Genomic DNA, 144,179 nt, shown 5'->3' with positions numbered 1-144,179 from the left:
TGTAATTAATTATATATTTTTATCATTGATGTAATTTATTTTATATATAAACATGTAATTATTTAACTTAAGAGTTTCATTCTACCTAGTCTATGTGCTTTAACACTTAATAAATATTTATACATTAAGTAAACACGTAATTAATTAAGAATAGAGTTTCATTCTACCTAGTCTATATGCTTTAACACTTAATAAATAATTTACTAAAATAATTTATTACGTAAAGTAATTTACTAAAATAAATTGTTATGTCCAAAAATAAAATAATTATTTATTTAATAACTCATTAAGATGAAATAATTTATCTCAATAGTTGATACATTATTTTATCCAAGAATCAAAGATATGCATTAAAAATATTTTATTTTATCATATTGAAGTATGAGAGAAAAAAATATGGTAAATAATAACACAAATAAAATAATTGATTATTTTTTTATGTTATTTCGGGTTAAGCTTGTTAGTGTTATGGGTAAGTATAAAATCCAAAATGGTTGAATATAAAATAGGAAGTAATATTTCTTTAAAAAAAAGGTATATAAAATTACAATAACCTAAATAATCGAAATGTTAAATAGGAATTAGGAAGTTATTTAAGGTTACAACTGCCCTACGCCCATTATGTGTTAATTCTTTTTATTTTAATTATTATTATTTTTAAATAATAAACAATTAAAATAATAAACAAATATAAAAGAAGAAGCTAAGTGAGGGTATTTGTGGAAGAAATAAAGGCCATACCAAAATCACCTATCCCCTTTATATATAGTTATAAATATAGGTATAGATAGAAGATGAATTTGAAGTTGATTGTTAATTGTATTTAAAATTCACAATATTTGACTGACCTTTTTTTTATATTTTGAATTTCATTATTAATTCATTTTAAAACTAATAAAAATTAATTTTTAAGGATATTATTGATATCAAAATAGGTCAGGCCAAAATACCACATTAAATAGTTATAGATGCTCAATAAATAATATATATGACAAACATTTTTGTAGCAATGATGTAATTAATTATATTTTTTTATCATTGATATAATTTATTTTATATATAAACATGTAATTATTTAACTTAAGAGTTTCATTCTACCTAGTCTATGTGCTTTAACACTTAATAAATATTTATACATTAAGTAAACACGTAATTAATTAAGAATAGAGTTTCATTCTACCTAGTCTATATGCTTTAACACTTAATAAATTATTTACTAAAATAATTTATTACGTAAAATAATTTATTACGTAAAGTAATTTACTAAAATAAATTGTTATGTCCAAAAATAAAATAATTATTTATTTAATAACTCATTAAGATGAAATAATTTATCTCAATAGTTGATACATTATTTTATCCAAGAATCAAAGATATGCATTAAAAATATTTTATTTTATCATATTGAAGTATCAGAGAAAAAAATATGGTAAATAATAACACAAAAATAAAATAATTGATTATTTTTTTATGTTATTTCGGGTTAAGCTTGTTAGTGTTATGGGTAAGTATAAAATCCAAAATGGTTGAATATAAAAAAGGAAGTAATATTTCTTTAAAAAAAAGTTATATAAAATTACAATAACCTAAATAATCGAAATGTTAAATAGGAATTAAGAAGTTATTTAAGGTTACAACTGCCCTACGCCCATTATGTGTTAATTCTTTTTATTTTAATTATTATTATTTTTAAATAATAAACAATTAAAATAATAAACAAATATAAAAGAAGAAGCTAAGTGAGGGTATTTGTGGAAGAAATAAAGGCCATACCAAAATCACCTATCCCCTTTATATATAGTTATAAATATAGGTATAGATAGAAGATGAATTTGAAGTTGATTGTTAATTGTATTTAAAATTCACAATATTTGACTGACCTTTTTTTTATATTTTGAATTTCATTATTAATTCATTTTAAAACTAATAAAAATTAATTTTTAAGGATATTATTGATATCAAAATAGGTCAGGCCAAAATACCACATTAAATAGTTATAGATGCTCAATAAATAATATATATGACAAACATTTTTGAGGCAATGATGTAATTAATTATATATTTTTATCATTGATGTAATTTATTTTATATATAAACATGTAATTATTTAACTTAAGAGTTTCATTCTACCTAGTCTATGTGCTTTAACACTTAATAAATATTTATACATTAAGTAAACACGTAATTAATTAAGAATAGAGTTTCATTCTACCTAGTCTATATGCTTTAACACTTAATAAATAATTTACTAAAATAATTTATTACGTAAAGTAATTTACTAAAATAAATTGTTATGTCCAAAAATAAAATAATTATTTATTTAATAACTCATTAAGATGAAATAATTTATCTCAATAGTTGATACATTATTTTATCCAAGAATCAAAGATATGCATTAAAAATATTTTATTTTATCATATTGAAGTATGAGAGAAAAAAATATGGTAAATAATAACACAAAAATAAAATAATTGATTATTTTTTTATGTTATTTCGGGTTAAGCTTGTTAGTGTTATGGGTAAGTATAAAATCCAAAATGGTTGAATATAAAATAGGAAGTAATATTTCTTTAAAAAAAAGGTATATAAAATTACAATAACCTAAATAATCGAAATGTTAAATAGGAATTAAGAAGTTATTTAAGGTTACAACTGACCTACGCCCATTATGTGTTAATTCTTTTTATTTTAATTATTATTATTTTTAAATAATAAACAATTAAATTAATAAACAAATATAAAAGAAGAAGCTAAGTGAGGGTATTTGTGGAAGAAATAAAGGCCATACCAAAATCACCTATCCCCTTTATATATAGTTATAAATATAGGTATAGATAGAAGATGAATTTGAAGTTGATTGTTAATTGTATTTAAAATTCACAATATTTGACTGACCTTTTTTTTATATTTTGAATTTCATTATTAATTCATTTTAAAACTAATAAAAATTAATTTTTAAGGATATTATTGATATCAAAATAGGTCAGGCCAAAATACCACATTAAATAGTTATAGATGCTCAATAAATAATATATATGACAAACATTTTTGTAGCAATGATGTAATTAATTATATTTTTTTATCATTGATATAATTTATTTTATATATAAACATGTAATTATTTAACTTAAGAGTTTCATTCTACCTAGTCTATGTGCTTTAACACTTAATAAATATTTATACATTAAGTAAACACGTAATTAATTAAGAATAGAGTTTCATTCTACCTAGTCTATATGCTTTAACACTTAATAAATCATTTACTAAAATAATTTATAACGTAAAATAATTTATTACGTAAAGTAATTTACTAAAATAAATTGTTATGTCCAAAAATAAAATAATTATTTATTTAATAACTCATTAAGATGAAATAATTTATCTCAATAGTTGATACATTATTTTATCCAAGAATCAAAGATATGCATTAAAAATATTTTATTTTATCATATTGAAGTATCAGAGAAAAAATATGGTAAATAATAACACAAAAATAAAATAATTGATTATTTTTTTATGTTATTTCGGGTTAAGCTTGTTAGTGTTATGGGTAAGTATAAAATCCAAAATGGTTGAATATAAAATAGGAAGTAATATTTCTTTAAAAAAAAGTTATATAAAATTACAATAACCTAAATAATCGAAATGTTAAATAGGAATTAAGAAGTTATTTAAGGTTACAACTGCCCTACGCCCATTATGTGTTAATTCTTTTTATTTTAATTATTATTATTTTTAAATAATAAACAATTAAAATAATAAACAAATATAAAAGAAGAAGCTAAGTGAGGGTATTTGTGGAAGAAATAAAGGCCATACCAAAATCACCTATCCCCTTTATATATAGTTATAAATATAGGTATAGATAGAAGATGAATTTGAAGTTGATTGTTAATTGTATTTAAAATTCACAATATTTGACTGACCTTTTTTTTATATTTTGAATTTCAGTATTAATTCATTTTAAAACTAATAAAAATTAATTTTTAAGGATATTATTGATATCAAAATAGGTCAGGCCAAAATACCACATTAAATAGTTATAGATGCTCAATAAATAATATATATGGCAAACATTTTTGTAGCAATGATGTAATTAATTATATTTTTTTATCATTGATGTAATTTATTTTATATATAAACACGTAATTATTTAACTTAAGAGTTTCATTCTACCTAGTCTATGTGCTTTAACACTTAATAAATATTTATACATTAAGTAAACACGTAATTAATTAAGAATAGAGTTTCATTCTACCTAGTCTATTTGCTTTAACACTTAATAAATAATTTACTAAAATAATTTATTACGTAAAATAATTTATTACGTAAAGTAATTTACTAAAATAAATTGTTATGTCCAAAAATAAAATAATTATTTATTTAATAACTCATTAAGATGAAATAATTTATCTCAATAGTTGATACATTATTTTATCCAAGAATCAAAGATATGCATTAAAAATATTTTATTTTATCATATTGAAGTATCAAAGAAAAAAATATGGTAAATAATAACACAAAAATAAAATAATTGATTATTTTTTTATGTTATTTCGGGTTAAGCTTGTTAGTGTTATGGGTAAGTATAAAATCCAAAATGGTTGAATATAAAAAAGGAAGTAATATTTCTTTAAAAAAAAGTTATATAAAATTACAATAACCTAAATAATCGAAATGTTAAATAGGAATTAAGAAGTTATTTAAGGTTACAACTGCCCTACGCCCATTATGTGTTAATTCTTTTTATTTTAATTATTATTATTTTTAAATAATAAACAATTAAAATAATAAACAAATATAAAAGAAGAAGCTAAGTGAGGGTATTTGTAGAAGAAATAAAGGCCATACCAAAATCACCTATCCCCTTTATATATAGTTATAAATATAGGTATAGATAGAAGATGAATTTGAAGTTGATTGTTAATTGTATTTAAAATTCACAATATTTGACTGACCTTTTTTTTATATTTTGAATTTCATTATTAATTCATTTTAAAACTAATAAAAATTAATTTTTAAGGATATTATTGATATCAAAATAGGTCAGGCCAAAATACCACATTAAATAGTTATAGATGCTCAATAAATAATATATATGACAAACATTTTTGTAGCAATGATGTAATTAATTATATTTTTTTATCATTGATATAATTTATTTTATATATAAACATGTAATTATTTAACTTAAGAGTTTCATTCTACCTAGTCTATGTGCTTTAACACTTAATAAATATTTATACATTAAGTAAACACGTAATTAATTAAGAATAGAGTTTCATTCTACCTAGTCTATATGCTTTAACACTTAATAAATAATTTACTAAAATAATTTATAACGTAAAATAATTTATTACGTAAAGTAATTTACTAAAATAAATTGTTATGTCCAAAAATAAAATAATTATTTATTTAATAACTCATTAAGATGAAATAATTTATCTCAATAGTTGATACATTATTTTATCCAAGAATCAAAGATATGCATTAAAAATATTTTATTTTATCATATTGAAGTATCAGAGAAAAAATATGGTAAATAATAACACAAAAATAAAATAATTGATTATTTTTTTATGTTATTTCGGGTTAAGCTTGTTAGTGTTATGGGTAAGTATAAAATCCAAAATGGTTGAATATAAAATAGAAAGTAATATTTCTTTAAAAAAAAGTTATATAAAATTACAATAACCTAAATAATCGAAATGTTAAATAGGAATTAAGAAGTTATTTAAGGTTACAACTGCCCTACGCCCATTATGTGTTAATTCTTTTTATTTTAATTATTATTATTTTTAAATAATAAACAATTAAAATAATAAACAAATATAAAAGAAGAAGCTAAGTGAGGGTATTTGTGGAAGAAATAAAGGCCATACCAAAATCACCTATCCCCTTTATATATAGTTATAAATATAGGTATAGATAGAAGATGAATTTGAAGTTGATTGTTAATTGTATTTAAAATTCACAATATTTGACTGACCTTTTTTTTATATTTTGAATTTCAGTATTAATTCATTTTAAAACTAATAAAATTTAATTTTTAAGGATATTATTGATATCAAAATAGGTCAGGCCAAAATACCACATTAAATAGTTATAGATGCTCAATAAATAATATATATGGCAAACATTTTTGTAGCAATGATGTAATTAATTATATTTTTTTATCATTGATGTAATTTATTTTATATATAAACACGTAATTATTTAACTTAAGAGTTTCATTCTACCTAGTCTATGTGCTTTAACACTTAATAAATATTTATACATTAAGTAAACACGTAATTAATTAAGAATAGAGTTTCATTCTACCTAGTCTATTTGCTTTAACACTTAATAAATAATTTACTAAAATAATTTATTACGTAAAATAATTTATTACGTAAAGTAATTTACTAAAATAAATTGTTATGTCCAAAAATAAAATAATTATTTATTTAATAACTCATTAAGATTAAATAATTTATCTCAATAGTTGATACATTATTTTATCCAAGAATCAAAGATATGCATTAAAAATATTTTATTTTATCATATTGAAGTATCAAAGAAAAAAATATGGTAAATAATAACACAAAAATAAAATAATTGATTATTTTTTTATGTTATTTCGGGTTAAGCTTGTTAGTGTTATGGGTAAGTATAAAATCCAAAATGGTTGAATATAAAATAGGAAGTAATATTTCTTTAAAAAAAAGTTATATAAAATTACAATAACCTAAATAATCGAAATGTTAAATAGGAATTAAGAAGTTATTTAAGGTTACAACTGCCCTACGCCCATTATGTGTTAATTCTTTTTATTTTAACTATTATTATTTTTAAATAATAAACAATTAAAATAATAAACAAATATAAAAGAAGAAGCTAAGTGAGGGTATTTGTGGAAGAAATAAAGGCCATACCAAAATCACCTATCCCCTTTATATATAGTTATAAATATAGGTATAGATAGAAGATGAATTTGAAGTTGGTTGTTAATTGTATTTGAAATTCACAATATTTGACTGACCTTTTTTTTTTAATTTTGAATTTCATTATTAATTCATTTTAAAACTAATAAAAATTAATTTTTAAGGATATTATTGATATCAAAATAGGTCAGGCCAAAATAACACATTAAATAGTTATAGATACTCAATAAATAATATATATGACAAACATTTTTGTAGCAATGATGTAATTAATTATATTTTTTTTTATCATTGATGTAATTTATTTTATATATAAACACGTAATTATTTAAGTTAAGAGTTTCATTCTACCTAGTCTATGTGCTTTAACACTTAATAAATATTTATACATTAAGTAAACACGTAATTATTTAAGTTAAGAGTTTCATTCTACCTAGTCTATATGCTTTAACACTTGAACAATAATTTACTAAAATAATTTATCACGTAAAATAATTTATTACGTAAAGTAATTTACTGAAATAAATTGTTATGTCCAAAAATAAAATAATTATTTATTTAATAACTCATTAAGATGAAATAATTTATCTCAATAGTTGATACATTATTTTATCAAAAAATCAAAGATATGCATTAAAAATATTTTATTTTATCATATTGAAGTATCAAAGAAAAAAATATGGTAAATAATAACACAAAAATAAAATAATTGTTTATTTTTTTATGTTATTTCGGGTGAAGCTTGTTAGTGTTATGGGTAAGTATAAAATCCAAAATGGTTGAATATAAAATAGGAAGTAATATTTCTTTAAAAAAAAGTTATATAAAATTACAATAACCTAAATAATCGAAATGTTAAATAGGAATTAAGAAGTTATTTAAGGTTACAACTGCCCTACGCCCATTATGTGTTAATTCTTTTTATTTTAATTATTATTATTTTTAAATAATAAACAATTAAAATAATAAACAAATATAAAAGAAGAAGCTAAGTGAGGGTATTTGTGGAAGAAATAAAGGCCATACCAAAATCACCTATCCCCTTTATATATAGTTATAAATATAGGTATAGATAGAAGATGAATTTGAAGTTGATTGTTAATTGTATTTAAAATTCACAATATTTGACTGACCTTTTTTTTATATTTTGAATTTCAGTATTAATTCATTTTAAAACTAATAAAAATTAATTTTTAAGGATATTATTGATATCAAAATAGGTCAGGCCAAAATACCACATTAAATAGTTATAGATGCTCAATAAATAATATATATGGCAAACATTTTTGTAGCAATGATGTAATTAATTATATTTTTTTATCATTGATGTAATTTATTTTATATATAAACACATAATTATTTAACTTAAGAGTTTCATTCTACCTAGTCTATGTGCTTTAACACTTAATAAATATTTATACATTAAGTAAACACGTAATTAATTAAGAATAGAGTTTCATTCTACCTAGTCTATTTGCTTTAACACTTAATAAATAATTTACTAAAATAATTTATTACGTAAAATAATTTATTACGTAAAGTAATTTACTAAAATAAATTGTTATGTCCAAAAATAAAATAATTATTTATTTAATAACTCATTAAGATGAAATAATTTATCTCAATAGTTGATACATTATTTTATCCAAGAATCAAAGATATGCATTAAAAATATTTTATTTTATCATATTGAAGTATCAAAGAAAAAAATATGGTAAATAATAACACAAAAATAAAATAATTGATTATTTTTTTATGTTATTTCGGGTTAAGCTTGTTAGTGTTATGGGTAAGTATAAAATCCAAAATGGTTGAATATAAAAAAGGAAGTAATATTTCTTTAAAAAAAAGTTATATAAAATTACAATAACCTAAATAATCGAAATGTTAAATAGGAATTAAGAAGTTATTTAAGGTTACAACTGCCCTACGCCCATTATGTGTTAATTCTTTTTATTTTAATTATTATTATTTTTAAATAATAAACAATTAAAATAATAAACAAATATAAAAGAAGAAGCTAAGTGAGGGTATTTGTGGAAGAAATAAAGGCCATACCAAAATCACCTATCCCCTTTATATATAGTTATAAATATAGGTATAGATAGAAGATGAATTTGAAGTTGATTGTTAATTGTATTTAAAATTCACAATATTTGACTGACCTTTTTTTTATATTTTGAATTTCATTATTAATTCATTTTAAAACTAATAAAAATTAATTTTTAAGGATATTATTGATATCAAAATAGGTCAGGCCAAAATACCACATTAAATAGTTATAGATGCTCAATAAATAATATATATGACAAACATTTTTGTAGCAATGATGTAATTAATTATATTTTTTTATCATTGATGTAATTTATTTTATATATAAACACGTAATTATTTAACTTAAGAGTTTCATTCTACCTAGTCTATGTGCTTTAACACTTAATAAATATTTATACATTAAGTAAACACGTAATTAATTAAGAATAGAGTTTCATTCTACCTAGTCTATTTGCTTTAACACTTAATAAATAATTTACTAAAATAATTTATTACGTAAAATAATTTATTACGTAAAGTAATTTACTAAAATAAATTGTTATGTCCAAAAATAAAATAATTATTTATTTAATAACTCATTAAGATGAAATAATTTATCTCAATAGTTGATACATTATTTTATCCAAGAATCAAAGATATGCATTAAAAATATTTTATTTTATCATATTGAAGTATCAAAGAAAAAAATATGGTAAATAATAACACAAAAATAAAATAATTGATTATTTTTTTATGTTATTTCGGGTTAAGCTTGTTAGTGTTATGGATAGGTATAAAATCCAAAATGGTTGAATATAAAATAGGAAGTAATATTTCTTTAAAAAAAAGTTATATAAAATTACAATAACCTAAATAATCGAAATGTTAAATAGGAATTAAGAAGTTATTTAAGGTTACAACTGCCCTACGCCCATTATGTGTTAATTCTTTTTATTTTAATTATTATTATTTTTAAATAATAAACAATTAAAATAATAAACAAATATAAAAGAAGAAGCTAAGTGAGGGTATTTGTGGAAGAAATAAAGGCCATACCAAAATCACCTATCCCCTTTATATATAGTTATAAATATAGGTATAGATAGAAGATGAATTTGAAGTTGATTGTTAATTGTATTTAAAATTCACAATATTTGACTGACCTTTTTTTTATATTTTGAATTTCATTATTAATTCATTTTAAAACTAATAAAAATTAATTTTTAAGGATATTATTGATATCAAAATAGGTCAGGCCAAAATACCACATTAAATAGTTATAGATGCTCAATAAATAATATATATGACAAACACTTTTGTAGCAATGATGTAATTAATTATATTTTTTTATCATTGATGTAATTTATTTTATATATAAACATGTAATTATTTAACTTAAGAGTTTCATTCTACCTAGTCTATCTGCTTTAACACTTAATAAATATTTATACATTAAGTAAACACGTAATTAATTAAGAATAGAGTTTCATTCTACCTAGTCTATATGCTTTAACACTTAATAAATAATTTACTAAAATAATTTATTACGTAAAATAATTTATTACGTAAAGTAATTTACTAAAATAAATTGTTATGTCCAAAAATAAAATAATTATTTATTTAATAACTCATTAAGATGAAATAATTTATCTCAATAGTTGATACATTATTTTATCCAAGAATCAAAGATATGCATTAAAAATATTTTATTTTATCATATTGAAGTATCAAAGAAAAAAATATGGTAAATAATAAAACAAAAATAAAGTATACAAAGTACTATTACACTTTGAAAATGATAAACAAAGATATTCAAAATTATATTAAAGCATACAAAGTACTATTAAGAGGAATGTCGAACCTGAAATCTTTATACGAAGTATTTTCTTTTTCCCTGCAATTGTTTTCCGTGGTAAAGAAAAAATGTAAGACTCTCAAATTATAATTTTTTTAGATAAAAAGATAGTAAAATTAGTAGTAATTAGTGTAATATAGTTTTATTTTACCTTATAAAGATTTATATTAATTCTTCATACATCCATTTATCAATGCACTCTTGAGATTTATAAAACTACAAATACATGACAAAATGTCATATCATCAAAGAAATACATTTGACTCATTTGATGTAATTTACTTTATATATAAACACGTAATTATTTAAGTTAAGAGTTTCATTCTACCTAGTCTATATGCTTTAACACTTAATAAATATTTATACATTAAGTAAACACGTAATTATTTAAGTTAAGAGTTTCATTCTTCCAAGTCTATATGCTTTAACACTTAATAAATAATTTACTAAAATAATTTAATACGTAAAATAATTTATTACGTAAAATAATTTACTAAAATAAATTGTTATGTCCAAAAGTAAAATAATTATTTATTTAATAACTCATTAAGATAAAATAATTTATCTCAATAGTTGATACATTATTTTATCAAAAAATCAAAGATATGCATTAAAAATATTTTATTTTATCATATTGAAATATCAAAGAAAAAATATGGTAAATAATAACATAAAAATAAAATAATTGATTATTTTTTTATGTTATTTCGGGTAAAGCTTGTTAGTGTTATAGATAAGTATAAAATCCAAAATGGTTGAATATAAAATAGGAAGTAATATTTCTTTAAAAAAAGTTATATAAAATTACAATAACCGAAAAAAATTGAAATGTTAAATAGGAATTAGGAAGTTATTTGAGGTTAAACTGCCCTACGACCATTATGTGTTAATTCTTTTTATTTTAATTATTATTATTTTTAAATAATAAACAAATATATAAAAAGAAGTTGCTTTTTAAAATAATAAACAAATATAAAAGAAGAAGTTAAGTGAGGATATTTGTGAAATAAATAAAGGCCATACCAAAATCACCTATCCCCTTTATCTATAACTATATATATAGGTATAGATAGAAGATGAATTTGAAGTTGATTGTTATTTATAATAACTGCTCCATTACTTGTATTTAATATTCACAATATTTGACTGACCTTTTTTTAATTTTGAATTTCTTTATTAATTCATTTTAAAACTAATAAAAATTATTTTTTAAGGATATTATTGATATCAAAATAGGTCAGGCAAAAACACCACATTAAATAGTTATAGATACTCAATAAATAATATATGTGACAAACATTTTTGTAGCATTGATGTAATTAATTATATTTTTTTTATCATTGATGTAATTTATTTTATATATAAACACGTAATTATTTAAGTTAAGAGTTTCATTCTACCTAGTCTATGTGCTTTAACACTTAATAAATATTTATACATTAAGTAAACACGTAATTATTTAAATTACAAAAATATGTCTATGTAAAGCTTTGTTTCTTTTATAGGTAGTGTGTGCATCCACCAATGCCTCATCAATCTCATAACTAGCGTTTGAGACCCTCAATGCACGGAGATTAATAAAGACATGGTTAACATTGGTTATAGACATAATATATGGTTCCCCGTGATCTTCATTTATCATTTTTGTCAAGAATTCATCAAGAGTTTGAAGCTTGTTTGCCTTGGAAGCCCTAACTCATTTGGGTATCTTGTGTGAGTTCCTCAGCAAATTTATTCAACATTTGATCAAATATATCAAGGGATACTTAATTATACATAATATTATTCATATGTGATCCTCCATGAGTCCAAAATATCAAGAGAACTTAAAGTTTGCAAGTTGGTTCGTGGTGGTTGACCAGAGAAAGTCAACTGGTCAAAACTGGGGTTCACTAGACCTTGTCTCCTACAATTTTGTCATATTGATCAGTGCATTTTAATGCACATTCTCCTATATTTGTTCTTAAGCTTTTCTTTGATTTCATTTGCTTACTTTTATGTTTTATAATGTTTTTATATTTTAGTTTATTTTTATTGTTATTTGATTTTCGTATTTAATTTTCAGGTTTAATAGTCTGCACTAAAACGACCATAATTAGAGCTCCGGGAATCCGATTGACGGGTTCTAATACTTGCCAAAAATCTAAGCGAAAGAGCTACAACTTTCATGTTGGAGTCAAAGTAAGGTTCAGAGCTCTTATATTTCAGAATTTCATTTGAAGTTGCAACATTAGTTTTATTTTAGTTTTGGGGCGTTAGTTTTGGGCTTGGGTTATGTATTTGACCTAGTTGGGTTGTAAACGGATTGCCTTGGTTTTCCCCTAATACCTAGCAGCCAAAAACACTATTCACGAATTATTTTTCTTACGCTTGAAAGAACCGTAATGGAGAACTAATCTATCCGGACGGATTTGCTGTATTCAGGTTCACTACTTTGAGATTGTTATAATTGCAATTAGAATTCTATTCCTTTCAATAATATTATATGGTTGTTGTTTTCTTAATCCGATTTCCATGTAATATTGATGGTTAAATTTGAATGATATATGTTCTTGACTTTTGATCGCCATTCAACTCTGCTTAACCGTTAAATTTGCGATATCTATAACCGTATGCTTAATCTGGCAATAAGAATATATACCTTACAGTGTCGATCACACTTGTTGAATGATATTATGTTCATATAGGATAGAAGTCGTAGTTGTAGCAATCGATGATAAGTTGAACCTGACACAGTGAATTCGTTTGTTTTATAATCACCTATTTCATAGCAGCTTATTTTAATAATCACTTATTTAATAATCATTTTTTTCCTTAATCGATCCTGAATCCAACCCCCCCCCCCCTAAATCGATTTACCTTTGGTTAGTAAAAATCAAGAATCCTTTAGAGACGATTCGAGTCATTGTCGCTACACTACATTTTCAAAATAACTCAGTTTTGACCTGTGCGCGACAGCAAATCAAATTGGCGTAGTTTCTTGGGATTCTTGTGATTATTAATCAATATTAGAATCATATGTTTAGTCTTCTTGCGTTTAGGCCATAGGTTCCTCGCGGTTTTGGCCAATTCGCGTTTATAGTTGAAAATTTTGGTTTTTGGAAAAATTGAGTTCGATCGAAACTCTGTCACGTCTATTAGGAGTAGAAAATTCACTCGATCTTTTGTCCCATACTACACAGTAGTGATGGTATTCCAGCCTCAAATGGCCAAAAAACCCTTTTTCTATATTTAATGAAATTTTTACTGTTTTTATAGAGTCGAAAAAATCCATAAAAAATCTCAAAATTCTAATTTTAAGTCATTAGATTAATTTTGGTGTTAATTTGTTTTTCTAAATTTATTTTAATCATTTTCCTTCATTGTGTTTGTTTTTGATATGGCTGACCAAATAACTTTAAGGCAGTTAGCTGCCCCTGATATGAATTATAATGGCCTGTGAATTGAATATCCTGAAGCTGACACTCCTTTTGAACTAAAATCTGGTTTGATACACTTGTTGCCAAAGTTTAATGGTCTTGCAGGTGACGATCCTCATAAACATCTTGAAATTCTGGTATCAGATATAAGATGTCGAAGGTAATGTTACGACACTAATATCTGTTAACACACAATGGACAAAGATACAGAATTGTAAAACAAATCACACAAGCAATTATTAACCCAGTTCGGTGCAACTCACCTACGTCTGGGGGCTACCAAGCCAGGAAGGATATTCACTAAAATAGAATTAGTTGAAAGACTCTCCGTACACTTCAACAAGTTACAGTCTTTCTCACCTAATCTCTACCCGTGAGATTTCTACCTAAGCACTCTTAGATATGAGAATCCACTCACTTCCCTACAATCACACACCAGTGATTTTAAACAACAATCCCTTGAGAAAAGAAAATACTTTTCAATTACACACTCTTGATTTTACTTCACAGTTTCAATCAAGAAGACACACTCTTGATCTTGCTTCACAGCTTTGATCAAGAAGACACACTCTTGATCTTGCTTCACAGCTTTGATCAAGAAGACACACACTCTTGCTTAACAGCTTTAGAGTGACAACTTACAACCACAAATCAGTCCAATTCAATCATCAATGGATGACTTGAATGACCTACAAGTCTCACGACTAAACAGACACAAACCCTAGCTCTCTCTATGTATTTCGCTCAGTCTTGGTTGTGTGTTCAAACAGGTTTTCTAAGTCCCCTTTTATAGAAGCATTCTGCTGGGCTTGGACATCTTGAAAACCCTAAATCTATTTTCCAATCAAATCTTTTTATAACAGCTGGTTAGATCTCCTTGGAAAATAAGTAAATCTGGTTGTAATCCATGATTGAATGCGCTAGCTAATCAGATCTTCAATCATTCAAAGATTGCCATTAATTGTGCAATCATAAAACACCAGACATTCATACTGAATGTTCTGTGTACAGGATGTCATGACATCGTGTCTGACATCCTGGAAAAATCCTGCATAATCCAATATTTCCTTTTATAACTTTCAACAGGTACAACCATATCAGATGTCATGACCTTGTGTATGTCATCTGAAACAATCTTGCATGAACATGTCTTTCTTTTAAGCTCCAGCAGGTACATCCAATATCAGAAGCCATGGCATTGTATGTGGCATTCTGAAACAATCCTGCATGAAAATGTTCTTGAACTCCAGCAAGTACATAGGATATCTCATGTTAAGACATCACACATGACATCTTGTGAACACTCTTTGTTTTACCAAAATTGCTGCCAACACTTAGAATCAACAAACTCCCCCTTTGGCAAATTTTGGCTAAAACATATATCTGTCCTTTTTGTTCACAAGGTAAACTATCAGCAGTTAAACAACTTAATAGTAGTTTAAACAGCAGCAGAAGCAAATACAATTACTAGATATAACTACTAGTAATACACACATGCACAAGGGTACTTCTCCTCCCCCTAAATCTGTGCAACATAAACAGAATTACTAGTTATGGATGCAACTAGTAAGACACACAAATGCACAATGCACAAGGGTACTCCTTCTCCCCCTAAATCTGTGCATTCATCAAATAACAGCTACTGTAACTCCAGCACTTGTACCAGCCAGAATGTCATTCTGACATCTGCTACAACATCAACACCTATACACCATATCAGACATCCTCTTTGACATCTGCAAACAGAACAATATTCTGTTTTAACACCTGTGCACTTCCTTCAATAATAGTTGTCCTTCAGCTATATTCGTCTCACAACTCCTCAACAGCTTCCACATCAACTCCTCAACAACTTCCACATGAACTTCCATATCAGCACTTCTCCCCCTTTTTAGTCAAAATTGACCAAAGGTGACCAATTAGACAAAATAAATGTCAATTAGTCTAGCAGAGAAAGTTAGATCAGATGTTATAACATTCAACATGTTAAAACATAATATTCAAGAGGTACAAAACATCATTATACACAGCTGTGCTAGCTGAGACAATGAACAAATCCAAGGAACTCAACAAGAGCCCTAAATATTACAAAACAGGCATCAATGAGGACTGCCACAAAATACATTTTCCAAAAAAAACTAAAACCAACAGTCTTCCAAATAGCAGACCAGCTTCCATCAATCTTTCCAGCAGACTTCACCTTACCAGTCTTCAACACAGGCAGGAACCCTTAATCAGAAGAAGAGGGATCACCTTCACCTTCACCTTCAGAGTCTTCAGAGCTTCCAGAGCTGCCACTGGATTGGGATTTTGATCTTGCATTTGAATCCTTACCAGCCTTCTCTATTTCTTCCTTTTCCAGGCTACAGATAAGAACTTCTAAAGCTTCTTCTCTAGCCTTGGCCACCCTTATACCATTGTCCAATTCCTTGCAGGTTTCTTTTAGTTGATCAATCAAGCTCCCTTGAGATGTAGGCTCCCTTCTAGCAGATGTCATGACATCATTGACATGACTTCCCTCAAACAACTTATAATGAATGGATAGAGGGGACTTTCTCCTGCTTGGAATGTCACTTGTACTCAGGATGCCTGGTTGTTGGCTCAGGATAATGCCACAAATAAGGGAGGGGAAGGCAATAGGTAATTTCACAGCATTTGTAGTGGCATGTCTGATGGTTTGATCAAATATAAACTTTCCAAAATCATGGTTAATCCTTGTTCCAATTGCATGAATGATTCTTCCAAGACTAATGGAGATGGTAGAGATGTGATTAGTAGGCACCCAATTAGCTGAACCAATCTTGTGTAAGATGGCATATTTGACAATGAGCCTCCTAGCTGATAAGTGATTCCTACTAGGCCATTCCCTAACTTGGCCAGCTATAATAAGCCTACAGACCTCATTGTCTGTAGTCTCTAGGTCTACCCCTCCATCAGTTCCTCTTCCAAGGAACTTGTTGATAATACTTGGTGAAAATTTCACACATTTTCCCCTTACAAATACCTTGCAGAACTCCCCGCTGTTCTTTTCATAAATATCCTCAGGGATATTAACAATAAATTCCTTTACCAACCCTTCATAACATTGGGGTAGATCTACTACAGTTTTCATTAGTCCAGCAGTTTTGATCAAATCCATTACTTCCTTTACCTCTACAGCCTCTTTTCCAAGCTCTCTTTCAATAGCTACTCTCCTCTGAATGACATATTTCCATTTTGCTGCACCATCTTCTAAGTGAAAGGAGATATTGTCTAGGTGCACAGCAACAGCTTTGCCAGGGGACTTCTGAACAGCCTGCCTTTTTGCAGGGGAGATGTCTGGGACATCGTCTTCGACATCCTCCTCAGAGTCAGAGCTGTCTCTTTCTTTCCTTTTCCCAACCTCAACTTTGCTCCAGGGTTTTGAGGGTCCTATACCAGCAGCCTTTTTCACTCTAGCAGTTCTCATTTTAGCCACACTTTTCCCTTTCCTAGTTCTCAGTTTCTCAGCTACACTAGGTTTTACCAGATGAGCCAAAGGATCATCCTCTCCTTCAGAGCTTTCTTCCTCTAGGTCAATAACCTTTTCTTGAGACACATTTGGTTTGTTGCTAGGTAGGGTTTTACCTAGAGAGCAAAGCCCTTCAGCAGCAACCTCCTTTTCTGATCTAGATGAGTCATCATCTTTATCAGTATGAGGTTCTCCCTCAGGAGAGGGGTCCCTTTGTAGCGGGGTATTCGTTACCATTAGAGATATTGACTAAATCCAAGGTAAACCATACAAGTCGATTCGCCACCGCACTTCTATTTATCCAAAGGAATGGTTAGAAAGCGAACAAAAACCTAAAAGTTTTATCGAATCAAAAACTAGTAAAAATGTCAGAGATCTGGGTAAGGGGGTTGGTTATGCAATGGGAAGGTTTTAAGCACCCAAAACATCCTAAGTACTCCTAGGGAGCCCTTTTCATACTTGTTGTAAGGTTGTTATTTTGTGAAAAATTTGTTTGTGCAAATATGATTGAAGAGATGAGAAGAGAATATACAAATTATTTACATTTTGTGTTTGGATGGATAAACGCATTGCCTACATACCATCTTAAAAAAGATTAGGATCAAAACCTCGTAGTTCGGGGTAAAAATCTCAAAGTGAGTTGGTGAATTGATTGGTACAAAAGCTTTAAGGTCTTTTGTTATCCAAGGGAGAAAACTCATCCTAAAAACCACAAATCCACCATGTGAGGATAGCTTCAACATGCTAGTGAGGGGTTAACCCTATAATAAGCATGGAAGACTCATTGTCCATCACTAAGGATATAGGTGAGTATTACATCTACCTCAAGGATAACTCAAACCTAATAGCTAAAGGTTATGACAAATTTTGATTAAGAAAGTGGCCATTGAAACCACAAAAGGATTTTTGGATGGGTTATATTTACCAATGAAAAGTATTTACAAAATATGGTCAAAGTGGATTAAAGATTCAATTCAAAATAAGTGTAATGAAAATAAAGTTTGAAAATCAAAAGCATAAGGCTTAGGTTTCTAATATTGAAAACAAATGTTAAATGTTTGCACAAAGGTTTTGGCTTGGGTTAGAGTGGAGGGAAGAAGAAGAATGGCTAAAGTCCTCATCATACAAGAGGTAAGGGATAAGAAACAAAACCACAAATGGAGTTCCTCTCTTGAGATCATATTGATGATCCAAGTAGCTCCCATCCTTTGGAATAAGCAATCACATAAGCATAAACTCAAGCAATCAACAATCAAATGAACTCTTGGAAAGTTCCTCAATGTATCCTGGATCTCTCTCTTAGAAGCTCATGGTAATGGTTCCTCAATTTGGCTAAAGTTGGAATCCCTAGCACAAGAACACACACATCAAAAAGTTCTATAAAAACAAACAAGGAATGGACAAGAGGAGTTTTAGAAGTGGGTCCTTTCAAAGTCATCTTCAACATTAAGCATTCTAAAGGCATGAGGCCTAGTTGCTCTTTGATATTTAAGCACTCTAAAGGCATGAGGCCTAGTTGCTCTTCAAACTCCATTAGCTTGGGTGAGGTCCTAATATCTAAGTCCATTTTATCCATTTCTTTGAATTTTGGTCAACAACAAACAAACAAAACACATGCACAAAAGTATATACACAATTATGTGCTCAAGTGAGCAAAAGGCAAATTGCATTAACATAAACATGTGCTCAAGTGAGCAAAGGGAAAAGCAAATGAATAATATGTGCAAGAATTGTAAATTGCATAAATGTAAAGTGCAAAAAGTAAATGTTAATGGTTAATGGTTAGTAGTTAGTGTGCCATAAGGCAAATTTAGCACTATGTTAAGCAATCGTAATTGGACTTATGTAGAAGTCACAACTATCTGAGGCCGGTCAATAATAATGTGGTCAACAAACACAAGTTAGAAGGCTTGATTAGTGAACCAAGTTCCAACAACTTTCCATGCCAAAAGAAAAGGGGAATTGATCTTGTATTGGTTTAAGCCTTTTGCATGATTTAGGAAGCAATCCATCCTCAATGCAAAGCCATTCACTTGATCAATTGATCAAGATGCATTAGATTTTAATCAAGGAAGATTAAACCTCTCAAATCAATGCTAACTTATCAACCTTCAACTCATTGATCAAAAAGAAAAAAGAATAAGAAGGAGAAGGAGATGAATAATGGATAATGAAAATGGAAAGAATAAAGTGCATTAGATGAAATGGAATGTACCAATCAACAAGTGTTGACCAATGACATTGAGGATCATGGTCAAACAATAAAAACAAACAGAAGTGAGATGAAGATTGGGAGTCAAGAAATGAACAAAATATTTTTGGCATTTTTAATATTAAAAATAAACTTGAAATAAAATATTAAAGAAAGGTCAAACTTCAAAATCACTTCAAATCAACTTTGAAAAGTCCAAGTGATTTATCCTAAGTTCAACAAGGTCAAACAAAGTTTGACAAAAAATTTCAGCATTTTTAAAAGTCAGAAACTATTTTTAATCAATTAAAAATGAATAAAAATGACCTAATTGAACTAAAATCTCAAATAAATCTCAAATCAATTAAAAAATTGATGAGAATATTTTTCATAGATCCATCATCATTCAAAGAGGTAGAGAAAATATTTTTGTATTTTTTGAATATCAAAAACTATTTAAAATGAATTAAAAATAACCATAAAAGAGAAAATTCACAAAAAATATCAAATGACAAAATAAAAATATTAAAAATCATTTTTAGAAACTAGAGTTTAAATGGAGAAGAATGCAATTGGTCCCATATTTTTTGGAATTAAAATGAAAGAGTTATGAATTTTTGAAGTTAAATGAAATAAAAGAAATAAAATGGAAATTAAGAAAATCAGAAAAAAGGAGAGGCGTCTGATCAAGCCTCCTTAATTGACGTGGCTGATCAAACACTCCACATGTGCGCGCTCACCATAAGCCTTAGTCAATGAGACACACGAGGCATTAAAATAAGTCATAACAAATGATGGCCACGATTAGATATGGAAAACGCATCTGATGGCTCAGATTTGATCTGGCAAAGAGACGGTGGTGTACACCACCGTCTTCTCCGGCGAGGTTGCATTTTCGGTGAGAGTTGCAGAGGTAAAAAACTTAATGAAAACGAGCGATCCTCATATCATTGGAAAGCTGGGGTGATGTACATCACCCCTGTACCATTAGTTTCTCTTCTAGATCCCTATAATAAGAGAAATCAGAAGGAGAAGAATATGGTGTTCATGCTGAACTTCATGGATTTCAACAATTAAGCACTCAATAATGATGCCTCTATAGAGAGGACTTTAAACAACAAAATAATAACAAGAAATAGGCAATGTATGATGAGATTCGAAGAGATCCAAGTTTGAAGTAAATCTCTTAAATGGAGAACTTAGGAGCACGAATTCTTGATGTTCAAGCTTGCAGTGTGATCTCTGGATGAAGTGGATGAAGGCTAAGGAACTTTCGATCTGAAATTTCAATTGAGGAGATCAAAATTTAGATCTGAAATTTGAGAGAAAATTGAGATTGTTCCTTTAGTGAGAGGTTGGGGAATCAATTCAGCACGGCTCCAGGCGCCTTCAGGTTGAGTTTTGAAGTGAGCAATGCCTTCTATTTATAGCCACAACTGATGTAAAGTCATGAAGAATTCATGTGCATGAGAATTGGGTCCTCCATGCATGGGCCTGTACAGGCGCATGTGAGGCTCAAAACCTGGTGCAAATGGATGCTGAGCTTGTTTTGAGAAGGTTTGGACCTGTGATTTGCAAGGCAATGGCTTGTGCATGAAGCTTCATCATGAATTGCATAATTGTGCCTAAAACTTCATCTCTTCGAAAATGCCAATTAGAAAATCCAAACATAAGCATGTGGGTAATGGTTGGAAAGGTCTTGACATAAGGAACAAATGTTATGTTTAGAAAAACTCATTTGAAGTGTGGAAATTTATGAAAACAGGCCATGAAGTTCATAGTACAAAACATGCCTTTGAGAATTTTGCCAAATTAGTCCAACTTCAAGCCCATCTGTTTTGATGATTCAAGCTTCAAATTGAAAAACATCCAACATAAAAGTTGTAGATATTCTCAAGACAATAAAAATGGACTTAAATTTTGCATCATTTGGAGTTTTACTGAAGGAGTTATGGGCACTTGAAGTTGGACTTTTTTGCCTTTCAATGCATTTGGTCCAAAGTGACCTATAATGCCTTGCATTATAACATGTATTTCCTTTGAGATTATGAAATTTTTTTCAACATAAAATTTGAAGTAGACATCTTAAACGTTCCAATTTATTTGATCCCACCTTAAAATCATAAAAAATGAATGAGTTATGTTCTTGGTAAGTTGACCCAAAATTAGGGTTTCAGTCAAAATGACCTATAATGTCTTGGAATGGAAGATGACCTTCTAAGATTCAAATCAATTTTTAATGAAAATGAAAGTTGTTCATATTGTACTTAAGAACATTTTTTCTCTTGGGGTCATCTCCATTTGACCAACACATACAAAGTTAGGTCTCGGTGCATTTCAAAATAGTCAGATGAATTGACTGATCAACTTCTCAAGTCCACAACTCATATCTTGATGAATTGATGATTGAGGACACTCAAATAAGTTCAAATATGCATGAAATGATGAATTAAATAACTTCCCTTGATTGTATTTGATCATGGGCTGAGGTTGCTTCATGAGCAAGGCATTGTTGATGATCTGATGAATTAGGGTTTATTTGGGAAACAAACCTCAAACCCTTTGACTTGCTTTGATAAAAATGATGAATTGAGATACTAGGGAGGCATATTTGATGAATGAGGGCTTTGGGAACCATTACCATGCTTGCTTTCATATTCTCTTGGCCATAGCTTTGCACAAAGGATCACCTAGAAGCTTTTGACCTTGTGATTGCTCAAGCTACAAACAAGAAATGTTAGTGACATATCTTTTGTGCTTTTGGTTAATAAATAAAATGAGAAAAGAAATGATATACAATTCAAGCATGCTTGGTGATCTCAAACCAAATCTCAAGGGATCCTACCCAAAGGTAAGGAACCAAGGTGCTCATGATCCTTGAGGCTTTGCAAATGTAATGTTATGATGCCATGAGGGATCTTAGGGTCAAAATTAGGGTCTTATAGATGCCCCTATTTAAGGTCATTCTAGACGGATAAGTGAAGGTTAAAATCTTCGTCTCGACGCGGTAAAATGGGCTTAAATAATAACAAAGAGACGCATTTTGGTCCCTAAGAGACCTCATGATGCAAATGTATGCATGCAAACGGTAACACTCTGTGGGGATACGTGTCCACGGAGGAAGAAAGAAACCAGGAATAAATGGAAATCCACTGGAGTAAAATACTTAATGGGACAAAGACTCTAGGGACTTTACTGGGGAGTAAAGGGATAAAAATGCGTGAGCAGGTCACAACTTGAAACTTGCTGAGAGATACGAAGGAATTCCATGAAATAAATCAATGGAAGGGCTCGAGCTGACTCAAAGATGCATGTATTAAGGGATATGTCAATACAGCAAAACTATCCGCAATGGATACTTCGGATAAAAATCCAGATCCAGACTAGGAGAATCCACTAAAGGACTTCGCTGGGGAAACACCCAAACTAGACTCCTCTGGGGAAACAAAGGGATGAGGTATTACCGGTTACAGGGTAATAAGCTCAAAGAGACAAGTGAACTGATCACCGGTATAAGGGTGAGAGAACCATCATGCTCGGGGAGAATGAATATCTAAGACCGATATACAGGTGAGAGATATCAAACATCCGAAATCGTCTGAGGAAGACCTAAAAAGGTATACTTCTGCTCAGGAAAACCTGACTCCACAGGGGGACACAAAGTCATAATAGGGAGCAGGGAGGAAGAACACCCAGGGATACCGGTTACTGGGCATATAATAGGTGACCAACCAAAGTGTGAATTGGGGAATATTACCAAGACACTCATCATCCAAAAGAGGGCTGAAAGCAAACTCGATTATAGGATGGACATTCGGTCCCATAAAGGGATACGAATCTTACTCGACTAGAGAAGAACAAAAGACTTCGACCGAAGAGTGCATGAGATATATTATCTATTACCGTCAGAACGTAGATAACATACTTGCATGGAAGATTATCCACAACCGGTTACTGGGTTAATAAAGGATAAATCGACCGAAAAGAAAGGGCATCGGGATATCGAATACTAGGTATATAATGATGACCAATCCAGGGGAGAAACGATCATTACCAAGGGTAAATGAGATATGACTCACTGGGGATATATTGCTTTATCGAAGCAATTATCCAAAAGATGAGGGAATATCAACACCGAATATTGGATAAAGATAACCGTCAAGGAGGGGATTACATCTACCAGATACTGGGTAGAAAACCACAGAGAAGTAATCATCATCGGTTAAGATGAGCAAAACAGTTACCTCTGTCAGGGGATAAAATAGGATTTACAACTACCAGTATGAGGGTAGAAAACCACAGACTTCGTCGGGGAAAAGATGGATAATTACTGGTTACTGAGCAACTATTCATCTAAACCACGGGGAAGTGCAGGGAAAAGACACAAAAGGCCAATCTAGGATCAAACTAAAGAGGCTCGATGAAACAAGACTTGTCCCTATGAGGATATAACTCAACGGGGAATTCCATCCCAGCATATGTGTTGGGAGGGTACAGAAACAACCATCGTCCACGAGGACATAACTCGGTGGGGACTATAGAGGAAAGGATAAACACTTTCTGCTTATGGGGCTGACTCTATATGGAGAGATCAATCGCCAACATTTGCTTGGGGAAACATATTACCCTCAAACAACAGATAACAAACAAAGATATATGGCAAATAATGCGTCATGAATATCTGAATGTTACTAATTACGCAATATGCATGGTTTATGTATGATGAATGCTGACAAATAGACATTTCTAACACAAACAGGTCCAACGAACAGGTACACAAACACCTGGTACTACATCTCAAGAGAGAAAGCCAGGGCCACAAAGATCTCTGCAAAGGAAAGAGCCTCAGCCACTCCGACTGGGGCAAAATAGTTGCACAAGTGAACTCTGACGTAGCATCAGCTCTACTGGGGAAGTTATCAAAGAGTAGGATGGATCTCTGCTCTACTGAAGGAGGGAGGGATGAATAATCCTACCAAACACTCTGCTCGGGAGAAAAAACCACAAAAGGCTCCGGAGGAAGAGGACACAAGTATGCCAGGAATATGAACAAATGCCTTACCCTGTCGAGAATCTTACCATCCTTGGGAGAGCACTGAAGGCATTCCCAGTATCCTTTCATCATTGTGAATGTTCACTTTGTTTAAAAACAAATTATGAAAGATTTGATTTTTAAAACAATGATATTTTTCAATTAAAACATGCAAAACATTTGTCGGATAGAAACAAATAAGAGTGCAAGTAATTGGATAAAGGCTCAAATTTATTTGAAGGAATGGTAGTCTGCAAATGGCAAGACTCCATAGATCTTTACAAATTTGAAATTGGTGATATATATTGGAAAAGGGCTACATTGAACGTAATGACCATTTCTCCACCAATTCTGAATCCAATGTATTTGAAGCTTTGGTTGATGATGACTGAGCGAGAACCTCTGACAGATGACAGTTGTAGAACAAAGTCTTGTTAGGATGCAGTTACTTGCCAAATCCCTATTTTTTTTTGCCTAGATTGCCCCAGGGTGAGGTCCTCAATCTAGCGGGATACATGTACTCATTCATTTCATTTTTATGTCTATAACTTTTGCCTGGATCGCCCTTTCGGGTTTTCAATCCACCGAGACGCTCATTTTTGCCTAAGCCGCCCTTTCGGGTTTTCAACTTAGCGAGCTATTATGTTTTTATTTAGGCGAAGTATTTCTTGACTGCATCTGAATTCACAGGACGAGTGAAATCCTCCCCATCCATAGTTGTAAGTATCAAAGCACCGCCTGAAAAGGCTCTCTTAACAACATATGGACCTTCATAGTTTGGAGTCCACTTGCCCCTGGAATCGGACGCAAAAGACAAGACTTTCTTGAGCACAAGGTCACCTTCTCGGAACACACGAGGCTTGACCTTCTTATCAAAGGCTTTCTTCATCCATTGCTGATATAATTGACCATGGCACATGGCAGTTAATCTCTTCTCTTCTATCAAATTCAGCTGGTCATAACGACTCTGAACCCATTCAACATCCGTCAACTTGGCTTACATCAAGACTCTCATTGATGAGATCTCCACCTCTACTGGGAGCACAACCTCCATGCCATAAACAAGAGAGAAAGGGGTTGCCCTTGTTGAAGTGCGGACAGAAGTACGATATCCATGTAAGGCGAATGGCAACATCTCATGCCAATCTTTGTATGTAACAACCATCTTCTAGATAATTTTCTTGATATTCTTATTAGCAGCTTCAACAGCCTCATTCATCTTGGGTCTATAAGGAGAAGAATTATGATGTGCAATCTTGAACTCACTACACAACTCTTTCATCATCTTGTTGTTCATGTTAGATCCATTATCAGTAATGATCTTGTCTGGAACACCATAGCGGCATATGAGTTGATTCTTGATAAACTTCACAACCACCTGTCTGGTCACGTTTGCATATGACGCTGCTTCAACCCACTTGGTGAAGTAATCAATTGCTACGAGAATAAATCTGTGACCATTAGACACTTTCAGCTCTATCATGCCAATCATGTCAATTCCCCACATGGAGAAAGGCCATGGTGATGAAATCACATTCAGAAGTGTCGGAGGAATATGAATCTTATCCGCGTAGATTTGACATTTATGGCGTTTCTTCACATATTTGCAGCAATCAGACTCCATTGTCAGCCAATAGTATCCTGCTCTCAATATCTTTCTAGCCATGGCATGCCTATTGGAATGTGTACCAAATGAACCCTCATGGACCTCAGTCATTAACAGGTCTACTTCGTGTCTATCCACACATCTGAGCAACACCATGTCAAAATTTCTCTTATAAAACACATCACCATTGAGGTAGAAATTGCCTGACAATCTCCTCAAAGTATTCCTATCTTTCACAGATGCCTTAGACGGGTAAGTCTGGCTCTGAAGGAAACACTTGATATCATAATACCACGACTTATCATCTGTCACTTCTTCAACTGCAAATACATGAGCTGGTCTATCCAAGCGCATCACAGTGATATTGGGAACTTCATTCTAAAGTCTGACTACAATCATCGAAGCAAGTGTAGCAAGAGCATCTGCCATCCGATTCTCCTCTCGAGGAATATGATGGAAGTCAACTTCAGTAAAGAACGTTGAAATCCTCCTCGCATAATCTCTATATGGGATGAGGCCGGACTGATTCGTTTCCCATCCACCCTTGATCTGATTAACCACGAGGGCCGAATCACCATAAACATCAAGATGCTTGTCCTAAGATCAATGCACTCTTCCAATCCCATAATACAAGCTTCATACTCAACCATATTATTCGTGCATTTGAAAGTTAGCCTTACTGTAAAAGGAAAATGTGTGCCCTGAGGGGTAATAATTAGTGCCCCAATACCATTTCCATATTGATTTACAGCGCCATCAAATACCATACTCCATCTGGAACCAGGCTCTGGTCCTTCATCGAGCGTAGGCTCATCACAATCTTTCACTTTCAAATACAGAATCTCCTCATCTGGGAAGTCATACTGAACTAATTGATAATCCTCAATTGGTTGATGTGCCAAGTGGTCAGCCAAGATACCACCTTTAATAGCCTTCTGAGCTCGATACTCAATATCATACTCAGACAACAACATCTGCCAACGGGAAATCCTCCCAGTTAAAGCAGGATTCTCAAAGATGTACTTGATTGGATCCATTTTAGATATCAACCAGGTCGTGTGATTCAGCATATACTGGCGTAAACGCTTGGCAGCCCAAGCCAAAGCACAACATGTCTTCTCAAGCATTGAGTATCGAGACTCACAATCAGTAAACTTCTTACTTAAGTAGTAGATAGCATACTCTTTCTTTCCTGATTCGTCTTGCTGACCAAGGACACAACCCATTGAATCTTCAAGAACAGTTAGATACATAATTAACGATCTCCCTTCCACAGGCGGAGACAGAATCGGAGGTTCAGACAAATACTCTCTAATGCGGTCAAAAGCTTTTTGGCAATCTTCGGTCCAATCATGAGACTGATCTTTCCGGAGGAGCTTGAATATCGGCGCACATGTGGCAGTCATGTGGGATATGAATCTGGAAATGTAATTCAAGCGGCCAAGAAAACCTCAGACTTGCTTCTCAGTTTTGGGCGCAGGCATCTCTTGTATTGCTTTGACCTTTGCAGGATCAACCTCAATACCTCTTTCACTAACAATGAAGCCCAATAACTTGTCGGAACGGACTCCAAATGTACACTTGTTGGGATTCAGACGAAGCTTGTACTTCCTCAAACGCTGAAAAAGCTTCAACAGGTGCTCTACATGTTCAACTTCCGTTCTAGTTGCAATCATATCATCAACATATACCTCGATCTCCTTATGCATCATATCATGAAACAAGGTAGTCATAGCTCGTTGATACGTGGCTCTGGCGTTCTTCAAATCGAAGGGCATCACTCGATAACAGACTGTTCCCCAAGGTGTAATGAATGTTGTCTTCTCCATATCCTCGGGTGCCATTTTAATTTGATTATATCCGGAAAATCCGTCCATAAATGAGAAGACTTTGAATTTAGCTGTATTATCTACCAACATATCAATATGTGGTAGAGGAAAATCATCTTTCAGACTAGCTTTATTCAAGTCTCTATAGTCCACACACATCTGGACTTTTCCGTCTTTCTTAGGCACGAGCACAATATTGGCCACCCATTGAGGATATGTAGAAGTCACCAGAAACCCTACATCAATTTGCTTCTGTACTTCCTCTTTGATCTTTACTGCCATATCGGGATGAGTTCTTCTTAGCTTCTGCTTCACGGGCACACATTCAGGCTTTAAAGGCAGGAAATGTTACACGATATCAGTATCCAGACCGGGCATCTCCTCATATGACCAGGCAAAGACGTCGATATATTCTCTTAGCAACTCAATCAACCCCTTCTTAACAGATTCTTCCAGAAGTGCCCCAATCTTCACCTCTCGCACACAATCTTCAGACCCCAAGTTGATTGTTTCCAGATTCTCGAGATGCGGCTGAATGATCTTCTCTTCGTGCTCAAGTAGACAGGTAATCTCGTCAGGTATCTCTTCAACATCATCTTCTTCTGCCTCAAATACAGGGAATTCAAAGTTGGGAGATGGTGTTAGATCATTATGTTCAATGGGTATAATTAACCTGCATAATGATTTTGGATATAAAAGAGATTTTAGAATTCAACCAGACAAATCATTATGTAGATGAAAATATTGATTTTATTCTTATTTAAAGGGTTTTATGTGATCACCAATTTCATGCAAAAAGCGAAAAGGGAAAATAATTGGAAAAAACAAACATTTAACATGAATTTATTGAATGAAAGTATCATTGTATTTATGTGCCAACAATGTCATCACTTCTCCTTTTGGCATGGGAGAAGGGTTTCAAAACACAATGAACATTACTTTGACTTATGGATAACTGTTGGAATATCCACGGCGACCCAATTATTGCAGACCCCTCCAGGGATGATGAAATTGCCAAAATCCTCTGCATCCTCTTCCAAAATGGCAACAGCCTCTTCATCTGGACCATTGTGGATGAAACCTCCACTCTTAAACAGACCTTGCTTATTGAAGACCCCAGAAGAATAGCCTATGCCAGCCCGGGACTTATTGTCTTCCAACTTGATCATTTGCCCCAAACCAGCAGTTGCACCATGCTCAATGGCCGACTTCGCATCTTTGTAGGAAGCAAACGAAGGAGTTCTCTTCTCAACAGGTTCAACAATAGATAAAGCTTGGAACGGAGTTCCAACTTTATCCTCAGCATCTATATATGAGAAAGAAGACAAATGGCTAACCAGGTAAGCCTTTTCTCCCCCTACCACCACCAGCTTCTTGTTCTTTACAAATTTCAGTTTCTGGTGTAGGGTGGATGTCACGGCGCCAGCCTCATGAATCCATGGTCTGCCTAGAAGACAGCTATATGATGGGTGAATGTCCATAACCTGGAAGGTAATATGGAAATCACTTGGTCTAATTTTGACTAGGAGATCAACCTCTCCAATCACAGTTTTACGAGACCCATCTAAAGCTTTCACAACTACTCCACTCTGCCTCATGGGAGGCCCTTGATATGATAATTTTGCAAGAGTGGTCTTCGGCAATACATTCAATGATGACCCAGTGTCTACCAGCACATTGGACATGACGTCATCTTTGCAACTCATAGATATATGTAATGCCAAGTTGTGGTCTCTTCCCTTCTCGGGGAGATTAGCGTCACAAAAGCTCAAATTGTTACAAGCGGTGATGTTTGCAACAATACTATCAAATTGTTCTATCGTGACGTCGTGATCTACATACGCCACATCCAACACCTTCTGCAAAGCTTCTCGGTGTGGTTCTGAATTCAAAAGTAGTGATAACACAAATATTTTGGATGGAGTTTGTAGAAGTTGGTCTACAACGTTGTACTCACTTCTTTGATGAGCCTCAGCATCTCATCACAGTCTTCTTTCGTATTGCCACTCGGGCCAGCAGAAGCATGAGTTTTCAATGTAGAGGAGGGCTTAGCAACAAGTTCCGGATTCGGAGTGCTCACAGTGTTCCCAATCGGGCGTTCGACAAAATCAGCATCAACACTTCCTCGAGCATCAGCTTGAGGCTTCAACGGAGCTGAAAATACATGACCGCTATGGGTCAACCCGCTGACATCAGCAATATTAACAACAGACGAAGAGGGCAAGGACACCTCTTTCCCATTTTCCACTGCTACAACATTGTAGCGATAGGGAACCGCTTTCTCGGAGGAGTACGGTACAGGGCCGGCTGGCTTGATAGTCAGAGCAGGAGAAACCTTCTGCTTGCTACCATCATACTTGATGACAACAGGCTCAGGTATCCGGAATACCGGAGAAATTACATTGACTACGAGAGCATCTTCGTCAACATTTCTACTCTGAAGGATCTCAATGACTCCCTCGTCCAACATTTCTTGAACATCCTTGCGCACCTGGCGACACCCTCTCTGATTAACAGAACATACTCGGCATCTATCGTGGTCATGCTCATAATGGCTATAGTCACACAGCAAGCGATGCATCTCAACCAGCGATTGTCGGATATGACTGACATATTTAACCTTGTACTTGCTAGGGCAGCCCTGGACTATATTGACAGACTTCCCATGCTCGAGCAATGGGTGCTTCTTTACGTTCGGACCTACGTCCTCGAAGAACAAAATCCCACTTCTCACAAGGTCTTGCACCTTGGTCTTCAGGGGATAACAATTCTCCACGTCATGTCCGGGAGCACCGGAATGATACACACAGTGAAGTTCAGGCTTGTACCACCACTGGGGGTTAGCAGGTACAGTGGGAGGGTCTCGTGGAGTGATTAATTTTCTATCGATCAGAGATGGATAAAGTTCAGCGTAAGTCATCAGAATTGGATCAAAGGTGACCCTCTTCCTCTCATAGCTGGTGCTGGCATTGCTGTTGTTGTTTCGAGGCTTGTAGGCCTGCTGTTGCGGACACGGTTGTTGTTGATATTGATGAGTTTGTAGTTGTTGATAATGTTGAGCTTCCCTGAAAACAGGTGCTATATGAGCCACCTGATGCTGATTGTTGACTGGGCGAACAATCTTCCTCTTCACAGAGGGTCTTCTCTTGATATGGGAAGACACGGCATGTGCCTCTCCCTTCTTCTTCTTAGCAAATCTTCCATATCTCTTTGCTGAAGAGCCTTCCTCTCTAGTTAAGCGTCCTTCATGGACCCCCTCTTCCAACCTCATCCCCATATTCACCATCTCGGTGAAGTCTGAGGGAGCACTGGCTATCATTTTCTCGTAGTAAAACGAGCTCAAGGTCTTCAAGAAGATCTTGGTCATCTCTTTCTCCTCTAGGGGAGGCACTATCTGAGCTGCCAATTCGCGCCACCTCTGGGCGTACTCTTTGAAGGTCTCCTTATACTTTTGCGACATTGCTCTCAATTGGTCCCTATCAGGAGCCATATCCACATTGTATTTATATTGCTTGACGAAGGCCTCGCCAAGATCGTTGAAAGATCGGATGTTCGAACTCTCCAAACCCATGTACCACCGAAGAGTGGCACCGGACAGACTGTCTTGGAAATAATGGATGAGCAGTTGGTCGTTATCAGTTTGCGTCGACATCTTGCAAGCATACATCACAAGATGGCTGAGTGGGCATGTGTTTCCCTTATGCTTCTCAAAGTCAGGTACTTTGAATTTAATGGGGATCTTCACGTTGGGAACAAGGCACAACTCAGCAGCACTCTTACCAAAGAGGTCCTTCCCCCTCAAAGTTTTCAGTTCCTTGCTGTAAGACCCCAATTTTGTCCCTAAGATCCCTCATGGCATCATAACATTGCATTTGCATTGACTCAAGGATCATTAGCATCTTGGCTCCGTTAGCCTTTGGGTGAGATCTGTTGAGAGTGGTTTGAGATCACCAAGCATGCTTGAATTGTATATTATTGCTTTTCTCATCTTTGTTTACTAACCAAAAGCACAAAAATATGTCACTAACATCTTTTGTTTGTAGCTTGAGCAATCACAAGGTTCAAAGCTTCTAGGAGATCAACTATGCAATGACATGGCCAAGAGAAGATGAAAGCAAGCATGGTAATGGTTCCCAAAGCTCTCATCCATCAAATATGCCTCCCTAGTATCTCAATTCATCATTTTTGATTAAATCAAGTCAAAGGATTTGAGGTTTGTTCCCCAGAGAAACCCTAATTCATATGTGCACCACAATGCCTTGCTCATGAAGCAACCTCAGCCCATGGTCAAATATAATCAAGGGAAGTTCTTTAATTCATCACTTCATGCATATTTGAACTTATTTGAGTGTCCTCAATCATCAATTCATCAAGATATGGGTTGTAGACTTGAAAAGTTGATCAGTCAATTCATCTGACTATTTTGAAATGCACTGAGACCAAACTTTTTATGTGTTGGTCAAATGGATATGGTTCCAAAATAAACAATTTTATTAAGAACAACATGAACAACTTTCATGTTCATCAAAAATTGATTTGAAGCTTGGAAGACCATCTGCCATTCCAATACATTATAGGTCATTTTGACTGAAACCCTAATTTTGGGTCAACTTCCCAAGAACATAACTCACTCATTTTTTATGATTTTGAGGTGGGATCAAATGAATTGGAAAGCTTAAGATGTATAATTCAAATGTTATGTTGAACAAAATTTCAAAATCTCAAAGAAAATACATGTGATAATGCAAGACATTATATGTCCTTTTTGACCAAATGCATTAAAAGGCAAAAAAGTCCAACTTCAAGTGCCCATAACTTCTTCATCAAAAAACCAAATGATGCAAAATATAAGTCCATTTTGATTATCTTGAAAAGGTATACAACTTTGATGTTGGAGGTTTTTCCATTTGAAGCTTTCATCATCAAAACAGAGGGGCTTGAAAATTGGCCAATTTTAGAAACCTTGCATTGACATGTTTTGCATATCACACTTTAAACTCAAATTTCATAAATTTCCACATTCCAAATGGATTTTTGCCCAACATAACAATTATTCCTTACATTAAGACCTTTCCAACCATTACTCACATGATCATGTTTGGATTCTTTAATTGGGGCTTTCGAAGAGATGAATGTTTAGGTACAAATGAGGAATTCACTTGAAATCTTGGTGCATAAGCAATTGCCTTGCAAGTCACACGTCCAATTCCATCTGGCTGGTGTTCAGAACTCATTTGGCTTTGTTTTTGGGCCTTGTGCATGATCATGCAAGCCCATGCAATGAAGCTTCACATGCAATGCACACAAATCATTTCACACTCTCCTTGCCACTTCTTTTATAAATAGAGACCTGATTCACTTCATTTCACACGCCAAACTCAACCTGAAATGCTGCAGAATTCTTTCCATAGCCATCACTAAAGAAGCAAGTTCACTTTTCTCATTTTTTTCAGATCTGAAATTCAACTTCATCTGGTTGAATTCTTAGATCTAATGCTTCTAAACCTTCATCATTTATCTCATTGAACTTCTGTTTTAGCAAAGCAAGCAAGGCATCATGTTCAAATCACCAGAATTCAAGCTTACATTCCAACTGGTATTTTCTTCGATTCTCCTAATCCATTGACCTATTGGCTTAGATTTTGTGTTGGCTGAAGTCCTCTCAATAGAGGCATCGTGTTTATGCTTTTAATTTTTTAAATTCATTGAGTTCATGATGAACACCAGATTTTTCCATCTCTGATTTCTCACACTATGGAGATCTAGAGGGAAAATGGATGGTACAGGAATGATGTACATCATCCCGACTTTCTAATGATGTATAGATCGCACGATTTGGTTAAGGTTTGAATTTCTGCAACTCTGGCCGGAATCCTGAGGCTCACCGAAGAAGATGGTGGCTCTGGTGGCTTCATCATTTCCAGTTTGAATCCTGGCCGTGTGATCTAATTTCCAGATTCAATCAGGACCCTTGCTTGTTATGACTTCTATTTCTTTCCCATGTGATTGCATTGACTTTGGTGTTCCATGAGCGCGCGCCTCTGGATCCTTGGATCTGCCAGCTCAATTAATGAGCTCAGATCCAAGGGCTCTCATTTTTTTTGCATTTTCTATTTTTTGTTTTAATTCCATTTTATTTTCTTAAATTCCATTTTATTTCAAAAATCAATATCTCTTTCATTTTTAATCCAAAAATTATGGGACCAATTGCATTATTTCCCAAATAAATTCTAGTTTCTATTTCTGATTTTTAATATTTTTTATTTTGTCATTTGATATTTTTTGTGAATTTTCTCTTTTCTGGTTATTTTTAATTCATTTTAAATAGTTTTTGATATTCAAAAAATGCAAAAATATTTTCTCAACCTCTTTGAATGATGATGGATCTATGAAAAATATTCTCATCAATTTTTGAATTAATTTGAGATTTATTTGAGATTTTAGTTCAATTTTTATTCATTTTTAATTGATTAAAAATAGTTTCTGACTTTTAAAAATGTTGAAATTTTTTTGTCAAACTTTTTTTGACCTTGTTGAACTTGGGATAAATCACCTGGACTTTTCAAAGTTGATTTGAAGTGATTTTGAAGTTTGACCTTTCTTTTATTTTTAATTCAAGTTTATTTTTAATATTAAAAAATGCCAAAAATATTTTATTCTTTTCTTGACTTCCAATCTTCATCTCACTTCTATTCTTGATTGTTTGACCTTGACTTTCAATGTCATTGGTCAACATATGAAGATTGACACATGTTATTCCATTGAATGTACTTTAATTTTGTCATTTCCATTTTTTTCTCTTATTCATCTCCTTCTTCTTCTTCTTCTTTTTCTTTTTGATCAATGAGTTGAAGGTTGATAAGTTAACATTGATTAGGGAGACTTAATCTTCCTTGATCCAAATCTAATTCATCTTGATCAATTGATCAAGTGAATGGCTTTGCATTAAGGATAGGTTGTTTCCTAAATCATGCAAAAGGCTTAAACCAATACAAGATCAATTCTCATTTTCTTTTTGGGATGACAAGTTGTTGGGACTTGGTTCACTACTCAAGACTCCTAACTTGTGTTTGTTGCCTACATTATTATTGACCGGCCTCAGATAGTTGTGACTTCTACATAAGTCCAATTACGATTACTTAACATAGCACTAAATTTTGCCTTATGGCATACTAACCATTAACTATTAACAACTAACTTTTACTTTATGCAATTTACTTTTTATGCAATTTACAATTCTTGCACATATTATTCATTTGCTTTTTCCTTTGTGTAACATCTCAAAATTTGTCCTCCTCTTTTGGGACTAGCTTAACATATTACATATCATTTTTAGGTCATTAGGCATTGCATATTGCATATCATGTGGTTACATTGTGCAAGTCATCCTCTTAAGTCTTGATCAGGAGATAAGAGGTTATGTGCAAGCTAGGGTTTCATTGGACTGGTCATTAATCATCTGAGGATGTGGAGGTCCAAATTAGGGTTTTGTGATTCTCAAGGAGATTGGTCTTCATCTTGATTGAAATGATTCATCATCATCATCATGGTTTGTCATCATCAAGTGTTGGAGCATAGTCCTTGAGATTAGGGTTTTGACCACTGGTCAACCCTAATCATTTGCATTGGGCCAATCAGGGCATGGCAAGGAGATGGGGTCTATGATGGATATGAGGATCATTCCATGATTTTATTGAGATTATTGAGGCTAGGGTTTCACCCTTGAGCCATTTCATCAGAAGATTGGGGCTCAGATTGATCAGTGCATTGCCAGATTCATCTATCAGTTGAAAAAGTCAACTATGGTCAACTGTGCTTGATTTTATGGATTTGGAGGTAGGAGAGAGTTGGATACACTTCATTCATGTTGAAACAAGTTTCATTTGACATGTCAAAGCTCAAGAGTGAAGAAAATAAAGTCAGGACAAAAATTGCCAAAAATAGAAAGTGACTTGTAATGGAAGTTTCCAAAAATGGAAAGTTTTTCACCACAAAATTACATGTCCAAAAAAGCTTCAAATGAAAATTTGCTCAACATGAAAGTTGTAGATCTTGCTCTCACCTTTCCAAAAAGTCCAAGAACTTGAAATTCTCATGTATGGTTGGCAAGTTATGGTCCATTCATTTTCCAAAAAGACCTATAATCAAAGTGGCATAACTTTCACATGGAATGTCCAAAATGGATGATCTTTTTATGAGCAAACTCCATTTCACATGTACTTTCATGGTGCATAATCAAAATTCATCAAAAATGGTCAATACAAAAGGTCAATTTTCAAGTGCATCAATTAAAATCCAAGGGCAAAATGGTCCAAGTTGAGAAATACATGGAATTTTGAAATGAGGATTTTTGCAACACATTCCAAATGATATTTAGAACTTGTTTGAGCTGTCATGAGCTGTCATATGACAATATTTGGCAAGGCCATTTTGGAACTTTCACATTAAATCACATTATGTTAATCATATGAGTTTTGCTAATTTGGATTAAGAGAGTGATTAAGGGATTGGTATTTAGTTCTAAATCATAACAGAATGTTGATGATAATCACAATTCTCAAGAGCTGTAACTAACTTTCCCTCCAAATCCACAAAAACTCTTCAATCTTCATCAAGTTTTTTTTGATCCAATCTTCACCAATTCTCAATCATTTTGGCTGATTCTTCTTGATTCGTGCTCAACATACATTGCTCTCCAACTGTTTTGACAAATCAAGGCCAAAAACTACAAGATTCGTGACTGTTCATCATGAGCTCAACAATGGCATTTTGAGAATTCTCACTCCTGGAGCAACTTTGGATCGAGCTAGCTGTTCTACTCAACTTCCTCAACCTTCATCTTCGTCTGTTTGAGGCTTTTACATCCAGAAACTCCAAATTCGAGCACTGCCATCTCCAAGGTGCATAAATTCAAATCTCGCTATTGCTTAAATTATCATATGCGTTTTGAAGATCTTTGAATGTAGATGATCATGATGTGTTTGGTTTTTGAAATGATTAACTATTGAGTGAGTTATCGTGTTTGGAAGATTTGTGTTCATAACTTTAATCGATCGATCCCGAGTGTATGTTAGGAATTAGGAAATTTGAGTCACATATATTTGATCTACATTGAAAGACGGTTCTAATGACTATACACTTGTTGATTTTGGTTGCAATTCGTTGTTCTTGATTTCTGGAATTTTCTGGATGTGTTCTTGCTGAAAATGCTTCACAAACGCGTGCTAGATCTTCATTTTGCCTTTCCTGGTTTTGAATTGTGTTTCCCGCTTCCCAGGTCCAATGAGCGCGTGCCATGTAATGTTTTCAAAGCGACGTCGTTTTGGCTGATGCATTAAAATTTACAGAAATGCCATTTCCGTGTTTAATTAATTATTATTTCAATTTGTTTTTTCATTTCATTTTCATTTTGTTATGTGATCTTCAAAAATTCGTATCTCACTCAAAACTCATCCAAATTTTGTGAAATTTTTTGCATTGTTCTCATGATGATGTGTAGAATTTAATGGTTATTTTTGTGGATTTTTTGCATGTGTAGAAAAATAATTGGCCTAGGGTTTGTTGAATGTGTCACATTTTTGTATGTTTTGCCAAAACCTTCATGAAATACTCATACCTTTAAAGAAATGGATGAAAATTTTTGTGCTTGTTCAGGACATCTTGATGGTGATTTTCATGTAGAGTTTGTGATTTTTGGATACTTGGTGAAGGAGATATGATTTTTTGAATTGAGGTGTGACAAATTGTGTCACACCAAGCTAGGTCAACTTTCTGATTTTACTTAAAATGCCTAGGAATGTTTGATTGAGCTGAAATTTTGCATGAATGATCATTGATATGTCAAGATAACATGTGAATTTTTCTGGAAATTTTGATGGAGTTTTCTAATTGATTGATAATTTTCTTTCCTGTGTGCTCATTTGGTAACTTTGTGTGCCACATGTTAGCATTTTGCTTGTGAAATGATCATATTGTATTGGATGAAGATGAAATTTGACATGAGCATTATAGACACATTATAGGACATCATGGTTTTGATCCCATTCATTTCTAATATGTTGTCACTGTTTTGTGATTTATTGAAGTGGATGCTTGTTCGGATGCCTTGTTTTGGCTTGTATAAATGTGTCTGGACTTCTTGATTTTCATTGCCCTACTTCCTTTTGTCCAATTGAGCTGAAAATTGACATGCTATACATTGAATGTGTCCTGTTTAGGTGTGAATTTTTGTGAAATTAATTGAGCTGTTTTGATATGCTTTTGAGTGAGATAGTTCTGTTTGGTTATTTGAAGTTGCAAATTGCATGATTGATGTTAAATTGTGCATGAAATGATAATGGTGAATGATATGAGCATGGGACCAATTGCATTTGCTTTTAATTTGTTTTAATGTGATTTTGGTTGAATTTCACTTGCTGTTTAGAATTTTTTATCCCTTTTGGACCCTAGGCTTGGCCTAGTGGTCTTGTTTCTCACATTTGGTGTGGATTTTCAGGTTGAAAGGCAAAAAGCTTAAGGAGATAAATGGAAATTGACAATTGAATTTGTTTGATGTTGTCTACTAACATGATTTTGTGTTGTAGGATTGGATGCTTGAGTTTGGGCTTATAGCTTGCACTTATGTGCATTAACTTGTGTTGCTTGTACAGATTAACTGATTAACCATTTGCTGTTTACTGTTGGTCTGTCTGAGTACTGATGATACTTGATTGATTTCAGGTACATTAAGTTGCTTACAGTTCCTTGAGAACTTGCTTGCTGTTGCTTGGTTTTTAAACCAATTGAGGTAGGACTTCTATTCTCCATGTAGTCTGGAAGACCTGGCCTGTTACTTGGCCAGGCAACTGTCTGAAGTCCTCCTTAAGAGGCGATGTTTGTGCTTGTTTACATTTGTGCCAAGCAGGGAAAGTCCTTGATTAAGGCAATTGACGGATAAAAGAGATAAGCAATCTATCTCCCGTTATTCTGTTGAGTCGTCCCTCTGCTCACATTACTGTGTTGATGCATTGGGGCACAAACCCAAGATCTTGTACTTTGTACAGTTGTGTCAGAGTCTTTGAGCGTAGAAGGGTTCCATCTTTCTGAACCCACGCTCCTTTGTCTGAAGCTCTCCCTGGCCAGGGATAAGAGCTGTGAAGTCTAATCTTCACTCACCTTTCATCTGCTTCACCTTAGCCCCTCAATGGCAAGGTTAAGAGCGAATACTACCCTTGTACAGATGACTTGCTTCGGCAGTCAAACCCATTTTTTGAGCCCACTTGACTGGATATAGTGTGTGCTATGTGAATATTTGTTTGAAATGCTTGTTTTGATTTGTTGATGCTTGCATGCTTGCTTTCTTCCTGGATAGGATTAGCTTGCTGTTGTGCAAGTAGGTAGAAACCATAACATAGGGCAATGATGCATGATAACACTAGGCTCGAGTACAGCTCCCTGGTAGTGTGTCTCCCCTTTGTTTCTGGCTAGAATTTCTTTCCCTTTCAGGGGAACTACATCGCCCTGATCCTTGTTCCAGACAAGGTATGTAGGCAGGAGGTCGTGCGAGACCTCTCCGGGCACCTTTTTTTTCTTTTTGTGTGTGTTTGTTTGGCAATTGCTAGGCTCGAGTTCCCGACTCCTTAGCAACTTGTTGTTTGTTTGTGCTTGTTGTGTGCTTGGAAGCTGATATAAGTCCATCAAGTGGCATTCGGGTTCTAGGGTGGGTTTGTTTGGTTCGGGCGCTGACGTAATTCCATCGAGTGGTTGTTGGGTCCCATGTTTGCATCTTTTGAGTGTGCGTGTGTTGTTTGGCGTGCGTGAGCCGAACTACAGTGGCTCTGATTCTCGTTCCAGACGAGATATGTAGGCATAGGATGCGATGTCCTATCGAGCTCCCTTCTCTTAACCCCACCTGCGTTCCCTGTGTGTGTGTGTGATGTTTTAGCAACCTTTTCTTTATTTTAGAACGTGGATCCCGTCGAGTGCGACGGACGTGAGGGGTGCTAATACCTTCCCCTCGCGTAACCGACTCCCTTACCCTTTCTCTTTGGTCGCGAGACCATGCTTTTTCCAGGTTTCTCTGAGCGTTTCCTTTCCCTATCTTGGGATAAATAACGCGCAGTGGCGGCTCTGTGTTGTTTTTGTTTTAGCCCGCCGGTTGTTTTTTCGCGGATGCGACAGCTGGCGACTCTGCTGGGGATCAGATGATGTTGACCTGTGCTGGTCCATTGTCCCTAAGCGAGTTCTTCCTAGCGTTTTAGGATAGTTTAGGTTGCTTGTGATGCTTGATTTATTGCATTTATTATTCTAACCAGTGTATATATTTGCATAAATATTTGCATGCATCATACTATCATGTTGCCGTCCTCTGTGCAGGTGGTTCCTCTGTTTGGGGTGGGTGTTCTGAGTGGGGCTAAAACCCAGGCCCGAGTATACACCTAGGATTAGCGTGGTCTCACGTCGCTCACATGCCGGTTGGGCACATTATTGCGACGTGACATACCACAAGCCGGACGAGGTTCATCTGAGAAGGGCACTTCCTCAATGGGGTTTTCCACTTTGGTTGGGTTATCTCTTTTGAGCTATTGACTTTGGTGACCGATCATTTCCCGGATCTTTGGTTTAGACGATCTTAAGGGAGCTACAATGGCACACCCGAAAGGGCAAACCCATTGAGTATCTCCGCCCGATTGTCGAGACTATTATCCGCCTTAGGATGACCTGTTTAGAATTTACCTGTGAGGGGAGGGTGATTCGTTCAGATGCATGTTCAGATGGTGACTTTGATGGTGACTAATGGTTCCGTTGATCAGAGTCCTATTTATAAGTCGGATTTATAGCCGTTTATTTCTGAGACGCCGGAGTGCTGTCTGTGGTATTTATCAGTGGGGATCCGTTTATTTCAGGATTCCCCGGGCCGAGTTATTTATTAGTGGGGATCCGTTTATTTCAGGATTCCCCGGGCCGATTCAGAGATGGTTATGGGTATTTGCTCAGAGACTGATGATGATGATGATGTATCTTCTGTTTATTTCGGAACCCGTGGGTCGGATTGGTGGTTACTGGTTCCCTCAGATGGTTATGATCAGTTCAGAGACCAGGTTTCAGTGCAGATGATCAGACGGCTTGGAGGATGGCAACGCATTGCATTCATTCATCAGCATCATTACATCTTGCATTTATTTGCATCTAACACATGTTTACCCATATGCAGGGACCCTTTTGATCGAGATCCTGGTTGAGAGACTTTCTGCCCAGATATGAAAAGACCCGGTTTGAAGGATGATGTTGCCTACAGTTTCTTCGACCCAGAGATCGGTGTGCTGAAGGGTATGATAGCTTTGATTGCACCCGACCATGTGGGGATGTTTCGTGAGGTGTATGGGGGTATTCTGAAGATGGTTTTCAGACTCACTGACAGAGACAGGAGCGCCATTCATACTCTTCTCCAGTTCTATGATCCTGAGCTGAGGTGTTTTATTTTCCCAGACTACTTACTCGGGCCTTTGATGGAGGACTATGCTGATATTTTGGGTATTCAGATCAGAGATCAGGTTCCTTTCTATGCTACCAAGGAGGAACCTGATATTGGAGGGATTGCCCGTGCTCTTTATTTGAGTCCGGAGATGGTGAAGGGTAATCTGAAAGAGAAGGGGAAGTTGCCTGGTTTTCATCTGAGTTTCCTAGAGGTTAAGGCTAAGGAGCATGCGGAGTTGGGTGATTGGAAAACTGTATGTGCTTTGATTGCTGCGGGCATTTATGGGATCATTCTGTTTCCTAACCAGAAGAACTTCGTGGATATTAATGCCATTCGCTTGTTTGTTCGAGGAAATCCTATTCCCACCTTGATTGGAGATGTATATTACTCGGTCCATAACCGGAACGAGAAGAGGCGTGGGGGATTGATTCGATGTTGCGCTCAGTTGTTATACAAGTGGTTTATGGGTTATTTGCCTTCCAAGGGTGCTTTTGTTCTTCTGGGCCAGAATGTTAATTGGGCGACCAAACTGATGGGTTTGAGGGCCAAGGACATAGATTCGACTCACAGTAGTGGGGTTGGACAGGATTTCATCTGCAGTTGCAGGGGTTTTCCCAATGTACCGCTTATAGGAGTTCAGGGTTGCATTAATTATAACCCGACACTTCTTAAGAGGCAGATGGGATTTGCTATGAAGCTTCCTCCGTACAAGAGTGAGGTTCAGGAATCTGTGTACTTCCCAGTTGAGGGCAATCAGGCCAGGGTGAAGCAAGTATCTGAGGCATGGCGCAGCATTCAAAGGAAAGGCAAGGTTTCTTGGGGTAGAGCTAATAACAGATCTTTTCCTCCATTCGATGACTGGCTCAGTAAGAGAGTGGAGCTTACTTGTCTACCGTTCCCTATGGTTGATCCTTGGTATCCGTTGGTTGAAGAGACTCCTTCTACTGTTAGTATGGACGAGTTCTTAGAGATAAAGCGGGAACGAGATCAGTTGCTCGCAGAGAAGACGGAATTGGAGATGAGTGTTGCTCGGGTTCAGAGGGTTAACCAGGAGATCAGAGTGAAGATGGAAGATCAAGACAAGCGGCATGCCCTGGAAGCAAAGCGTTTTGAGATGGATACTGCTTACTATGGGAAGGTCAGTCAGGCCTTGGCATCTTCAGCAAAGGAGCATGACATCACCAAAGAGAGATTGGCTAGAGCTTCAAAGGTCATTGAAGACGAGAAGAGGAGGCAGATCCTCGTGAGAGATCAGAGAGATGCTAGAGCCAGAGTCCTTGTTGCAGAATGGGAAGCAGAGAAAGCGAAGATCATCGCCGAGAGGGATCACTACGTTGCTGAGAGAGATCATTACTTCAGGCAAATGAAGATTCACCAGAAAGAGGTGGGGAGATTGCAGCAGGAGAACACCGAGCTCAGGTTCGCCGTAGAGTTCGCGAAGATGGAAGATGAGATAGGGCCATCTGTGGGACCCTCGTCCAGCTAGATCTTTCATTTGTTGTGGATTACCGTCAGGCTTGTTGACAGAATCTACTTGCTTGTATTTCTTTCCTGATTCTGGAGGATTGTATTTGATTTTTATCTGGTTTGATGTATGACTATGGCACTTATTGTGCACTTTTGGCTATGTGATGGTATTTTTCATTCAGTGATTGATCTTCAAGCTTTATTTGCTTTACTATATGCACTCACACAAGCACACACATGGTTGGGGGTATCAGGCTCAATCACATATCTCCGATCTGCACAATGGAATCAAATGCTGAATATCAAAATATTGATGCCGGATTATTATCTGTCTCGATGATGCCAGGATCGAGAGACAAAGTGTCCTTCATATGGATAGACACTGCATCCATGCATAATCATAATAACCTGTGTTTTATTTTGCAGGTATCTGTTGCTAACGTGCTTGATTGTTTCAGGAATCATTGCTCGTGCTCGCAGAGTCATACCTTTGCACTCAACACGCCCTCACAGATACTTTACCAGGCGCAATACTCCCAGACTGATGGATCTCCCCAATACAGACATCCTCGAGCTGAAAGACAAAATGAATGAGCTGATCAACATCATGCAAGGCTTTGCAGTTGGTCAGAAGGCTCTGGCTGACAAAGTTGAGAAGCTCGAGCGGGCTTCTGCAGCAAATAATGGTGTGAACCTGGATGGAGTCTCCAACCAGGGGCTGGGGTCTAGAGATGGCGGAAAGAGAACAACTGTTGGTGTTGTGAATAATGCTGCTGGTTTTGGTGCTGGTGGTCAACCTGGGCCCGGTCTGGGGCAGAATGTGAAAGACGGTCTGTTGCCTCCATTCTACGGGTTTGATGAGGACCGAGAGGAAGACAGGGAAGCAGACCAGTTTTCAATGCATAATGAGCCCTTGGGTCAATATGGGGTCCAGCCTCAAAGCAAGGAGATTCAGCTGTTGGCTGAGAAGATTAAAGTGCTGGAAAGTTATGCCACTCCTGGGGTGGTCAACATGTCGAATATGGGGCTTGTTGAGGGGATTGTGATCCCGCAGAAATTTAAAGCGCCCACGTTTGACCGTTACAATGGAAGTTCTTGTCCTGAGACGCATTTGCAGGCCTTTGTCCGCAAGATCTCGGCATATACCATGGATCAGAAGCTGTGGATGTACTTCTTCCAGGACAGCCTGTCCGGAGGCTCCTTGGAATGGTACACCAAGCTAAAGTCCTCGGATATTAAAAACTGGCAGGATCTTGGGGACGCGTTCTTCAAGCAATATCAGTTCAACGCTGACATGGCTCCAAGTCGTACCCAACTGCAGGGTATGTCTCAAAAGAATAATGAAGGGTTTAAGGAATATGCCCAACGGTGGAGAGAGTTGGCTGCCAGAGTGCAACCTCCTCTTGTTGACAGAGAGATGTCGGATCTTTTCATGGGGACCCTGCAGGGGGCATTTGCTGAAAGAATGGTTGGTTGTCCGGTGACCAACTTTTCTGATATTGTCGTGGCAGGGGAAAGAATAGAGAGCTGGTTGCAGCTTGGGAAGATTCAGGGTACTGCGTCTTCTTCGTCGTCTGGGTCGAAGAAGCCGTTTGGTAATAACGGTCAGAGGAAGAAGGAGGGTGACACAAGCGCTGTGTATGCTCAACGAGGACCCAGTAGGGATCGTTACTTTCAGCACACTGCTGCGGTAACCATTCCTGCTGAACAACAACAACAACCGCAACAGCAGCAGCAACAACAACAAAGGCAACCCTTCCAGCAGAGGCCTCAGAGGGCTGGTTACCAGGTGAGGGGTAGAGCAGTGGACAGACAATTTGATAGGCCTCCGATGATTTATTCCTTCCTGTTCAAAGAGTTGATGGACTTGGGGCTTGTGCAAACCAGGACTCTGGCACCTTTGAGACCCAATCAAAGGCCAGCCAGCTATGATGAAAATGCAAAATGTGAATTCCACTCAGGTGCGCCCGGACATAACATTGAGAACTGTAAAGCTTTTAAGCACACAGTTCAAGACCTGGTGGATTCTAAGGCTATCAACTTTGCACCATCTCCCAACGTCAATGCTAATCCCATGCCTACGCATGGTCAGAGGGGGGTGAATGCTATTTCTGAAGAGAATAGGGTTGGGTTGTCTGATGTTGATCAACTAAGGACTCCGTTGGCTGAGGTCAAGGGGTTGTTGTTGAAGAATGGGGTTCATCCGGGCTGTGAAGATGATTGTGCTAAGTGCACTAATTCTGTTAATGGGTGCGAATTTCTGAGGAAGACTGTCCAGGGTCTGATGGACAATGGGGATATTGTGATTGAAAAGAAGGCTGGTAAGGAAAAAGAGGAAGTCTCCACCATAACAATCTACTTTGATCCGGTGGACTTGTCTAATCTTGCTGAAGCGGCTCCAGTTACCATCACGGTACCTGGACCAATTCCGTATGACAAAGATGATGCCGTGCCGTGGCACTATGGTGGGGAGGTGTACTGTAATGGTGAAAAGATGGAGGAACAGACTGCTAGTGAAACCACCGTTTCAAAGGTGGATAATGCCGGTACCAGTGGTTTCACTCGTAGTGGCAGATTATTTGCTCCGGATGCCTTGAGGGGAGGAGAAGGAGAAAAAGAGAAAAAAGAAAAGGCCGAGGCTTTAGCCAGGGCAAAAGGAAAAGCTGTGATGAATGAGAGTACTCCCGTGGTGACGCCGGCGCCTGCGGGGTCGGATGAAAAACTTGATGATGATGCAGAGGAATTTTTGAGGATTATCAAGAAGTCAGAGTACAAGCTGGTTGATCATCTGCAGCAGACTCCTTCCAAAATATCAATTCTGTCATTGCTGTTAAGCTCTGAGGGGCATAGGGAGGCTTTACTGAAAATTCTGAAGAAAGCCTATGTTCCTCAAGAGATCACAATTAATCAACTGGAGACAGTCGTGTCTAATGTGCATGCCAGCCATGGGCTGGGCTTTACAGACATGGATCTGACGGTGGATGGGAGGAATCACAACCGGGCGCTACACATTGCTATGGAATGTAAAGGAGCTGTGCTTTCGCATGTGCTGGTTGATACCGGCTCCTCTTTGAATGTGTTGCCAAAGAAGGCTCTGGCGAAGCTGAACTGTGACGGGCTGATTTTGACTCCGACTGATTTGATAGTGCGGACCTTCGATGGGTCAAAGCGGGCCGTATTCGGAGAGGTTGAGCTGCCAGTAAAGATTGGACCAGAGGTGTTCAAGTCGACATTCTATGTCATGGATATTCAGCCGGCATACAATTGCTTGTTGGGTAGGCCATGGATTCATGCTGCTGGGGCAGTGACTTCGACTTTGCACCAGAAGCTGAAGTATATCTGGGAGGGCCAGGTCGTCACTGTGTGCGGAGAGGAAGACATCTTTGTCAGCCACCTGTCGTCATTTAAATATGTGGAGATGGACGGCGAGATCTGGGAGACGCCAAGTCAAGCATTTGAAACCGTTAAGGTGGAGAATGCTCTTTTTGCTAAGGAGGAAGAGAAACCGTCCATAGCTTCATACAAGCAGGCTGCTGAGGTGGTTAAAAGTGGAGAGGCTCCCGGTTGGGGTAGAATGATGGATGTCCCGGCGAAGAAAGATCGCTTTGGAGTGGGGTATCAGCCTGGCAGGGGCTCGTCTGGGCAAAGCAGAGGACGTCGTACGTCAGTAACATTCACGAGTGCCGGAATGCTGGATCCGGATCACATCTGCATGATGGGTGATGAGGCTGATAGCGACTGTGATATGGACCGGTGGATAAAGCCGTGCGCACCAGGGATGGGAATCCAGAACTGGAAGGCTGAAAAGATCATCCGGGTCACTCTGCTGGAAGAGTAATATTTTTCCTGTTTTTAGTTTTATATGCATGAAAGCCATACATGTTGCCCGACACGTAATGGTTCATTGTAAGGGCCACCTCATGTTTAAATTTGCAAATTCGCATAATTAATAAAAGGGTGTTTTTCAATCAAAAGCGGTATTCCCTGTTTTTCATTTATTTTTGCAGTTTAAAAATAAAAACAAAATAAAAATGGCAATGTTTTCATTTTTCGTTTTCAATTTGTCTCATACCGGTTCTAAAGCAATGCATGAATCAACATTCATGCAGATGCGATTCTTCTCCGGGTCTCATTGATAACAATCCTGTTACACCCTTATATGACTTCGACAATCCAATCTATCTTGCTGAAGAAGAAGACGAAGAAGATTGTGAACTGCCAGGGGAATTAGCCAGGTTGTTGAAACAAGAGGAGAAGGTGATTCAGCCGCATGAAGAGCAGATTGAGGTTGTGAATCTGGGTACCGACGAGGTCAAGAAAGAAGTGAAAATCGGGGCTGCCTTGGAGGAAAGTGTCAAGAGTAGGTTGGTAGTGTTGTTGAAAGAGTATGTCGACATCTTTGCCTGGTCTTATCAAGATATGCCAGGGTTGGATACCGATATCGTTGTGCACAAGCTACCGTTGAGAGCAGATTGTCCTCCAGTGAAGTAGAAGTTGCCCAGAACTCGACTTGACATGGCAATGAAAATTAATGAGGAAGTGCAAAAGCAGTGGGATGCTGGGTTCCTTGCTGTCACTAGTTATCCGCCATGGGTTGCGAATATTGTGCCAGTCCCGAAGAAAGATGGTAAGGTGAGAATGTGTGTGGACTATCGAGATCTGAATAGAGCTAGTCCGAAAGATGATTTTCCGCTACCTCACATTGACGTGTTGGTAGATAACACAACTCAATTCTCGGTGTTTTCCTTCATGGATGGCTTTTCTGGCTATAATCAAATCAAAATGTCGCCAGATGATATGGAGAAAACAACGTTCATCACACCGTGGGGTACTTTTTGTTATAAGGTGATGACATTCGGTCTCAAGAACGCCGGTGCTACTTATCAGAGGGCCATGGTGACTTTGTTTCATGATATGATTCATCATGAAATTGAATGCTATGTTGATGACATGATAGCGAAGTCCCAGACAGAAGAGGGCCATTTGGTAGATTTGGCCAAGTTGTTCGACCGGCTGAGACAGTTCAGACTGAGGTTGAATCCGAACAAGTGCACGTTCGGAGTGCGGTCCGGTAAATTGCTGGGGTTTATTGTAAGTGAAAAAGGAATCGAGGTTGATCCTGCAAAAGTAAAAGCAATAAGGGAAATGCCTGAACCAAGAACAGAGAAAGAGGTTCGTGGTTTCTTAGGTAGATTGAACTACATTTCACGGTTCATATCTCATCTAACAGCCACGTGCGAACCAATTTTTAAGTTGTTGAGAAAAGATCAAACGGTCAGGTGGAATGATGATTGCCAAGCGGCATTTGAAAAAATAAAAGAGTATTTGCAGGAGCCTCCGATTCTGATGCCTCCTGTGGAGGGAAGACCGTTAATTCTGTACCTGACAGTCCTCGAGGGGTCTATGGGGTGTGTATTGGGGCAGCATGACGAGTCTGGTCGAAAAGAGCATGCCATATACTACCTTAGCAAAAAGTTTACCGACTGTGAAACAAGATATTCACTGCTCGAGAAAACTTGTTGTGCTTTGGTCTGGGCTGCTCGCCGACTAAGGCAGTACATGCTGGTTCATACCACTTTATTGATTTCCAAGATGGATCCAATCAAGTACATTTTTGAGAAGCCAGCATTGACCGGACGGGTTGCGAGGTGGCAAATGATTTTGACAGAATTTGATATACAGTATACCTCTCAGAAGGCGATAAAGGGGAGTGTATTGTCTGATTACCTCGCTCATCAACCCATTGAGGATTATCAACTGATGAAGTTTGAATTCCCTGATGAGGACATCATGTTTCTCAAATCGAAAGATTGCGAGGAACCAATCCCGGAGGAGGGGCCTGACCCTGAATCCGAATGGATTCTGATGTTTGATGGGGCCGTTAACGTGAATGGAAGCGGTGTTGGTGCTGCTTTGGTTACGCCGAAAGGATCCCACATTCCTTTTGCTGCCCGGCTAACATTTGAGTGTACCAACAATGTGGCTGAATACGAAGCTTGTATATTGGGGATTGAAGAGGCGATTGATTTGAGAATCAAGAACCTTGTCATATATGGAGATTCAGCTCTGGTGATAAATCAGGTTAACGGGAAATGGTATACGCATCAGTCTCATTTAGTTCCATATCGGGATTATACGAGGAGATTGTTGACGTTTTTCACCAAGGTGAAGATGCATCATGTGCCTAGAGAAGAGAATCCTCTGGCAGATGCTTTGGCTACTCTGGCCGCCTTGATTAAGGTGCAGTGGTGGAATCAGTTCCCCAGTGTTGAAGTAGGTCGTCTGGATAGACCGGCTTATGTGTTTGCTGTTGATACAGCGCCTGATGATGAGAAGCTGTGGTATTATGATATCAAGCGCTATCTAGAGACTCAAGAGTATCCTGAGGGAGCATCGAAGAAGGACCGAAAGACTCTGCGGAGGTTGGCCATGGTGTTCTACCTGAATAAGGATGGGGTTCTGTACAAGAGGAATTTTGATTGGGTCTTGCTCAGATGTGTTGATGATAGAGAAGCAAGTCAATTGATGAAAGAGGTTCATGAAGGATCGTTCGGTACCCATGCCAGTGGGAACGCTATGGTAAAGAAGCTGCTGAGGGCAGGTTATTACTGGATGACAATGGAGGCCCAATGTTTCAATTTTGTGCGGAAGTGTCATAAATGCCAGATTTATGCAGATAAGGTGCACGTGCCTCCAAATCCGTTGAGTTTAATGTCGTCTCCATGGCCGTTCGCTATGTGGGGCATTGATATGATCGGAAAGATTGAGCCTACAGCTTCGAATGGGCACAGGTTCATATTAGTGGCTATTGATTACTTCACCAAGTGGGTGGAAGCAGCTTCTTATACGAATGTGACGAAGCAGGTCGTTGCCAGATTTCTCAAGAGAGACATCATTTGCAGATATGGGGTTCCCGAGAGAATCATTACTGATAATGGTTCTAATTTGAACAACAAGATGATGGCAGAGCTGTGCCGGGAATTCAAGATTGAGCATCACAATTCTTCTCCCTATCGTCCGAAGATGAATGGGGCGATTGAGGCAGCCAACAAAAACATTAAGAAGATTGTGTAGAAAATGGTGGTAACCTATAAAGACTGGCATGAGATGTTGCCGTTTGCGTTGCATGGGTATCGAACGTCGGTGCGTACATCTACTGGGGCAACTCCGTTCTCATTGGTATATGGGATGGAAGCGGTATTACCTGTTGAAGTTCAGATTCCCTCTTTGAGAGTCCTGATGGACGTGAAGTTGCAAGAGGCTGAATGGGTAAGGACCCGGTACGAAGAGTTAAGCCTGATTGAAGAAAAGAGGCTAGCGGCCATCTGTCATGGGCAGTTATACCAGCAGAGGATGAAGCGTGCTTTTGACAAAAAGGTGCGACCTCGGGTATATCACGTGGGTGATATGGTGCTGAAAAGGATCCTTCCTCCTCAAAACGATCGAAGGGGCAAATGGACACCGAATTATGAAGGTCCGTTCGTGGTCAAGAAGGTCTTCTCTGGCGGAGCCTTGTTGTTAACGACCATGGATGGCGAGGATTTTCCATCCCCTATGAATGCGGACGCAGTTAAAAAATACTTCGTATAAGAGACCCGCTGGACGAAAAGAATAAAATAGTCCAGGCAAAAATGGGCATCCCGGCGAACCAAAAAACAGAAAAAATGGTTCGGGCAAAAGTTAGGGATAAAAAGAAAACTGTACACCCGGCAAGTCGAAAACCTGGAAAGGCGACTTGGGCAAAAAGGGGTATCCCGGTGGACTGAAAACCCGAAAGGGCGGTCCAGGCAAAAGAGGGATTGAAACGAACAACTGCGTCTAGCATGATCGTTTGCGCTTTGGTTAAGGCATCATGGATAATACCCGGTAGGGATCGATCAGAAGCGTCTTGTTCAGAAGGCAGAGAGCACGGAGAGTCTGAGGACATATGGGGTGTAACCGAGCTGGAACTCGATGAGATCATGGGTTTCACATTGCCATTAGGATAGATTTTTCCTTTTGAGCGCAATTACCTCTTTTCAGGAATTGCTTCTTTTGTATTGCTCAATTTGAGCCACACACCTTTTCAATCAATAAAATGCATATTCAGTCAAATAATTTTGTTTTTTGTTTTCATTACTGCTTTGATTGCAAAAACATCTGATTATTTGGATAAAGAATTTTGCATTTTTAAGACATACAGGTCCCTTCCAATGCATGTTTATAAGATTGAAAGCTTGAAATCTTATTCGGAGGGTTGAGTGACCCAAGTGTTGAAATCTTGACACGCCTGGGGCACGGTTTTATCTAACCATCTGTTTTGCAGGTACTGTTAGGTATTTTCACTCACTTGCAAGTTGTGATGTGGAAGCTGTTGACAAAAACAAATCCCCATGGAGTCCAATCAGGAATGAATAAATATGAAGGAATGATGAAGAGACGTTGAGACGTACGACGATCCTTGATGGTAATCAAGAAGACTCTTCAAAGTCTGAAAATTGAAAAGTCTGTATAGTCCCCAGGAGTACGCTCCCCGTCAAGCGCGAAGCGTTTGGGAATACAAGATGATGGAGCAGAAAAGGTCCAGACGAGTCTGAGAATTCTCGAAAGTGGAAAGCTGATACGAGCTTGGGAGGTGGATACCATGGTTCGGCAGGTCGACGGGTGTTCTGTATCAACTTTTCTCATTTCCCCAGCGAGGTCCCCAAGCAGAGTTATGAGGACTAACTCCCCAGCAGATCCAAGGTCTATGGATCCCTTAGCCGAGTCGAGATGGTTATCCCCGGCAGGTTTAAAACGATGTTTCCTCGGCAGCCAGGCCCGAAGGTTGTTATCCCCGAGTGGAGCGGGTTTCAATGAAATATATCTCCAGCAATGTTCATCCTACCAGTGGATTGGATGAGTTTCCGTAGCAGACTGATATTTGCATCCCCAGCTGAGTTGATTCTACCTATGGATTGCATGGGTTGTTCCCAGCGGGGTGGCATTCGCCTCTCTAGCAGGGTCAGGATGGTTATCCCCAACAGGTGTCAGATCGGTGCTTCCCCAGTCGACAGGCCTGGAGGTTGTTGTTTCCCAGCGGAGCTCTCTGTGAGCATTTTCCCAGTGAAGTCGCCGGGTATCTGTGAGTTGTTCCCGAAGCAGAGTCAGGATTGATATCCCTAGCAAGTCAAAGACTGTTGTATCCCCACAGAGTGTTGGTGGTGCTTATCCCCAGCAGTTTCTCGAGCAGATTGGGTGCAAAGGAGGTTCTTCCCCAGCAAGGGTTACCTTTTCCCAGCAGCAGTGTTATTCCCCAGCAGGGTGGAGATCGGAGATTGACGAGTTCCTCAGCAGAGTGTCTCGTGCTCCTCAGAAGAGTCCCTCGAGGGGGACGCTTTTTATGCATTCATCATGAAAAAATAGCATAGCATGTTGCATAGTAAAATAATAAATCGCGTAGCATTTCCATGATCATGGAGCATTACGCAGAAAAATCAATCATGCATCATATTGCAAGCATAAAGCTAGTTTCAAACTGTGGTTACTGTTTGAGAGGTGGTTTTGCCCGCAGAGCAAGGTGTTACTCCGAGGAGTCTAGCATCGTGGTTTTAATCAGAGGTATTCCCCAGTAGTGCGATGCTGGAGGAATTTTTCCGTCAAGCATAGATGGGAAGTGTTATGTGATCAGCACAGTTCAAGCCGTGGTTACCGCTTGAAATATTGTTTCGCCGGATGGTGAAGATGTTACTCTGAGGAGTTTAGCATCGTGATGTCAGATCAGTAGTGTTCTCCAGTAGTGCGATACTGGATGAGATTTTTCCGTCGGACGGAGATGGAAGTGAAATCGAAGGATGTTACGCGATCAGCGCGATTTTCGGGGTTCAAATGGAGAAGAGGAAATGTTGAGGCATTTTCTGGGGTTCATATGGAGATTGGAGTTGAAGATTATATCCGGGATGAGGTCCTCAGGATTATCTTCTGTTCATGTGTCACCTTAGACTTTGGCGGATGCCAATGGAAGTCGTTATGGGTGTCTTCGGATGAAGAGATACACATGTTACCTTCCTTTTGTGAAGGTGTACCCTCTGATATGTCGCCCTCAGAGTGGTTTGGTGTTATTTCCGATGTTGCCAGCAGAATTATCACGAGAGATGGGAGAACGGGGTTCAAATGGAGAAAAGGAAATGTTGCGACATTTTCTGGAGATCGGGGTTCTAACGGAGGAAAGGAAATGTTGAGGCATTTTCTGGAGAGCGGGGTCCAAATGGAGAAAAGGAGACACGAGGTGTTTTCTGGAGATGGGGTTCACAATGGCGATCACAAGTAATCGTCAGGCGACTGGGGTTCAAACTGGAGAATGGGGTTCATTATTTTGGCAAACAGGAGAACGGGGTTCAGATGCAGTGATCGGGGATCATTTGCGGGAAAAGAAAATTCGGGGTTCAAGAAAATAAAAAAGGAGAATATCAGAAAAATTTCGGGGTTCAAGAAAAGCATAAAAAAGAAGAAAGAGATAATAATCCCCAGTGGATGCGGTGTTTAGGCCATGGTTATCCCTGCGTTACCATTTATTTTGGTATCCAGGTCGACTTTGTTGTTTCGGTGATTAGGCCGACTTTCTCCGTTCCAGACGGATTTTTCTTTCAAGATTGTGTTCTTCGCCGATTCTGACGGGCGTTGCTAATTATTTCCCATCAGAGTGCAAATTGTTCGTCTGTTCTTGGTATTCAATCACTCTTCATCCTGATCATCTGAAAGCCGAGGCTATTCATATCGACAGGTTCACAGTGGATTGAATAGGGGCAGCTGTAACATCTCAAAATTTGCCCTCCTCTTTTGGGACTAGCTTAACATATTACATATCATTTTTAGGTCATTAGGCATTGCATATTGCATATCATGTGGTTACATTGTGCAAGTCATCCTCTTAAGTCTTGATCAGGAGATAAGAGGTTATGTGCAAGCTAGGGTTTCATTGGACTGGTCATTAATCATCTGAGGATGTGGAGGTCCAAATTAGGGTTTTGTGATTCTCAAGGAGATTGGTCTTCATCTTGATTGAAATGATTCATCATCATCATCATGGTTTGTCATCATCAAGTGTTGGAGCATAGTCCTTGAGATTAGGGTTTTGACCACTGGTCAACCCTAATCATTTGCATTGGGCCAATCAGGGCATGGCAAGGAGATGGGGTCTATGATGGATATGAGGATCATTCCATGATTTTATTGAGATTATTGAGGCTAGGGTTTCACCCTTGAGCCATTTCATCAGAAGATTGGGGCTCAGATTGATCAGTGCATTGCCAGATTCATCTATCAGTTGAAAAAGTCAACTGTGGTCAACTGTGCTTGATTTTATGGATTTGGAGGTAGGAGAGAGTTGGATACACTTCATTCATGTTGAAACAAGTTTCATTTGACATGTCAAAGCTCAAGAGTGAAGAAAATAAAGTCAGGACAAAAATTGCCAAAAATAGAAAGTGACTTGTAATGGAAGTTTCCAAAAATGGAAAGTTTTTCACCACAAAATTACATGTCCAAAAAAGATTCAAATGAAAATTTTCTCAACATGAAAGTTGTAGATCTTGCTCTCACCTTTCCAAAAAGTCCAAGAACTTGAAATTCTCATGTATGGTTGGCAAGTTATGATCCATTCATTTTCCAAAAAGACCTATAATCAAAGTGGCATAACTTTCACATGGAATGTCCAAAATGGATGATCTTTTTATGAGCAAACTCCATTTCACATGTACTTTCATGGTGCATAATCAAAATTCATCAAAAATGGTCAATACAAAAGGTCAATTTTCAAGTGCATCAATTAAAATCCAAGGGCAAAATGGTCCAAGTTGAGAAATACATGGAATTTTGAAATGAGGATTTTTGCAACACACTCCAAATGATATTTAGAACTTGTTTGAGCTGTCATGAGCTGTCATATGACAATATTTGGCAAGGCCATTTTGGAACTTTCACATTAAATCACATTATGCTAATCACATGAGTTTTGCTAATTTGGATTAAGAGAGTGATTAAGGGATTGGTATTTAGTTCTAAATCATAACAGAATGTTGATGATAATCACAATTCTCAAGAGCTGTAACTAACTTTCCCTCCAAATCCACAAAAACTCTTCAATCTTCATCAAGTTTTTTTTGATCCAATCTTCACCAATTCTCAATCATTTTGGCTGATTCTTCTTGATTCGTGCTCAACATACATTGCTCTCCAACTGTTTTGACAAATCAAGGCCAAAAACTACAAGATTCGTGACTGTTCATCATGAGCTCAACAATGGCATTTTGAGAATTCTCACTCCTGGAGCAACTTTGGATCGAGCTAGCTGTTCTACTCAACTTCCTCAACCTTCATCTTCGTCTGTTTCAGGCTTTTACATCCAGAAACTCCAAATTCGAGCACTGCCATCTCCAAGGTGCATAAATTCAAATCTCGCTATTGCTTAAATTATCATATGCGTTTTGAAGATCTTTGAATGTAGATGATCATGATGTGTTTGGTTTTTGAAATGATTAACTATTGAGTGAGTTATCGTGTTTGGAAGATTTGTGTTCATAACTTTAATCGATCGATCCCGAGTGTATGTTAGGAATTAGGAAATTTGAGTCACATATATTTGATCTACATTGAAAGACGGTTCTAATGACTATACACTTGTTGATTTTGGTTGCAATTCGTTGTTCTTGATTTCTGGAATTTTCTGGATGTGTTCTTGCTGAAAATGCTTCACAAACGCGTGCTAGATCTTCATTTTGCCTTTCCTGGTTTTGAATTGTGTTTCCCGCTTCCCAGGTCCAATGAGCGCGTGCCATGTAATGTTTTCTAAGCGACGTCGTTTTGGCTGATGCATTAAAATTTACAGAAATGCCATTTCTGTGTTTAATTAATTATTATTTCAATTTGTTTTTTCATTTCATTTTCATTTTGTTATGTGATCTTCAAAAATTCGTATCTCACTCAAAACTCATTCAAATTTTGTGAAATTTTTTGCATTGTTCTCATGATAATGTGTAGAATTTAATGGTTATTTTTGTGGATTTTTTGCATGTGTAGAAAAATAATTGGCCTAGGGTTTGTTGAATGTGTCACATTTTTGTATGTTTTGCCAAAACCTTCATGAAATACTCATACCTTTAAAGAAATGGATGAAAATTTTTGTGCTTGTTCTGGACATCTTGATGGTGATTTTCATGTAGAGTTTGTGATTTTTGGATACTTGGTGAAGGAGATAAGATTTTTTGAATTGAGGTGTGACAATTTGTGTCACACCAAGCTAGGTCAACTTTCTGATTTTATTTAAAATGCCTAGGAATGTTTGATTGAGCTGAAATTTTGCATGAATGATCATTGATATGTCAAGATAACATGTGAAGTTTTCTGGAAATTTTGATGGAGTTTTCTAATTGATTGATAATTTTCTTCCCTGTGTGCTCATTTGGTAACTTTGTGTGCCACATGTTAGCATTTTGCTTGTGAAATGCTCATATTGTATTGGATGAAGATGAAATTTGACATGAGCATTCTAGACACATTATAGGACATCATGGTTTTGATCCCATTCATTTTTAATATGTTGTCACTGTTTTGTGATTTATTGAAGTGGATGCTTGTTTGGATGCCTTGTTTTGGCTTGTATAAATGTGTCTGGACTTCTTGATTTTCATTGCCCTACTTCCTTTTGTCCAATTGAGCTGAAAATTGACATGCTATACATTGAATGTGTCCTGTTTAGGTGTGAATTTTTGTGAAATTAATTGAGCTGTTTTGATATGCTTTTGAGTGAGATAGTTCTGTTTGGTTATTTGAAGTTGCAAATTGCATGATTGATGTTAAATTGTGCATGAAATGATAATGGTGAATGATATGAGCATGGGACCAATTGCCATTGCTTTTAATTTGTTTTAATGTGATTTTGGTTGAATTTCACTTGCTGTTTAGAATTTTTTATTCCTTTTGGACCCTAGGCTTGGCCTAGTGGTCTTGTTTCTCACATTTGGTGTGGATTTTCAGGTTGAAAGGCAAAAAGCTTAAGGAGATAAATGGAAATTGACAATTGAATTTGTTTGATGTTGTCTACTAACATGATTTTGTGTTGTAGGATTGTATGCTTGAGTTTGGGCTTATAGCTTGCACTTATGTGCATTAACTTGTGTTGCTTGTACAGATTAACTGATTAACCATTTGCTGTTTACTGTTGGTCTGTCTGAGTACTGATGATACTTGATTGATTTCAGGTACATTAAGTTGCTTACAGTTCCTTGAGAACTTGCTTGCTGTTGCTTGGTTTTTAAACCAATTGAGGTAGGACTTCTATTCTCCATGTAGTCTGGAAGACCTGGCCTGTTACTTGGCCAGGCAACTGTCTGAAGTCCTCCTTAAGAGGCGATGTTTGTGCTTGTTTACATTTGTGCCAAGCAGGGAAAGTCCTTGATTAAGGCAATTGACGGATAAAAGAGATAAGCAATCTATCTCCCGTTATTCTGTTGAGTCGTCCCTCTGCTCACACTACTGTGTTGATGCATTGGGGCACAAACCCAAGATCTTGTACTTTGTACAGTTGTGTCAGAGTCTTTGAGCGTAGAAGGGTTCCATCTTTCTGAACCCACGCTCCTTTGTCTGAAGCTCTCCCTGGCCAGGGATAAGAGCTGTGAAGTCTAATCTTCACTCACCTTTCATCTGCTTCACCTTAGCCCCTCAATGGCAAGGTTAAGAGCGAATACTACCCTTGTACAGATGACTTGCTTCGGCAGTCAAACCCATTGTTTGAGCCCACTTGACTGGATATAGTGTGTGCTATGTGAATATTTGTTTGAAATTCTTGTTTTGATTTGTTGATGCTTGCATGCTTGCTTTCTTCCTGGATAGGATTAGCTTGCTGTTGTGCAAGTAGGTAGAAACCATAACATAGGGCAATGATGCATGATAACACTAGGCTCGAGTACAGCTCCCTGGTAGTGTGTCTCCCCTTTGTTTCTGGCTAGAATTTCTTTCCCTTTCAGGGGAACTACATCGCCCTGATCCTTGTTCCAGACAAGGTATGTAGGCAGGAGGTCGTGCGAGACCTCTCCGGGCACCTTTTTTTTCTTTTTGTGTGTGTTTGTTTGGCAATTGCTAGGCTCGAGTTCCCGACTCCTTAGCAACTTGTTGTTTGTTTGTGTTTGTTGTGTGCTTGGAAGCTGATATAAGTCCATCAAGTGGCATCCGGGTTCCAGGGTGGGTTTGTTTGGTTCGGGCGCTGACGTAATTCCATCGAGTGGTTGTCGGGTCCCATGTTTGCCATCTTTTGAGTGTGCGTGTGTTGTTTGGCGTGCGTGAGCCGAACTACAGTGGCTCTGATTCTCGTTCCAGACGAGATATGTAGGCATAGGATGCGATGTCCTATCGAGCTCCCTTCTCTTAACCCCACCTGCGTTCCCTGTGTGTGTGTGTGATGTTTTAGCAACCTTTTCTTTATTTTAGAACGTGGATCCCGTCGAGTACGACGGACGTGAGGGGTGCTAATACCTTCCCCTCGCGTAACCGACTCCCTTACCCTTTCTCTTTGGTCGCGAGACCATGCTTTTTCCAGGTTTCTCTGAGCGTTTCCTTTCCCTATCTTGGGATAAATAACGCGCAATGGCGGCTCTGTGTTGTTTTTGTTTTAGCCCGCCGGTTGTTTTTTCGCGGATGCGACACTTTGCTCATTGGAGCACATGTTTATGTTAATGCCATTTGCCTTTTGCCCACTTGGGTATATAATTGTGTATATATCTTTTGTGCTTATGTTTGTTTGTTTGTTGTGGATCAAATGACAAGAATTGGACAAAATGGACTTAGAATTTAGGACCCTACCCAAGCAAATGGAATTTGAAGAGCAACTAGGCCTCATGCCTTTAGAATGCTTAAATGTCAAAGAGCAACTAGGCCTCCTGCCTTTAGAATGCTTAAAGCTTAAGGATGAACTCTGAAAGGGCCATATTCTAAACTCCCTCTTGTCCATTTTTTGATTGTTTATTAGAACTTTTTGATGTGTGTTTTCTTGTGCTAGGGGATTCCAACCTTGAGTCACTTTGAGGAACCATTTCCCTGAGCATCTAAAGTGAGAGATACAAAAGCCATTGGAGGATTCCCAGAAGCATGACCTGTGTGTTTGATTGCTTGAAATATTTGCTTGTGATTGCTTTGTTCCAAAGGATGGGAGCTACTTGGATCATCAATATGATCTCAAGAGAGGAACTCCTAGTGTGGTTCATTTCTTTCCCTTTACCTTTTCTTGTTTTGTTTAGGACCTTAGCCATTCTTCTTCTTCCCTCCATTCTAACCCAAGCCAAAACTTTTTGTGCAAACATTTAACCTTTGTTTTCAAACATTAGAAACCTAAGCCCTATGCTTTTGATTTTCAAACTTTCTTTTCATAACACTTCTTTTGAATTGAATCTTTAAGTCAACTTTGACCATTTTTTTATATACTTCTAATTGGTAAATATAACTCATTCAAATGTGCTTTTGTGGTTCCAATGGCCACCTTCTTAATCAAATTTTCCATAACCTTTAGCTATTAGGTTTGAGTTATCTTTGTGGTAGATGTAATACTCACCTATATCCTTAGTGATGGACAATGAGTCTTCCATGCTTATTATAGGGTTAACCCCTCACTAGCATGTTGAAGCTATCCTCACATGGTGGATTTGTGGTTTGGTTGAGTTTTCTCCCTTTGATAACAAAAGACCTTAAGGCTTTTGGACCAATCAATTCACCAAATCATTTTGAGATTTTTACCCCGAACTACGAGGTTTTGATCCTAATCTTTTTTTAGGTGGTACGTAGGCAATGGGTTCATCCATCCAAACAACAAAATGTAAATAAATTTGTACATTCTTCTCTCATCCCTTCAATCATGTTTGCACAAATAAATTTTCACAAAATACCAACCTTACAACAAAATATGAAAAGGGCTCCTTAGGAGTACCTAGGATGTTTTGGGTTCCTAACACCTTCCCATTGCATAACCAACCCCCTTACCCAGATCTCTGACTCCCTTTTACTAGTTTTTGGTTTGATAAAACTTTTAGGTTTTTGTTCGCTTTCTAACCATTCCTTTGGATAAATAGAAGTGCGGTGGCGACTCGACTTGTATGGTTTACCTTGGATTTAGTCAATATCTCTAATGGTAACGAATACCCCGCTACAGAAAAGTGGCGACTCTGCTGGGGATTATTTGCCTAATGGGTTTTGCCTATTTTTCATATTTGTTGTATTGTATTGTATATCTGTTTTGTGACATATTTTTGTGCAATTTGGGATTACTGTATTGTGTGTAATGATTGAATTGCTTGAATATTAATTCCTTGTATGCTTGGTGATCTTTGTGAGATGAGTTCTATACCCGAACTCGAGTGCACTTAGGATAGGAGAATGGCACAGTCTTGTTGACTTGTGTGGAGTTATTCCTTAGCAAGTTGACTTGCAAGTCCATTCACTTGGTGGAGGTCATGTTGGGATCAATAATGTCACACAAGTAAGTTATGGTTAGAGATTACTCTTTCCAATATAGACCTTAGAAGCCAAGGACCTTAGTTTACCAAGCCCATCTTGGCCTATTCTTAGGATGTAGTGCGAAAGTCGTTCAAGTGTAAGATTTGATACAATTGTTACGCGATACTACACTCATAAGAGTCTCTCTTGAGAATATTTTTGGAATACGAGTAGTCGTTTCTCCGATAATATCCGAAAGATGGGATGATGACTATGGGAACCTCTTGTAGAACATGTTTGGCAGGTTTAAATCCTAGTACACTCCCTTTGGGTGGTTCTTAACCTAAACCCCATGCTCGTGACTTGCAACAAACCCTTGATTCATGGTTGATCCGTTCATATATCCTTAATATCAATGGAACTTGGGTGTTGACAAGGTGTAAACCATAATCCACCAAAATGGATGATTGATATTAAGGATGATATGATCCATACCATAACCTTTGTTTGGTGTGATTTGCTTGATCCTTGAGTGTGATTGTTGCATTCATGCATTCATGCACTCATTTGCATCCATATCATCAATAATGAAGAAAATTTTCAAGGAACTTAAGGGGTTTATTTGCAAAATTTTCAGACATGGAAAGACAAAGAAGGAATACAAAGAAGTACAACTTTAGGCAACCAGATTTGAAAGAGTTAAGGAATCTGACATCCTATGTATTAGATCCCTTGGGTTTCAAAGCTCGTTTTGGGAAGCTTCTTCCTCTTCTGACTACTCAGGTGGATGAAGGATTGATGAGCGTATTGGTGCAGTTTTATGATCCTTTGTACCGTTGCTTCACGTTCCCGGATTTTCAGCTTTTTCCCACGCTTGAGGAGTATGCCTACCTTGTGGGTATACCTATTCTAGACAAGTTGTCGTTCAGTGGCTTAGAGAGTGTTCCTACTTCTCAAGAGATATCTGATATGTTGCATATAGATGAATCTCTAGTTGGTGCTCATATGACTACCAAAGGTGGAATTCAAGGTCTCCCTTCTGAGTTCCTCATTGCTCAAGCTACTGTGTATGGGAAAGCCATGAGTGAGGACGCCTTTGAAGCCATATTTGTACTTCTCATCTATGGGCTAGTGTTGTTCCCCAACATCGACAAGTTTGTGGATGTGAACGCTATTAGGATCTTTTCTACTCTTAATCCTGTTCCTACTCTGTTGGGTGATACCTATTTCTCTTTGCATATGAGGAATGCAAAGGGTGGTGGCGCCATTGTGTGATGTTTTGCTCTGTTGTATAAGTGGTTTATTTCTCACTTACCTCAGACGGTCACTTTCCAGGAGAACAAGGGATGTCTACGGTGGTCCACGAGACTTATGTCTCTCACTAATGATGATATCTCTTGGTACGATCGTGTGTATGATGGTGTGCAGATTATTGACTCTTGTGGTGAATTCTCCAATGTGCCTCTTCTTGGTACATGTGGTGGGATTAACTACAACCCTATTTTGGCACGTCGTCAGCTTGGGTTCCCCCTAAAGGATAAACCCAATAACATTCTGTTAGAGGGTGTATTCTTTCAGGAGGGTAAAGATCCCCAAGGCTTGAAAGCCAGGATGGTCCGCGCTTGGCACAAGATTCATAGGAAAGGAAGGAAGGAGTTGGGTCCTAAGAATTGCATCGCTTTGGAGATTTACACTGCTTGGGTAAGGAAGAGAGCGTCTGAGTATCTCATGCCTTACGAGTATCCGAGACCTATACCTTTGGTTATGACTGGGCCTTCAACCCTCCCTGACCAAGGAGTAGAGGAGTTGAGAGACGAAGACCTATCACGTGCCTGGATCCGTGAAAGGGAAGAGTTGCTTCAGCAGATTAAGGAGAAGGATGCTTTGATAGAGTTCATCGAACATCAGGTTATTGATGATCCTAATGACACATGGACTTCTCTACTTCCTCAGTCTTCCCGGTTTTGGAAGAGGAAGTACGACCGACTCGTCAAAGAGAAGGCAAATATGGAGGTAGCCTACGAGAGGAAGGTGAAGAGGCTCCGCGCATCTTATCTTCCTGTATCCCGAGCTTTAGATCATTGTTTCTAAGGATCCACAGGATGATTATTTTCCTTTTCTCTTGTACATGATTGACAATGTTGTACTTCTTTTCCCTGATGTTATTTTATGAGATATTTCCATATGTGATAAAATGTTTAATATCTCCAAAACTTGCAAATAAAACCCTAGAGTTCCTTTGAAATATAAAAACAAATCATATGCACAAGCATTGCATGCATCATGTGCATAAGCAGGTTTTGTTTCCGGTCTCTTGTCCTGTGGTCTAACTCTGTGTTCTTCATTTATTTTGAAGACAAGCTGACTCACCGGTACTACACTAGAGCCAACACTGCAAGACTGATGGATCACTTAGAGCAAGAGAACCGAGAACTCAAGGAGGAAGTAGCCAGATTGACTGCCCTGATGGAGTCATTCATGGCTGCCCAGAGCCAGTCCTCTCCAACGCCTTCAATTCCTCCCCAGAGGACAGTTATCTCCGAGATTGTCTCCTCCACTGTGCCTGCAGCCAGTGCATATTTTGCTCCGACAGCCATGCCAACCGGGTTTCTGTGGGGGATGCCTCCTAATTTCATGCCTGAGGGTCCTGCTCCTACCTTCGCTTTTATGCCGGCATCTAGCCCGGTCCTTGCTGTTCCTCCTCCTGTCGTGCATACTCTTCCCAGGGTAGACGACACCATCTATCATTCTGAGCCGTCTGAGGGCCCAGATGTCTATGAGAAGCTGGACGCTATGAATGATCAATTTCTTCAGCTCCGTAAGGAATTGAAGACTCTTAGAGGAAAGGATCTTTTTGGCAAGTCTACTGTTGATCTCTGCTTAGTTCCCAACGTGAAGATTCCTGTGAAATTCAAGGTCCCTGACTTTGAAAAGTAAAAGGGAAATACTTGTCCTCTCAGCCACCTGGTCATGTATGCCAGGAAGATGTCAACTCAGACTGATAATGACCAGTTGCTCATCCACTACTTTCAGGATAGTTTGTCCGGTGCTGCCCTGTAACACCCCAAAATTTGCCCTCCTCATTCATGCATTCATTTTTAGGTCATTTAACATTTCATATTGCATTTCATCATGTCAATCAGAATTAGATCCAAGAAGCTTGAATATCATCCAAGACACTTTGTGGGTCCTATCTGGTTGATCAGTCAACACAAGGGAATGGCTTGAGATACTTCCAACATGTTCAAATGGGGTCTATTCATCAGTCAAAACGTTAATCTTGAAGGAGCAAAAGTTTGTTCATGAGCTGTCATGCTCGCTAGGCGAGCAGAATGGGTCGCCTAGCGAGTCCCAAGGAAAGCCACAAGAATCACCTACGCTCAGAGGAATTTCTTGAACTGTCATGCTCACTAGGCGAAGCCCACGCGTTTCGAAAAAAAAAAGAATAAATAAATAAATAAATAAATAAAATATAACAGAAAAATCTTGGACTTGGACCTCTCTCATTTGAGCCCACAAAGCCACGAAATTAGGCTATATATTCTAGACTTCTATCTCCCAAAAAAACCCTGACCTAACCTGGGAAAAAGATAGTGAGAGAAGAGCTAACAGAGTTCAGGGAAACCTCCAGAGACTGAAGGGAACTCATCTTTAAAGAGCCAATTCCATCTCATATAAACCCTCAGATTGCTTTGCAAACCCAACCGGGCAATTCAATTTCATTCGATCTCTCCAATCAGGTTTGCCCTATTTCCACTACTTTATACTTTCAACCTGAAATTTTTGATACCCTTTTAATGCATTTGTTTGACAAGAGGTTTAGGCCTCCTACCCTTGGTTGCTTTTTGTGAGCTTTTTGTGAACTTTAATGGCATGATTCATGTGACTCTATTATTTGGTGCAACTCTTGATTGCACCCCATCTTGTTTCTCTAACCCGTGTGTTGAGTTTTTGTGAGGGCTCACATGACTCTTGCAGAGATGGCTTGCTTGGCATTCCATTTTATTTGTGGGATACCACTGGGCGATTTATTCCGATTTCCTGTGCTGACTTGCTTTCTTTGATGGTGCCAGCTTGAGAGATCTCCGGGTTTCTTGTCTCTTTAGTTGCTGTTACTTCATATCTTTATCCGTGTGGTACTTTTACATCTTTCCCGCATTTTACCGCTTTCTTAGCTGGAAGACCTCGATAGGAGGCAATGTTTTCTTTTGTTTATTTACTTTTGTGCCCAAAGACCTCCCTGAAGAGGCAATTGACGGATAAAAGGGATTAGTAGTTAATCCCCCATTATTCAGTGCGTCGTTCTTTAAGATCACACTACGTGTCGATGCTACAGAACAAAAGCTCAAGATCTTTTGGTCCGGTCAGTCAGTGGAGAGGGTTCCACCTTTCTGAACCCCCACGCCTTGTCAGGAGCTCACCCTGTCCAAGGTTAAGAGCTATGAGGTCCTATCCTCATTACCCTTTTGATCTGCTCACCCTGACGTTCAATGTCAGGAACTCATTGATTTTTCTTCTCCTAAGAACATGTTTACTCCTTCTACTACAGGCGAGTAAGTCTCCAAAGGTCGAGCATCTGGTAGACTGCGTAGTAACGTCGTTCATCCAAAACCAACCCCGTAGTTAGCCGAACTACATTTTGCTCTGATTCTCATTCCATATGAGATACGTAGGCATAAGACGCGATATCTTACCGAGCACACTTCCCCTTAACCCATAGGTAGCTGAGCTACGAAGACTCTGATTCTCATATTCAGATGAGATACATATGTAATGGATGCGACATCCGTGCGAGTCATTTCCTTTTGACCCCTCTTTTAGTAAATAACACATTAGATAAACCCACACCCTTTAGACAAGAACAACAAAAGTGGATCCCGTAAAGTACTACGGATGCGTAGGGGTGCTAATACCTTCCCTTCGCATAACCGACTCCCGAACCCTAGATTTGGTTGCGAGACCTTGTCTTTTCCTTTCCTTTTTCCAGGTTTACTTCGAGCGTTTCCTTTCCCCCCTTTGGGATAAATAACGCATGGTGGCGACTCTCCTATATTTTCCTTCTTCGCCAGTTGTTTTTTTCGCAGGTTGCGACAACTGGCGACTCTGCTGGGGACCCTGTTTCCCTAAGCGAGTCCTTCCTAGCTTTTGTAGGTTGTTTGTTTATTGGGTGTTTATTCTTTTGTACAGTTATTTATTTACCTGCTTTATCTTATTGCATTGTGTACATATGATTGCCGTATCTGCTGGTTCTGTTTGTTGGGATGGGATGTTCTATGAGAGATAAGCCCATTACCCAGGCTTGAGTGTACACACAGGTTTATAGTGGATAGTCATGAGGCTTGCGTGGCATGTTGCTACGTTAAGTCATTCATGAAGACCCACACCCAGACGAGGTTTCTTTTGGATATATTCTGTCCTACGGGTGTTCCGTAACGGCAAGATATTCCTTTAGAAATCGTCGACTCTGGTGACCATTTCCCGAGAACTCAGTCGAGGCCTCTCCTCCGAGACGTGATTATATTAGCTCTGGTGGGCGCATTCTTGCTGCTCAACCCGAGGACCCCGAGACTGGGAACTTGCTATTAGGATGTCCTGTTGAGGGGAGTCAGTTGAGGTCTTTTATCCCGTAATAATTCCAAACCTTCAGTGGTAAACGTATTATTCTCGACTGAAGGGCTGAAGCGGATGAACTTCTGTCCTTAGAACCTACCAGTGAGGGGAGGGCTAAATTCAGGAAACCTTAACCTCCAACCAACCCGGTTTTCTGGAGCAGAGTTCTGATTTCGTATTATATTCCTCAGTGGGTTTCTCTTCAGACAGTGTAACCTGACGGTTGCTCAAGCGGATACAGCAATCCTAATTGACATGCCTTTGCATTGCATAACATCATCTGCATATTTGCATCCAACATCTCATGCTTATTTATTTGCAGGGTATTCCCTTTCAAAAGGGGGGTGCCTTAAAAATGAATAAGCAGCGCATCGCATACCATGCATACTAACCCTTGTTTGTTTTGCAGGTGTCACCGCAGTGTCTAAGGTTTGTTCCCTGTTTCAGGCATTATTGGTCCCAAGTGAGTCCACAGGTACCTGACCAAGGAAAATCGTCCGCAACTAGCGATGGACTAGGTACATAAAGAGCTGGCTGATATGCGTGAAAGGATGGATCAGTTCATGACATTGATGACTGGTATGGTAGAAGGCCAAGAAAAGCTGAGGGAATTGGTTGAGCAACCGAGGCCCGATCCAGAGGTGGAGATACCAAATGCTGAGGGAAACCCTGGTAACCCTGGGAACGCTGATAACCCTGTGAACACTGGTAACGCGGGTAACGCGAATGCTGATGGAAACCCGGGTAATGTTGGCAACACGGGGAGTGTTGGAAATGGTATTGGCGGAAGGTACAATGTGAATCAAGGAATTCGGATTAACGGGCGCCCCGTTACCGAGGATTATCAGTATGATCAATTCTCTTTGCATGATGAAGCTCATGAGACCACTCGCCATATGGATGAGCTTGCTGAGAAGCTCAAATCTTTGGAGTCTCAAAATTCCTTAGGTTTTGATGCCACAAATCTTGGTCTGGTTCAGGGAGTGAGGATTCCTCACAAGTTTAAACCCCCTACTTTTGAGAAATACAACGGGGCTTCTTGCCCACGCACTTATCTCCAATCTTATCTGGGAAGGTTGGGAGCTCACACGGAAGATGAAAAGTTATGGATGTACTATTTTGAAGACAGTCTGACTGGAGCTTCTCGTGAATGGTATTCTCATTTGTCTCGTACTACCATCAAGAGCTGGAAAGACTTGGCGGAGGCTTTTGTCAAACAATATCAATACAACTTGGACATGGCTCCAAATCGGACCTTGTTGCAAGGAATGTCTCAGACTGCCAAGGAGACCTTTAGAGAATATGCTCAGCGTTGGAGACAAATTGTCGCGTCCGTCCAACCCCCTATGTCCGAAAGGGAGATGGCGGATATGTTCATGAACACTCTTCAAGGCAACTATATTGAGAGATTGGTTGCTTGCCCGTCAATCAGCTTTACAGAGATAGTAATTGCTGGAGAAAGAATCGAGAGTCTGTTGAAGATGGGCCGAATTCAAGACAATAGTGCTTCCAGCTCATCAGGTCCCAAGAGACCGTTTGCTGGTAACGGTCAGCGAAGAAGAGAAGGCGAGACAAGCGTTGTGTATGTCGGCAGAGGCAGGGGCAGAGGACACCCTAATTATTATCAAGATCAAGTGGCCGCAGTCACTATCCCAACACCTGCTCCTCAACAGCAACAACAACCGCAGTATCATCCGTAACAGCAACCCAGGTACAACAATCAACAACAAAGAGGTAATCCGGGTCAGCAGAGACACTATCAACAATGTCCAAGGCAGACGGACCGGGTCATTGAGCCAATCCCAATGCCTTATTCTGTGTTACTTCCCAGGCTGATTGACCTAAATCTGGTTACGTTAAGAACTCTGGCCCCGCCAATCGATCCCAATAATTTGCCTAGGGGTTATGATGTCAACGCCAGATGTGCTTTTCACTCCAACGCACTTGGCCATACTACAGACAATTGCAAAGCTCTCCAGCTAAAGGTACAAGACTTGAGAGATGCCCAGGCTATCAATTTTTCTCCGGTGCCTAATGTTATCTAAAACCCGATGCCAGCCCACGGCGGGCAGAGGATTAATGCTGTTGATAGCGGGGAAACTTTGAATTTGGTATCTGATGTGACTAAAGTGAAGACTTTGCTATCGGTGGTTAAAGACCGACTCTTGAAAGGACAGATATTCCCGGGCTGTGGGGAAGAGTGCAGAAATTGTCAAGCTGCCGAGAACGGATGTGATAGTTTGAGAAGGGGTATTCAACAACTGATAGATGAAGGTTATCTTCAGTTCGATTAGACCCGTCCAGTGAAGAATGACGTATCAACAGTGACGATTTATTTCACTCCTGAAGAAATATATGTTCCCGAGAGACCCGCTCCGACAACAATATATTTTCCAGAAGGTACAAAACCAGCAACGGTGAACCCAGAAAATCCAGCACCAATTACACTTTACTCTGACAACCCTCAACCGGCTTTGGTTAGTCCGGTCACCATCACGATACCAGGACCTGTTCCGTATGAGAAAGATAGTTCTATCCCGTGGCACTATGGGGCTGATATCTACTGCCAAGGGCAGAAAGTTAACATGGAAGACATTGACATTGGTAGCTCCGTTGTAGACAATGTTGGAGGGGTTGGTGGCTTCACTCGCAGTGGGCACCTATTTGCACCATCAACATTGCGCATGAATACTGAAGCTGAGGCAGCTGCCAAGGCTAAAGGAAAACAGGTAGCCGCCGAAGAGGTTACTACTGAGGAAGCTCCTCCTAAGACTGCATTCGAGAAGGAAGTGGATGAGTTTATGAGGATTATCAAGAAAAGTGACTACAAGGTAGTCGACCAGCTAAATCAAACACCCTCAAAGATCTCCATTCTCTCCCTATTGATGTGCTCTGAGGCGCACAGAGCAGCCTTGTTGAAAGTACTGAATATGACCTATGTTCCACTAGAGATAACCGTTAACCAGCTGGAGTCGGTAGTTTCAAATGTAAACGCTAGCCATGGGCTAGGTTTCACCGACTATGACCTGACATCCGAGGGCACGAATCACAACAAAGCTTTGCATATCACAATGGAATGCGAAGGGGTGGTGCTTTCCCATGTTTTGGTTGATACAGGCTCTTCTCTGAATGTCCTTCCAAAGAAAGCCTTAATGAAGTTGGATTGCGATGACATCATCCTGAGGCCAAGTAATTTAGTTGTGAGAGCTTTTGATGGCTCTAAGAGATCTGTCTTTGGCGAAGTTGAGTTGCCAGTTAAGATTGGACCGCAGGTGTTCAGGAGCCCCTTTTGTGTGATGGATATCCAGCCTACCTATAGCTGTCTGCTATGACGACTCTGGATTCATGCTGTCGGCGCTGTTACTTCTACTCTCCACCAGAAGCTCAAATATGAACTGGAAGGTCAGGTCGTCAATGTCTGTGGTGAAGAGGATATTTTTGTTAGCCACCTGTCTACATTTAAGTATGTGGAGATGGATGGCGAGATGCATGAGATGTTGTGTCAGGGCTTCGAAGCCATAAACATCAGTGAGGTCGCGCCCGAAGCTGTCTTTTCACCTAAGTCCGAGAAGGTCGGGACTTCTATCTCTTCATACAAGCAAGCTGTTGAAGTGGTTAAAGCTGATAATGCCCAAGGCTGGGGCAAATTTATGGAGCCAGTCATTAAAGAAGACAAGTTTGGATTGGGGTTTACTCCGGGGTCTCGGAAGAATGAAGCCGGTACTTTCTCCAGTGGGGGATTGGTTTCTCCCCACATCATCAATGCCACAGATGAAGACAAGGCTGACAGCGACTGTGACTTAGATAGCTGGATTCGCCCGTGTGTCCCGGGAGAAAAGCTCAACAATTGGTCGTCTGAAAAAGTCGTCCGGGTTACTCTACTGAAAGAGTAATTTTTATTGTTTTCCTTTCATTACATACATAATAAAGTCTTACACTTTGCCCAAGGTGTAATGACTCATCTGTAGGGCCATCCATTTAGTTACATTTCGCAATTATTTTCATCATCAATAAAGGACAGCTTTTGCAAACAATTTTGTGTTCTCTTTCTTTCAATTATTTTACTTTTACAAAAAATGGCGATGTTTCTTTTTCGTTTTTCTTTCCAAAAAAAATCTCTCGTTCTAAGGTAAAGCATGATCCTCCATCATAATCACCCGGATCTCACTGCTAACGACACTGCTATGGCCAAGTATGACTTCGACAATCCTATCTATCAAGCCGAAGAAGGGGTTGAGGAAGATCGTGAATTGCCTGAAGAGTTAGCCAGGTTGTTGAAATAGGAGGAATGAGCTATTACACCTCATCAGGAGGTGATTGTAACCGTCAACGTTGGTACCGAAGGCGACAAGAAAGAGATCAAGATCGGGTCCAGTCTACAGGCCGAGGTGAAAGAATAGTTGATCAGTTTGCTTCGTGAGTACGTCGACATCTTTGTTTGGTCCTATCAAGGTATTCCAGGTTTGGATACGGACATCGTTGTGCACAGGTTACCGTTGAATGAAGATATGCCGCCGGTGAAGCAGAAGTTACACCGAACTCATCCTGACATGTACTTGACGGTGTTAGAAAGGTCAATGGGTTGTGTGCTCGGTCAGCATGACGAGTCAGGTCGAAAAGAGCGTGCAATATACTACCTTAGCAAAAAGTTTACCGACTGTGAACAATGATACCCACTGCTCGAGTAAACTTGCTGCGCTTTGGCATGGGCTGCTCGCCGACTAAGACAGTATATGTTGACTCACACGACTCTATTGATATCAAAGATGGATCCAGTCAAGTATATTTTTGAAAGAAAAAAAAACCAGCGCTTACCGGAAGGGTTGTTAGGTGGCAAATGATACTGACAGAGTATGACATCCAATACGCTTCACAAAAAGCCATCAAAGGAAGTGTCTTGTCAGACTATCTTGCAGAGCAACCGATTGATGATTACCAACCTATGAGGTTCGGCTTTCCTGATGAGGACATCATGTTTCTCAAATCGAAAGATTGCGAGGAACCACTCCCGAAGGAGGGGCCTGACCCTGATTCCAAATGGATTATGATGTTTGATGGGGCGGTCAACGTCAATGGTCGCGGAGTTGGTGCAGCGTGGATCACGCCGGAGGGGGTTCATGCCATTTTGTGCCAGAATAACTTTTCCCTGCACCAACACTGAAGTCGAATACGAAGCTTGTATCCTAGGAATTGAGGAAGCCATCAACCTACGGATTAAAACCCTGGATGTATACGGTGCAAAAGATGGTGGTAACATACAAGGACTGGCATGAGATGTTACCATTCGCATTACATGGGTATCGAACTTTAATTAGAACATCCACTGGGGCAACACCTTATCAGCTTGTATATGACATGAAAGCAGTTTCTTCCGGTTGAAGTCGAAATCCCTTCTTTATGGGTCCTGATGGATGTCAAGCTTGACGAAGCAGAATGGGTCTGTTCTCGATACAATCAGCTGAGCCTAGTTGAGGAAAAGAGACTAGAAGCCATATGCCATGGCCAACTATATCAGAGACGAATGAAGAGAGCATTTGATCAGAAAGTGCGCCCTCGGGAGCATCAAGTCGGTGAATTGGTACTCAAAAGAATTCTTCCTCCCAACATAGATTACAGGGGAAAATGGACACCGAACTATGAGGGTCCATACGTGGTTAAAAGAGTTTTCTCTGGCAGAGCTTTGATGTTAACAACCATGGATGGCGAAGACTTCCCATCCCCTGTCAACTCAGACGCAGTTAAAAAATAATTTGCATAATTGACCCGCTGGACAAAAAAAGAGAGTCCAGGCAAAAAAAGGGAATCCCGACGAACAAAAAAAAAATAATAAAGAGGTTCGGGCAAAAATTAGGGATATAAAAAAAAAAAATGTACACCCGGTGAGTCGAAAACCCGAAAGGGCGGCTCAGGCAAAAAAGGGTATCCCGGTGGATTGAAAACCTAAAAGGGCGGTCCACGCAAAAGAGGGAATAAGCGAATGACTGCAATCTGAGTTCATCCGTGTTATATCACCGTTTCATTCAATCCGGCAATCTTCGAAGGTTAAAGACCGACTAATCATCCACTTAAGAAAGCAAGATGAGCAGAGCGTCTTGAGGACATACGAGCCATAGCAGAGTCGAAACTCAGTGGGACCCCGTTTCCACATTGCCATTAGGATAGTTTTCTTTTGTTCAATTTATAGCGATCGCCTCTTTTCAGGGATCAGCTTCCCGATGTACTCGCCTATTAGTGGCACAAACTTTTCCATCAATAAAAGTCAAATCATTCAGTTAAAAAGCCTCTTTATTTTTCATTTATCAGTTTGTTTGCAAAAAAAAATGTCCGAATTTTTGATGAAACATATTGCATCTAAACATAATGGTGGTTTTTACAGATGATTTGCACAGGAAAACATTTAAAATTGCTTTGAATGTGCTTAATCTCGGACGGTGAATTCAAATCAAGTAATTCCCCCGGGGCATACGTGTGTGATTGCAGGTCACAGGAACCGGATGCCAAGTCATGAATCCTCATCCCCAAGCGATTGACAAAGTCTCTCCTCAGCAGAGCATGTCCCCCAGTAGAGTTATGCCTTGTATCCCCAGCAACAGCGGAGTAGTTGCATACCCAACAGGCAATAGGGTGATGTCCCCGGTAGTCATCTCATTCCCCAGCAGAATCTTTTTAACAGATTTGTTCTGATCCTCAGCCTGAGGACGATTAGCAAGTTCACTCCCCCAGCAAGGTCAACTTTCCAAAAAGGGAAAGCTGATTTATTTTCGGTGGCCCCCCGGTCCCGGCAGATGGATCATTCCCCACAAAGCATTCAAGGATTGATACATCGATCCGCTCCCTGCCAGAATTTGCTTCCCCAAGCAGATTTCTTTTTTGCACCATGCATAACATTTGCATTTGCATTTGCATATCATATCAAGCATACACATAAGCATACAGGTTCTTCAAAGCAGACTGAAGAATTACTTTACAACCGAAGTCACGAGATTCAGCCAGAGGATCAAGTGTGTGTGATCCAGCATGAGGGTCATTTTGAAGATTCAACCTGAGAATCGTTTTCCAATGAGCCAACCTAAGGTTCAATTTGAAGATTCAGCCAGAGAGTCGCATGCAAGCGTTATCTCCCCAGCAAGCCAGCTAGAGGGGTAGATTGATAGCTCAACAGAAAATCAACCTACAAGAGGATCCAGCCCGCAGATCGCAATTAAATAACAAAATCTAATTGAAGAGTCGTTACAACATGTTCTACCCTGAAGAATATGTACGAAGCCCAAAAAGTGGAATATTCTCGAAGCTGCATATCTAACATGAAGATTGGGTGTAGATTTCGAAAGAGGGTCAACCAGCGCATGCCTCAGATGCGAGATCCTGATGATGGGAATTTACCATCAAATCAATCCAGATCTAGCCAGAAGATCGAAGTCAGGTCTAGCCCGAAGACCGAAAATAGATTCAGCCAGAGAATCAAAGAGAACAAATTCAGCCAGAGAATCGAAACGAAGTAGATCTAGCCAGAAGATCGAAGTAGATCTAGCCAGAAGATCGAAGTCAGGTCTAGCCCGAAGACCAAGAATAGATTCAGCCAGAGAATCGAAACAAAGTGGATCTATCAAGAAGATCGAAGTCATGTCTAGCCCGAAGACCAAAAATAGATTCAGCCAGAGAATCAAAATCGTATCCAGCCCGAGGATCAAAATTAATATCCAACCAGAGGACTAAATTGAGTATAAATTCAACCAGAGGATCGAAACTCCAGATTAAGTCAGAAGACTGATTCAGGTTCAGCCAGAGGATCGGAAGAAAAATAAACAGCGCGGTGTATTTCAGCATTTTTGTGGTGTTCTCAGAGCGCAAATTTTCGGTCTGTCTTTGGTATTCAACCACAGCTCACCCTGTTTGTCTGATAAGTTGTTCGCTTTCATCCTGCTTGGGTTAGCTGATGATTGAATAGGGGCAACTGTAACACCCCAAAATTTGCCCTCCTCATTCATGCATTCATTTTTAGGTCATTTAACATTTCATATTGCATTTCATCATGTCAATCAGAATTAGATCCAAGAAGCTTGAATATCATCCAAGACACTTTGTGGGTCCTATCTGGGTGATCTGTCAACACAAGGGAATGGCTTGAGATACTTCAAACATGTTCAAATGGGGTCTTGTCGCATCCGCGAAAAACAACCGGCGGGCTAAAACAAAACAACACAGAGCCGCCACCGTGCGTTATTTATCCCAAAGAGGGAAAGGAAACGCTCGAAGTAAACTTGGAAAAGACATGGTCTCGCGACCAAAGATAACAGGGTACGGGAGTCGGTTATGCGAAGGGAAGGTATTAGCATCCCTACGCATCCGTAGTACTCTACGGGATCCACGCTCAAAAGATAGGATAAGGTTGCTAAAGAAATTGCTCACAAACAAATGCACACACACACACACTGAAAACAACACAGGTGGGGGAAAAGAGGAACGGGCTCGCTAGGATATCACATCCTATGCCTACGTATCTCATCTGGAATGAGAATCAGAGCTACCGTAGTTCGGCTCACACACGCCGAAACAAAACACACGCACAGACGCTGAGACGTCAAAACAAACACACAAACAGGCAAACATGGAAACCGAATGCCAATCGCTGGACTTACATCAGACTCCGAACCAACAAACCCACACTGGAAACCAAATGCCAATTACTGGACTTATATCGGACTCCAAGCACACAACAAAAGGATACGGAATGCCAATAGCTGGGCTTACATCCATCTCTTAACACACAAGAAAGAAGCAGACAACAAGTTAATAGGGAGTCGGGAACTCGAGCCTAATAACTGTCAAGCAAACACACACAAAAAGAAAAAGGGTGCCCGGAGAGATCTCGCACGACCTCCTGCCTACGTACCTCATCTAGTATGAGGATCAGGGCAACATAGTTCCCCTTAACAGGGGAGAAACTTTCTCCTAACCAGAGACTGGGAAATGACCAACTAGAAGGGAGACTGACTCGAGCCTAATAGTTATCATGTATTCCACAATGGTCCTAGGTTGAGTTTTCTATCTACTCGCACAGCAGCAAGCTATCCTAACCAGGCAAAGCAAAGCATGCAAGCATAATCAAAACAAAGCAAACATTCACAATTAGCACACACTATATACAGACAAAGTGGGCTCAAACAAGGGTTAGACTGCAAAAGCAAGCCAACTGTATCAGGGTGATGTTAGCTCTTAACCCTAACATTGAGAGTTAGGGTGAAGCAGATGAAATAGGAAGTGAGGGGTATGCCTCACAGCTCTTATCCCTGGCCAGGGAGAGCTTCAGACAAAGGAAGTGTGGGTTCAGAAAGTGGGAACCCTTCTACACTTATGACACTGACTCAACTGTACAACTGTACAAAGATCTTGGGTTACTATCCTCAATGCATCAACACCAGTTGTGTGAGCAAAGGGATGACTCAACTGAATAGCAGGAGATGGATTGCACATCTCTTTTATCTGCCAATTGCCTTAACAAAGGTCTTTTCCTGCTTGGCACAAATGATAAACAGTCACAAGCATTGCCTCTTAAGGAGGACTTCAGACAGGTGCCTGACCAAGTAACAGGCCAGGTCTTCCAGACTACATGGAGTTAGAGAGTTCTACCTCTATTGGTTAAGCAACCAAGCAATAGCCAATACAAGTTCAAAAGAACTCAAGCAACTAATGTACCTGAAAACAATCTAACACAATTAGTATTCAACTCAGAAAGTCAAACAGACAGTTACAAGTCAACAGTTAACTGTACACAAGCAATGCATTAAGCAAAGCATAAGCCAATGCTCAACACAAATGACTTAGAAGACACCTACAAAACAAATTCAATGTTAATCAACATCAATCACACAAGCAACTCAAGCCAAGTGAATTAATTCCTCCATGCCACATGCCTTTTGTCCTGAAAACATAGCTCAATCATGAGAAGCAAACCCCTAGGACAAAGCCTAGGGTCAAAGAGGGAGAAAAAAAATTCAAAACAGAACATGAAAATTGTCAAAAATCAAGTTCAATCAATTAAGAATCATGTCCAATTGGTCCCATGCTCATATGATTCATCAATTTCATTTCATGAAGCATTTAAGGCCAAACATGCAATCTAGAAGCTCATTGGACCAAACACAATGCATCAATCCAAACCAACTCAAGAATATTTCAATAAATCTCAAGAAAAATCAAGGCTAAACAGCACTCATCAAAGGATCATCACACCAAATTTCAAGCCATTTGGACAAAGGGAAGCATGTCGATTAAATTCAACAAGTCAAAACATGTTCAAACAAGCTCATACAAAGCACAATATCATGCATCAACTTCAAGCAAGCATAAAACAAAGTAGGAACATGATAAATGCACCAAACCAAATCCATGGCAAACTTCAATGTTTCTATAATCACTCCACAAAATTTCAAGTCCATCCAATACATATCAAGAATTTCACAAATCATTTAAGATCATGACTCACAAAAAGTCCACAATTGGCCAAACAGAGGAGAAATTCTCAAACAAATTGGAAATGCATCCAAAAATTCCACAAACATTCACAAGTGATCTTAACATCCAGAAGTATCATCATGCAAAAATTCAGATTAATTAGCATAGAATTGGCATGGTAATGAAAATCCACAAGTTGGACAAGAAATGGTGTGACACACATTGTCACACCTAGATTGATCAGCTCATATCTCACAAACCAGGAATGATAAAATCACAAACTCAAAGCCAAAAACTCCCTAAAGGTGTCTAGTTTACACATGTAAAATTTCAAGAATTTTGGATCAAGCATCACCATTTCACAATCAAAATACCAAGCAATGTGCAAGAAATGACATGTGTGAGCAAACCCTAGCCACAACAAAAATCCACACGTGCACAATTTTAATAAAAATCACCATAAAATAGTAGAGTTCTTAAGGAACATGGCACAAAAAATCTCACATCAATTGGATTAATGGTTTGTGAGTTATGAAATTTTTTATGTGGAAGAAAATTAAAAAATGGATGAATAAGGCATGGTGAAACATGGTAACATATGTGATAAAATTGCAAAAGCCAAAATGAGAAATGCTTGGGAGCGGGATCGAACACGCTCCAAATTCAAAGGAGCGCGCCACTTAATGAAACGCATCGTTTCATTAAGTGAGGTGGCGCAATGCTACTGGTCACATGGGAAACAAACACAAAAACCATGCAAATGAGCGATATTATGGATCAAAACCATTCTGGAAATGCGTTCATCACACATTCATCCATGTTCATCCCAAACCCTAGCTCAAGAACAAACCATTTCAGAAATGAACAAAACCTATATCACTAGAATCCTCTTTCCAAGCACATCATGAATCACAAATCAATTTGACTTAATTCTACCTAGATCAAGAGATTCGAAGAGAAACATTTCCACATATGAAACTTAGAATCAACACAACTTCCTCAATTCTTCATGAAAATCAATGAAACAAATTGCAGTGTGACCTACTCTCAAAGATCTACCAGAAGCATTCATCAATTTTAAGAATTAAGCAAATCGAAAACTGACCTTAATTGAAGCACAATGATGGATTTGTTGTTTTCTGGCTTTGTAACATGGAAGCAGATGCTCTCCAAGGTCTATGTGAGTGAATGAATGGAGAATCGAAGCTCAATTGTGTTGGATCATGTGGAAATCTTCAACTGCCATGTGAGAGTTCTCTTGCTACAGTTCCAAAATCAGCTCAACAGTTCATGGATCTAGCTTCTAACCACTTCAATAATGCTCATGGATCAAGGATTGATGAAGATCTTGGCACGGTTTGTGAAGAAAAATGAAGAAAAGTTGAGAGAAAAAATGAAGAGTTCTTGAGATCTAGATCTAGATTTCTGAATTATGAAGTGTTAATCCCAAAAACAGTTAGAATTAAGTTTATATATGTGATGTTAATGATGTTGCTAATCCCAATTAGCCAAAATGCACATGATTAGTGAAAATGCAAATTTTGGTGCACATTAGCAAATGGCCTTGCACATGCATGAATCCAATGTAACAGTGTAAGTTCTGCTTCAATTCACATCAGAAATGTTGTTTCCAAGCCAAGGCAAGTGGAATTAAGTGAATGCCATGCTTACTTTGCAAAATGACTTTTTCCCTCCAATTTTCAAAATAGGTTCACTTGAAAAATGCACTTTTTGTGTGAGCACAATTCATGAAATGTAATGCTTGTTTTGGATAGAGGAGATCAAAAGAAATTTGCTCCAAAAAGTCCCACTCCATTTGGCCTTGTGAATCAAAAGTTATGCACTTTTAAAATTCAACTTTTCTTGACAATGATCAATCCATAACTTACCAACCACAAATGAGAAATTCATGCTCGTGGACTTTTTGGAAAGGTGAGAGCAAGATCTACAACTTTCATGTTGGACAAAATTTCATTTGAAGCATTTTTGGACATGTAATTTTAAGGAGAAAACCTTTCCATTTTTGGCAGTTTTGAATTACAAGTCACTTTCTATTTTTGGAAAGTTTTCATCTGACTTTATTTTCTTCATTGTTGATGTTTGAAATGTCAAATGAAACTTGTTTGGACATGAATGAAGTGTCTCTAACCCTCTCCCACCTCCAAATCCATCAGTTGACCTGTGGTTGACTTTTTCTTACTGATAGATGAATTGGCTGTGCACTGATGAACTTGAGCCTCAAACTCCTGATGAAATGGCTCAAACATGAAACCCTAACTTCCATAAGCTCAATGAAACCATGAAATGATCCCCCAATCTCAATGAAGACCTCATCTCCTTGACAAGCCCTGATTGGCACAATGCAGATGATTAGGGTTGACCAGAGGTCAAAACCCTAATCTCAAGGCATCTGATCAATTATAATGAAACCCTTGGATGATGATAAAATCATGATGATGATGATGTACCATTTCAACCAAGATGATGATCAATCTCCTTGAGGCACCAGGAAACCCTAATTTGAGGCACACACCCTCAGATGATTAGTGATCCATTCAATGAAACCCTCAGCTTGCATATCTTAACCTCCTTATCTTCTGATCAAGACCTAAGAGGATGACTTGCTCAAAGTAGCCACATGATATGCAAATATGCAATGCCTAATGACCTAAGAAATGAAATGCAATATGCAAAGCTAGTCCCAAGAGAGGAGGGCAAATTTTGAGGTGTTACAGGTCTATTCATCAGTCAATACGTTAATCTTGAAGGAGTAAAAGTTTGTTCATGAGATGTCATGCTCGCTAGGCGAGAAGAATGGGTCGCCTAGCGAGTCCCAAGGAAAGCCACAAGAATCACCTGCGCTCAGAGGAATTTCTTGAATTGTCATGCTCGCTAGGCGAAGCCCACGCGTTTCGGAAAAAAAAAAGAATAAATAAATAAATAAATAAATAAAATATAACAGAAAAATCTTGGACTTGGACCTCTCTCATTTGAGCTCACAAAGCCACGAAATTAGGCTATATATTCTAGACTTCTATCTCCCAAAAAAACCCTGACCTAACCTGGGAAAAAGATAGTGAGAGAAGAGCTAACAGAGTTCAGAGCAACCTCCAGAGACTGAAGGGAACTCATCTGCAAAGAGCCAATTCCATCTCATATAAACCCTCAGATTGCTTTGCAAACCCAACCGGGCAATTCAATTTAATTCGATCTCTCCAATCAGGTTTGCCCTATTTCCACTACTTTATACTTTCAACCTGAAATTTTTGATACCCTTTTAATGCATTTGTTTGACAAGAGGTTTAGGCCTCCTACCCTTGGTTGCTTTTTGTGAGCTTTTTGTGAACTTTAATGGCATGATTCATATGACTCTATTATTTGGTGCAACTCTTGATTGCACCCCATCTTGTTTCTCTAACCCGTGTGTTGAGTTTTTGTGAGGGCTCACATGACTCTTGCAGAGATGGCTTGCTTGGCATTCCATTTTATTTGTGGGATACCACTGGGCGATTTATTCCGATTTCCTGTGCTGACTTGCTTTCTTTGATGGTGCCAGCTTGAGAGATCTCCGGGTTTCTTGTCTCTTTAGTTGCTGTTACTTCATATCTTTATCCGTGTGGTACTTTTACATCTTTCCCGCATTTTACCGCTTTCTTAGCTGGAAGACCTCGATAGGAGACAATGTTTTCTTTTTTTTATTTACTTTTGTGCCCAAAGACCTCCCTGAAGAGGCAATTGACGGATAAAAGGGATTAGTAGTCAATCCCCCGTTATTCAGTGCGTCGTTCTTTAAGATCACACTACGTGTCAATGCTACAGAACAAAAGCTCAAGATCTTTTGGTCCGGTCAGTCAGTGGAGAGGGTTCCACCTTTCTGAACCCCCACGCCTTGTCAGGAGCTTACCCTGTTCAGGGTTAAGAGCTATGAGGTCCTATCCTCATTACCCTTTTGATCTGCTCACCCTGACGTTCAATGTCATTAACTCATTGATTTTTCTTCTCCTAAGAACACATTTACTCCTTCTACTACAGGCGAGTAAGTCTCCAAAGGTCGAGCATCCGGTAGACTGCGTAGTAACGTCGTTCATCCAAAACCAACCCCGTAGTTAGCCGAACTACGTTTTGCTCTGATTCTTATTCCAGATGAGATACGTAGGCATTAGACGCGATGTCTTACTGTCGCATTACGCGAAAAACCGGCGGGAAACAAGAACAACAGAGCCGCCACCGTGCGTTATTTATCCCAAAAGAGGGAAAGGAAACGCTCAGAGTAAACCTGGAAAAGACATGGTCTCGCGACCAAAAAGAATGGGTTCGGGAGTCGGTTATGCGAAGGGAAGGTATTAGCACCCCTACGCATCCGTCGTACTCGACGGGATCCACACACAATAGGAAGGAAAAATGGTTGCTAAAACACTGCTCACACACACACAAACACCGGCTGAAAGAGACACAAGAAAACAAACAAGACGGACTCGGCAGGATATCGCATCCTGGGCCTACTTAGTCTATCAAATATAGACATCAGAGTCTAAGTAGTTCGGACTGGGGAAACGACACATGCTCGCTAGGACATCGCATCCTATGCATACGTATCTCCTTTGGACAAAGGAGAATCAGAGCATTCGTAGCTCGGCTAACACGCACACAAACAAACACAGGCAAAGGCAAACGTGGAGCCGAATGCCAATCACTGGACTTACATCAGCATCCGAACCAAAACACACACAAGAAGGCAAACGTGGAGCCTGAATGCCAATCAATGGGCTTACATCAGCATCCGAACCAAAACACACACAAGAAGGCAAACGTGGAGCCTGAATGCCAATCATTGGGCTTACATCAGCATCCGAACCAAACAAACCCACACTGGAACCCGAACGCCACTCGATGGACTTACATCAGCTTCCAAGCACACAACAACACAAAACAAAGACACAGGCGCCCGGAGAGATCTGCTCATCTCCTGCCTACGTACCTCATCTGGTATGAGGATCAGGGCGACGTAGTTCCCCTACGGAGGGAAAAAGGACTAGCCTAACCAGATAACAGAGGGAGACACAACTAGGGAGACTACGACTCGAGCCTAGATGTTATCATGCAAAATCATCCCTAAGTTAAGGTTTCTAGCTAACTTGCACAGGAAGCAAGTCAAACAAACACACAAACACAAGTAGCACACACTATACACAAGCAAAGGGCTCACACAAAGGTTAGGCATTGAAGCCAACTGGAATAGGGTTAATGGTGCTCTTAACCTTGACATTGAGAGCCAAGGTGAAGCAGATGAGAGGAGATGAGGGGTGTGCCTCATTGCTCTTATCCCTGGTCAGGGAGAGCATTTGAATATCAGAAGGGATGGGAGTTCAGAAAGTAGGAACTCTCTCCACAAGTTAGACTCTATAGATCTTGGGTTTTTACTCACTATGCATCAACACAGGTAGTGTGAGCAAGGTGAGTGACACACAGAATAGCAGGGGATAGATTGCATATCCCTTGGGTTCTGCCAATTGCCTCTTCACTTAGGAGGTCTTTGAATATGTACAAGGACAAATTGTAAACAATCACAAACATTGCCTCTTAAGGAGGACTTCAGACAGTTGTCTGGCCAAGTAACAGGCCAGGTCTTCCAGACTACATGAAGATAAGAAAATATACCTCAATGCAAATTGCCCTTAAGCAAAGCAAAGCAAAGTTCTTAAAGAACTATAAGCAACTAAAGGTACTTGATTTGAAGTGCAGTGGTGATGCAGTGGTTGTTTTGTCGTGCAAGGCAAAAACAGGTGTTCAATAATGCTCCAGAAGGTGAATGGAGGAAGGAATTTAGCTCAGCAATGTTGGATTTTGCTCAAATCGAAAGTTGCCATGGATATGCTCTTGATGCAACAGAGGTAGAAATGATGCTACAGTTGTGATACAGGGCTGGCAAATGCTTCCAGGAGGCTTGTAGGTGATGGCACCAACAAACAATGCACGAGTCCTTTGAAGTTTTAGCAGAAAAATCAAACGAAGGCAAATGGTGGTTTTGAGAGCACAAGAGTTTTTTTTCTATTTTGTGGAGAGTGTGGCTAGGGTTTTATGAGCAGAAAAATGTCCATATATAGTCTGTTTAGCATGCTAAGTTTGATTAAGTTATGTGGTAATTGGATTAGCTCAAAATGGAGTGTTATGGTTAATTTGTAAAATTCCACTCAAGTGGTGCATGTGCATGGCTACAGCTGCGAATTGGGCCTCAAACACATCCTAAATGCAATTTCTGATCATTCTCAATTGGTAAAATGTGTTGGAATTGGCTATTTTGCAAAGTCACTTTTTCACCTCACTTAAATTAATTCAAGTCACTTCAAAAATGCCATTTTGATTGGTGAGTTTTTTGGTGAACTGTGATGGAAGATTTGGAAAGAGGGCATCAAATATGACTTGTAGCAAAAAACCCCACCAAATTTGGCCAAATGGTTTGGAAGATATGCCACTTTGAAGTTCAAAAATTTCTGAAAATGATTTGATCATAACTTGCCAACCATAAATGGGAATTGAGTGTTCTTGGACTTTTTGGAAAGGCAAGAACAAGATATTCAACTTTCATGTTGGGCAAAAATTCATTTGAAGCTTGTATCATGATCTAATTTGGAGGATCAAGACTTTCCATTTTTGGCAAATTCCAATTACAGGTCAACTTTCTATTTTTGGAAATCTCTTGTTTGACTTCAAATTCTTCAATGTGGATGCTTGACATGTTATATGAGGCTTATATGGACATGAATGAGACCTCTCAAACCAATTCTCACCATCAAATCCCTGATTAAATGCACAGTTGACCAACAGTTGACTTTCTAGGGTTTCTGGTGGATTGCACATTGACTGATGACTTCTGAGCAAGCAAACCTTGACCAAATCACTTCAAAAGGACCCCTAGGTCATGTGAACATGTTGGACCAACCCTAGGGCCTTGTCTCAATGGAGATTGCACTGGCTTGCTTGACTGACTGATCTCCTGACCAGTTTGACCTAATTCTTCTGAATGGCTTGCACTTGGGCAAAAGGGACAATGCAATGTTATGCAGTGGACCATGTTAATGATATGACCTAATATGAGAGTGTATGTACAAAAGGTAGGTGCAAATTTGAGGTGCTACACTTACCGAGCACACTTCCCCTTAACCCATAGGTAGCCGAGCTACGAAGACTCTGATTCTCATATTCAGATGAGATACGTATGCAGTGGATGCGATATCCGTGCGAGTCATTTCCTTTTGACCCCTCTTTTAGTAAATAACACATTAGATAAACCCACACCCTTTAGAAAAGAACAACAAAAGTGGATCCCGTAGAGTACTACAGATGCGTAGGGGTGTTAATACCTTCCCTTCACATAACCGACTCCCGAACCCAAGATTTGGCTACGAGACCTTGTCTTTTCCTTTCCTTTTTCCAGGTTTACTTCGAGCGTTTCCTTTCCCCCCTTTGGGATAAATAACGCACGGTGGCGAATCTCCTGTCTTTTCCTTCTTCTCCGGTTGTTTTTTTCGCAGGTTGCGACATGCCCTGAGATGGTACATGGGGTTAGACAGTGCGAACATCCGATCCTTCAACGACCTTGGCGAGGCCTTCGTCAAGCAATACAAGTACAACGTGGATATGGCTCCCGATAGAGATCAATTGAGGGCCATGTCCCAGAAGGACAAAGAAACATTTAAAAAGTATGCCCAGAGGTGGCGAGAGGTGGCAGCACAGATCGTTCCTCCGCTAGAAGAGAAAGAGATGACCAAGATCTTTCTGAAGACCTTGAGTTCATTCTATTATGAGCGGATGATTGCTAGCGCTCCTTATGACTTCACCGAGATGGTGAATATGGGGATGCGTCTAGAAGAAGGGGTCAGAGAAGGGCGTCTGACCAGAGATGAAGGCTCTTCTGTCAAACGTTATGGGGCGTTTGCAAAGAAGAAAGATGGAGAGGCACATGTTGTGACCTCTCATGTGAAACCTAGAAGACCCTCTATGAGGAGGAAGACCGTGCGTCCCGCCGGTAACCAGAACCAGGTGGCTCATATAGCACATGTCTTCAGAGACAATCAACAGCACCAGCATCACAATAATCAGCAACCACCTCAGCAATATCAACAACAACAGCACCGTCCGCAACAGCAAGCCTACCAGCCTCAAAACAGTAATCAAACCAGGACGAGTTACGAGAGGAAAAGGGTCACTTTCGATCCTATTCCTATAACGTACGCAAAGTTATATCCCACTTTGATAGAGAGGAAGCTGATTACTCCGAGAGACCCACCGACTATACCTGATAATCCCCAGTGGTGGTATAAGCCTGAATTGCATTGTGTCTATCATTCTGGTGCTCCCGGCCACGACGTGGAGAATTGTTACCCTTTGAAGACCAAGGTTCAAGACTTTGTAAGGTGTGGCATTTTGTGTTTCGAGGACGTAGGTCCTAATGTAAAGAAGAACCCACTGCCCGAGCATGGGAAATCTGTCAATATGGTCCAGGGTTGCCCTGGCAAATACAAGGTCAAATATGTCAGCCATATTCGACAGTCTTTAGTCGAAATGCATCATTTGTTGTGTGACTACAGTCACTATGAGCATGACCATGATAGATGCCAAGTCTGCTCTGTTAACCGATTGGGTTGTCGCCAGGTGCGTAAAGATGTTCAGGAAATGCTGGATGAAGGAGTTATTGAGATTCTTCAGAATAGGAATGTTAACGAAGATGAACCCGAGGTCAACGTGATTTCCCCAGTATTCCGGATACCCGAACCTGTTATTATCAAGTACGATGGTAACAAGCAGAAGGCTTCTCCTGCTCTGATCATTAAACCTGTCGGTCCTGTGTCGTACTCTTCCGAAAAAGCAATTCCCTTTCGTTACAACGATGTTGCTGTAGAAGATTGGAAAGAGGTGTCTTTACCTTCCTCCTTTGTTGTTAATATCGCAGATGTAAGTGGTTTGACCCGTAGCGGTCGTGTATTTTCAGCACCACCAAAGCCTCAAGCTAATACTGATTTTGCTGAACGCCCGATTAGGGATGCTGTGATCACTCCGAATCCGGCACTTGCCGTTAAACCCTCCTATGTACTGAAAACTCCTACTTCTGTTGGCCCAAGCGGAAATGAGAAAGAAGACTGTGATGAGATGCTGAGGCTCATCAAAAGGAGCGAGTACAATGTTGTAGACCAGCTTCTACAAACGCCATCCAAAATATCCGTGTTATCATTGCTTTTGAATTCAGAACCACATAGAGAGGCTCTGCAGAAAGTTTTGGATGTGGCATATGTAGATCATGACGTCACTATGGAGCAATTTGATAGCATTGTTGCAAACATTACTGCTTGTAACAATTTGAGTTTCTGTGACTCTGATCTTCCTGAGGAGGGAAGAGAGCACAACTCGGCATTACACATATCTATGAACTGCAAAGACGACGCCATGTCCAATGTGCTGGTGGACACTGGGTCATCCCTGAATGTATTGCCAAAGTCCACTCTATCGAAACTATCATATCAAGGGCCTCCCATGAGGCAGAGTGGAGTAGTTGTGAAAGCTTTCGATAGGTCTCGAAAGACTGTGATTGGGGAAGTTGATCTCCCAATCAAGATTGGACCAAGTGATTTCCAGATTACCTTCCAGGTTATGGACATTCACCCATCGTACAGCTGTCTCTTAGGCAGACCATGGATTCACGAGGCAAGCGCTGTGACATCCACCCTACACTAGAAACTAAAATTTGTAAAGAACAAGAAACTGGTGGTGGTAGGGGGAGAAAAGGCTCTCCTGGTTAGCCACTTGTCTTCTTTCTCATATATAGATGATGAGGATGAAGTTGGAACTCCTTTCCAAGCTTTATCTATAGCTGAGCCTGTTGAGAAGAGAACTCCTTCATTTGCTTCCTACAAAAATGCAAAGTTGGCCATCGAGTGTGGTGCAACTGCTGGTTTAGGGAAAATGATTGAGTTGGAAGACAATAAATCCCGGGCTGGCATAGGCTTTTCTTCTGGGGTCTTCAACGAGAAAAGGCTATTCAAGAGTGGAGGCTTCATCCACACCGGTCAGGATGAAGAAGTTGCTGCCGTCTTGGAAGAGGATGCAGAGGATTCTAGCAATTTCATCATCCCTGGAGGGATCTGCAACAATTGGGTCGCTGTGGATATTCCTACAGTTATCCACAAGTCAACGTAATGATCACTTTGTTTAAAAACCCTTCTCCCATTCTAAAAGGAGGAGTGATGACATTGTTGGCACATAAATACAATGATATTTTCATTCAATAAATTCATGTTAAATGTTTGTTTTTCCAATTATTTCCCCTTTTTGCTTTTTGCATGAAATTGGTGATCACATACAACCCTAAAAAATAGAATAAAACCAATCTTTTCATTTGCATAATGATTTGCCTTGTTTGATTTCTAAAAGCTTTTATATTCAAAATCATTATGCAGGTTGATTTCTAGACCCATTAAACATAATGACCCAACTGAAGGAGAATTGCGGTCCAAAACGCAGCGGAAATTAAAATTTTCTCCTTTAGAGATCCTTACGAATGATCATGATCAGTGATAGAATATTTACCTCTTGTGACGGTTGAAAACCTTTGGTGCAGATCTCTTGTGACAATCAACCTTTGATGCAGATCCACGAAGCGATCACGAACGTTGAACGATGACAACGTCTCTACTCAGTCCACACGAACGGATTCCTTCAATCTCAGTGCTAGCTGGTATGAATGAAGGCTTTGAGTGAGAGAGAGAGAGAGAGAGAGAGAGAGAGAGAGAGAGAGAGAGAGAGAGAAAACGAAATTAATGCAACCGCTATTAATGCTTCTGCACAAGGGTTCTATTTATAGAACCACTTGTGTGGGCTTCAAGCTAAAAGCCCACTTAAGTGTATTTTGGCCCATATCTTATAATATGCCCAAAATCACTTAAGCCCATGGTACCTTACCATATTTCGTATTCTATTAAAGTACACCGTACCTTACGATGTTCTATAATTCACTTAAGGGCACCGTACCTTACGGTATTCCTTAGTTACCCTATCTCTCATCAATCCGTCCTTTGTGTGTGACCCTGTAGGTTTTCGCGACGTTGGCAATTATATTAAATCACGCATTTAACATAATAAACAGTGAGCGGTATCTAGCAACACATCACTGCTACCCAAGACACGAAAATGTCATGTGATCTGACAAATCCTTCTGTGATAATACTTATGTGTATAATTACCCTTTTGCCCTTATGTCTATATTGAACACAAGGCATAGACCGTGTCATCCTTGTCCAGTTCAATATTGGGCCCATAGACATTTATCCTGTTATGCAGGATGGGCAAATTCCATCTAGGTCACTCATGTCCCTCAGCATGCTTCGTGGAGTACCCATCAACTGTCTTTATGGTTATCCAGTTACGGACAACGTTGGATCAGCAATAAAGCACTCGACTCTACATCTAGGATCCATAGTGGTTTCAGGTCGAAGAGTGGAATACACTATTATCACCATGAGAATAACTTATGACACTTTGCATAACTTTCTATATAGTATTCTCATAGCGGGTCAATCCGGTATAAATATTACTCCTAATATTAATACCTATGTTTAAGACTTGATAACTCTTTATCCATGATCCATGAGATGTGATCATCAGTCTACAAACATAATAGTCTTAATGCTTTAATGTTATCCCACTTCACACTAAAGCTCGACTACGGATACTTTAAGAATAGTGTCCTTATGTTTAATGTGTTCTCATGATTAAGTCATAATACATTAAACGGACTATCTATTCCAGGGACTTTATTAATAACCATAATAAAGAAAAAGCCTTTTATTAATTCGATACAAGTACCAAAAAAGTATTGGCCTCTAGGGCTTACACCAACAATCTCCCACTAGCACTAGAGCCAATCAGGCATACCCCGTATGCCCATTGATCTAGTATGGCCATCACGCTTCTGCTGCGCAAGAGGCTTTGTCAGTGGGTCAACTATATTGTCAAGTGTAGGTACTTTACATATTTTCGCACAACGCCTAAGTATGTGTTTGGATCGTTGGTGAGATCTAGGCTCCTTAGCTTGTGCGATAACACCATTGTTATCATATTAGAGACCAATGGGATCCACAATGCTAGGGACTATGCCAAGTTTATTGATCCAAACAACTTCCTTTGCTGCACTTTAGGCAGCAATATACTCGGCCTCAGTTGTAGAATCAGCAACTGCATCTTGCATTGAACTTTTCAAGCTCACAGTGCCACCATTTAAGCAAAACACATAACCAAATTGGAATCATTCATATTAAAGCGTCTCAGCACTTTGTCTATGTATGTACTCTAACTTAGGCCAAGCAGTTTTGTGATCTATCTCTATAGATTCTGATTCCTAATATATAGGTTGCTTCACCTAGGTCCTTCATAGAAAAGCATTTCCCCAACCAAGACTTTACTTGTTGCAGGGTAGGGATATCAATTCCAATGAGTAATATGTCATCTACATATAATACCAGGAATACGATCATGCTCCCACTAACCTTCTTGTAGACACAAGTCTCATCTTCGTTCTTGATGAATCCATACAGTTTTACTGTTTCATCAAAACGAAGATTCCATGAGTAGGTCACGGGCTCATCTTGATCCATGAGTAATACATCACCTTGATCAGATATCCATATATCTCAGGTAGGTGATGTATCATGCCTGACCTACGCTGGTCTTGTTCTACTTGAGCAGGTTGCTCTTACACAACTACTTGTGTTTCCTGCTCCAATTCCTCCATAGGTGTGTCAATGCTTTGTGATTCTTGAACTTCTTCAAGCTCTACTTTCCTCCCACTGGTTCCTTTGGAAATAAAATCCTTTTCTAGGAAAACTCCAGTTCGAGCGACAAACACTTTGCCCTCAGAAGGATTGTAGAAGTAATACCCTCTTGTTTCTTTAGGATACCCCACAAATAAGCATTTGTCATATTTGGGCTCAAGCTTAGTTGAAACTTGTCATTTCACATAAACTTTGCAACCTCAAATATTCATGTAAGACATATGTGGTTTCTTACCACTCCATATCTCATATGGTGTCTTCTCAACCCTTTTGGATGGAACACGGTTAAGTGTGTAAGCTGTTGTCAATAGCGCATGTCCCCAAAAGGAGTTTGGAAGATCGGCGTGACTCATCATGGATCGGACCATGTCCAACAGGGTTCGATTTCTTCTCTCAGACACACCATTCCATTGGGGTGTTCCAAGAGGAGTGAGTTGGGATAGAATCCCACACTCTTTCAGATGGTCATCAAACTCTAGGCTTAAATATTCACCACCTCGATCTGATCGAAGAGTTTTAATATTCTTACCTAGATGGTTTTGTACTTCATTCTTGAATTCCTTGAACTTTTCAAAGGACTCCGATTTGAGTTTCATTAGATACACATAACCGTATTTACTGAAATCATCGGTAAATGAAGTACTGAAAACCTCCTCTGGATGGTATGTTCAGTGGTCCACATACATCAGTATGTATGAGGGCTAAAAGATCATCAGCTCTTTCACCTTTTCCTGTGAATGGAGATTTTGTCATCTTCCAAGTACTTTGGGCAGTTTCTCTTCCAGTGTCCGGTCTTACCGCAATGGAAGCAGGTGCCTGCCTTTGCTATGCCTCCACTAGGCTTCAAAGCAGTAAGAGTGGGTCTGGGTCTGGCAACTTCCTTGCCTTTCCCTTTATCACCCTGCTTGGTGGGCCTTTTGTTCTGTCTCTTTCCATTTCCGATCATCAGAAAGGACTTCCTTTTTTACTTCAGATTCTGCTCAGCTGTTCTCAACATGCCTAGCAGTTCAGGAAGAGATTTATCCATATCATTCATATTGAAATTTAGGACAAATTGACTGAATCTATCTGGCAACGATTGCAAGATCAAGTCGGTCGCAAGTTCCTTTCCGAGGGAAAAGCCCAACCTTTCAAGGTTTTCCACATACCCAATCATCTTGAGCACATGGGGACTTACAAGGGCTCCCTTGTAACACCCTACTAAAATACCCCAAATATTTAATTAAAATAACAATATATCAATCAGAGTAAATATGCAATTAAGGGTGTCACACAATCATTTCACACCATTCACCATAATAACTGTCATGCTCTTTTATTAAAACAAAGTAAACACTTGCATAATACGCAGCGGATAGAGACCAATTCAGTCATGCAAAACATGTAACACATTACATGTAAAATGGTTCACAACCAACAATAAAACATTTAAAACATCCCATCCCGATGTTACATCTACCAGAGCATGACCCACTAAGGAACTACACTAGACTCCAAGCACTAGCTCCTACTCAATCACTGCTCGTTACCTGAAAAATAGTTGTAAGGGTGAGTTCCTCAATCGATATAATAAGCATTATAAAATATCAGGTAATGCTAAGTAAATAACACATTAATCACCCTAATCATGTCACACATTCGGTAACGGCATATCAACTCATCATCACAATCATACTCAACATAAACATCAAAACACACGTATAATATTGGAACACATCCATTCATATTATACACAACACATACATTATGCAATGAGACTCCATGCATGCGGTACCGACTATTCGTGAACATATAGTTCAACCTCACCGACCAAATCCAGGTACGGCTACCAAGCCCACTAGTCCCACTCATTTGAGACATAGTGACTCACTCACTAATTCCTCACCATGGGAATTAGCTACCACCCCAAGGGCTATGTTATGCACGCTAATTCACCTAGCATGCAAACATCAACAACAGTCCATAATGACTAACTCACTAATTCCTCACCATGGGAATTAGCTACCACCATAAAGGCCACAATATGCATGCTAAATCACCTAGCAATGCAAAATCATCAACAATCCACAATGGACATATGCTCACACTCTATGCCATAAAACAGTCCATTCCACATAATACATACATTCACAGCATTATGCATACAATCATACATCATCAGCATATTATCACAAAATCGTATCATGTCATGCCAATTAATAATCACAGTATTAGCACACTCTACTAATACCTACACTGCTCAAAACAACGGGAAATGATCCCTACTATATCATACATCAGCTAAATTACATTACTCAGCTGAACAACCAAAAACTGCACAACAACAGCTCAGAAAAATCACAAATCTGCCCATACGCGTATTGCCTAGTCCCATACGCGTATGTCCCATTTCTCAGTCAATCCCATACGCGTAACACCATCTCATACGCGTATGCTACGCGTACCACATCTCCCATACGCGTACCAACAGAGACAAAACTACGTTAAAATCATCATCTTCCTCATCCATACGCGTATTGCCTAGTGCCATACGCGTACCAGACCATCTCATACGCGTATTGCCTAGTGCCATACGCGTATGACCAGAAACCAGATTTCCAGATCTGCTATGGTTTTCTCTGCTACGAGATTCCTCAGATCCAACCTTCAACAGTCCAATTTTTACACAACATTCATTCATATTGTCTAACACAGATCATACCCTATTCAATTTCACAAATTCTAACATTATTCCATTTAATCCTTACGAATTTTCCTTCAATTATGATCCAAATTTCGTTCATCCAATATTTCACAATTTCAGCATACATCATTCTAATCAGAGTCAAATCAATGGTTTATCACTACCCATTACATGTTATCCCATAATACCCATTAAACGACGATAAACCCCCCTTACCTGAGTCAATCCGGCAAATCTCTGAGCTCCAAGCTTTTCCTTCCTTCAACCCTTGTTCCCTTGCTTTTTTTTCCACTTTCTGTCTCTTTTTTCCTTTTCACGTGAAAATAACCCATTTTACCAAATGGGACCTTTTCTAATTCCAACTTTTATTCCAATAATAATAATAATAATCCAATAATAATAATAATCCCAATAATAATATTCCAATTATTTAATTAAATTAATAAATATATTATTAACTTAATTTAAATAATTATATTATTTTTATCGGGGTGTTACAACTCTCCCCCACTAAAAGAGTTTTCGTCCTCGAAAACATACCTCAAGCGAATAACTCTGGATAGGACTCCTTCATCTGACTCTCAAGTTCCCAAGTCACATTGCCACCTGCTGGTCCTCCCCAAGCTACCTTTTCCAAGGCAATCTCTTTACCCCGCAACTGCTTCAACTCTCGATCCTCGATCCTCATAGGTAATGTTTCAATAGTCAGGTTATCTCTCACCTGTACATCATCTACTTGGACTACATGCGACGGATCAGGAATGTACCTCCTCAACTGAGACACATGAAAAACCTCATGCAAATTCGCAAGTGACGGCGGTAAAGCGATACGATAGGCTACCTCCCCTATCCTCTCCAAAATCTGATAAGGACCAATAAATCGAGGTGTCAACTTCTTCGACTTCAAAGCTCGACCAACCCCAGTTATCGGAGTAACACGAAGAAACACATGATGTCCCTCTTGAAACTCAAGTGACTTCCTCCTCTTGTCGTGATAACTCTTCTGACGACTCTGAGTAATTCTCATCTTCTCCTGAATCATCTTAATCTTTTCCGTAGTTTGTTGAACAATCTCTGGTCCAACCACAACACTCTCACCGGACTCATACCAACATAAAGGTGTCCGACATCTCCTACCATACAAAGCTTCAAACGGTGCCATACCAATGCTCGAATGAAAACTATTGTTGTAGGTAAACTCAATCAAAGGTAAATAACAATCCCAAGCACCTCCCTTTTCCAAAACACAAGCCCTCAAAAGATCCTCTAGTGACTGAATCGTCCTCTCAGTCTGACCATCAGTCTGCGGATGATATGCAGAACTCAATCTCAGCTTAGTTCCCAAAGCCCTCTGCAAACCTTCCCAGAACTTCGATGTAAATCTAGGATCTCTGTCCGAAACAATACTCGACGGAATACCATGCAAACTTACAATTTTCTCAATATACAACTCAGCTAATCTCTCTAACGGATAATCCATTCTGATCGGAATGAAATGAGCCGATTTTGTCAATCTATCAACGATCACCCAAATAGCTTCAAAATTCTTACTTGTCCTCGGTAAACCAGAAACAAAATCCATACTGATACTATCCCACTTCCACTCTGGAATAGCCAACGGTTGCATTAGCCCATACGGCTTCTGATGCTCAATCTTTGATTTCTGACAAGTCAAACAAGAATAAACAAAATTCGCAATTTCTCTTTTCATTCCCGGCCACCAAAATAACTTTTTCAAATCATGATACATCTTCGTAGCTCCAGGATGAATACTCAAGCCACTACGATGTCCTTCCTCAAGAATACTCTTCTTAAGTTCGGTAACATCCGGAATACACACCCGATTACCAAATTTCAAAACACCATTCTCATCCACTCTGAATTCACCACCTTGACCTTGATTCACTAGAGTCAACTTATCAACCAAAAGCACATCGGATTTCTGACCCTCTCTAATCTCATCCAGAATACTACTCGTTAATTTCAACATTCCCAATTTAACACTATTGTGAGTACTCTCACACACCAAACTCAAGTCTCTAAACTGCTCAATTAAATCCAATTCCTTAACCATTAACATAGACATATGCAATGATTTCCGACTCAATGCATCAGCCACTACGTTTGCTTTACCCGGATGGTAATTCAAACCAAAGTCATAATCCTTCAGAAATTCTAACCATCTCCTCTGTCTCATATTCAGCTCTTTCTGATCAAACAAATACTTTAAACTTTTATGGTCACTGAAAACCTCAAATCTTGACCCGTACAAGTAATGCCTCCATAACTTCAGAACAAACACCACAGCTGTCAACTCTAAATCGTGTGTCGGATAGTTCCTCTCATGAACCTTCAGTTGTCTCGAAGCATAAGCTACAACCTTCTTATTCTGCATCAAAACACCACCCAAACCCAACAATGAAGCATCACAGTAACCTCAAATGGTTCCGACGGACTTGGTAATATCAGAATAGGAGCAGTAGTTAACCTTCTCTTTAACTCTTGGAAACCTTCTTCACATTTTGAGTCCCAAACAAACGCTTGCCCCTTTCTAGTCAACATCGTTAACGGTAACGCCAACTTAGAAAATCCCTCAATGAACTTCTTATAATAACCTGCAAGCCCAAGAAAACTCCTTATCTCGGAAACTGACTTCGGAGCTTCCCACTCAGATACTGCTTCTATCTTAGAAGGATCAACAGCAACACCACCTCTTGAAATCACATGACCAAGAAAACTAACCTCTTCTAACCAAAATTCACACTTGGACAGTTTAGCAAATAACTTCTTTTCTCGTAGAACTCCCAAAACCATTCTCAAATGTTCAGCATGATCTTCTACAGATTTCGAATACACCAAAATATCGTCAATAAACACCACAACAAACTTGTCTAGGTACGGATGGAAAATCCTATTCATATACTCCATAAATACCCCAGGCGCATTAGTCACACCAAAAGGCATTACAGAATACTCATAATGTCCATACCTTGTTCTGAAAGCAGTCTTCTGAATATCCTCAGTTTTCACACGTATCTGATGATACCCAGATCTCAAATCTATTTTGCTGAACACACTCGCACCAACCAACTGATCCATCAAATCATCAATCCTCGGCAAAGGATACCGATTCTTGATCGTCACTTTATTCAGTTGCCTGTAGTCCACACACAACCTCATAGTACCTTCTTTCTTCTTAACCAATAACACCGGTGCACCCCACGGCGACACACTCGGACGAATAAATTTCTTATCCAACAGATCTTCCAGCTGACTCTTCAATTCAGTTAACTCAACAGCAGACATACGGTACGGAGCCATCGATATCGGCCTAGTACCAGGTACCAAATCAATCGAGAACTCAACTTCACGCTCTGGCGGTAATTCATTCACTTCTTCAGGAAACACATCAGGAAAATCACACACCACGGCTAGATCGCAAATCACCAGTTTATCTTTAGCCTCCAAGGTCGCTAACAGCATAAACAACTCTGCCCCATCTATTACTGCCTCATTCACTTGCCTCGCGGATAGAAACAAACCCTCTCCTTCCTCCATCTCAGGAAAGATCACAGTCTTATCAAAACAGTTGATATAAACTCGGTTAAACACCAACCAGTTCATATCCAGGATAACATCAATCTGCACTAGTGGAAGACACACGAGGTTCATCCCAAAGTCTCTACCAAAAATATTCAAAGGGCAATTTAAACAAACTGAAGTAGTAGTCACTGAACCCTTCGCAGGAGTATCAATCACCATACTTCCATGCATCTCAGATATCTCTAACTTAAGTTTCACAGCACAATCCAAAGATATGAAAGAATGAGTCGTACCTGTGTCAATAATAGCTACAAGAGGAAAGCCATTAATATAACACGTACCTCGGATCAAACGATCATCTGCAAAAGTCTCAGAACCCGATAAAGCAAAGACCTTGCCTCCCGACTGATTCTCTTTCTTCGGCTTAGGACACTGTGGACTGATATGACCCGCCTCTCCACAGTTGAAACAAGTCACAGTCTTCAACCGGCACTCTGCAGCCAAATGACCACCTTTTCCACACTTGAAACACTTCCTCTCAGCACTGGTACACTCATGGACACGATGTCCAGCCTGACCACATCTGTAACACTTAGCAGGGGCACTGGAGTCTCCCCCACTAGGCCTCTTCATCCCACTCTGTCTCTGGAAACCTTTGCCAGCTGCATACGGTTTCCCACGATCATTCTGATTCTTGCCTTTCCTATCAACCCTCTGCTGATAGCTCTCTGCTCTAGCCTTGGTATCCTGTTCAAAAATCCTGCAACAGTCAACCAAATCAGAAAACACTCTAATCCGTTGATACCCAATAGCCTGCTTGATCTCGGGACGTAACCCGTTCTCAAACTTCACACATTTCGAAAATTCCCCAGTAGCCTCATCATAGGGAGTGTAATACTTCGACAGCTCTGTGAACTTAGCAGCATACTCAGTAACAGACCGATTGCCCTGCTTCAATTCTAAGAACTCTATCTCTTTCTTTCCTCTGACATCCTCTGGAAAGTACTTCCTCAGAAATCTCTCTCTGAACACCGCCCAAGTGATCTCAGCACTTCCAGCAGCTTCCAACTCAGTGCGGGTAGCAACCCACCAATCATCTGCTTCCTCTGACAGCATATGCGTACCGAACCTGACCTTCTGGTTATCGGCACACTCAGTCACTCGGAAGATCCTCTCGATCTCCTTCAACCACTTCTGAGCACCATCTGGATCGTATGCTCCCTTGAACATTGGAGGATTGTTCTTTTGGAACTCGCTCAGTTGACGAGCAGCTCCCAAACCCACCACATTCGGATTCCCTCCAAGTACTCCAGTTAGCATACCCAGAGCCTCAGCAATCGCAGCATCGTCTCTACCTCTTCCAGCCATCTCTATTCTGAAAGTCCAACAAGCTAAAACAATAAGTACTGATAGGGTTACACAACACCTATCCCGTACAGGGGAAACAGAATAATTACGACTCGACTCGACCGACTATGCTCTGATACCACTAATGTAACACCCTACTAAAATACCCCAAATATTTAATTAAAATAACAATATATCAATCAGAGTAAATATGCAATTAAGGGTGTCACACAATCATTTCACACCATTCACCATAATAACTGTCATGCTCTTTTATTAAAACAAAGTAAACACTTGCATAATACGCAGCGGATAGAGACCAATTCAGTCATGCAAAACATGTAACACATTACATGTAAAATGGTTCACAACCAACAATAAAACATTTAAAACATCCCATCCCGATGTTACATCTACCAGAGCATGACCCACTAAGGAACTACACTAGACTCCAAGCACTAGCTCCTACTCAATCACTGCTCATTACCTGAAAAATAGTTGTAAGGGTGAGTTCCTCAATCGATATAATAAGCATTATAAAATATCAGGTAATGCTAAGTAAATAACACATTAATCACCCTAATCATGTCACACATTCGGTAACGGCATATCAACTCATCATCACAATCATACTCAACATAAACATCAAAACACACGTATAATATTGGAACACATCCATTCATATTATACACAACACATACATTATGCAATGAGACTCCATGCATGCGGTACCGACTATTCGTGAACATATAGTTCAACCTCACCGACCAAATCCAGGTACGGCTACCAAGCCCACTAGTCCCACTCATTTGAGACATAGTGACTCACTCACTAATTCCTCACCATGGGAATTAGCTACCACCCCAAGGGCTATGTTATGCACGCTAATTCACCTAGCATGCAAACATCAACAACAGTCCATAATGACTAACTCACTAATTCCTCACCATGGGAATTAGCTACCACCATAAAGGCCACAATATGCATGCTAAATCACCTAGCAATGCAAAATCATCAACAATCCACAATGGACATATGCTCACACTCTATGCCATAAAACAGTCCATTCCACATAATACATACATTCACAGCATTATGCATACAATCATACATCATCAGCATATTATCACAAAATCGTATCATGTCATGCCAATTAATAATCACAGTATTAGCACACTCTACTAATACCTACACTGCTCAAAACAACGGGAAATGATCCCTACTATATCATACATCAGCTAAATTACATTACTCAGCTGAACAACCAAAAACTGCACAACAACAGCTCAGAAAAATCACAAATCTGCCCATACGCGTATTGCCTAGTCCCATACGCGTATGTCCCATTTCTCAGTCAATCCCATACGCGTACCACCTCTCCCATACGCGTACCAACAGAGACAAAACTACGTTAAAATCATCATCTTCCTCATCCATACGCGTATTGCCTAGTGCCATACGCGTACCAGACCATCTCATACGCGTATTGCCTAGTGCCATACGCGTATGACCAGAAACCAGATTTCCAGATCTGCTATGGTTTTCTCTGCTACGAGATTCCTCAGATCCAACCTTCAACAGTCCAATTTTTACACAACATTCATTCATATTGTCTAACACAGATCATACCCTATTCAATTTCACAAATTCTAACATTATTCCATTTAATCCTTACGAATTTTCCTTCAATTATGATCCAAATTTCGTTCATCCAATATTTCACAATTTCAGCATACATCATTCTAATCAGAGTCAAATCAATGGTTTATCACTACCCATTACATGTTATCCCATAATACCCATTAAACCACGATAAACCCCCCTTACCTGAGTCAATCCGGCAAATCTCTGAGCTCCAAGCTTTTCCTTCCTTCAACCCTTGTTCCCTTGCTTTTTTTTCCACTTTCTGTCTCTTTTTCCTTTTCACGTGAAAATAACCCTTTTTACCAAATGGGACCTTTTCTAATTCCAACTTTTATTCCAATAATAATAATAATAATAATCCAATAATAATAATAATCCCAATAATAATATTCCAATTATTTAATTAAATTAATAAATATATTATTAACTTAATTTAAATAATTATCTTATTTTTATCGGGGTGTTACATCCCTCAGCTAACTTGCCTTGAAAAATGGATTTTGAAACTTCAAACCTCTCATGCCTTGCTTGCTCTTGATAGAGCAACTTCAGGTGTTCGATCATATCGAACGCTGACATGTTCTCATGTTGCTTTTGCAATTCTGAGTTCATGGTAGCTAGCATGAGACAAGCAGTTTCATTGGCATCATCGACATGCTTCTTATAAGCATCTCTTTCTGCCTTAGGTGCAGAACTAGGAGGTTCCTCTTCAGGAACAGGTGTCTCCAAGACATACAGCTTTTTATCATGTTTGAGGACAATCCTCAGGTTTCGGTGCCAATCTAGAAAATTTGTCATCAGACAATTTTTCCTTATCAAGGATTGTAGTTAGAGGTGTTTGTTGTCATGGTTATCTACATAAGGATTAAGAAAATATAAGTATCATTGACATATTTAATTAGGCCTTTAATCAAATATGCTCCCACTATTTTACTCAAAACAAATGACCCTCATCATTTGATTCGGAAAATCCCGTTGGAAGATTTTCTAGTGTGTCGAGATCCATATTTCACTTCGTTCTAAGTCCGCGTAGGCGGATTACACAAAACTAGGTTATTTAGGTAGGAACTCCTTCCAATTGTATCTCATACAACTCTCGAAAATTTCAGTTGGGTGAATAACTCCTTATTCCAATCCATCATATGGATCATTCCCAACTCTTGCTTCTAAACATATATAAGAAAATTATAATTAAGTTTGACTCATCGTTTTAGCAGTTGGATATTACAATTATCCCATCGCACCTTAACTAGTACAAAACATGCACCTCGCGTAGGCGAAACCTACATTATTCGATACCAGTCTTGATGAGTGCTAAAACTTGGAAAGCAAACATATAATATTCTTATAATTTGTTTAGTTAAGTTTGACCCATTGTTTTAACAGTTGGATATTACAATTATCCCATCGCACCTTACTAATACATAGATCATGCACCTCGCGTAGGCGAAACCTACATTATCCATTACTAGTATTGATGAGTGTTAAAACTTGGAAAGCTTAAACTTAATATTTAGTTTGAGGGAATTGCAATTGTCCTGATCTCACCGGCTTATTTATCATATAAATCGTCTCTCACATGCATCAACATACATACACATGCATCAACATACATACACAATGAAACAGTTATGGCCCTAGCGCAATTGTTCTCCTAAGCCAATGAGAGAACCTAAGCTAACCTAATAACGATCTAAGCTTCTCCAAGCAAGATCTTCAAGGTTGTCCTCCTTTAATATTGAATTCTTCTCTAAGCTTCTCCAAGCAAGATCTTCAAGGTTGTCCTCCTTTGATCTTGAAATCTTCTCTTTCTTCATAACATTGTCTTCTTCTCTTTCTTCATGACATTACATTCCAGAAGAAACTCGTTTTACATACGAGGGTTTGAGATGAGAAAAGAAGTTACATTAAGAGATCAAAAGGAGAGGCACGATACGCAGGTCGTATTTAAAAACCCAAAACAAAATAAAAGAAGACTAAGGCCATAACTGATCACAACAAGGCAATAATAACAAACACATTATTATTATTAGTTTTAATTCCTTTAATTAATTAAAACAAAATTAAATTTCGGCGACCGATCACACTACGCAGATTCCCGTGGGGAATGCCCTGTCCAAAATTTTAATGAACAATTCATTTGAAATGGACTTTGTTTTGCATCAACACAACCCTTGCGTAGTCACAAAACAAAAACCCCCAAAATTTTGACTCTGTGAGTGTGACGACAGTCACAAGCATGTTACGACCGTCACATGCATGTTACGACCGTCACAGGCATGTTACGACCGTCACGTGGCCAGAAACAGAAATGCCTAGAATTTTGGATCTGTGAGTGTGACGACCGTCACAAGGCATGTGACGACCGTCACGTCCTTGTTACGACCGTCATGGGCTTGTTACGACCGTCACGCATCTAGCTTGTTGCGCTTGTTACGCTCGTCACACGAGCTTCACGCGGCCAAAATAACGGAACTTTGAAACAGTCTACAGACCTCTTCCAAAAAGCCCTAAATTCACAACTCCTTGACGGCACAACCCTTGCGCCGTCACCAACCCTAATGCGCCAATTTCAGACCCTCAAACACACCTCGATTGTTGATTCAGTATGATTGATCAACATGTCATTGCTTCACCATACTAATGTCGGATTCCGAAGAAAATGACCATTGATCGCTCAAAGGAAAACAATCATTTAGTGTTCGAATGAATGAAACAGAAACGGTATATCACATATACCGTACTTTGCATTAGGATTACTTATATCATATATAAGTTGATCGGTCTCAATTGTGTAACCTATGGACGATCGATGTATCGCTGCATCACCATACTAATGTCGGATTCCGAAGCATAGTCAACATCAATCATCCAACTCGTACACTCATGATGCCAAATTTAATTACCCGTTTAATTAATTGATTCGTTCTGTCTTTTAATCATATTAATACAGAAAATAAACAGCTATCCGATTCATGGTTTCGTAACCAGGCTCTGATACCACTGAAGGAGAATTGCGGTCCAAAACGCAGCGGAAATTAAAATTTTCTCCTTTAGAGATCCTTACGAATGGTCATGATCAGTGATAGAATATTTACCTCTTGTGACGGTTGAAAACCTTTGGTGCAGATCTCTTGTGACAATCAACCTTTGATGCAGATCCACGAAGCGATCACGAACGTTGAACGATGACAACGTCTCTACTCAGTCCACACGAACGGATTCCTTCAATCTCAGTGCTAGCTGGTATGAATGAAGGCTTTGAGTGAGAGAGAGAGAGAGAGAGAGAGAAAACGAAATTAATGCAACCGCTATTAATGCTTCTGCACAAGGGTTCTATTTATAGAACCACTTGTGTGGGCTTCAAGCTAAAAGCCCACTTAAGTGTATTTTGGCCTATATCTTATAATATGCCCAAAATCACTTAAGCCCATGGTACCTTACCATATTTCGTATTCTATTCAAGTACACCGTACCTTACGATGTTCTATAATTCACTTAAGGGCACCGTACCTTACGGTATTCCTTAGTTACCCTATCTCTCATCAATCCGTCCTTTGTGTGTGACCCTGTAGGTTTTCGCAACGTTGGCAATTATATTAAATCACGCATTTAACATAATAAACAGTGAGCGATATCTAGCAACACATCACTACTACCCAAGACACGAAAATGTCATGTGATCTGACAAAACCTTCTGTGATAATACTTATGTGCATAATTACCCTTTTGCCCTTATGTCTATATTGAACACAAGGCATAGACCGTGTCATCCTTGTCCAGTTCAATATTGGGCCCATAGACATTTATCCTGTTATGCAGGATGGGCGAATTCCATCTAGGTCACTCATGTCCCTCAGCATGCTTCGTGGAGTACCCATCAACTGTCTTTATGGTTATCCAGTTACGGACAACATTGGATCAGCAATAAAGCACTCGACTCTACATCTAGGATCCATAGTGGTTTCAGGTCGAAGAGTGGAATACACTATTATCACCATGAGAATAACTTATGACACTTTGCATAACTTTCTATATAGTATTCTCATAGCGGGTCAATCCGGTATAAATATTACTCCTAATATTCATACCTATGTTTAAGACTTGATAACTCTTTATCCATGATCCATGAGATGTGATCATCAGTCTACCAACATAATAGTCTTAATGCTTTAATGTTATCCCACTTCACACTAAAGCTCGACTACGGATACTTTAAGAATAGTGTCCTTATGTTTAATGTGTTCTTACGACTAAGTCACACTTAATACATTAAACAACCTATCTATTCCAGGGACTTTATTAATCAACCATAATAAAGAAAAAGCCTTTTATTAACTCGATACAAGTACCAAAAAAGTATTGGCCACTAGGGCTTACACCAACACCAACACCATCTCCCAATTTTGAATTCCCTGTATTTGAGGCGTAAGAAGATGATGTTAAAGAGATTCCTGATGAGATCATCCGTCTACTCGAGCATGAAGAGAAGATCATTCATCCGCATCTTGAGAATCTGGAAACAATCAACTTGGGGTCTGAGGATTGTGTGCGAGAAGTAAAGATTGGGGTACTCCTGGAGGAATCTGTTAAGAAGGGGTTGATTGAATTGCTGCAAGAATATGTTGATGTCTTCGCCTGGTCATATGAGGACATGCCTGGTCTAGATACTGATATCGTGCAACATTTCCTGCCTTTCAAGCCTGAGTGAGTGCCTGTAAAGCAAAAGCTCAAAAGAACTCATTATGATATGGCAGTGAAGATCAAAGAAGAAGTTCATAAGCAAATTGATGCGGGGTTTCTGGTGACTTCTACATATCCTCAATGGGTGGCCAATATCGTGCCCGTGCCTAAGAAAGATGGAAAAGTCTGGATGTGTGTGGACTATAGAGACTTGAATAAAGCTAGATTCAAAGTCTTCTCATTTATGGACGGATTTTCCGGATATAATCAGATCAAAATGGCACCCGAGGATATGGAGAAGAGAACATTCATCACACCTTAGGGAACATTCTGTTATCGAGTGATGCCCTTCGGTTTGAAGAACGTCGGAGCCACGTATCAACGAGCTATGACTACCTTGTTTCATGATATGATGCACAAGGAGATTGAGGTATATGTTGATGATATGATTTCTAAGTCTAGAACGGAAGTTGAACATGTAGAACACTTGTTGAAGCTTTTTCAGCGTTTGAGGAAGTATAAGCTTCGTCTGAATCCCAACAAGTGTACATTTGGAGTCCGTTCTGGCAAGTTATTGGCCTTTATCGTCAATGAAAGAGGTATTGAGGTTGATCCTGCAAAGGTCAAAGCAATACGAGAGATCCCTGCGCCCAAAACTGAGAAGCAAGTCCGAGGTTTTCTTGGCCGCTTGAATTATATTTCCAGATTCATATCCCACATGACTGCCACATGTGCGCCAATATTCAAGCTCCTCCGGAAAGATCAGTCTCATGATTGGACCGAGGATTGCCAAAAAGCCTTTGACATTATTAAGGAGTATTTGTCTGAGCCTCCGATTCTGTCCCCACCTGTGGAAGGGAGACCATTGATTATGTATCTGACTGTTCTTGAAGATTCAATGGGTTGTGTCCTTGGTCAGCAAGACGAATCAGGAAAGAAAGAGTATGCCATCTACTACTTAAGTAAGAAGTTTACTGATTGTGAGTCTCGATATTCAATGCTTGAGAAAACGTGTTGAGCTTTGGCTTGGGCTGCTAAGCGCTTACGCCATTATATGTTAAATCATACGACTTGGTTGATATCCAGAATGGATCCAATCAAGTACATATTTGAGAAGCCTGCTTTAATTGGGAGGATTGCCCGTTGGCATATGTTGTTATCTGAGTATGATATTGAGTATCGAGCTCAGAAAGCTATCAAAGGTAGTATCTTGGCTGACCACTTGGCACACCAGCCGATCGAGGATTATCAGTCAGTTCAGTATGACTTCCCAGATGAGGAGATTCTGTATTTGAAAATGAAAGATTATGATGAGCCTACACTCGATGAAGGGCCAGACCTGGTTCCAGATGGAGTATGGTATTTGATGGTGCTGTAAATCAGTATGGAAATGGTATTGAGGCAGTAATCATTACTCCTCAGGGCACACATATTCCTTTTACAGCAAGGCTAACTTTCAAATGCACGAATAATATGGTTGAGTATGAGGCATGTATTATGGGATTGGAGGAGTGCATTGATCTAAGGATCAAGCATCTTGATGTTTATGGTCATTCGGTCCTTGTTGTTAATCAGATTAAGGGTGAATGGGAAACGAATCATCCTGGTCTCATTCAATATAGGGATTATGCAAGGAGGATTTCAACATTCTTTACTGAGGTTGACTTCCATCATATTCCTCGAGATGAGAATCGGATGGCAGATGCTCTTGCTACACTTGCTTCAATGATTGTGGTTAAACTTTGGAATGAAGTCCCCAATATCACGGTGATGCGCTTGGACAGACCAGCTCATATGTTTGCAGTTGAAGAAGTGAAAGATGATAAGCCATGGTATTATGATATCAAGTGTTTCCTTCATAGCCAGATTTACCTGCTTGGGGCATCTGTGAAGGATAGGAAAACTTTGAGAATATTGTCAGGCAGTTTCTACCTCAATGGTGATGTGCTTTAGAAGAGAAATTTTGACACGGTTCTTCTCAGATGCATGGATAGACACAAAGCGGACCTGTTGATGGCTGAGATCCATGAAGGGTCATTTGGTACTCATTCCAATGGACATACCATGGCTAGAAAGATGTTGAGAGCGGGCTACTATTGGCTGACAATGGAGTCTGACTGCTGCAAGTACGTGAAGAAATTCCATAAGTGTCAGATTTACGCGGATAAGATTCATATTCCCCCGACACTTCTGAATGTGATTTCATCACCCTGGCCTCTCTCCATGTGGGGAATTGATATGATTGGCATGATTGAGCCGAAAGCGTCCAATGGACATAGATTTATTCTCGTAGCAATTGATTACTTCACCAAGTGGGTTGAAGCGGCGTCATATGCAAATGTGACCAGGCAGGTGGTCGTGAAGTTTATCAAGAATCAACTCATATGTCGGTATGGTGTGCCAGATAAGATCATTACTGATAATGGATCTAACTTGAATAATAAGATGATGAAAGAGCTGTGTAGTGAGTTCAAGATTGCACATCATAATTCTTCTCCTTACAGACCCAAGATGAATGGGGTTGTTGAAGCTGCTAACAAGAATATCAAGAAGATTATCCAGAAGATGGTTGTTACGTTTAAGGATTGGCATGAGATGCTGCTGTTTGCTTTGCATGGATATCGTACGTCTGTCCGCACTTCAACAGGGGCAACCCTTTTCTCTCTTGTTTATGGCATGGAAGCCGTACTCCCAGTAGAGGTGGAGATCCCATCAATGAGAGTCTTGATGGAAGCCAAGTTGACTGATGCTGAATGGGTTCAGAATCGTTATGACCAATTGAATCTGATTGAAGAAAAGAGGTTGACTGCCATGTGCCATGGTCAGTTGTATCAGCAGAGAATGAAGAAAGCTTTTGATAAGAAAGTCAAGCCTCGTGTGTTCCGAGAATGTGACCTTGTGCTCAAGAAAGTCTTGTCTTTCGCGCCCATTCCAGGGGCAAGTGGACTCCAAACTATGAAGGTCCATATGTTGTTAAGAAAGCCTTTTCAGGTGGTGCTTTGATATTTACAACTATGGATGGGGAGGATTTCACTCGTCCTGTGAATTCAGATGCAGTCAAGAAATACTTCGCCTAAAGATAAAAACAGAATAGCTCGCTAAGTTGAAAACCCGAAAGGGCAGCTTAGGAAAAAATGAGCGTCTCGGTGGATTGAAAACCCGAAAGGGCGATCCAGGCAAAAGTTAGAGACAAAAAAAAATGAATATGTATCCCGCTAGATTGAGTACCTCATTCTGGGGCAATCTAGGCAAAAATTAGGGATTTGGCAAGTAACTGCATCCTGACTAGACTTTTGTTCTACGACTGTCATCCGTCAGAAATTCTTGCTCATTATCAACCAAAACTTCAAATACATCGGATTCAGAATTGGTGGAGAAATGGTCATTATGTTCAATGTAGCCCTTTTCCAATATATATCACCAATTTCAAAATTTGTAAAGATCTATGGAGTCTTGCCATTTGCAGACTACCATTCCATCAAATAAATTTGAGCCTTTATCCAATTATTTGCACTCTTATTTGTTTCTATTCAACAAATGCTTCACATGCTTTAATTGAGAAAATATCATTGTTTTAAACAATCAAATTTTTATAAATTGTTTTTAAAACAAAGTGAACATTCACAATGACGAAAGGATACTTAAGAGATCCTCAGTGCTCTCCCAAGGATGGTATGATCTCCAACAGGGTAAGACATTTGTTCATATTCCTGGCATGATTGTATCCTCTTCCTCCAGAATATTGTTGTGGTCTATCCCACCAAGTGGAGTGCTTGTTGAGGTTATTCACCTCTCTTCCCTGCAGCAGAGCAGTAATCTTTCCTCCTTAGCAGATGTGTTCTCTCTGGAAGATTCGATTTTTGGTGGTTGGTCCCCAAAACTTCTTTATATCCTCAGATAGTTTTCCCTGGTAAAGTTGTTTTTTGTGGTGATTTCATTTGTGATGATCCCTGTCCCTAGCTGGAATGACTGATGTTCATCCCCCGATGACCTTCGCTCCCCAGCACCGGTTGCCCTTAGTGGACTTGGCTTTCTCTCTTGAGACGTAGTACCGGGTGGTTGATTCCTGGACCTGTTTGTGTTAGATATGTATGTTTGTCAGCATTCATCATACATAAACCACGCATATACATGCATAATCTTAACATTCAGATATTCATGTTGCATTCTTTGCCATATATCGTTGTTTTTGTCCCCTGCTATTTAGTGATATATATATATATATATATATATATATATATATATATATATATATATATATATATTATATATATATATATATATATATATCCCCAAGCAGGTACGTGTGTTTGATCTCTCCATATAGAGTCAGCCCCATAGGCAAAAAGCGTTTATCCTTTCTTCCATATTCCCCACCGAGTTATATCCTCGTGGATGACGGTTGTTTTTGCTCCCTCCCAACACATATATTGGGATGGGTTCCCCTATTGAGTTATATCCTCACTAGGACAAGTCTTGATTCAGTGTGCCTCTTTGGTTTGATCCTAAATTGGCTCTTTGCAACTGTTTCCTTTTGCTTCCCTGTGGTATAAATGAATAAATTACTCGGTAATTAGTAATCATTCATATTATCCCCGGCGGAATCTGTGGTTTTCTACCCTCATATCGGTAGTCATAAACCTACTCTCTTTCCCCTGCTGAGTTAACCTTTGGTTCATTATAATCGATGACGGTTACTTTTTGGTGGTTTCCTACTCAGTATCCGGTAGGTGTAATCCCCTCCTTGGTGGTTATCTTCATCCAATATTCGGTGTTGATGTCCCCTCATTTGCCTGGATAGTTGCTCTGATCACGCAATTTACCCCCCAACAAGTCATCTCTCGTTTACCCTGTTGTTGGTAACGATTGTGTCTCTCCTGAATTGGTCGTCATTATATACCTAGTTTCGATATCCCGATGCCTTTTCTTTTCGGTCGATTTATCCTTTATTAACCCAGTAACCGGTTGCGGATAATCGTCCATGCGAGTATATTATCTACGTTCTGACGATAATAGATAATATATTTCATGCGCTCTTCGGTCGAATCCTTTGGTTCTTCCCCAGTAGAGTAAGATTCGTATCCCCTTTGCGGAATCGAATGTCCATCCTATAGTCGAGTTTGCTTTTAGCCCTCTTTTGGATGATGAGTGTCTTGGAAATATTCCCCAATTCACGCCTTGGTTGGTCACCTATTATATGCCCAGTAACCGGTATCCCTGGTGTGCCCTCCTTCTGCTCCCTATTATGACTTTTAGTCCCCTGTGGAGTCAGACTTCCTGAGTTAAAATATACCTTTTAGGTCTTACTCAGATATTTTGGAGTTTCGATATCTCTCACCCTTATACCGGTCTTAGATATTCATTTCTTACCGAGCATGTTGTATCTCTGACCCTTATGTCGGTGTTCAGATCTCGTGTCTCGTCGAGCTTATTACCCAGTAACCGATAATACCTCATCCCACTACTCCCCCCAGGAGAGTCTTTTTTAAGACATCCCCAACGAAGTCCCTTAGTGGATTGTTTTCGTCCGGATTTTTTATCCGAAGTACCCATTGTGGATCTTTTTTGCTGTATTGGCATATTCCCCAATACGGGCGTCTTCGAGTCAGCTCGAGTCTTTCCATTGGTTTATTCCCTTTGGAATTCTTCTCCCCAAACTTTAAGTCGTGCCCTGCTCACGCATTTCTTTCTTATCCCCATAAGAGTCCCCAGGATTTTGTCCCATGGAATGTATCACTCATATGGATTGTCAGTGTCTCCTGATTTTCTTTACTCCTCTGTGGACACATATCCCCACAGAGTGTTACCTTTTTTTGCATACACACATTTGCATCATGAGGTCTCTTAGGGACCAAAATTCGTCTCTTTGTTATTATTTAAGCCCATTCTACCTCGTCGAGACGAAGATTTTAACCTTCCCTTCTCCGGATAGAATGACATTAAATAGGGGCATCTGTAAGACCCCAATTTTGTCCCTAAGATCCCTCATGGCATCATAACATTGTATTTGCATTGCCTCAAGGATCATTATCATCTTGGCTCCTTTTGCCTTTGGGTGAGATCTCTTGAGAGTGGTTTGAGATCTCCAAGCATGCTTGAATTGTATATTATTGCTTTTCTCATCTTTGTTTACTAACCAAAAGCACAAAAATATGTCACTAACATCTTTTGTTTGTAGCTTGAGCAATCACAAGGTTCAAAGCTTCTAGGAGATCAACTGTGCAATGATATGGCCAAGAGAAGATGAAAGAAAGCATGGTAATGGTTCCCAAAGCTCTCATCCATCAAAATATGCCTCCCATTAAAATATGCCTCCCTAGTATCTCAATTCATCATTTTTGATCAAAGCAAGTCAAAGGATTTGAGGTTTGTTCCTCAGAGAAACCCTAATTCATTTGTGCACCATAATGCCTTGCTCATGAAGCAACCTCAGCCCATGGTCAAATATAATCAAGGGAAGTTCTTTAATTCATCACTTCATGCATATTTGAACTTATTTGAGTGTCCTCAATCATCAATTCATCAAGATATGGGTTGTAGACTTGAAAAGTTGATCAGTCAATTCATCTGACTATTTTGAAATGCACTGAGACCTAACTTTTTATGTGTTGGTCAAATGGAGATGGTTACAAAATAAAAAATGTTCTTAAGGACAACATGAACAACTTTCATGTTCATCAAAAATTTATTTGAAGCTTGGAAGACCATCTGCCATTCCAATACATTATAGGTCATCTTGACTGAAACCCTAATTTTGGGTCAACTTCCCAAGAACATAACTCACTCATTTTTTATGATTTTGAGGTGGGATAAAATGCATTAGAAAGCTTACGATGTCTACTTCAAATGTTATGTTGAACAAAACTTCAAAATCTCAAAGAAAATACATGTGATAATGCAAGACATTATAGGTCCTTTTTGACCAAATGCATTAAAAGGCAAAAAAGTCCAACTTCAAGTGCCCATAACTTCTTTATACAAAATCCAAATGATGCAAAATTTAAGTCCATTTTGATTGTCTTGAAGAGATCTACAACTTTGATGTTTGCGGTTTTTCCATTTGAAGCATGCATAATCAAAATAGAGGGGCTTGAAAATTGGCCAATTTTAGAAACCTTGCATTGACATGTTTTGCACATCACACTTTAAACTCAAATTTCATAAATTTCCACATTCCAAATGGATTTTTTCCCAACATTAAAATTGTTCCTTACATCAAGACCTTTCCAACCATTACTCACATGATCATGTTTGGATTTTTTAATTGGGACTTTCGAAGAGATGAATGTTTAGGTACAAATGAAGAATTCACTTGAAATCTTGGTGCATAAGCAATTGCCTTGCAAGTCACACGTCCAATTCCATCTGGCTGGTGTTCAGAACTCATTTGGCTTTGTTTTTGGGCCTTGTGCATGATCATGCAAGCCCATGCAATGAAGCTTCACATGCCATGCACACGGATCATTTCACACTCTCCTTGCCACTTCCTCTATAAATAGAGACCTCATTCCCTTCATTTCACACGCCAAATCCAACCTGAAATGCTGCAGAATTCTTTCCATAGCCATCACTAAAGAAGCAAGTTCACTTTTCGCATTTTTTTTCAGATCTGAAATTCAACTTCATCTGGTTGAATTCTTAGATCTAATGCTTCTAAACCTTCATCATTTATCTCATTGAACTTCTGTTTTAGCAAAGCAAGCAAGGCATCGTGTTCAAATCACCAAAATTCAAGCTTACATTCCAACTGGTATTTTCTTCGATTCTCCTAATCCATTGACCTATTGGCTTAGATTTTGTGTTGGCTAAAGTCCTCTCAATAGAGGCATCATGTTTATGCTTTTAATTTTTGAAATTCATTGAGTTCATGATGAACACCAGATTTTTCCACCTCTGATTTCTCACACTATAGAGATCTAGAGGGAAAATGGATGGTACAGGGATGATGTACATCATCCCAGCTTTCTAATGATGTATAGATCGCACGATTTGGTTAAGGTTTGAATTTCTGCAACTCTGGCCGGAATCTTGAGGCTCATCGGAGAAGACGGTGGCTCCGGTGGCTTCATCATTTCCAGTTTGAATCCTGGCCGTGTGATCTAATTTCCAGATTCAATCAGGACCCTTGCTTGTTATGACTTCTATTTCTTTCCCATGTGATTGCATTGACTTTGGTGTTCCATGAGCGCGCGCCTATGGATCCTTGGATCTACCAGCTCAATTAATGAGCTCAGATCCAAGGGCTCTCGTTTTTTTGCATTTTCTATTTTCTATTTTAATTCCATTTTATTTTCTTAAATTCCATTTTATTTCAAAAATCAATATCTCTTTCATTTTTAACCCAAAAGTTATGGGACCAATTGCATTATTTCCCAAATGAATTCTAGTTTCTATTTCTGATTTTTAATATTTTTTATTTTGTCATTTGATATTTTTTTTGAATTTTCTCTTTTCTGGTTATTTTTCATTCATTTTAAATAGTTTTTGATATTCAAAAAATGCAAAAATATTTTCTCAACCTCTTTGAATGATGATGGATCTATGAAAAATATTCTTATCAATTTTTGAATTGATTTGAGATTTATTTGAGATTTTAGTTCAATTAGGTTATTTTTATTCATTTTTAATTGATTAAAAATAGTTTCAGACTTTTAAAAATGCTAAAAAAATTTGTCAAACTTTGTTTGACCTTGTTGAACTTGGGATAAATCACTTGGACTTTTCAAAGTTGATTTGAAGTGATTTTGAAGTTTGACCTTTCTTTTATTTTTAATTCAAGTTTATTTTTAATATTAAAAAATGCCAAAAATATTTTATTTTTTTCTTGACTTCCAATCTTCATCTCACTTCAGTTTTTGATTGTTTGACCTTGAATTTCAATGTCATTGGTCAACATATGAAGATTGACACATGTTATTCCATTGAATGTACTTTAATTTTGTCATTTCCATTTTTTTCTCTTATTCATCTCCTTCTTCTTCTTCTTTTTCTTTTTGATCAATGAGTTGAAGGTTGATAAGTTAGCATTGATTAGGGAGACTTAATCTTCCTTGATCCAAATCTAATTCATCTTGATCAATTGATCAAGTGTATGGATTTGCATTAAGGATAGGTTGTTTCCTAAATCATGCAAAAGGCTTAAACCAATACAAGATCAATTCTCATTTTCTTTTTGGCATGGCAAGTTGTTGGGACTTGGTTCACTAATCAAGACTCCTAACTTGTGTTTGTTGCCTACATTATTATTGACCGGCCTCAGATAGTTGTGACTTCTACATAAGTCCAATTACGATTGCTTAACATAGCGCTAACTTTTGCCTTATGGCATACTAACCATTAACTATTAACAACTAACTTTTACTTTATGCAATTTACTTTTTATGAAATTTACAATTCTTGCACATATTATTCATTTGCTTTTTCCTTTGCTCATTGGAGCACATGTTTATGTTAATGCCATTTGCCTTTTACCCACTTGGGTATATAATTGTGTATATATCTTTTGTGCTTGTGTTTGTCTGTTTGATGTGGATCAAATGACAAGAATTGGACAAAATGGACTTAGAATTTAGGACCCTACCCAAGCAAATGGAATTTGAAGAGCAACTAGGCCTCATGCCTTTAGAATGCTTAAATTTCAAAGAGCAACTAGGCCTCCTGCCTTTAGAATGCTTAAAGCTTAAGGATGAACTCTGAAAGGGCCATATTCTAAACTCCCTCTTGTCCATTTTTTTTATTGTTTATTAGAACTTTTTGATGTGTGTTTTCTTGTGCTAGGGGATTCCAACCTTGAGTCACTTTGAGGAACCATTGCCCTGAGCATCCAAAGTGAGAGATACAAAAGCCATTGGAGGATTCCTAGAAGCATGACCTGTGTGTTTGATTGCTTCAAATATTTGCTTGTGATTGCTTTGTTCCAAAGGATGGGAGCTACTTGGATCATCATTATGATCTCAAGAGAGGAACTCCTAGTGTGGTTCATTTCTTTCCCTTTACCTTTTCTTGTTTTCAAACATTAGAAACCTAAGCCCTATACTTTTGATTTTCAAACTTTCTTTTCATAACACTTCTTTTGAATTGAATCTTTAAGTCAACTTTGACCATTTTTGTATATACTTCTAATTGGTAAATATAACTCATTCAAATGTGCTTTCGTGGTTCCAATGGCCACCTTCTTAATCAAATTTTCCATAACCTTTAGCTATTAGGTTTGAGTTATCTTTGTGGTAGATGTAATACTCACCTATATCCTTAGTGATGGACAATGAGTCTTCCATGCTTATTATAGGGTTAACCCCTCACTAGCATGTTGAAGCTATCCTCACATGGTGGATTTGTGGTTTGGTTGAGTTTTCTCCCTTGGATAACAAAAGACCTTAAGGCTTTTGGACCAATCAATTCACCAACTTATTTTGAGATTTTTACCCCGAACTACGAGGTTTTGATCCTAATCTTTTTTTTTAGATGGTACGTAGGCAATGGGTTCATCCATCCAAACAACAAAATGTAAATAAATTTGTACATTCTTTTCTCATCCCTTCAATCATGTTTGCACAAATAAATTTTCACAAAATACCAACCTTACAACAAAATGTGAAAAGGGCTCCCTAGGAGTACCTAGGATGTTTTGGGTGCCTAACACCTTCCCATTGCATAACCAACCCCCTTACCCAGATCTCTGACTCCCTTTTACTAGTTTTTGGTTTGATAAAACTTTTAGGTTTTTGTTCGCTTTCTAACCATTCCTTTGGATAAATAGAAGTACGGTGGCGACTCGACTTGTATGGTTTACCTTGGATTTAGTCAATATCTCTAATGGTAACGAATACCTCGCTACACTTGCGAAGTGCAAGGAATTGATCCTTCATATCATCCATCTTCTCATAAATGTCTGGGCCCTTAGATGGCTCAGAATGGTAGATGGTATCTTCAACCCTTGGTAATGTGTGCACGACGGGAGGTGGCACGGAAAGGACCGGGCTAGATGTCGGCAGGGAAGCGAGAGTAGGGGCAAATCCCTCTGGTACAAAGTTGGCGGGCATTCCCCAAGGGAACTCGGCTGGCATGGATGGCGCAAAGTGAGTTGTTGCAGCAGGCACAGTAGAAGTTGCGATCTCAGAGATAACCGTCCTCTGGGGAGGAGTTGATGGTGTTGGAGAAGACTGGCTCTGAGCGGCCAGGAATGACTCCATCAGGGTAGTCAATCTGGCTACCTCCTCTTTCAGCTCGAGGTTCTCTTGTTCTAGATGATCCATTAGTCTCGAAGAGTTGGCTCTGTTGCAGTACCGGTGAGTCAGCTTGTCTTTGTAATAAATGAAGAACACAAAGTTAGACCATAGGACAAGAAGCCTGGAACAAAACCTGCTTATGCACATGATGCATGCAATGTTTGTGCATATGATTTGTTTTTTTATTTCAAAGGAACTTTTAGAGTTCTATTTGCAAATTTTGGGAAATATTATACTTTTATCACATATGGAAACATCTCATAATATCTGGAAAATATTTTTTACACCAAAGAAGTACATCATTGGTAACCAAATACAATACAAGAGAGAAGGAAAATGATCATCCTATGGATTCCTAGAAACAATCATCTAAAGCTCGGGACACAGGAAGATAAGATGCATGAAGCCTCTTCACCTCTTCCTCATAGGCTGCCTCCATATCTGCCTTTTCCTTGGCGAGTCGATCGTACTTCCTCTTCCAGAACCTAGAAGACTGAGGAAGTAGAGAAGTCCATGCATCATCAGGATCATCAATGATCTGATGCTCGAGAAACTCTATTAGAGCATCCTTCTCCTTAATCTGCTGAAACAACTCTTCTCGTTCATGGATCGAAGCACGTGAACGATCTTCGTCTCTCAACTCCTCTACTCCTTGGTCAGGGAGGCTTGAAGGCCCAGCCGTAACCAAGGGTGTCGGTCTCGGATACTTGTAATGCATGAGATACTCATAAGCTCTCTTCCTAACCCAAGCAGTGTAAGGTTCCAAAGCGACACAGTTCTTTGGACCTAGCTCCTTCCTTCCCTTCCTATGAATCTTGCGCCAAGCGCGGACCACCCTAGATTTCAAGCCTCGGGGATCTTTACCCTCCTGAAAGAGCACACCCTCTAACAGAATGTTATTGGGTTTATCATTTAGGGGGAACCCAAGCTGACGACGTGCCAAAACGGGGTTGTAGTTAATCCCACCACATGTACCAAGAAGAGGTACATTGGAGAATTCACCACAAGAGTCGATAATCTGCACACCATCATACACACGATTGTACCAAGAGATATCATCATTATTGAGAGACATAAGTCTCGTGGACCACCGTAGACATCCCTTGTTCTCCTTGAAAGCGACCGTCTGCGGTAAGTGTGAAATAAACCACTTATACAACAAAGGCAAACAGCACACAATGGTACCACCACCCTTTTCATTCCTCATATGCAAAGAAAAATAAGTGTCACCCAATAGAGTCAGAACGGGATTAAGAGTAGAGAATATCCTAATAGCGTTCACATCCACAAACTTGTCGATGTTGGGGCACAACACTAGCCCATAGATGAGAAGTACAAATATGGCTTCAAAGGCGTCCTCACTCATGGCTTTCCCATACACAGTAGCTTGAGCAATGAGGAACTCAGAAGGGAGACCTTGAATTCCACCTTTGTTAGTCATATGAGCACCAACCAGAGATTCATCTATATGCAACATATCAGCTATCTCTTGAGAAGTAGGAACACTCTCTAAGCCACTGAACGACAACTTGTCTAGAATAGGTATACCCACAAGGTAGGCATACTCCTCAAGCGTGGGAAAAAGATGAAAATCCGGGAACGTGAAGCAACGGTACAAAGGATCATAAAACTGCACCAATACGCTCATCAATCCTTCATCCACCTGAGTAGTCAGAAGAGGAAGAAGCTTCCCAAAACGAGCTTTGAAACCCAAGGGATATAATACATAGGATGTCAAATTCCTTAGCTCTTTCAAATCTGGTTGTCTGAAGCTGTATTTCTTTGTATTCCTTCTTTGTCTTTCCATGTCTGAAAATTTGCAAATAGACCTCTTAAGTTCCTTGAATTTTTTTTTATTGTTTTGATGATATGGATGCAAATGGGTGCATGAATGCATGAATGCAACAACCACACTCAAGGATCAAACAAAGCACACCAAACAAAGGTCATGGGATGGATCATGGCATCCTTAATATCAATCATCCAATTTGGTGGATTATGGCTTACACCTTATCAACACCCAAGTTCCATTGATATTAAGGATATATGAACATATCGACCATGAATCAAGGATTTGTTGCAAGTCACGAGCATGGGGTCTTGGTTAAGAACCACCCAAAGGGAGTGTACTAGGGTTTAACCTGCCAAACATGTTCTACAAGAGGTTCCCATAGTCATCATCCCATCTTTCGGATATTATCGGAGAAACGACTACTCGTATTCCAAAAATATTCTTAAGAGAGACTCTTATGAGTGTAGTATCGCGTAACAATCGTATCAAATCTTACACTTGAACGATTTTCGCACTACATCCTAAGAATAGGCCAAGATGGGCTTGGTAAACTAAAGTCCTTAGCTTCTAAGGTCTATATTGGAAAGAGTAATGTCTAACCACAACTACTTGTGTGACATTATTGATCCCAACATGACCTCCACCAAGTGAATGGGCTTGCAAGTCAACTTGCTAAGGAATAACTCCACACAAGTCAACAAGACTATGCCATTCTCATATCCTAAGTGCACTCGAGTTCGGGTATAGAACTCATCTCACAAAGATCACCAAGCATACAAGGAATTAATATTCAAGCAATTCAATCATTACATACAATACAGTAATCCCAAATTGCATAAAAATATGTCAGAAAACAATATACAATACAACAAATATGAAAAGTAGGCTAAACCCACTAGAGAACCCTATCCCCAGCAGAGTCGCCACTTTTCTGTAGCGGGGTATTCGTTACCATTAGAGATATTGACTAAATCCAAGGTAAACCATACAAGTCGAGTCGCCACCGCACTTCTATTTATCCAAAGGAATGGTTACAAAGCGAACAAAAACCTAAAAGTTTAATCGAATCAAAAACTAGTAAAAATGTCAGAGATCTGGGTAAGGGGGTTGGTTATGCAATGGGAAGGTTTTAAGCACCCAAAACATCCTAGGTACTCCTAGGGAGCCCTTTTCATACTTGTTGTAAGGTTGTTATTTTGTGAAAAATTTGTTTGTGCAAATATGATTGAAGAGATGAGAAGAGAATATACAAATTATTTACATTTTGTGTTTGGATGGATAAACCCATTGCCTACGTACCATCTTAAAAAAGATTAGGATCAAAACCTCGTAGTTCGGGGTAAAAATCTCAAAGTGAGTTGGTGAATTGATTGGTCCAAAAGCCTTAAGGTCTTTTGTTATCCAAGGGAGAAAACTCATCCTAAAAACCACAAATCCACCATGTGAGGATAGCTTCAACATGCTAGTGAGGGGTTAACCCTATAATAAGCATGGAAGACTCATTGTCCATCACTAAGGATATAGGTGAGTATTACATCTACCTCAAGGATAACTCAAACCTAATAGCTAAAGGTTATGAAGAATTTTGATTAAGAAAGTGGCCATTGAAACCACAAAAGGATATTTGGATGGGTTACATTTACCAATGAAAAATATTTACAAAATATGGTCAAAGTGGATTAAAGATTCAATTCAAAATAAGTGTAATGAAAAGAAAGTTTGAAAATCAAAAGCATAAGGCTTAGGTTTCTAATATTGAAAACAAATGTTAAATGTTTGCACAAAGGTTTTGGCTTGGGTTAGAGTGAAGGAAAGACGAAGAATGGCTAAATTCCTAATCATATAAGAGGTGAGGGATAAGAAACAAAACCACAAATGGAGTTCCTCTCTTGAGATCATATTGATGATCCAAGTAGCTCCCATCCTTTGGAATAAGCAATCACATAAGCATAAACTCAAGCAATCAACAATCAAATGAACTCTTGGAAAGTTCCTCAATGTATCCTGGATCTCTCTCTCTTAGAAGCTCATGGTAATGGTTCCTCAATTTGGCTCAAGTTGGAATCCCTAGCACAAGAACACACACATCAAAAAGTTCTATAAAAACAAACAAGGAATGGACAAGAGGAGTTTTAGAAGTGGGTCCTTTCAAAGTCATCTTCAACATTAAGCATTCTAAAGGCATGAGGCCTAGTTGCTCTTTGACATTAAAGAACTCTAAAGGCATGAGGCCTAGTTGCTATTCAAACTCCATTAGCTTGGGTGAGGTCCTAATATCTAAGTCCATTTTGTCCATTTCTTTGCATTTTGGTCAACAACAAACAAACAAAACACAAGCACAAAAGTATATACACAATTATGTGCTCAAGTGAGCAAAAGGCAAATTGCATTAACATAAACATGTGCTCAAGTGAGCAAAGGGAAAAGCAAATGAATAATATGTGCAAGAATTGTAAATTGCATAAATATAAAGTGCAAAAAGTAAATGTTAATGGTTAATGGTTAGTAGTTAGTGTGCCATAAGGCAAATTTAGCGCTATGTTAAGCAATCGTAATTGGACTTATGTAGAAGTCACAACTATCTGAGGTCGGTCAATAATAATATGGGCAACAAACACAAGTTAGAAGTCTTGATTAGTGAACCAAGTTCCAACAACTTGCCATGCCAAAAGAAAAGGGGAATTGATCTTGTATTGGTTTAAGCCTTTTGCATGATTTAGGAAGCAATCTATCCTCAATGCAAAGCCATTCACTTGATCAATTGATCAAGATGAATTGGATTTGAATCAAGGAAGATTAAACCTCCCTAATCAATTCTAACTTATCAACCTTCAACTCATTGATCAAAAAGAAAAAAGAATAAGAAGAAGAAGGAGATGAATAATGGATAATGAAAATGGAAAGAATAAAGTGCATTAGATGAAATGGAATGTTCCAATCAACAAGTGTTGACCAATGACATTAAGGATCATGGTCAAACAATAAAAAAACAGATGTGGGATGAAGATTGGGAGTCAAGAAATGAACAAAATATTTTTGGCATTTTTAATATTAAAAATAAACTTGAAATAAAATATTAAAGAAAGCTCAAACTTCAAAATCACTTCAAATCAACTTTGAAAAGTCCAAGTGATTTATCCTAAGTTCAACAAGGTCAAACAAAGTTTGACAAAAAATTTCAGCATTTTTAAAAGTCAGAAACTATTTTTAATCAATTAAAAATGAATAAAAATGACCTAATTGAACTAAAATCTCAAATAAATCTCAAATCAATTAAAAAATTGATGAGAATATTTTTCATAGATCCATCATCATTCAAAGAGGTAGAGAAAATATTTTTGTATTTTTTGAATATCAAAAACTATTTAAAATGAATTAAAAATAACCAGAAAAGAGAAAATTCACAAAAAATATCAAATGACAAAATAAAAAATATTAAAAATCATTTTTAGAAACTAGAATTTAAATGGAGAAGAATGCAATTGGTCCCACATTTTTTGGAATTAAAATGAAAGAGTTATGAATTTTTGAAGTTAAATGAAATAAAAGAAATAAAATGGAAATTAAGAAAATCAGAAAAAAGGAGAGGCGTCTGATCAAGCCTCATTAATTGACGTGGCTGATCAAACGCTCCACATGCGCGCGCTCACCATAAGCCTTAGTCAATGAGACACACGAGGCATTAAAATAAGTCATAACAAATGATGGCCACGATTAGATCTGGAAAATGCATTTGATGGCTCAGATTTGATCTGGCAAAGAGACGGTGGTGTACACCACCGTCTTCTCTGGCGAGGTTGCATTTTCTGGTGAGAGTTGCAGAGGTAAAAAACTTAATGAAAACGAGCGATCCTCATATCATTGGAAAGCTGGGGTGATGTACATCACCTCTGTACCATTAGTTTCTCTTCTAGATCCCTATAGTAAGAGAAATCAGAAGGAGAAAAATATGGTGTTCATGCTGAACTTCATGGATTTCAACAATTAAGCACTCAATAATGATGCCTCTATAGAGAGGACTTCAGACAACACAATAATAACAAGAAATAGGCAATGTATGATGAGATTCAAAGAGATCCAAGTTTGAAGTAAACCCCAGAAATGGAGAACTTAGGAGCACGAATTCTTGATGTTCAAGCTTGCAGTGTGATCTCTGGATGAAGTGGATGAAGGCTAAGGAACTTTAGAGCTGAAATTTCAATCGAGGAGATCAAAATTTAGATCTGAAATTTGAGAGAAAATTGAGATTGTTCCTTTAGTGAGAGGTTGGGGAATTAATTCAGCAGGGCTCCAGGCGCCTTCAGGTTGAGTTTTGAAGTGAGCAATGCCTTCTATTTATAGACACAGCTGATGTAAAGTCATGAAGAATTCATGTGCATGAGAATTGGGCCCTCCATGCATGGACCTGTACAGGCGCATGTGAGGCCCAAAACCTGGTGCAAATGGATGTTGAGCTTGTTTTGAGAAGGTTTGGACGTTTGATTTGCAAGCTAATGGCTTGTGCATGAAGCTTCATCATGAATTACATAATTGTGCCTAAAACTTCATCTCTTCGAAAATGCCAATTAGAAAATCCAAACATAAGCATGTGGGTAATGGTTGGAAAGGTCTTGACATAAGGAACAAATGTTATGTTGAGAAAAAACTCATTTGAAGTGTGGAAATTTATGAAAACAGACCATGAAGTTCATAGTACAAAACATGCCTTTGAGAATTTTGCCAAATTAGTCCAACTTCAAGCCCTTCTATGTTGATGATGCAAGCTTCAAATGAAAAAACATCCAACATAAAAGTTGTAGATCTTATCAATATAATAAAAATGGACTTACATTTTGCGTCATTTGAATTTTTTATGAAGGAGTTATGGGCACTTGAAGTTGGACTTTTTTGCCTTTCAATGCATTTGGTCCAAAGTGACCTATAATGCCTTGCATTATCACATGTATTTCCTTTGAGATTATGAAATTTTGTTCAACATAAAATTTGAATTATACATCTTAAAATTTCCAATGTATTTTATCCCACCTCAAAATCATAAAAAATGAATGAGTTATGTTCTTGGGAAGTTGACCCAAAAGTTAGGGTTTCAGTCAAAATGACCTATAATGTCTTAGAATGTAAGATGACCTTCCAAGCTTCAAATCAATTTTTTATGAACATGAAAGTTGTTCATATTGTCCTTAAGAACATTTTTCCTCTTGAGGTCATCTCCATTTGACCAACACATAAAACGTTAGGTCTCAATGCATTTCAAAATAGTCAGATGAATTGACTGATCAACTTCTCAAGTCCACAACTCATATCTTGATGAATTGATGATTGAGGACACTCAAATAAGTTCAAATATGCATGAAATCATGAGTTAAAGAACTTCCCTTGATTGTATTTGATCATGGGCTGAGGTTGCCTCACGAGCAAGGCATTGTTGATGATCAAATGAATTAGGGTTTACTTGGGAAACAAACCTCAAACCCTTTGACTTGCTTTGATCAAAATGATGAATTGAGATACTAGGGAGGAATATTTGATGAATGAGGGCTTTGGGAACCATTACCATGCTTGCTTTCATATTCTCTTGGCCATAGCTTTGCAGAAAGGATCACCTAGAAGCTTTTGACCTTGTGATTGCTCAAGCTACAAACAAGAAATGTTAGTGACATATTTTTTGTGCTTTTGGTTAATAAATAATGAGAAAAGCAATGATATACAATTCAAGCATGCTTGGTGATCTCAAACCAAATCTCAAGGGATCCTACCCAAAGGTAAGGAACTAAGGTGCTCATGATCCTTGAGGCTTTGCAAATGCAATGTTATGATGCCATGAGGGATCTTAGGGTCAAAATTAAGGTCTTACACCCTTCTGGACAGAGGGGTAGAAACCCCTTCAACTTTATGCCCTTCACTTAGAATCCTCGTGACTAGTTTCCTTATAGCACGATCAGCATAATACATGTCTTTTGGAAGAGAGGAGTTACCAGAGGTATTACCTTGCTTATCTTCAGCCTTGGAGGAGGGACCTGTGGCGTCGCCTGGTATTATGCACAGTGGAGTAACGTCCATCACGTCTTCATCTACAATCTTCATGGATGGAGTCTTTGCATGGTGGGAGGATTTTGAACCAGATGATGATGGATGTTGAGACATGTTGTAGGACTTTTGAGAAAAGTTTCTTTGCCCTAGCTGAGCTTCTCAGAGAAGTTGAATGGAAATGGAGATTGTTGTGTTTAGGTAGCGTGTGCTAAAGGACACTGTTTTTAAAAGGGCAGGCACTGTTTTTATTTCTTTTATTTTTCCTCTTTAATTGCCATAATTTCACAAGAGTCCAAATCCCTAATTTTCTTCCATCATATTTAATTTGGATTTCACCCAACTTCCTTGCACCCCTGTCTGCTACTTCCAGTCCATGCTTTAGACCTCTGAATTTGTCTTTCACGAATTTTCTAATGAAGTGATAATAGCAAAAATAGTACATTGTCCATCTGTGATGAGTCTGATTTTTGGACCTAGTTTCAGCATTCAGGTTGTCATAATACAATGTCATGACATCGTGTGTGACATTGTATGCCACCAATAGTTTCATCCAACCAAGTTGAGCCCAACTGCTTCTATCTTCTATACCTTTCACATGTGTAGAATCAGGTGTTTCTCCAATCTCCTCCACATTGTTCTTGGCCTTTTGCTTCGAGATAAACTTAAGTCCCTTGTGGCCTAGCCTTAACAATTCCATTCTGCTTATGACTGGTCATATTTCCACTTATTTGATCTGTCTTCTCAGTTGTTTGAGCCATCATAACCTTTTCTCCTCTGAGCTTCTGGTGTGTCATCTTTCTCTGACATTTCCCACAGACTTGTTTTTCATCACTCTTGAGAGCATCTATACTCATCCAATGCTTTAAGGGATAATCCATTTGAGAGCTCCACATGTAGCAGTTGTCTTTGGACCTGATTCCTTTCATAATTACTTCACTATTTTTGTCAAAGATTAGACATTCAGTTTTGGTGAAGTTAATATTCAGACCTTGATCACATAATTGACTGATGCTTATTAGATTTGCAGTCAAGCCCTTAACTAGTAGAACCTTGTCAAGTTTAGGAACTCAATAACACTCAAGCTTTCCTGTTCCCTTGATTTCACCTTTTGCTCCATCTCCAAAGGTTACATGGCTTATGGTATGATGATGCAGATCAGTTAGTAGGTCTTGGTTTCCAGTCATGTGTCTGGAACACCCATTATCAAAGTATCACTCTTCTTTGGCTGAGATTCTGAGGGGCAAGTGAGCTATCAAACCTGTAGCATTAGTCTTAGGAATCCATTGCTTCTTAATGATAGGCATGTGCTGCTTGGGTTTGGATTGATAGTGATTCTGATGATGAGCAGGCTATAGATGACCATACAGTTTATAGCAGAACGGCTTTAGATGACCAAATTTCCCACAGTGATGGCATATCCATCTTTGGTATTTCCCTTTCTGCTGTTTTTTTCTCTGGTGTTGTGACATATGATGTGACATCACAAATTTACTTTTATTTTGGATGTACTTAGGTTTGGCTTGAGATTTGGCACCAGTGTAGCTGCTCTCAGGTTTTGAGTTATTATATCCAATGCCAGATTTGTCTCCTGCTATTTGTCCAGTTTGGAGAATCTTGTCTAAGGAGTCAGATCCATTGCTTAACATCCTTACATACTTGGTCATCTCTTCTAGTTTAGAGTTTAGGAACATGACTTCAGTTTTCAACTTAGAGATAGTGTTCACATGGTCTGCCTTCTCATCTTCCAGTTGTGCTATCTTCTGTCTTTCAGCTTGAGGATTTTCAACTAGCTTGGCATTCAGAACTACTACTTCTGTTTGTAAATTGGAGATGATTTCTAAGTTTTCTTTCTTCTCATTCTCCAGTTGGGTTATTTCCTTCTTATGGTGTTCAACCTGTTTGCACAGATCTACTCTTTTGATACGCAACTCTCTGTAGGTAGATGCCAATTCTTCAAAGGTTACTTCACCATCACTGGAGTCTTCATCAGATCCCCATCTTCCTATCAAGGCAGTCACAGGATTTGTAGCCTCCTCTATTTCACTATCATCAGACCAAGTGGCAGCAAGACTCATTTTCTGTTTCCTAAGGTAGGTTCCACATTCAGTCCTGATGTGTCCAAACCCATCACATTCATAGCACTGTGCCTCTTTTCCTTCTTTGATCTTCTCATCTGATCTTGCTCTTCTTCCAGCATTGTTGGATTTACTGATGTCAGATGAGATGTTCTTGACATTTGTCTTATATCTTACATCCATCTTTTTCAATAGTTTATTGAACTGTCTTCCCACCATTGCTACTTCATTGACCAGGTCTTCATCAACCTCCTGATTCCTTTCCTCTTATGTGTTTGACATAAAGGCTATGCTCTTTGTTTTATTTTCAAGACCATCATTCAATCCCATCTCAAAGGTTTGGAGGGAACCAATTAGCTCATCTACCCTCATGATGGAAATGTCTTAAGACTCTTCTATTGCAGTCACCTTCATTGCAAATCTCTTAGGGAGTGACCTGAGTATTTTCCTTACCAGTTTTTCATCTGTCATCTTTTCTCCCAGGGCTCCTGAGGCATTAGAAATTTCAAGGATACTCATGTGAAATTCATGAATGTTTTCATCTTCTTTCATCCTTAAGTTTTCAAACTTGGAGGTGAGCAGCTGAAGTCTAGACATCTTTACCCTAGAGGTGCCTTCATGAGTGGTCTTGAGAATGTCCCAAGCATCTTTGGCCACTTCACAGTTGTTTATCAACCTAAAAATATTTTTGTCTACTCCTTTAAATATGGCATTCAAAGCTTTGGAATTTCCAAGGGATAGATCATCCTCCTCCTTGGATCATTGTTCTTCAGGCTTCCTCTCAGCAGTGGCTTCTCCTTCTTTAGTAATGACAGGATGCACCCAACCTGTTAACACAGCTTTCCAAGCCTTGTTATCAAGAGATTTTAGAAAGGCTACCATTCTAGGTTTCCAATAGTCATAGTTAGAACCATCCAAAATTGGTGGCCTATGAACAGATCCTCCATCTCTCTCCATTGTACCAGAAAGTATTGTCCCTAAATCTCACCCAGAACCAGAGCAGGATGCCTGCTCTGATACCAATTGAAATTTTGGTATCAGATATAAGATGTCGAAGGTAATGTTACGACACTAATATATGTTAACACACAATGGACAAAGATACAGAATTGTAAAATAAATCACACAAGCAATTGTTAACCCAGTTCGGTGCAACTCACCTACGTCTGGGGGCTACCAAGCCAGGAAGGAAATTCACTAAAATAGAATTAGTTCAAAGACTCTCCGTACACTTCAACAAGTTACAGTCTTTCTCACCTAATCTCTACCCGTGCAATTTCAACCTAAGCACTCTTAGATATGAGAACCCACTCACTTCCCTACAATCACACACCAGTGATTTTAAACAACAATCCCTTGAGAAAAGAAAATACTTTTCAATTACACACTCTTGATTTTACTTTACAGTTTCAATCAAGAAGACACACTCTTGATCTTGCTTCATAGCTTTGATCAAGAAGACACACTCTTGATCTTGTTTCACATCTTTGATCAAGAAGACACACACTCTTGCTTAACAGCTTTAGAGTGACAACTTACAACCACGAATCAGTCCAATTCAATCATCAATGGGTGACTTGAATGACCTAGAAGTCTCACGACTAAATAGACACAAACCCTAACTCTCTCTATGTATTTCGCTCAATCTTGGTTGTGTGTTCAAACAAGTTTTCTAAATCCCCTTTTATAGAAGCATTCTGCTGCGCTTGGACATCTTGAAAACCCTAAATCTATTTTCCAATCAAATCTTTTTATAACAGCTGGTTAGATCTCCTTGGAAAATACGTAAAGCTGGTTGTAATCCATGATTGAATGCGCCAGCTAATCAGATCTTCAATCATTCAAAGATTGCCATTAATTGTGCAATCATAAAACACCAGACATTCTTTTTGAATGTTCTGTGTACAGGATGTCATGACATCGGGTCTGACATCCTGGAAAAATCCTGCATAATCCAATATTTCCTTTTATAACTTTCAGCAGGTACAACCATATCAGATATCATGATCTTGCGTATGTCATCTGAAACAATCCTGCATGAACATGTCTTTCTTTTAAGCTCCAGCAGATACATCCAATATCAGAAGCCATGGCATTGTATGTGGCATTCTGAAACAATCCTGCATGCACATGTTCTTGAACTCCAGCAGGTACATAGGATATCTCATGTTAAGACATCACACATGACATCTTGTGAACACTCTTTGTTTTACCAAAATTGTTGTCAACACTTAGAATCAACACATCTCAAAGAATTCTAGGTTGTGTGCTCTACACCGTTGAGGCCTGAAGGAATAACTGAAGACCATATCAAACTTAGAGCTTTTCTTTTTCATTGCTGGGTGCTGCAAAGGATTGGATATATTATCTTGAGCCAAATTCGATCACAAGCTGGAATGCTCCAAAAAGAGTGTTCTTAGAGAGATACTTCCCTGCCTCCAGAGCAACCTCGATCAGGAAAGAGATTTGTGGTATTAGACAGGATAATGAGTCACTTGCTGAGTATTGGGAAAGATTCAAGAAATTAGTATCTAGTTGTCCTCAACACCAGATCACCGAACAATTGCTCATTCAGTACTTTTATGAAGGTTTGTTACCAATGGGTAGGAATATTCTTGATGCTGCTAGAGGTGGAGCGCTCGTCGATAAAACTCCAGCCGCCGCCAAAGCATTTATCAAAAATATGCCCCTCAATTCCTAAAAATTTACAACCATAAACAATTATGTCCAAGCAAAGGGTGTGAACGAATTTCAGGTTTCCTCCAACAAAGCTTTAGAAACCAGAATTGACGAACTCACCTCTTTAGTGAAATAGTTGGCAGTAAGTAAGACTCAAGCGGAAAACCTGTGTGGTATTTGTACTTCTCCTGAGCATCCAACCGATATTTGTCCTATTTTGCATGATGAATCGATCACTGAGTTGCCTCAAGCTTATGCAGCAAACCATTACAATCAAGGCAACAATCAGAACAGGTACAACAACATTCCTGACATGTCCATCAATAAATACCACCCCAATTGAAGGAACCATCCCAACCTTCGATATGGAAACCAACAGCCAACCCAACCAGCAGCTACCCCCCAAGCCACCATTTAGACACCCTCTGGACCTTCATTAGAGGACCTGGTCAAACAACTAGTTGTTAATAATCTTTAGTTTCAACAAAGAACAAAATCTAGTATTCAAACCTTGCAGGCACAGATTGGATAGCTTACCACCTCAATGAATGCCATGCAATCTGAAGGATCAAACCAACTTTCTGCCCAAGCAGTTGTGAATCCAAAAGGTCCTGATGCCAATCTCAGTGCAATTTCTTTGAGGTCCGGAAAGGTCACAGAACCAACCCCCCAAAAAAAAAATTCTTGAGGTAACATCTGAACCTTCTTCTCCTTGTTCACCTTCTTCTGTTGTGGTAGAAACTGAAAAAAAAATAAAGAAAAAGAATATGTCTCACCAGTCCCCTTTCCACATAGAGTTCTGAAAAATAAAAGAATTGAGGAAGGAGACAAAGAGAGGGAGATCTTGGATGTTTTTAGAAAAGTTGCGATAAACATGCTACTTCTTGATGTCATTAAGCAGGTTCCTAAGTATGCGAAGTTTCTGAAAGATTTGTGTACAAACAAGAGGCATGTGAAAGGTGGTGAGAGAGTCAACTTGGGAAGAAATATTTCTACCTTTATTCAGCCCAGGCCCCATTCTGAAAAAGTTACAGGAGAGCAAAATGTTTCAGCCATCTCTCAGGTCTTGCCACAAAAGTGCAAGGACCCGGGAACTTTTACTATTCCTTGTACCATCGGAGATAAGCAATTCGATAATTGTATGCTTGATTTGGGAGTGGGCATTAATGTTATGCCTACTTCTATTTATAATAACCATTGTCTTGGTCATTTGCAGCATACAGGTTTAATCGTTCAGTTGGCGAACAGGAGCAATGCCTGCCCTGCTGGTATAGTGGAAGATGTTCTTGTTCAAGTTAAAGATTTGATTTTTCTTGCAGATTTTTACATCCTGGACATGGAAGGAGAAACTAAGTCAAGCAGGGCTCCCATCATTTTAGGCAGATCGTTCATGAAAATGGCGAAGACAAAAATTGATGTTGACGATGGAACCATGTCCATGGAATTTGGTGACATTATCGCAAAATTTAACATCTTTGATGCCATGAAACATCCCTTGGAAGAGCACTCTGTTTTTCATATTGAGTTGATATCTGATTTGGTTTATGAAACTTATTTTGAATTGTTTTCACTTGATTTTCCATCCTTACTTGGATTTTATGATGTTTACTCATGTGCTGATTATACTGACACTAACATTTGTGTTGTATGTGCTGAGATTGATGATGCCTTATAGGGTGACATTTTTCTTACAGGTGAAGTTGTTGTAAATGAAGTTGTTTAAGAAGCTGATGCTCTCGACGGCTGCCCCAAAAGCCCCATCCATCGAGCAACCCCCATCCTTAGAGCTGAAATAACTCCCGGATAATCTGAAATACGCTTATTTGGAGAGTGATGAAAAACTCCCTATTATTATTTCTTCTAACCTTGATTCCGATCAGGAAAATAAACTTTTGCAGGTTTTGAAGAAGCACAACAAGTTAATTGGATGGACATTAGCTGACATCCTAGGTATTAGTCCTTCCATGTGTATGCATAGGGTTTTACTTGAGGACGGTGCTAAAATGGTAAGGCAGCCCCAAAGGAGGCTTAATCCTTTGATTCTTGATGTGGTAAAGAAAGAGGTAACCAAACTCTTGCAAGCAGATATCATTTGTCCTATCTCTGATAGTAAATGGGTAAGCCTAGTGGTGGTTGTACCTAAGAAATCTGGACTCACAGTTGTGAAAAATGAAAAGAATGAACTTGTTCCCACTAGAGTTCATAATAGCTGGAGAGTTTGTATTGATTACAGGAGGTTGAACTAAGCTACCAAAAAGGATCACATTCCTTTGCCGTTCATTGACCAAAAGCTTGAACGACTAGCTGGTAAATCACATTATTGTTTTCTTGATGGTTTTTCAGGTTACTTTCAGATTCATATTGCACCTGAAGATCAAGAAAAGACCACTTTCACGTGCCCATTTGGTACATTTACTTACGGGAGGATGCCTTTTGGTCTTTACAATGCTCCTAGCACTTTCCAACAATGCATGATTAGTATTTTCTCTGAGTTTATTGAAAATTACATGGAAGTGTTTATGGATGACTTTACTGTTTATGATTCGTCTTTTGATGCATGCTTGAAAAGTTTGAATATGGTTTTAGAGAGATGCATCGAGACTGACCTTGTTTTAAATTATGAAAAATGTCATTTTATGGTTGAGAAGGGAATTGTTCTTGCTCACATAATTTCTGAAAAAGGAATTTTTGTTGACCCTGCTAAGATTGACGTAATTTCTACATTGGCTTACCCTTCTTGCATTCGCGAGATTCGTTCTTTTCTTGGTCATGCGGGTATTTACAGGCATTTCATCAAGGATTTCAGCAAGATAGCTCTTCCGTTGTCAAACTTGTTGAAGAATGACGTCACTTTCAGTTTCGATGACAAATGCAAACAAGCGTTTGACTTCTTGAAGAAAGCATTAACCTCCGCTCCCATCATCCAGCCTCCTGACTGGACCCTCCCTTTTAAGATTATGTGTGATGCTTCTAATTATATTGTTGGGGTTGTCCTTGCACAAAGAGTTGACAAGGTTGCCCATGTTATTTATTATGCTTCTAGGACTTTAGATTTTGCACAGTCAAATTACACCACCACTGAAAAAGAACTTCTAACTATTGTTTTTGCTCTTGATAAATTCAGATCATACTTGCTAGGTTCCAAGGTTGTTGTTTTTACTGACCATGCAACTTTAAAGTACTTGTTGAAGAATCCGGAAGCAAAACCGAGATTGATTCGGTGGATATTATTCCTCCAAGAGTTTAATGTAGAGATTAAAGACAAAAGTGGAGCTGAGAACTTAGTGGATGATCACTTGAGTAGAATAGAGAGAGAGATGAAGATCCTTTTCCCATCTAGGATGACTTTCCTGATGAGCAGCTTTTACTTGTGCATGGTATTACTCCTTGGTTTGCTGATATTGTTAATTATCTTGTTCCTAGTGTTTTTCCTACAGGTGCATCCAGGCCACAAATCCATAAACTCAAGAGTGATGCCAAATATTATGTTTGGGATGATCCGTATCTTTGGAAGTTTGGTAGTGATCAGGTAATCAGGAGATGTGTCCCCGATTATGAGATTGCATCCATTTTGAATTTTTCTCATGCATCTCAAGTCGGCGGACATTTTGGTCCTCAAGGGACTGCAAGAAAAGTCCTAGACTCGGTTTTTTATTGGCCCACTATTTTTAAAGATGCCTATGAGGTTTACCGCACCTGCAAAGAGTGCCAGATAGCAGGTACAAATGTCACTCATAAGAGTGAAATGCCTCAGCAGCCTATGCTTTTTTGTGAGGTATTTGATGTATGGGGAATCGACTTCATGGGTCCCTTTCCTATATCATTTGGTTTTTTGTACATTTTAATTGTGATTTGTTATGTTCCAAAGTGGGTGGATGCTATCCCCACTAGGACTAATGATTCTAGAGTTGTTGCAGATTTTGCCAAGTCTAATATCTTTTGCAGGTTTGGAATACCGCGAGCTATCATAAGTGACCAAGGCACTTATTTTTGTAACCGCACCATGGAAGCTTCGCTCCGGAAGTATGGAGTTATGCACAGAATTTCTACTACATATCACCCACAAACAAATGGGCAAGCTATGATCTCCAACAGAGAGATCAAATAGGTTTTAGCGAAAATGGTGCAACCAAATAGGAAGGACTGGAGCCACTATCTAGAAGACGCACTTTGGGCTCAAAGAATAGCTTTCAAGACCCCCATTGGGATGTCTCCTTATCGACTTGTTTTTGGTAAGGCATGTCACCTTCTTGTAGAGATAGAACACCGTGCCTATTGGGCGGTGAAAAGTTGTAATTTGGAGATGCAACAAGCAGGTATTGAAAGAAAACTCCAATTACAACAGCTTGAAGAGCTTAGGCTAGAGGCTTATGAAAGCTCTAGGATTTATAAAGAGAAAACTAAGCACTTCCATGATAAGATGATTTCTAGGAAGGAATTCTTTGTGGCCTAACAGGTTTTACTGTTTAATTCCCGCCTTAAGCTTATGGCTGGGAAACTTCGATCCAAATGGATTGGCCCTTTTGTCGTTACTAACGTTTTCCCTCATGGTGCACTAGAAATTAAAAGTGCAGGTACTGACAAAGTTTTCAAGGTCAATGGGCATCGCCTAAAGCTATTTCATGAGAGTTCATCGCCTGACAATGCAAGCATAGAGGAGCTTCCTTTGGAAGCACCCAACTACACTGCAACTTGATCAGGGAGTTCTTATTCCTTTCTCTCAACTTCAATAACTATGTCCTTTCATTCAGGACAATGCTTGTTTTAAGTGTGGGGGAGGGAATTCCCTTTTTGTTTTATTTTCTTTGCTTTTGTTTCGTTGTTTTTTTTTCAATTATAAAAAAAATAAAATTAAAAAAAATGCATCTTTTTGAAAGTTCTAGGCTATAGATTAATCTGAGGTTAGTTGTGGAGACTTGGGAAAAGTTCACAAGATCAGTATCGTCTTAACACCGTAGGTCTCCTGAGTATGGAAATTGTTTTAAATACTTGTTATGACATAGCCTTGAATTTTCATTCTCTTATAGCTCTTCAGTAGTTTATCTTTGCAGTCGACACCATCTCACACATGCTCTACGTAAGGAAGCCGATGAAAATAAGTGGGTGATCCAAGTTTCTTTTGAAAAAAATAATAATTAGGGAATGCACCTTCTAAGTTGGGTGGCCCTCACCCGGTCACTTAACCCAACAGTTGTGGAACCTACAAAAATAAAACATAATAATTACCTATTGTTGGTTGGTTCATAGGTTTCTGGTGCTGGACTTGGTAGGGCGAATTATGGTTTTATCCCCCACAACTGAAATTGGGTAAATAAGGGGTTACCAATTTTTGTACCAGAACCCCGTGTAAAAAGGAACAGAGTCACTAATTGGTTGCCTTACTATGAGTGTGTGGAGATAACAAGCTTAATGTGATTGTGCAAGAATGAAAAAGAGTAAAAAGGAGACTGAGTAAGTTAGGCTTTGGCATAATAACATGATTCAGAATGAATTGTGTGTTCAGGAGGCTTATGACTGCATAATGATGGATTAGTGTTCCAACGATATACTTAGTGTGCATGATTAGTACTTATCGATGCTATCTTAACCAAGGAAGAGTTTGTAGCCTGGAATGAGTAACTGATGTTGTGTGTTTCTTGAGTTTTGATCTTGCTCGGAGTGCAAAAGTTCAAGGGCGGGGGAATTTGATTAGTGCATTTTAATGCACATTATTATATGTTTATTCTTAAGCATTTCTTTTATTTCCTTTGCTTACTTTTATGTTTTATAATGTTTTTATATTTTAGTTTATTTTTATTGTTATTTGATTTTCGTATTTAAATTTAGCTTTAATAGTCTGCACTAAAACGATCATAACTGGAGCTCCGAAAATCCGATTGACGCGTTCTAATAATCACAGGAAAGCTAAGAGAAAGAGCTACAACTTTGGTGTTGGAGTTGAAGTCAGATTCGGAGCGCTTATTTCCCAAAATTTCGTTTGAAGCTGCAGCATTAGTTTTATTTTAGTTTTGGATCATTAGTTTTGGGTCTGGGTTATGTATTTGACCTAGTTGGGTTGTAAAAGGATTGCCTTGGTTTTCTCCTAATACCTAGAAGCCGAAAACACTATTCACGTTTTTTTTATTCACATATTATTTTTCTTACGCTTGAAAGAGCCGTAATGGAGAACTAATTTATCCGGACGAATTTGCTGTATTCAGGTTCACTACTTTGAGATTGTCATAATTGCAATTAGAATTCTATTCCTTTCAATAATATTATATGATTGTTGTTTGCTTAATCCGATTTCCGTGTAATATTGATGGTTAAATTTGAATGATATATGTTCTTGACTTTTGATCGAAGTTCAACTCTGCTTAACCGTTAAATTTGCGATATTTATAACCGTATGCTTAATCCGGCAATAAGAATATATACCTTATTGTGTCGATCACGCTTGTTGAATGATATTGTGTTCAAATAGGATAGAAGTCGTAGCTGTAGCAATTGATGATAAGTTGAACCTGACACAGTGAATCCGTTTGTTTTATAATCACCTATTTTATAACAGCTTATTTCAATAATCACGTACTTAATAATCTTTTTTTTTCCTTAATCGATGATGAATCCAACCCCCCCCCCCTAAATTGATTTTCATTTGGTTAGTAATAATCAAGAATCCTTGAGAGACGATTCGAGTCATTGTCACTACACTACGTTTTCAAAATCACTCGGTTCTGATCTGCGCGCGACAGAGAATCGAATTGGCACTGTTGTCGGGGATTCTTGTGATTATTAATCAATATTAGAGTCATAGGTTTAGTGTTCTTGCGTTTAGGCCATAGATTCCTCGCGGTTTTGGCCAATTCGGGTCTAGAGTCGAAAAATTCAGTTTTTGGAAAAATTGAGTCCGATCGAAAATCTATTCCTTCTATTAGGAGTAGAAAATTCACCCGATCTTTTGTCCCATACTATAATGTAGTTATGCGATTTCAGCCTCAAATCGCCAAAAAACCCTTTTTTCTATTTTTAATGAATTTTTTACTGTTTTCATAGAGTCGAAAAAATCCTTAAAAAATCTCAAAATTCTAATTTTAAGTCATTAGATTAATTTCGGTGTTAGTTTATTTTTTTGAATTTATTTTAATTATTTTCCTTCATTGTGTTTGTTTTTGATATGGCTGACCAAAGAACTTTAAGGCAGTTAGATGCCCCTGATATGAATTATAATGGCCTGTGTATTGAATATCCTAAAGCTGACACTCCTTTTGAACTAAAATCTAGTTTGATACACTTGTTGCCAAAGTTTAATGGTCTTGCAGGTGAGGAACCACATAAACATCTCAAAGAATTCCAAGTTGTGTGCTCTACACGGTTGAGGCCTGAAGGAATAATTGAAGACCATATCCAACTTCGAGCTTTTCCTTTTTCATTGCAGGGTGCAGCAAAGGATTGGATATATTATCTTGAGCCAAATTTGATCACAAGCTGGAATGCTCAAAAGAGAGTGTTCTTAGAGAGATACTTCCCTGCCTCTAGAGCAGCCTCGATCAGAAAAGAGATTTGTGGTATTACACAGGATAATGAGTCACTTGCTGAGTATTGGGGAAGATTCAAGAAATTAGTATCTAGTTGTCCTCAACACCAGATCACCAAACAATTGCTCATTTAGTACTTTTATGAAGGTTTGTTACCAATGGATAGGAATATTCTTGATGCTACTAGCGGTGGAGCACTCGTCGATACAACTCCAGTCACCGCCAAAGCTTCGATCGAAAATATGTCCCTCAACTCCCAACAATTTACAAGCAGAAATAATTTTGTCCAAGCAAAGGGTGTGAACGAAATTCAGGTTTCCTCCAACAAAGCTTTAGAAACCAAAATTGACGAGCTCACCTCTTTAGTGAAATAGTTGGCAGTAGGTAAGACTCAAGCGGCAAACCTCTGTGGTATTTGTACTTCCCCTGAGCATCCAACCAATACTTCTCCTATTTTGCATGATGAATCGATCACTGGGTTGCCTCAAGCTTATGCAGCAAACCTTTACAATCAAAGCAACAATCAGAACAAGTATAACAACATTCTTGACCTGTCCACCAATAAATACCACCCCAATTGGAGGAACCATCCCAACCTTCGATATGGAAACCAGTAGCCAACCCAACCAGCAGCTACACCCGAAGCCACCATTTATACACCCTCTAGACCTTCATTAGAGGACCTGGTCAAACAACTAGCTATTAATAATCTTTAGTTTCAACAAAGAACAGAATCTAGTATTCAAACCTTGCAGACACGGATTGGACAGCTTGCCACCTCAATGAATGTCATGCAATCCCAAGGATCAAATCAACTTCCTGCCCAAGCAGTTGTGAATCCAAAAGGTCTTAATGCCAATGTCAGTGCAATTTCTTTGAGGTCCGGAAAGGTCACAAAACCAGCCCCCGAAAAAAAATAAAAATTCTTGAGGTAACATCTGAACCTTCTTCACCTTCTTCTGTTGTGGTAGAAACTGAAAAGAATAAAGAAAAAGAATATGTACCACCAGTCCCCTTTCCACATGGAGTTCTGAAAAATAAAAGAATTGAGGAAGGAAACAAAGAGAGGGAGATCTTAGATGTTTTTAGAAAATTTGCGGTAAACATTCCGCCTCTTGATGTCATTAAGCAAGTTCCTAAGTATGCAAAGTTTCTGAAAGATTTGTGTACAAACAAGAGGCGGATGAAAGGTGGTGAGAGAGTCAACTTGGGAAAAAATATTTCTGCTTTTATTCATGAAATTTTGGTATCAAATATGAGATGTCGAAGGTAATGTCATAACACTAATATCTGAACAATACAAACAGGATAAAAGATAAAGAACAGTAATGCAAGAGACACAAGCAATTGTTAGCCCAGTTCAGTGCACACTCACGTACGTCTGCGGGCTACCAAGCTAGGAAGGAAGTCCACTAAACAGAATTAGCTCAAGGACTCTCAGTAAACAACTTCCAGTTACAGTCTTTTCACCTAATCTCTACCCGTGTGACTTCTACCTAAGAAATCTTAGATATGAGATCCTACTCACTCCCCCTCAATCACAACAGTGATATAAAACAAGAATTACAATGAAAAGAAGACACTCTTAAAAAACACATACTTGATCTTGCTTAAAAGCTTCAATCAAGTAAACACACACTCATGCTTCAAAGCTTAGATTGGACAAATTACAACTCAAAAATCAGTCAAATTCAATCATCTATGGATGAATGAATGGCTTACAATACACACGACCACACAAGACTCAAACCCTTATTCTCTCTCAATATTTCATTCGTTATTTCTTGTGTATAAAACCAGGTCTTCCATGTCCTTTATATAGAAGCATTTGGCTGGGCTTGGACATCATAAAACCCTAAAACTATTTTCCATTCATATACTAGATAATGATTTACCTAGTATTTCTATAAATGGGGCACTTTCTTTTAAGTGGGCAGACAATATTTTTATTACCTTTTCCATTCCAAATTAATTGCTATAAATTCTCATAGATTCAAATCCCTACTTTCCCTCTTAGATATTCAAATTGATTAGCATCCAAAGCCTTTGTAAATATATCATCTAATTGCATTTCAGTAGTAACATGCTTCAGGGCTATGATTTTCTCTTCCACTAGTTCTCTAATAAAATGATGACGAATATCAATGTGTTTTGTCCTGCTGTGCTGAATAGGATTCTTAGAAATATTTATAGCACTCAGGTTGTCATAGTACAATGTCATGACATCTTGCGTGACATTGTATCAGTCAGCATCTGATTCATCCAAACCAGTTGAGAACAACTACTTCCAGTTGCTATGTATTCAGCTTCAGTAGTGGACAAGGACACACAATTTTGTTTCTTACTAAACCATGATATTAATTTGTTCCCCAAGAAGAAACATCCTCCTGATGTGCTTTTCCTATCATCAACGCTTCCATCCCAGTCAGCATCACAGTATCCAGTCAGCATGGATCCAGATCCATGAGTATACAACATCCCATAGTCACTGGTGCCATTGATATATTTCAGTATCCTATATACTTGGTTTATGTGACTGAATTTTGGTTCTGCTTAATATCTAGCACAAACACCTACAACAAAAGCAATGTCATATCTGCTTGCTGTGAGATATAGCAGACTTCCTATCATGCTTCTGTAGAGACTTTGATCTACACTAACACCATTTTCATCTTTGGAGACTTTTAGATGTGTAGGAGCAGGTGTCCTTTTATGACTTGCATTCTCCATGCCAAACTTCTTAACAATGTTTCTGGCATATTTGCTTTGAGACAGAAAGATAGAATCTTCCATCTGCTTGACTTGTAGCCCAAGAAAATAGGTCAGCTCTCCAACAAGGCTCATTTCAAATTCAGACTGCATTTGTTTAACAAAATGTTTGACCATCTGATCTGACATCCCACCAAACACAATATCATCCACATATATTTGAGCCACCATGAGTTTTCCTCCTTCATTCTTAACAAATAGGGTCTTGTCAATGCCTCCCTTCCTGTATCCATTGTTAGTGAGGAACATTGTGAGTCTATCATACCAAGCCCTAGGAGCTTGTTTCAAACCATAGAGGGCTTTCCTCAACTTGTACACATGCTTTGGAAGATTTGGACCTGTAAATCCTTTAGGTTGTTCAACATATACTTCCTCATTTAAGTAGCCATTCAAGAAGGAACTTTTTACATCCATTTGGAATAGTTTAAACTTCAGAATACATGCCACTCCAAGTAATAGTCTAATGGACTCAAGGCGAGCTACAGCGGTAAATGTTTCATCAAAGTCAACCCCTTCAACTTGAGTGTATCCTTGTGCTACTAATCTTGCTTTATTTTTAGTAACCACCCCTTGTTCATCAGATTTATTCTTGTACACCGACTTTGTTCCAAAGACATTTATTCCTTCAGGTCTTGGAACCAGTTCCCATACTTCATTTGTCTTTAATTGGCCTAACTCTTCCTACATGGCATTGATCCAGAATTCACCAGTCAAGGCTTCCTTGACATTCCTAGGCTCAATCTTGGACACAAAACAGCCATGTGAGATCATTTCCCTTTATCTAATTGTGACCCCTTTATTTGGGTCTCCTATAATGATATCTTTAGGATGATCCTTCTGAATTCTGATAGAGGGTTCCTTATTAATTTTGTCAGCTTTAGGTTCAGCTTGAGTGAGTTCATTCTCATTACTTTTGTCTGGGAAATCAGTTGGGGATCATTTAGGGATGTCTCAACATCGTCTGTGACATCAGTCTGCTGATCATCAACCACAACATTGATAGATTCCATCATTACTTTTGTTCTGGAATTAAAGACTCTAAATTCTCTGCTGTTTGTTAAGTAGCCCAGAAATATTCCTTCATCACTCTTGGGATCCATCATTCTTCTTTGTTCACGATCAATCAAGATATAACATTTACTACCAAACACATGGAAGTATTTGACTGTAGGTCTTCTCCCTTTCCAGACTTCATATAAAGTAGTAGGAGTCCATTTCTTCAAGGTTACTCTGCTGTGAACATAGCAGGCTGTGTTCATAGCTTCAGTCCAGAAGTTGTAGGGAAATTTCTTAGGATGAATCATAACTCTGGCTGATTCTTGGAGAGTTCTATTTTTCCCTTCTACCACACCATTTTGCTAAGGAGTAATGGGAGATGAGAACTCATGACTAATTCCTTCTGATGCACAAAATCCAACAAATTTGTTGTTCTCAAATTCCTTCCCATGATCACTTCTGATTTTGATAACCTGGCTTTCTTTTTCTCTTTGAAGTCTTAGACAAAGATCTTTGAAGACTTCAAATACATCAGATTTTTCTCTTATAAAATTGACCCAGGTGTATCTGGAGAAGTCATCCACCACTACATAAGCATACTTCTTCCCACCAAGACTTTCCACCTGCATGGGTCCTATCAAGTCCATATGGAGAAGTTCCAGCACTATGGAAGTGGTGTCATGTTTGAGCTTCTGATGTGACATCCTTGTCCATTTTCCAATCTGACACTCCCCACAAACTCTTCCTTCATCAATCTTCAAGTTTGGAATTCCTCTGACAGCTTCAACAGATATAATCCTCTTCATTCCTTTAAGAAGCAGATGACCCAATCTTTGATGCCATATATTCACTTCTTCTTCTTTGGCTAGAGTACACATTGATGAATAACCAGTTTCTTGAGAACTCCACATATAGCAGTTGTCCTTAGACCTGACTCCTTTCATGATCACTTTATTTTTTTTATTAGTAATCAGACATTCAGTTTTTGTGAAGTTAACAGTTAGACCTTGGTCACATAGTTGACTGATCCCCTTGATTTCACCCTTTGTGAAGTAATCAGACATTCAGTTTTTGTGAAGTTTGCAGTCAGTCCCTTAACAAGTAAGACATTGTCAAGGTTAGGGACTCCAGGGCAGTTTATCTAACCAATCCCCTTGATTTCACCATTTGCTCCATCACCAAAGGTTACATAGCTGGTGGCATGAGGATGAAGGTCAGTTAGAAGGTTTTTGTTTCCAATCATATGTCTGGAGCACCCACTGTCAAAATACCAGTCTTCTTTGGCTGAAACTCTGAAGAAAGTGTGAGCTATCAGGTTTGTAACACCAGTTCTAGGAACCCATTGTTTTTTGTTGACAGGTATGTGATGTTTGCTCTAGGTTGATGATGAGAGGGGCTAGGATAGCCATACAACTTATAGCAGAATGGTTTTATGTGGCCAGATTTTCCACAGTAATGACATCTCCATCTTTGATGTTTCCCTTTCTGTTGTCTTCCTTTATGATGTTGTGACATATTATGTGACATCTTTGGTTTGTGTAACACCTCAAAATTTGCCCTCCTCTCTTGGGACTAGCTTAACATATTGCATTTCATTTGTGGGTCATTAGGCATTGCATATTGCATATCATGTGGAAACATTATGCAAGTCATCCTCCTAAGTCTTGGTCAGAAGATAAGAGGTTGATGTATTCAAGCCTGAGGGTTTATGGACTGATCATTAGCCATCTGAGGGTGGTGGTTCAAATTAGGGTTTCTTGGTTCTCAAGGAGATTGATCTTCATCTTGGTTGAAATGATACATCATCATCATCATGGTCTTGTTATCATCCAAGAGATTCAAGAGATTGATCAGATGCCTTGAGATTAGGGTTTTGACCACTGGTCAACCCTAATCAGTTGTATTGGGCCAATCAGGGCTTGGTAAGGAGATGGGGACTATAATGGATATGGGGATCATCATATGGTTTTATTGAGCTTATGGAAGCTAGGGTTTCATCATTGAGCCATTTCATCAGGAGTTTGAGACTCAACTTGATCAGTGCATAGCCAAATTCATCTATCAGTCAGAAAAGTCAATTGTGGTCAACTGTGCCTGAATTGATGGATTTGGAGGTGGGAGAGGGTTGGATACACTTCATTCATGTCTAAACAAATTTCATTTGACATTTCAAACATCAAGAATGAAGAAAAAAAAGTCAGATGAAAACTTTCCAAAAATAGCAGGTGACCTGTAATTGAAAGTTTCCAAAAATGGAAAGTTTTTCACCTCAAAATTACATGTCCAAAAATGCTTCAAATGAAATTTTGTTCAACATGAAAGTTGTAGATCTTGCTCTCACCTTTCCAAAAAGTCCAAGAACACTCATTTCTCATGTGTTGTTGGCAAGTTGTGATCAAATCATTTTCCAAAAATGTTGAAATTCAAAGTGGCATAACTTTTGAATGGAATGGCCAAATTGGGTGATCTTTCTTTGAGCAAACCACATTTTACATGTACTTTCATGATGCATCATCACATTTCATCAAAAATCATCATAGCAAAATGGCATTTTTCAAGTGATTCAATTTGAAAATTGGTGGGAAAATGGTGAATTCCCAAAATACATGTGATTTCCATACAAAACTCATTCCAACACATCATAAACATCATTTTGGACTTGCTTGAATGGCAATTGCACTGTTACATTGACTGGTTTAGAAAAGGCCATTTTGGACATTTATGCATAAATTGCATTTGGCTAATTTCACTCCAATTTGCTAATTGTGATTAACAAATGGATTAAGGCATGGTATAAAGGCATAATCATAACAGAAAATGCCTAATAACAAATCACAATTTCAGATCTAACAAACTTTTTCATCAAAACCTCTCAATTTCCTTCAAACTTTTTCAAACTTTTTTCCACAATTTCCATTGAAATCATCATCTATTGTGTTGTTTCTTGCTAGATCCTTCTTCTGCAGGACCTTGTGTACATCTGTTTCACCAAATCGTGGCCATAGCATTGGAGAATTGGAACTGTTGAAAGCTCACTCATCCATGGCACCTTGAAAGTTCTTCGAGCTGGTGCTGCTTTGAGCTACAAGAACTCTTCCATTCACCCTCCTAAGCTTCAATCAACTTCTGTTTTCAACTTGTGGACATTGAAACGCACGAATCATCACCTGCATCATCCAAAAGGTCAGAATTCGATCTCAACCTTTGCTTAAATCATGATATGGTTCTTATAGATCTTTGATCATAGAGTGCACTGCAACTTGTAGTTTTGAAAATTATTGAGAATCGAGTGAGAAATCTGGAATTGAAGTTTGACATGTATATGTTCTTTTGATCGATTCGAATTTGTTAGTTTGAATTAGGAGAAATTAGGTTGATATTCATAATGTGTGTTGAGAGATCTTTCCAACGGTGTATAGATTGTTGAATTTGGTGATGGTTTGTTCATGCTGGATTTTGGTGATGAATGTCATGAAGAACGCTTCTAAAAGTTTCCAGAACGCATTTTAGATCTTCCTCCATGTCACTGTTCATGCACTGACATGTTTGAGCGCGTGTTTGGTTTGAATAGGGACTTGGTTCGAGTCCTGTTGGTGTCACTTTTCATTTTGCCTTGCTACATTATTCTCACTTGTTCATATGACTACATGCCATGCCTTCACATTTTTTTTAATTTTCTTTTGCATTCAAAAATCCATAAGTAATTCATTTTTAATCCAAATTTGATGAGGTTCTTTTCGCCATTCTCCTTGTGATATGTAGTTTTTTATGGTGATTTTTAATATTGTTGTGCACATGTGGAAAAATAAAATGCCTAGGGATTGTTTGAATGTGTCACTTTGTGCACCTTGCTCACTCTTTCACTCATAAAATGATGATGCTTCCATAGAAATTCATGAAAATTTTTGTGCATGTTCTAGACATCTTAAGGAACACTTGGATATGTGGTTTGTAATTTTTAAGTTCCTGGTTGATGAGATATGATTTTTTGAATAGAGGTGTGACAATTTGTGTCACACCATGCTTGGTGCAATTTCATGATTTTATTTGCCATGCTTGTGAACATTTGATTGAGCTGAAATTTTGCATGATTGATCATATGGATGTTGAGAATACATGTGAATGTTTCTGGATTTATTGATGGCATTTCCTATTTGATTGGAATTTTCTCCCCTGTTTGGTCATTTGTTGATTTTTTGTGACACGTGTTTGTATTTGCTTTGTGAAATTCTGGTCATTAATTGGATGGATGTGAAATTTGACATGTGGATTCTAGACACATTATAGGTTGCCATGGCTTTGATCCCATTCATTTATCATGTTTTGTCACTGTTTTATGATTGATGGAAGTTGATGCTTGCTTTGATGCCTTGTGTTGGCTTGTTTGAACTTGTATGGACTTTATGAATTTCATTGACCTACTTCCATTGATCCAAATAAGCTGAAATTTGGTGTGCTACTCATTCAATGTGTTCTGTTTAGACTTGAATTTTTGTGGAATTTATTGAAATGTTTTGATATGGATTTGATTGAGATCATTCTGTTTGGTTCTTTGAGGTTGCAAATTGCATGTTTGATGCCTTTTCTTTCATGAAATGATAATGGTGAATGATATGAGCATGGGAACAATTGGATTTGTTTCTAAATTGTTTTACTGTGATTTTGGATAAGTTTCACTTGCTGTTTTGGATTTTTCATCTCCTTTTGACCCTAGGCTTGTCCTAGTGGTCTTCTTTCTCATATTTGAGTTTGGCTTTTCAGGTTAAGATGCAAATGCTTTAAGGAGATTGCTTCAAGTTGATTAAATTTGGTTAATTGTTGTGGACTAACTTGTGTGTTTTGTAGGGTGCTTGGCTCACTTGAGTTGATTGTGCTTTGCACATTGCATTGTTTGATTGTACATTGTGTTGACTGTTGGTTCTTATGCTGTCTGTTTTGACTTTGTGACTGGTATACTGATTGTATTTGATTGATTTCAGGTACATTAGTTGCTAATAGTTCCTTGAGAACTTGCTGGTTGTTGCTTGGTTGTTTAAACCAATAGAGGTAGAACACTCTAACTTCATGTAGTCTGGAAGACCTGGCCTGTTACTTGGCCAGGCACCTGTCTGAAGTCCTCCTTAAGAGGCGATGTTTGTGCTTGTTTATTTTTGTGCCAAGCAGGTAAAGACCTTTGTTAAGGCAATTGGCGGATCAAAGAGATATGCAATCTATCTCCCGCTATTCTGTTGAGTCATCCCTCTGCTCACACAGCTGGTGTTGATGCATTGGGATATTAACCCAAGATCTTGTACAATTGTACAGTTGAGTCAGAGTCATGAGTGTAGAAGGGTTCCCACTTTCTGAACCCACGCTCCTTTGTCTGAAGCTCTCCCTGGCCAGGGATAAGAGCTGTGAAGTCTAATCTTCACTCACCTTTCATCAGCTTCACCCTAACTCTCAATGTTAGGGTTAAGAGCTAACATCACCCTGATACAGTTGGTTTGCTTTTGCAGCCTAACCCTTGTATTGAGCCCACTTTGTGTGTATATAGTGTGTGCTAATTGTGAATGTTTGCTTTGTTTTGTTT

At 38.4% G+C, this 144,179-nt stretch overlaps 1 protein-coding gene across 1 annotated transcript; it reads left to right on the top strand.

Annotated features, from left to right (window-relative positions):
• Positions 1-128,202: 128,202 nt before the first annotated feature.
• LOC127122044 (uncharacterized) lies at positions 128,203-131,436 on the top strand. Its single transcript, XM_051052455.1, has 6 exons — positions 128,203-128,622; positions 129,227-129,548; positions 129,672-130,342; positions 130,520-130,628; positions 130,766-131,103; positions 131,197-131,436. The coding sequence occupies exons 1-6, from the start codon at positions 128,203-128,205 to the stop codon at positions 131,434-131,436; spliced, it is 2,100 nt and encodes a 699-aa protein (XP_050908412.1).
• The last annotated feature ends 12,743 nt before the right edge of the window (positions 131,437-144,179 follow it).

This window comes from Lathyrus oleraceus, chromosome 2 (assembly GCF_024323335.1).
Source record: "Lathyrus oleraceus cultivar Zhongwan6 chromosome 2, CAAS_Psat_ZW6_1.0, whole genome shotgun sequence".
In the NCBI taxonomy this organism is placed as follows: Eukaryota; Viridiplantae; Streptophyta; class Magnoliopsida; order Fabales; family Fabaceae; genus Lathyrus; species Lathyrus oleraceus.
This window is presented reverse-complemented; position numbering and strand designations above follow the sequence as displayed.

Excerpts from the sequence above, each read along its gene's own strand:
- LOC127122044 (XM_051052455.1), top strand. The coding sequence starts at position 128,203 with ATGCTACTTCTTGATGTCATTAAGCAGGTTCCTAAGTATGCGAAGTTT. Across the intron at positions 129,549-129,671 it reads TCATAATAGCTGGAGAGTTT|GTTACTTTCAGATTCATATT; the intron begins GTATTGATTACA and ends ATGGTTTTTCAG. Across the intron at positions 130,343-130,519 it reads TTGCACAAAGAGTTGACAAG|AATCCGGAAGCAAAACCGAG; the intron begins GTTGCCCATGTT and ends TACTTGTTGAAG.